General features: G+C 42.2%; 6 protein-coding genes across 8 annotated transcripts; 3 read left to right on the top strand and 3 right to left on the bottom strand.

Annotated features, from left to right (window-relative positions):
* Positions 1 to 13,806: 13,806 nt before the first annotated feature.
* Positions 13,807 to 16,440, top strand: LOC106568123 (fibroblast growth factor 18). The gene is made up of 3 exons (XM_045692744.1): positions 13,807 to 13,976; positions 15,246 to 15,352; positions 15,473 to 16,440. Exons 1-3 carry the CDS (start codon positions 13,865 to 13,867, stop codon positions 15,749 to 15,751), a joined length of 498 nt encoding a protein of 165 aa, XP_045548700.1. The 5' UTR covers positions 13,807 to 13,864; the 3' UTR covers positions 15,752 to 16,440.
* A 3,207-nt stretch (positions 16,441 to 19,647) lies between these two features.
* fbxw11b (F-box and WD repeat domain containing 11b) lies at positions 19,648 to 58,197 on the bottom strand. Its single transcript, XM_014138130.2, has 13 exons — positions 58,045 to 58,197; positions 44,340 to 44,399; positions 43,615 to 43,837; positions 35,240 to 35,426; positions 34,948 to 35,038; positions 34,699 to 34,836; positions 34,399 to 34,517; positions 34,010 to 34,259; positions 25,640 to 25,758; positions 25,377 to 25,487; positions 21,727 to 21,805; positions 21,471 to 21,635; positions 19,648 to 20,597 (listed from the first exon to the last, which is right to left on the bottom strand). Exons 1-12 carry the CDS (start codon positions 58,081 to 58,083, stop codon positions 21,474 to 21,476), a joined length of 1,578 nt encoding a protein of 525 aa, XP_013993605.1. The 5' UTR covers positions 58,084 to 58,197; the 3' UTR covers positions 19,648 to 20,597; positions 21,471 to 21,473.
* A 2,646-nt stretch (positions 58,198 to 60,843) lies between these two features.
* On the bottom strand, positions 60,844 to 68,746 carry LOC106568098 (eukaryotic peptide chain release factor subunit 1). 2 transcript variants are annotated; one of them, XM_014138129.2, is made up of 11 exons: positions 68,574 to 68,746; positions 68,125 to 68,233; positions 65,519 to 65,694; positions 65,175 to 65,314; positions 64,758 to 64,896; positions 64,481 to 64,671; positions 64,223 to 64,352; positions 63,894 to 64,076; positions 63,713 to 63,777; positions 63,333 to 63,480; positions 60,844 to 62,478 (listed from the first exon to the last, which is right to left on the bottom strand). In XM_014138129.2, exons 2-11 carry the CDS (start codon positions 68,208 to 68,210, stop codon positions 62,396 to 62,398), a joined length of 1,341 nt encoding a protein of 446 aa, XP_013993604.1. In that variant the 5' UTR covers positions 68,211 to 68,233; positions 68,574 to 68,746; the 3' UTR covers positions 60,844 to 62,395. The 2 variants fall into 2 exon arrangements, with proteins under 2 accessions (XP_013993604.1, XP_045548316.1); XM_045692360.1 differs by having other exon boundaries at positions 68,565 to 68,742.
* Positions 68,747 to 79,304: 10,558 nt separating this feature from the next.
* Positions 79,305 to 95,880, bottom strand: LOC106568097 (short transient receptor potential channel 7). The gene is made up of 12 exons (XM_014138128.2): positions 95,201 to 95,880; positions 86,923 to 87,685; positions 84,163 to 84,345; positions 83,608 to 83,772; positions 82,845 to 83,061; positions 82,418 to 82,660; positions 81,857 to 82,121; positions 81,386 to 81,581; positions 80,875 to 81,096; positions 80,674 to 80,760; positions 80,491 to 80,566; positions 79,305 to 80,345 (listed from the first exon to the last, which is right to left on the bottom strand). The coding sequence occupies exons 1-12, from the start codon at positions 95,599 to 95,601 to the stop codon at positions 80,206 to 80,208; spliced, it is 2,958 nt and encodes a 985-aa protein (XP_013993603.2). The 5' UTR covers positions 95,602 to 95,880; the 3' UTR covers positions 79,305 to 80,205.
* avd (avidin) lies at positions 95,197 to 100,640 on the top strand. Of its 2 annotated transcripts, none has more exons than NM_001141235.1 (4): positions 95,197 to 95,540; positions 99,679 to 99,889; positions 100,066 to 100,186; positions 100,379 to 100,619. In NM_001141235.1, exons 1-4 carry the CDS (start codon positions 95,331 to 95,333, stop codon positions 100,410 to 100,412), a joined length of 576 nt encoding a protein of 191 aa, NP_001134707.1. In that variant the 5' UTR covers positions 95,197 to 95,330; the 3' UTR covers positions 100,413 to 100,619. The 2 variants fall into 2 exon arrangements, with proteins under 2 accessions (NP_001134707.1, XP_045548153.1); XM_045692197.1 differs by lacking the exon at positions 95,197 to 95,540 and adding an exon at positions 99,392 to 99,494 and having other exon boundaries at positions 100,379 to 100,640.
* Positions 100,641 to 108,839: 8,199 nt separating this feature from the next.
* LOC106568096 (avidin-related protein 3-like) lies at positions 108,840 to 110,040 on the top strand. Its single transcript, XM_045692743.1, has 4 exons — positions 108,840 to 108,942; positions 109,127 to 109,337; positions 109,512 to 109,632; positions 109,825 to 110,040. Exons 1-4 carry the CDS (start codon positions 108,877 to 108,879, stop codon positions 109,856 to 109,858), a joined length of 432 nt encoding a protein of 143 aa, XP_045548699.1. The 5' UTR covers positions 108,840 to 108,876; the 3' UTR covers positions 109,859 to 110,040.
* Positions 110,041 to 112,649: the final 2,609 nt, after the last annotated feature.

Raw genomic sequence — 112,649 nt, 5'->3', positions numbered from 1 at the left:
TAAGAGGTGAGTGTTGTTTATATGTAGTACTCACTCATTCTTCTTTTTCCAATATTACATACCGCTAAACCGCTCCAAATGGGATAATTTGCAATGGGCTTGTTTCTGGGGAAATCAGAAACATAATTTGCATTGTCTATTCACACTAATTTCTTTCTCATTCATCCCTTTTACAATATCCATCTGCCTGCAGTATCTCTGTGTCAGTCTGTGTTTCTATGATTGTAAGTCGCTTTGGGTAAAAGCGTGTGCTAAATGCCATTATTTATTTATTTATATACATCACTCTGTGTATTGTAGTGTTGGACTACAGATGTAGGATCTTAATTTGATCACTCTTTTGTTGCTGAGAATTTTCAGCAACAAAATGCAGATGAGCTTCATGATTTACATAAATTCACAGAAAATCTGCACTAAAACACATTTGGTTATATTAACAGTATTCCACTTTTCATGTAGCCTCCTTTCGAACAGCTAATACCTTAACCATCAATCAAGCAACATTATGGACTAAACTGTAAAATCCTGTTGCTGCAGGATTATTTTTCTGCGACAATACAGGCGAAATTAAGATCCTACAACTGTATAAAAGCCTTTGTTCTACCAAAGATCACAGCACTGGCAACAAAACAGCCCAGCACAGTCCAGCAACACAACTCCCTGAGCACACTACAACCCTAGAGGCCAACCACACAGTGGCAGAGTATTGTATTCTTTCCCAGTAGACCAAGCCCACACCACCTCCTGAACACACAGGGCAACCTTCTGCCACAACACAGGCCTTCAACACAACCCCAGAGCACGGTGCTGTTCAACATCACAGCCCAGCAGCACTGCACTTCTTCCTCTACTGGGCGGGTGCCAGCGGCCCTTAGCCAATCATGTTGTGGCTCTAATAAGATGACTGACAAAAGGCCTCTATGCCAAGACCAAACAGGGTCTGGGAATTCATGCTGCCACGGTAGACATCCCTGTCTGAATGTTAAACACATTTCCCACAAAGCACAAAGAAACAACACTTTTTTTTTGCAATTCATAAAATGCATATTTTCCTTCTCCTTTTTGTTTGAAGTTACTCCAACAGATAAATAGCAAATAGCAAGTAAAATCTTTCCATTAGATTGGGTTGTGTTCCTGCCGAACCGGCTGGTTTAGATCAGTCCAGCTTATTCTTATTCCTCTTGTCATGGTCATGCAGAGGCAAACGCACGGTTCCATACTTAGATTTCATAACATAATCTCCTATCTCTTTCATATCTCTCACACTAACCAATTTATCATTCATCTGCTGCTGATAGACTTCTCACCCCTAGTCCTGGAGTGCCAGTGTGTGTGTGTGTGTGTGTGTGTGTGTGTGTGTGTGTGTGTGTGTGTGTGTGTGTGTGTGTGTGTGTGTGTGTGTGTGTGTGTGTGTGTGTGTGTGTGTGTGTGTGTGTGTGTATTATAATGACAGACAGTTAGAATTAAAGAGTTGGACATGTCAGGGAAGACAGGTATGTTAAAAGATTGTCAGTAGATAGCTAATCAATAGATGTATCTAAGTACAAGGAAGGTGTGTTTGAAACTAGGCAGTTAATATAGAGAAGTATTCCACCAGAATAGTCAGGTAAGATAAGTCCATCTCTTTCAGCCCAATGCCTCCCCAGTCTCCTTATACCTCATTATGTCTCTCTGTCACTTCAGCTCACCCTTTCACTCTCTGTTGCTAATCTATTCCAGAGGGAAGGCTACCATGGAAAACACATAATAAGTGCACATGCTTCTCCTCCAGCCAAGAATGAAATAACACAGAGAAGGGAAATGGGAGTGGGGGACAGAAAGAAAAATGGGAGTGGGGGGCAGAAAAAAAGGGTGGGAGAGATATTATTTATTCTAACTCAAAGTTTGATATTTTGTTTTGGTGGGGACCTGTCTTATATTAGACGTCTGAACTCCCTTCAAAGTCTGGAAAGACAGACTATGAGCCAAGACAGTTTGTTTGTGCACGTGTCTGAGACATTGAGTGAGACAGAGACGGAGACAGAGAGAGAGAGAGAGAGAGAGAGAGAGAGAGAGAATTGCCCATGTATCCCAACAATAACCTGAAACACAGTTCTCTGGCACAGGGACTTGCTGAGTATGCTGATAGAGTATATATTGATATTAAACATATGTACTGAGATGAGATGGACATCTTACTAGATACCAACAGACACATGTAAAACATAAAACTCTTCTATGAGATAGATACTGTGCTCGGCCTGACATACAGTATATGCATAATGTATACTATTCTGAGGTAACACAATGGAGAACAATGGCTTACACTGTGGAGATTGAGCTTGTTTAAAATGGGTCCAGTTTTCCATTGTTTGTTTTTTTAATCCATATTTCAACATTTACAAAAATAACAGTGTCTGGAGCGTGAGACTACTACTGAACACACACAGAGACAGACATAGGGAGGGCGAGGCAAGGGTGAAAAGTATCATTTGTTCGTCGGGACAAAAGGTTATCCAATCACAGCACAGGTGTCAGGTAAAGCATGACAGCTCAAATGAAAGAAGACAGAAAGTGTGTTGGTGGTGCCAGGCCCAGTACTGTGTATCAGCTCAGTCTGACACAGGCACAGCAGCCCCATATGGAACCTTTTAAGACCATGAGTCTCTCACAGCACTCTTATACTGATGCACTAGTTCATTGGTATATTATGGCTAGTGGCGATAGAGGTGTATATCTTATTCTGCTTTTTATTCAGAACCATATCTCATCTTACATGTGAAATTGAAACCTTGTTCTTATTTAGTCAAAGCTAAAAGGCTAAATAACTGTTTCTGCAAATAGGCTAATAGATGGCATATGTTCACCTAATAGAGAAACATATTACAATTACAAAAGGGTCAAACCTGATTTTGGTTTATAACATTAATAGTGCTTAGGCCTCTAGAAGTCCTTCAGTCTGTGGGTACTGGGTGGGTAGTCTTGGTTTCTGAACTTAGGCTTAATGCCACCAAACCACTATGTATTTCATCTGAGGGGTTTACCATCAGAAATAACGTCTGATCTACACGAATCATCTCTACTGCATCCAAACTAACTTGCAAACAAAGGCCCCGAGGACAAACATCTAAGCACAGTAAATATAATTTGACAGTTTAGGTCTACCCCAACGAACATTAATTTGATGCGATATTGTAGCCTAGCTATGGCAAGGGGGAAATAGCAGAGATTTTCTTTTGGTCGTCTTCCCATTTCTGAAATCGAATAATAAAAAAAATCCCCATAAAAATCTGTCAATTTAAACTAGAGATATGTGTTGTTTTGCATTGGATGCATGTCAATATACCACATCCACCGATGTCGCACTTCCGCATCTGCAGTGAAAACTGAGAGAGCTAGAGCGGTGTTTGTCAGACTGTGAGACATCCCGAAAATTGGCATTCTCACATAATGGTCTGTAGCGTCCGAACAGTTTGTGCTACACACTAATATGACCCCTCTGCGGAAAGGTGAGACTCTCACGAGCACGATGGTGCTTTGCTCTAGGATGCCCACAGACCACACAAGACTCGTCTAATGGTCCCCCGGTACCAGTTGAAAAAATGAATGGAAGTATATATGGAGACTGTTTAATTCCAAAAATAAAGGGTTAAATACATGTATAAAAAAATATTGTTTCCTGATATTTCTTATATCTCTCGGATATAGGAAAGACACTTCAGAACAAACTTCCTTTTGATTTTTTGGGGGGGAGGGACTATCTGTTGTTCCATGTTGTGAAACTATTATTCAATGCGTTTGTATGGGCTAATACTGCAATAAATAAAACCTAATAAAAACATCTGTCTCATCCAGGACTGGACTCTACGCAGACAAGTGCAACATAGCCAATCAGAGGTACAGTAGGCTTATATGCAAACAAGCAATTTACCAGAAGGGCCTGCCATCATTCATTTTGACTGTGTGTTTACAGGCAGTTGCAACAGCACAACCTTAGATCGTTAGAACGCATTCGGCAAAAGCCACAAAATACACTTGAATGGATTTCTGCAATTATATAGCTAAATACCATGGCAGTCCTCTTAAATTTAGGAAATGTACAGTCCTATTGATCAAACAAATCAAATCAAAATGTATTTGTCACATGCACTGAATAAAATACAACCTTATAGTGAAATGCTTACTTACAAGCCCTTAACCAACAATGCAATTTTAAGAAAATACCAATTAAAACAAGAGATAAGAATAACAAATAATTAAAGAGCAGCAGTAAATAACAATAGCGGGGCTATATACAGGGGGTACCGGTACAGAGTCAATTTGCAGGGGCACTGGTGTCGAGGTAATTGAGGTAATATGTACATGTAGGTAGAGTTATTAAATGACTATGCATAGATAATAACAGAGAGTAGCAGCAGCGTAAAAGAGGGTGGGGTGGGGGGTTTGGGGGTGGGGGGCAATGCAAATAGTCCGGGTTGCCATTTGATTAGCTGTTCAGGCTTGGGGGTAGAAACTGTTTAGAAGCCTCTTGGACCTAGACTTGGCGCTCCGGTACCACTTGCCGTGTGGTAGCAGAGAGAACAGTCTATGACTAGGGTGGCTGGAGTCTTTGACAATTTTTAGGGCTTTCCTCTGACACCGCCTGGTATAAAGGTCCTGGATGGCAGGAAGCTTGGCCCCAGTGATGTACTGGGCCGTACGCACTACCCTCTGTAGTGCCTTGAGATCGGAGGCCGAGCAGTCGCCATACCAGGCAGTGATGCAACCCGTGAGGATGTTCTCGATGGTGCAGCTGTAAAACCTTTTGAGGATCTGAGGACCCATACTAAATCTTTTCAGTCTCCTGAGGGGGAATAGGTTTTGTTGTGCCCTCTTCACAACTGTCTTGGTGTGCTTGGACCATGTTAGTTTGTTGGTGATGTGGACGTCAAGGAACTTGCAGCTCTCAACCTGCTCCACCCCAGCCCCATCGATGAGAATGGGGGCGTGCTCGGTCCTCCTTTTCCTGTATTCCATGATCATCTCCTTTGTCTTGATCATGTTGAGGGAGAGGTTGTTGTCCTTGCACCACACGGTCAGGTCTCTGACCTCCTCCCTATAGGCTGTCTCATCATTGTCGGGGATCAGGCCTACCACTGTTGTGTCATCAGAAAACTTAATGATGGTGTTGTAGTCATGCCTGGCCGTGCAGTCATGAGTGAACAGGGAGTACAGGAGGGGACTGAGCACTCACCCTGAGGGGCCCCTGTGTTGAGAATCAGCATGGTGGATGTGATGTTACCTACCCTCACCACCTGGGGGCGGCCCGTCAGGAAGTCCAGGATCCAGTTGCAGAGGGAGGTGTTTCGTCCCAGGGTCCTTAGCTTAGTGATGAGCTTTGAGGGCACTATGGTGTTGAATGCTGAGCTGTAATCAATGAATATCATTCTCACATTGGTGTTCCTTTTGTCCAGGTGTGAAAGGGCAGTGTGGAGTGCAATAGAGATTGCATCATCTGTGGATCTGTTGGTGCGGTATGCAAATTGGAGTTGGTCTAGGGTTTCTGGTGTTCATGTGAGCCATGACCAGCCTTTCAAAGCATTTCATGGCTACAGACGTGAGTGCTACGGGTCCTAGTCATTTAGGCAGGTTAGTGTTCATGGGCACAGGGACTATGGTGGTCTGTTTGAAACGTGTTGGTATTACAGACACAGACAGGGAGTGGTTGAAAATGTCAGTGAAGACACTTGCCAGTTGGTAAACAATCATAAAAAGGTAGGCTATATTTCCCTGTATACACATCAAGAACAACAAGATCAACAACTAATTCTAGCCAGAGCAAGATGAGATAAAATCTAACAAAGGAACATTATAAACCCTCTCAAACCTTTTTAGCTAGTTGGCCGTCAAAATTGCACTGATAAATGATGGGGAATAGGCTGCTCATCCTTTGTCCCAACCAAGCTAACTGGCAAAAGTTGGCTAGCTTGCTAGCTTGCTACTTCCAGACACAAATGAGAGAATACCTCACTGATCATTTTACTCGCCCGAGCAGAGTTGGTTAGGCTGTTTACATGTTATCTAGAGCTTCATGATTAACTATTACTTTTTTTGCCTACGTTTACTGACACTGGTCATATTCAGCGGGTCTTGCGCATTCGTAAATTCATAACTTATTCTGCTCTCTGGCACACTCAGACAAGACAAGATTGTTTTGAAATTGGAGTAGATAGCTAGTCAGAATGAATTTGCAAACGCAAGAGATATGATAACTGGATAACGGTCGTTCAGCATAGCTAGCTTGCAAAGTGATTCACATTTCTTGCTAGCTATCCAAATGACACGTGCATCTCTAACTATTGTAGCCACTGAAAAACGAAAGAGGGGAAAAAGTCACTCACCCACTCCTCCAATGAAATGAAGTCCTCCTAGCAGCTAGCTAGCTAACGTTAGGCTCTGTGTTATTAGCTTGCTACATAAATAGATAACAATCAAATGTATTTATAAAGCCCTTGTTACATCAGCTGATGCCACAAAGTGCTGTACAGAAACCCAACCTAAAACCCCAAACAGCAAGCAATGCAGGTGTAGAAGCACGGTGGCTAGGAAAAACTCCCTAGAAAAGCCAGAACCTAGGAAGAAACCTAGAGAGAAACCAGGGTATGAGGGGTGGCCAGTCTTCTTCTGGCTGTGCCGGGCTAGTTGGCCGTATGGCCAAGATGTTCACATGTTCATAGATGACCAGCAGGGTCAAATAATAATAATCACAGTGGTTGTCGAGGGTGCAACAGGTCAGCACCTCAGGAGAAAATGTCAGTTGGCTTTTCATAGCCAATCATTCAGAGTATCTCTACCACTCCTGCTGTCTCTAGAGAGTTGAAAACAGCAGGTCTGGGACAGGTAGCACGTCCGGTGAACAGTTGAAACTGGAGCAGCAGCACGGCCAGGTGGACTGGGGACAGCAAGGAGTCATCAGGCCAGGTAGTCCTGAGGCATGGTCCTAGGGCTCAGGTCCTCCGAGAGAGAGAAAGAAAGAGATAGGCTAGAATATTAGCCACATTATGACTGACTTGTTATCATTGCCCTTGCTAGTTTGATTGTATTGAATTTGACATTTCCAGCCTTGGTACCATTCGTCCAAAATACTGAGTAACTGAAACTGAAACAGTGCATCCTGAATGGAGACAGCAAACAATGTACCAGGCCAGCTGTGATTTACAACCTGAGCAATATGTTTTGGACTACCAAGAAATGTATTGGTTAATTATTTAATTATGCATTGAAATGATCTATTCTGCCAACAATACCTTAGTGTACATCATGGAATGTTGAGTCAAATATAACCTATTTTTAAAACCTCTTATGAAGTTGGTTTTGTAGCATAAACTGGGATTTTCTTTGTTTTACTGATATTATGATTTTATGTTTGTTTCTTAACTGCAAAGTAGTTAAAACACTGTCAGTTCCACTTTAATGCCAAGCTAAACCAAGACAGCAATCTTGAAGTTGAAGTGATTTTGAAGTTGAATAGCTTCCCATATCGCCATGTGAAATAATCAGAAAGCCTAATATGCCCTGGCAAATATTTGTATATACAGTAACCTACAACTTTATCTCAGTTTGATATGCTGCTTGAATGTATTCATTCCCATATCAGTTAAAAATAGAATGTCATCATGTTTTGGTATCTGTATCTCGCAGCTGGTTTTACCAATAGCCTGGAATCACTAGTTATTACTAAAAGAAAAAGAAAATTATTTTTGAGGAGGATTCTAATAAGGCTACAATGCTGTTTGGTTTATTGTTTGAACAGTAGCTGAGGTTATATTTTCTTATCAATGCAAACCAGGCTACTTTGATGCATAGCCTATAGCCTATAGATCAGATCAAGGAACCAAGCGAGATTCATTGTCAACACAACAATGCCCCCACAGCTACGCAAGGAATGATAAGGCACGTTACAATTTTCTTGTGGCACGGGAGTACGTCGAATGTTGGAGTGCACTACAAGGAGCCGCCCCTTTTGTGACTAAAATGCTCGGTAAGGCATGAATCTGCCATAAAGCAGTCTGCATAGTCTACACTACTGCAACAGAACAAGATGGCTTCTCCTATGGACCCAATATGCCTAAGATTCCAACCAAATGAGACCATGCACTGGATATTGACTTGCCAAGTTAAATAAATAAAAATAAAAATATTACAAGGATATGTTGGAATGACACCTACAGACAGGACACAGTATAGGCCAATACCTATGCTGCCTGTTTTAGTCAATGTAATGGGATAGCTTGAATATTCTGGATCTGGGAGTGCATGACATACTCACTCATTTTATACTCAAAAACTCTGGATAGAATGAAATGTGTAACATAAACTCTATTGACCCTGAATTGACCTCAGATGCCAGCTAAGGGAGTTCATCATCCTTAAAGTGAGGAGGGAAAAACATGGATATGTCTAGAGAGAGAGAGAGAGAGAGAGAGAGAGAAAGAGAGAGAAAGAGAGAGAAAGAGAGAGACAGACAGACAGACAGACAGTCAGACAGACAGACAGACAGAGGGTGTAGTAGGGGTTAGTATGGTTGGCTGACCATATGTCTGCGGTTCTGTGGTGAATGAGGATCTGGCGGTGTTGCTAAATCCCTGAGAAATGTTCATTTTGGATCCCACTCTTTGCTTACATACCTTATGCACACCCACCCCCATTTCCAATGTTCCCATTCTCTTTCCTTTTCCATGATGTATTTCATAATCTTAATGGAACTTAAAACGAAATAAGACAAACCATAAACAGTTATTCAATGTAGCCATCATGCCTATAGGGAGGAGGTCAGAGACCTGACCGTGTGGTGCAAGGACAACAACCTCTCCCTCAACATGATCAAGACAAAGGAGATGATCATGGAATACAGGAAAAGGAGGACCGAGCACGCCCCCATTCTCATCGATGGGGCTGGGGTGGAGCAGGTTGAGAGCTGCAAGTTCCTTGACGTCCACATCACCAACAAACTAACATGGTCCAAGCACACCAAGACAGTTGTGAAGAGGGCACAACAAAACCTATTCCCCCTCAGGAGACTGAAAAGATTTAGTATGGGTCCTCAGATCCTCAAAAGGTTTTACAGCTGCACCATCGAGAACATCCTCACGGGTTGCATCACTGCCTGGTATGGCGACTGCTCGGCCTCCGATCTCAAGGCACTACAGAGGGTAGTGCGTACGGCCCAGTACATCACTGGGGCCAAGCTTCCTGCCATCCAGGACCTTTATACCAGGCGGTGTCAGAGGAAAGCCCTAAAAATTGTCAAAGACTCCAGCCACCCTAGTCATAGACTGTTCTCTCTGCTACCACACGGCAAGTGGTACCGGAGCGCCAAGTCTAGGTCCAAGAGGCTTCTAAACAGTTTCTACCCCCAAGCCTGAACAGCTAATCAAATGGCAACCCGGACTATTTGCATTGCCCCCCACCCCCAAACCCCCCACCCCACCCTCTTTTACGCTGCTGCTACTCTCTGTTATTATCTATGCATAGTCATTTAATAACTCTACCTACATGTACATATTACCTCAATTACCTCGACACCGGTGCCCCTGCAAATTGACTCTGTACCGGTACCCCCTGTATATAGCCCCGCTATTGTTATTTACTGCTGCTCTTTAATTATTTGTTATTCTTATCTCTTGTTTTAATTGGTATTTTCTTAAAATTGCATTGTTGGTTAAGGGCTTGTAAGTAAGCATTTCACTATAAGGTTGTATTGTATTCGGTGCATGTGACAAATACATTTTGATTTGATTTGTTTGATCAATAGGACTGTACATTTCCTACATTTAAGAGGACTGCCATGGTATTTAGCTATATAATTGCAGAAATCCATTCAAGTGTATTTTGTGGCTTTTGCCGAATGCGTTCTAACGATCTAAGGTTGTGCTGTTGCAACTGCCTGTAAACACACAGTCAAAATGAATGATGGCAGGCCCTTCTGGTAAATTGCTTGTTTGCATATAAGCCTACTGTACCTCTGATTGGCTATGTTGCACTTGTCTGCGTAGAGTCCAGTCCTGGATGAGACAGATGTTTTTATTAGGTTTTATTTATTGCAGTATTAGCCCATACAAACGCATTGAATAATAGTTTCACAACATGGAACAACAGATAGTCCCCCCCCCAAAAAAAAATCAAAAGGAAGTTTGTTCTGAAGTGTCTTTCCTATATCCGAGAGATATAAGAAATATCAGGAAACAATAATTTTTTTATACATGTATTTAACCCTTTATTTTTGGAATTAAACAGTCTCCATATATACTTCCATTCATTTTTTCAACTGGTACCGGGGGACCATTAGACGAGTCTTGTGTGGTCTGTGGGCATCCTAGAGCAAAGCACCATCGTGCTCGTGAGAGTCTCACCTTTCCGCAGAGGGGTCATATTAGTGTGTAGCACAAACTGTTCGGACGCTACAGACCATTATGTGAGAATGCCAATTTTCGGGATGTCTCACAGTCTGACAAACACCGCTCTAGCGCTCTCAGTTTTCACCGCAGATGCGGAAGTGCGACATCGGTGGATGTGGTATATTGAGATGCATCCAATGCAAAACAACACATATCTCTAGTTTAAATTGACAGATTTTTATGGGGATTTTTTTTATTATTCGATTTCAGAAATGGGAAGACGACCAAAAGAAAATCTCTGCTATTTCCCCCTTGCCATAGCTAGGCTACAATATCGCATCAAATTAATGTTCGTTGGGGTAGACCTAAACTGTCAAATTATATTTACTGTGCTTAGATGTTTGTCCTCGGGGCCTTTGTTTGCAAGTTAGTTTGGATGCAGTAGAGATGATTCGTGTAGATCAGATGTTATTTCTGATGGTAAACCACTCAGATGAAATACATAGTAGTGCAAATGCAATGGAGGCTTACTCTCCAGTCATCACCACATTTCACACACATATGGAAATCTTTAAGGTCTATAGGAGAGAGGGAAAGGTTGGTCAGGTAGGCTACCAACACAACATCCAGACTATACGGAGGAAGGGCACTAGTCTTGCTAACACCAGCCTCTCTAGCGCGCTGTTTAGTCACGTGGGCTGCGCGTCAGCCAGGCTAGAAGGGCACCAGGCAGGTGTCTCATTTTCACCTGTGGAACACCTGAAGTAAAAGTGTCTGCATTGTATTGGGCTGGTCTTCCCAGTCTATGCTGACAGACATTTTAGTACAGCGTACAGGAAAAAGGACGTCTGGCGGGGAAAGGATGTCCAGTTCACAGTGTAAATAAAGGTTAAATAAATAAAAATAACAATATTACAAGGATATGTTGGAATGACACCTACAGACAAGACACAGTATAGGCCAATACCTATTTTTACCCCACCCCCACCCTCACAATCAATGGACAGTCTGCTACCTCACTGGGTTCTCTGAAAGTCGCATTGCCCTTGCTTGTGGACTCCTTGATCTACTAGGTATTTCTATGACCCTGCCAAGCGGTCTCGTCTCCCGTGGGACCAACCTAGATCATCACTTGGATTACATGAGCCGCGTATCGCCTACCCCTTCCCCGCCGCTACTCCACTCATGCCCCACACTCACTCTCTAAATACAGACTTTCCGTTTTCCGTGACACTGGGAATGGATGTTTCCCTGAACGACTATACCTGATCAATTAACATAGATTATCGGTAAAAGAAAAGTAATAAAGCCTACAGAAGAAATTAAGGAAGACAGGGGAAACTAATGGACAATGGGAATAATTAAGCCTATGTTACATTTTTCTTATATAAACATTGTAGACCTAGTTTTAGAAACAGATCAAGTAAAAAAAAAGGCAAACCTGCGAACAGTTCTATTTTGCCCAACACCTGTCATGATTTCGGCAAATTGAGGTGTTGGACAAACGGGACAAACGGGACATACCCTGCGCGTATTCGCTCACATTTTGGCTATACGATACCAGAGAAAACCCATTCCCCTCCGCCAGCATCCTAACTGATGTGCCCGGAGTGCTCTGCTGATGCCCGCAGGAATTGTTGCATTCCCCCAATCCTTTCTCCAACGAACGGATTACAGACAGTACCAGTTGAGAGATCCTGACGGTGCCCGACTTTCCCTGGCACGGGTAACTGCGCGGGATGAGAGATGAGTTACCTCCTCTCTACACTGGTGGTGTTGTAAGTTAAATGTGCAGTAACACTTGATGCGCAGTAACCCTTGATGCGCAACCTAAGATTTTCTGGAGTGAAACGAGTGCAAGTAGCCCGTGTTACATGGTGTGTGTGTGTGTATGTGTGTCTGTGCACATGTGTTTCTCTTCATGCATGCTCTGACTATCATTCCAGCACCTGTTAACAGGTGTGGTGTTAGACACGACAGATAGGGTCCACATTCTCCTTTAAACATTTGATTAATGAAAAAACATTTATCTGGACAGCTAACTATGGTATAGAAATTGCATATGCATGCTTCTGTTTTTCCAATACCATGTGGTGGTGGCATCTTGTGTTTTTTATCTGTGCAATTCCTCTGAGGCTGTTCCACATGGTCATACAGCCTATAAAACTATCACGCCAGCTCCTGCAGCATTGCTCCTCTGGTCACTCAGCCATGTCCCATAACCTCTGTTTATTCTCCCCAGACTGAAAGACCAGGCGTTTGTCACTGACTAAAGGTCTGCTAACAGGTTATGAATTAACAAGAGGAATACAGTATGACTGTACCTTATTAGTGCCTTTGATTGGGTGTTTGACAGGATTGTGATTAGTTAAGTGGATAATCAGTAACTACCTCTTCCCCAAATTAGGTCATCCATCCGCTTTAACCAAGCATAAAGCAATTCTATTAGACTTGTTAACAAATCTTCCATTTAGTGTTAAAAACGATCCCGTTTCCCTCTGTAAGTGTCCCTGTCAACCCCATTTTGGTCATGTATCTCTCAAACTTATTCTCCACTTCTCAAACAGAGAAGAGGTCAGGTTTTTAGAGGTAACACAGAGATAGAACAAAAGTAGATGAGGAGCAGAAGTGGAGCAGCAGACATCTGTGTGCAGTTTGCACCAGCTGTAGGCTGTGTTCCAGGCATCTGGACAGCACAGGGGGTATAGGGGTCTCCTAATGAGCACACAGCCAGACGGTACTGGGAGGCTGAAACAACACTCTACTGGTAACGTTTCTCCTGCTCTCCCCCCTCTTTATTTAAGATGGAGTTCATCATTGTAATGCAAAGCCATGTCAGACGCAGTCCAAGTCGACTACAGGATCACTCTGATGCAGCTAACTGGGTCAAGATGACACCTATGACTTTGTTATGACATTCTTTTGTATACCCGTTACCCAACCGGGAACAACGTTGATGACTACTGAATATAGGCTTACATTATGTGCTGTGTGTGCCGGAGAGGGATAAGAACTTGAAGTGCTTAGATAGATTGCTGGATGGATTAGTGAATATTGATATCCTGTAAGCTCACCATAGATATGAGCTGTGCTCAGCAGCTGTCCCTGGAGAGAGACTACATGGCCACTGTCTCTTGTTGTGAGGGTTTGATCTAAAAAGTATCTTTTTTGGAGGCATAGAGACTGGTTTAAAATTGGTGGTGGAGGCAGGGACATGGCAGCCAGACTGCTTTTGTGTTCTTTTGGGATGAAAAATACCACATGTAATCTCAAGGCAGATCCACTCTCCCCTTCTCTCAGATCTGTCCAGGCTTTACTGGTGGTCTGCAGCCCCCTGCAGGTAAATGTGTGTATAGAATTGTATCCATTTAGTTTTTTTATATCCAATTCTGGATAAAGTCTCTCATTATAACCACATGCCTGTTTGTTTTGTGGTGGTACAGGTCTTAGCTGTGGACAATGTTAATTTCAGCGTATACGTGGAGAATCAGACACGAGGTCGAGACGCCATGAGCCGTCGGCAGCACAGAGTGTACCAGCTGTACAGCAGGACAAGCGGCAAACACGTGCAGGTGATGGGAAGGAGAATCAGTGCCAAGGGAGACGATGGGGATAAATATGGTAAGATATAATAGTAGACTCTTAGAAAAAAAGGGTTCTTCGGCTGTCCCCATAGGAGTAGTTCCATGTAGAACCCTTTGTGGAAAGAGTTCTACATGGAACCCAAAAAGGGTTCTTCAAAGGGTTTTCCTATGTGGACAGCTGAAGAACCCTTTTAGGTTCTAGATAGCACCTTTATTTCTCCTAGGAGTGTACTTCCTATTAACATCTATACCCCCCAAAAAAAGGTATAGATGTACTATTGTAAAGTGGTTGTTCCACTGGATATCATAAGGTGAATGCACCAATTTGTAAGTTGCTCTGGATAAGAGCGTCTGCTAAATGACGTAAATGTAAATGTAATTATACAGAACACTCCAATGCAAATCAGAATCAGCTAGAACCAAACAATAATTCCCTGTATGTTATCATACCTACAGTACATGGCCCTCAAATGAATAAACTATAAAATGGACAGACAAGCCCTTTGGTTACTGATGACAGCATGGAAAGTGGTACCGGAGCGCCAAGTCTAGGTCCAAGAGACTTCTAAACAGCTTCTACCCCCAAGCCATAAGACTCCTGAACATCTAATCAAATGGTTACCCAGACTACTTGCATTGCCCCCCCTCCTCTTCTATGCTGCTACTGCTCTGTTATTATCTATGCAGTCACTTTAATAACTCTACCTACATGTACATATTACCTCGACACCGGTGCCTCCGCACATAGACTCTGTACCGGTACCCCCTGTATATAGCCCCACCATTTTTATTTAACACTGCTTTTTAATTATTTGTTATTCTTATCTCTTACTTTTGTTTTTGTTGGTATTTTCTTAAAACTGCATTGTTGGTTAAGGGCTTCTAAGTAAGCATTTCACTGTAAGGTCAATACCTGTTGTATTCGGCGCATGTGACAAATCCAATTTGATTTGATTTGATTAACAGACCCTAACATGAGAACTAGAAAGAGGAAAAAGATGGAGCAGCAGTTTCTGTGTGTTAGACTCAGTCCCACTATACGCCATTGATAAGGTCATCGGTTTTCCATTTACCCTGCTTTGTTGCTTTGTTGGAGGGGGATCGAGGGGGTTTGGGATAGGTAGTGAGAGGGAGATAGAGAAGGAATGTGTTATTGATTGCATTTGACCTCTGCATTATGTTGTTGGGCTACATCAATGATCTAATTGCATTTAACAATCCCCCCATCCCGTCCTAGAGTATATTCTCAATTTCTATGCCCTCTTACAATCTAATCTGTCTTTTTGGGCCTCTGTCTCCTTCCAAGCTCAGCTTGTTGTGGAGGCTGATACCTTTGGAAGTCAGGTGAGAATCCGTGGTAAAGAAACCAACTTCTACCTGTGCATGAACCGTCGAGGCAAGCTTGTGGGGAAGGTGAGACAAACACAATTTTTATTCTGACTCTTGCTATACTTTCCTTTCAATTTGGAGTTTAACATGGAGTTATTCACTTTCATCTTATATTGACATGACCATGTGTGTGTCTCCCAGAAGGCTAGTAATCGCACTGCAGACTGTGTCTTCATTGAGATGGTATTGGAGAACCACTACACAGCTCTGAGGTCAGCATGCTATACGGGATGGTACGTGGGCTTCACCAAGAGGGGACGCCCCAGGAGAGGTCCTCAGACACTGCCCAACCAGCAGGACGTTCACTTCATGAAGCGCCTGCCCCCTGGGGAGCAACCCGACCTGCAGCCCTTCCGCTTTACCAGTCAGCAAGAAGAAAAAGAGAGTGAGAGGGACCCGACCAACAGCAACTACAGCACCTAGATAGTCAATTGTCCTTCCCCAGTGAATAGAATGTGTATTTTGCTTGGCTGAGCCCAGGTAAAGAGCTTATTGGTGTATACAGAATGTACATCAAAAGATTTGGAATTAAACAATCTGACCACATGATGTCAGTGGTTGGTGCTGTGGAAGTGACCAGGGAAAAATGGCCCTGCCTTTTTCCTCCCCATTCCAAAGACACAATGTTGTTTCAAAGTCTGTTGAATTACAATTTACAGTGCCAACCATTCTAGTTAGGCTACAAAAGATAGCTAAAGTCACTGTTTGCTACCACAGGGGTTAAAGATGTGCTACCAAAGATGACTGAACCAGAGTTCAATACCAAATATTCATGTTTTGAACATCCTAAAGACAGCTGAACCATGGGGTTCAATACCAAATATTCATGTTTTGAACATCCTAAAGACAACTGAACCATGGGGTTCAATACCAAATATTCATGTTTTGAACATCCCAATGATGACGAAAACCATAACGTTCAATACCAAATATTCATGTTTTGAACATCCCAAAGATGACTGGTCAACCTTTCAGTAACAAACACCCGAACCACCAAAGACAACTGGACTATAATGTGTAGCCAACACAGAGGGTCAGTCATGGTTTCCCAAGACATTTCTTGTATGTTTCTCTTCATATTTGATTCAGGAGCTACTGTTGCTGCCTATTCACTCAATACAGAAAGCTGCTGTAACGTAGTTAGTACAATATCTTCAATGTGACTCATTGGAAAATATTTAACAAGAAATTATATAATGGATTTTATTACAATCATTATCACAATTATTTATTCAACTTGATGGTATGACAGCTGTTTTAGACCAATGGTATTGCCTTAATTGAATACAAACATACACTGAGTGTGCAAAACATTAGGAAGAACTTCCTAATATTGAGTTGCACTCCCCTTTGCCCTCAGAACAGCCTCAATTCATCTGGGCATGGACTTCACAAGGTATCGAATACGTTCCACAGAGATGCTGGCTCATGTTGACTCCAATGCTTCCCACAGTTGTGTCAAGTTGGCTAGATGTCGTTTGGGTGGTGGACCATTCTAGATACACACGGGAAACTGTTGAGCGTGAAAATCCGAGCAGCCTTGCAGTTCTTGACACACATACACAATCCATGTCTCAAGGCCTAAAAATCCTTATTAAACCCGTCTCCTCCCCTTCATCTACACCAACGGAAGTGGATTTAACAAGTGACATCAATAAGGGATCAAAGCTTTCACCTGGTCAGTCTACGTCAGGGATGGTCAACTTTGATGGGGGTGGGGGCCACAAAAAAACAGATCTCATCATGAGGGGCCGCAGTGGCTTGTGGATCTGCGAACCCACATCCATACACCCCAGCTTGCAAGCAAGACATTTTAGTGGCCCACCTCATGACAGAGAAAACATTTTACGTTTAAAAATTAATTTCCTGCAATTCTACACATTTTGCCATGGGGCGTAGAGAAAATGTTGCCGGTTTAAAGCAAGTCTGCGGCAATTCTACACATTTTGCCATGAGGCAGAGAACATTTAGCAATTTTATAACTAATTTCATGTAATTCTACTCATTTTGTCATGGGGCGGAGGCAAATGTTGGCAGTTTTTAATTCTATCTGATAATCAATAGGCCCCACCCCGGTCAGTAGTTCGACCATGCTTACTAGTTTAGATTGGTAAATTAGTCTAGCGGCCAGCAATCTAAAAACATTTAGCTGACGTGGGCTAATTGAGTGACTGCTGATGCACAACCAAATTTCTAAATTGCACCTTGTGTATCCTATTATTCTAACTCTCAACAGTAAGTGGAGACCCCGACCTGAGTTCCCCCCAAAAATAATTGAAATTGGTCCGCGGACAACTCATAACCTAGACATTGCTGGCACCATGCTCGGAGTCATTGCTGCTGTGTTCCATACAAATAAAAAAAAGTGTACAAGTTCCATTTGGTGGTCACTGGGAGCATCTGCACGGAACACAGAATATGTGCCAAAGCACGGGATTAAGTCAATTGATTCTTCCTTTGGAAAACAAGCTGAGCCTATGGTCTTCCCTGTGGCTCAGTTGGTAGAGCATGGTGTTTGCAACGCCAGCATGGTGTGTGCAACGCCAGGGTTGTGGGTTTGATTCCCACGGGGGGCCAGTACAAAAAATAAAATAAAAAATGCATGAAATGAAAATGTATGCACTAACTTCTGTAAGTTGCTCTGGATAAGAGTGTCTGCTAAATGACTAAAATGTAATGAGACTTTCTCGGATGGGATGCACCTGCCAATACATAGAATCAATGGTGATCAGGTTAATACACAACTACTTGAGTTGATAAATGGGAAATGAGCTTAAAACAGAGAGTACCTATACACTAACATATTAGTGTGTTAAAGCTGTATCTACTTGTGAGCAGTGCAGCCTTCCATAACTGGATGGTGGCTCATTGAGGGCCACACCCATAATCATTTCCTGCAGCTGTGACTCTCACAGGCATGTGTGCCCTGTAGCAAATATAGTGGATAAATGAAGATGTTGTATAAATGATCACGGTTCGTGTAAGTGAGCGTTCCCTCGCTCACAGTTCCTCCATAATCTCCGGCATGCTCACGCGAGAGTGGGAACGTCCCATTTAGACAGGATTTCTTTTCAGTGTGAAACTGCCCAATAACAGCCTGCTCTGGTCTACTTATTCCACCCCCCTCGTGTTCTCTTCCATCTCTGTAGTACTGAGGAGGGAGGGGCAAGAGGTACAGCCTCTCATTGTGGCAGGTAGCCTAGTGGTTAAGAGCATTGGGCCAGTAACTGAAAGATCACTGGTTCGAATCCCCAAGGTGGAAAAATCTGACGTTCTGCCTTTGAGCAAGGCAGTTAACCCCCAACAACTGCTCCCTGGGCGGCGATGACGTTGATTAAGGCAGCCTACTGCACCTCTCTGATTCAGAGGGGTTGGGTTAAATGCAGAAGACCAATTTCGGTTGAATACATTCTGTTATGCAACTGACTAGTTAACCCCTTCATTACCATAGAACATTTCCTTGAGAATGGGAGGATTAGATTATGCGGAGCAACGGGCTAAGGCCGTTACGTCATTGGGCGAAAGTGGGGCAGGAGGAGCTCCCTTCTCAAATGGAACAGTAATCTGTGCCGCTCGGTCAGCATGGTGCATCGTCTATAAACATACATTTATTTTCCATAAAATTAATGTTTGAATTTTACTCATTTTCAATGGCAGATAAAGCTCAAAAGCAATCACTTTTGCATGTGAGAAAACACACCCAGGCGAGAGTAATCGAACCACCTCAATGTGTGCAAGGCAGAGAATGGGCTGGATGTGTAGAGGAATGTGGGTTCCAGTGCATTGCTGCATTCCTGATCACCCTTTTTGTGCTCCAGAATTCCCTGTCTGCAGACTAACCCATGATTATCCCCTCGATACACTACACCAGTGTTTACCAAACTCAGTCCTGGGGATCCCAGGGGGCGCACGTTTTGGTTTTTGCCCTAGCACTACACAGCCGATTTAAATAATGAACTCATCATAAAGCTTTACTTAAATCAGCGGTGTAGTGCTAGGGCAAAAACCAAAACATGCACCCCCTGGTTCCCCAGGACCGAGTTTGGGAAACACTGCACTACACACACCAATTCAGAGTTAATAATATATATCCTCAATTCGCTAGTTTCTTGACAATTTCCAGAGGCACACTCATTAAACTCAAAATGCTACACACAATAACGTCCTGCTTCGGTCATTCTCAGACCAGGACTTTATCAGGATTCTTTTAAATAGACTAACAATGAGGTCCGCATCGACAGAGTAGTGGTTTGGTCTGTAAATACAGTACCGATGGCATAGTTACATGATATTGAACAAACACTGCTCATACACGCTGGTTTACACTCCTTCACAGTCAAGTACTTTATTTGTATTAATGGTTTTTCTTTCTTTAAAAAAATCATTTCAATATACAACACCATTTTAGACGAGACAATGCTGTTTACAACTAATTTCCACTCAGTTAGGGGTCATTCAGAACCTAGACAGGCAGACAGCAAGAGGACAGAACAAGACAGGGAGAAAAAGTGAAAGAGGGACGCAAGGTAGAGAACTAGGGATATGAGAGGGTTCATTTGAGAGGGGTTTGGAAAGAGAAACTACAATTCTTAGTACAATGTAACAAAGAAAGCTAAATTAAAAGTCCCAAATAAAAAGTAAAAGTTAGAAAAACAAATAGGTCACTAGCACACGGTTGTCCCATCATTCATCCATGCAGTAAAGTCTTCAGGGAAGTAATGTACACGTCAGCTTTCTCTCTTCCAGTCTTTTTTCTTCCACCAAACAAAATGAGAAAAGAACAATATTGATACAGTCCTTGGGTCCAAGGGGCAGGCCTGAGGTATCTGTCACTCAGTCAGGATGAGAAGAGTTGAGCCCCGGGACCCGCCTCTTTTTTCCACCACAGGGCATCTTTAACAGGCCATCTCCAGCCCCCTCCTTCAGCAATTCAGTTCAGATTCCTTCATGTCCAGGCCTCTGTCTTGAGGGAGCAGAGTAAGGGGAGGTGGGGCTTAGAGTGTGACCTAATAGACTCCACTCTGTGTGTGAGAGTATGTGTGTTCTTGTGATTTTCAGGGGGGGTAAGGGGAAGTGTGTTTGAGCACTGAATGGCCGATCGGGGAGGGATGACCCCTCCACATGAACACCAGGAGGACGACAGAGATGGTGCAAAGAGGATGATGGAGGAATGGGGAAGGGAGGGTGGGTCCTTTCCTTGACCTCTGACCCTGACACATTGACTTGGCAATCAGGACTGTCCTCGGACACACACGCCACCGTGCCTGCCCTGCAGAGAGAGACGCACACACTCAGCACACTATTCATGTTATCTTGTAGGTGTATTAGATTTAGGTCAGTATTCCCGCCACCAAGGAAAACATGTTGGAGTTGTACATGAGCTGCAGAGCTTACCCAAACAAGTGTTGTAGACTGAAGATCAATAGAATAAATAGGATGGCTGGCTTAAAAAGGTAGAGTCAGCAACGCATAAAGTAAACAGAAATATAGAGCAGACTTAAAGGCTTTGGTCTCTGCATGCTCCGCAACTGCATCACACCCGCCATACGAAGCCTCCGATCCCCTTTTCGGATCAAGCATAAATTGGCTTTTATAGAAATAATACGAATTGAGAGGCTGGTATGGACCCACAGCTATCATGCACAGATATTTTTTTACATCTTGCATCGCACCCATCTGAAATATCTGCAGTTCATCCTGCTGCTACTGGCAACGGCATATTGATGAGTGTCAACAAATAAGACACTCAGAAAAGCCAACTTCTATTTTTTGCGTGTGCACCCCATTTGCACAATTGATCCTGTTGGTGTGACTTCATTTACATGTCTGTAGGACAACATGCGTGTTAGGGATGAGTTCAAGTTTTTCAAAATGGATTAGTTGATGGTTGCTAGGGCCGATAGATTAATCTATTACATTTCAGATTATTTTTCATTTTTTTAACACATCCGGCAAAATAAAGTAAGACATAAGCGTGCATACTAGACATACGTCTTATCTATTGAAATGCCACATATTTTGAATCAGATCCAAATCTTGTTCATAAAAATCACAAATATTTTGTTTTCATCTCCAGTGTGTGTTAGTTCTAGTGAGTGTATGCAGGTGTGTACTCTACTGAATGTGTGCAAGTCATGAATACCTGCTATCTGGAGATGTATGTATACGTGCGAGAGGGCGACCGGCCCTCAGTCTGTCCATTGGTCGACACGTTCAGGAAATCCCATATGAGGATGGTGTCGTCATGGGAACTGCTGATGATCTGGAACTCATCAAACTGTAGTCGGAATACACGCCCAGAATGCTCCTGAAAAACAACATTCATCAGTATCATCTACAATAACTATCCTTATAATCATTGCCACAATCGCCATGTTCTAGATCCAGGCTAGACTCACCACCAGTGTGCGCAGACAGAGGGTGCTGGCAGGGGCACGAGGGTCCAGAGCAGCTTGCAGGTCCCATACTTTGATTTTACTACAAAGAAAGAACACAGACATACTATCTTAACATAATTTGAACGGCCCGCTACCAAAACCTGCGGGCTCTCCTTCACTGCAGCCAACGTGAGTAAAACATTCAAACGTGTTAACCCTGACAAGGCTGCCGGCCCAGACGGCATCCCCAGCCGCGTCCTCAGAGCATGCGCAGACCAGCTGGCTGGTGTGTTTATATTCAATCTATCCTTATCCCAGTCTGCTGTTCCCACATGCTTCAAGAGGGCCACCATTGTTCCTGTTCCCAAGAAAGCGAAGGTAACTGAGCTAAATGACTACCACCCTGTAGCACTCACTTCCGTCATCATGAAGTGCTTTGAGAGATTAGTCAAGGACCATATCACCTCCATCCTACCTGACACCCTAGACCCACGCCAATTTGCTTACTGCCCCAATCACACTGCCCTAACCCATCTGGACAAAAGGAATATCTATCTAAGAATGCTGTTCATCGACTACAGCTCAGCATTTAACACCATAGTACCCTCCAAAAATCTTCATTAAGCTTGAGACCCTGGGTCTCGACCCCGCTCTGTGCAACTGGGTCCTGGACTTCCTGACGGGCCGCTCGACCCCGCTGAACCTCAACACTGGGGCCCCACAAGGGTGCGTTCTCAGCCCTCTCCTGTACTCCCTGTTCACCCATGACTGCGTGGCCATGCACGCCTCCAACTCAATCATCAAGTTTGCAGACGGCACTACAGTGTTAGGCTTGATTACCAACAATGACGAGACGGCCTACAGGGAGAAGGTGAGGGCCCTCGGAGTGTGGTGTCAGGAAAATAACCTCACACTCAATGTCAACAAAACAAAGGAGATTATCGTGGACTTCAGGAAACAGCAGAGGGAGCAGCCCCCTATACACATCGACGGGACAGTAGTGGAGAGGGTGAAAAGTTGTGTACGCTGAGGAACTTACATCACGGACAAACTGAAATGGTCCACCCACACAGACAGCATGGTGAAGAAGGTGCAGCAGCGCCTCAACCTCAGAAGGCTGAAGAAATTTGGCTTGTCACCAAAAACAAACTTTTACAGATGCACAATTGAGAGCATCCTGTCGGGCTGTATCACCGCCTGGTATGGCAACTGCGCCGCCCACAACCGTAAGACTCTCCAGAGGGTAGTGAGGTCTGCACAACGCATCACCGGGGGCAAACTACTTGCCCTCCAGGACACATTTACATTACATTACATTTAAGTCATTTAGCAGACGCTCTTATCCAGAGCGACTTACAAATTGGTGCATTCACCTTATGAGATCCAGTGGAACAACCACTTTACAATAGTGCATCTAAATCTTTTAGGGGGGGGGTTAGAAGGATTACTTTATCCTATCCTAGGTATTCCTTAAAGAGGTGGGGTTTCAGGTGTCTCCGGAAGGTGGTGATTGACTCCGCTGTCCTGGCGTCGTGAGGGAGCTTGTTCCACCATTGGGGTGCCAGAGCAGCGAACAGTTTTGACTGGGCTGAGCGGGAACTGTGCTTCCTCAGAGGTAGGGGGGCCAGCAGGCCAGAGGTGGATGAACGCAGTGCCCTTGTTTGGGTGTAGGGCCTGATCAGAGCCTGAAGGTATGGAGGTGCCGTTCCCTTCACAGCTCCGTAGGCAACCTACACCACCCGATGTCACAGGAAGGCCAAAAAGATCATCAAGGACAACAACCACCCGAGCCACTGCCTGTTCACCCTGTTATCATCCAGAAGGAGAGGTCAGTACAGGTGCATCAAAGCTGGGACCGAGAGACTGAAAAACAGCTTCTATCTCAAGGCCATCAGACTGTTAAACAGCCATCACTAACATTGAGTGGCTGTTGCCAACATACTGACTCATCTATAGCCACTTTAATAATGAAAAAATGTATGTAATAAATGTATCACTAGTCACTTAAACAATGCCACTTTATATAATGTTTACATACCCTACATTACTCATCTCATATGTATATACACTGCACTCTATACCATCTACTGCATTTTGCCTATGCCGTTCGGCCATCGCTCATTCATATATTTTTATGTACATATTCTTACTCATTCCTTTACACCTTTGTGTATAAGGTAGTTGTTGTGAAATTGTTAGGTTAGATTACTGCACAAGCATTTCGCTACACTCGCATTAACATCTGCTAACCATGTGTACGTGACAAAATTTGATTTGAACAGTCTCCCAAGTCTTGTCAGTGGATAATCTCATTCCCAGACACCTCTGCCCAAATGCGAAGAGTCTGGAGGACCAACGAGTCAAACTTGACTTTCGTTAGCCAATACAGAGAGCTGGGAGATAGATTAAGCCAATGCCTACCACCCAATAATCTCCCACAACACCTTTACCCTAACCCTCCCCGTGCGCTAGCACACCACAAGAACAGAGCCTGCGGGACAGGTACAGGATGGCAACAACTGCCCGAGTTACACCAGGAACGCACAATCCCTCCATCAGTGCTCACTGTCTCAGAGAGGCTGGAATGAGGGCTTGTAGGCCTGTTGTAAGGCAGGTCCTCACCAGACATCACCGGCAACAACGTCGCCTATGGGCACAAACCCACCGTTGCTGGACCAGACAGGACTGGCAAAAAGTGCTCTTCTCTGACGAGTCACAGTATTGTCTCACCAGGGGTGATGGTCAGGTTCGCGTTTATCATTGAAGGCATGAGCGTTACACTGAGGCCTGTACTCTGAAGCGGGATCGATGTGGAGGGTCCGTCATGGTCTGGGGCCGTGTGTCACAGCATCATCCGACTGAGCTTGTTGTCATTGCAGGCAATCTCAACGCTGTGCGTTACAGGGAAGACATCCTCCTCCCTCATGTGGTACCCTTCCTGCAAGACAGGAATGTCAGTGTTCTGCCATGGCCAGGGAAGAGCCCGGATCTCAATCACATTGAGCATGTCTGGGACCTGTTGGATCGGAGGGTGAGGGCTAGGGCCATTTCCCCTAGAAATGTCCGGGAACTTGCAGGTGGCTTGGTGGAAGAGTGTGGTAACATCTCACAGCAAGAACTAGCAAATCTGGTGCAGTCCATGAGGAGGAGATGCACTGCAGTACTTAATGCAGCTGGTGGCCACACCAGATAGTGACTGTTAATTTAGATTTTGACCCCCTCCCCTTTGCTCAGGGACACATTATTCCATTTCTGTGGAACTTGTTCCATTTATGTCTCAGTTGTTGAATCTTATGTTCATAGAAATATTTACACATGTTAAATTTGCTGAAAATAAACGCAGTTGACGTTTCTTTTTTTGCTGAGTTTATGAGCTATATGCAATAGACTGGAGACAAAGTTATGTTACTGGATAAGCTGGAAAAGCCCTTACTCTGTCCTTTTAAAAAGTTTGACTAACAGCCTAACAGAGTTATTATGATTAACTGGCCGAGACTGGGATTGAGATTGGGAGACCAAGAGTCAGATTAGCAGTGAGAGAATAACAAGGATAAACAATGGCCAAGTGCAGGATTAGAGTGAGGGAATAAAGCCATTCAGGGTCAGATCTCCATTAGTAGTGAGACATCAGCTCAGGCTAACGCCTGCCACAAAGGGATAAAGCCTCTCACCCATCGTAGGCTCCACTAACGATCCTTTTGTTGTCGAATCGAATGCAGCGGACCAACTCTTCATGTCCTTCCAATACGCGCAAACATGCCCCACACTCAATATCCCACAACCTGAGGAGAAAGAGAATCAGTGTTAGTTTAGTAACATTTGAGAGAACAGTCATGAGAAATTATGTTCATCTCCAGATTACAGTTCTATAATAGACCAGTGTAACACACACAGCTGACAGATTTTGCCATCATGAACAAACATACACACTCACCGGATAGTGTTGTCAGATGAGCCACTGACCACCAGTCGGTCTCTGTACTGCAGACAGGCAATGCCTCTCTTATGGCCGTTCAGCGTACGAACAAACTCACACGTGCTGGTGCTCCACACCTGCAGGGGAGACAAGGCAAAACATGAGCGAACACACACAACCCCATGGGGCCAACAAACAGGCATTTGGCTTACATAATCCTTCATGTGGACAAACTTCACATCTCTTGAAACCTCATCCTTCTGGTTTTACTTCATTAGAATGCATCTGTACTAGTCACTGTCTGGACACACACACACACACACACGCCAGAGAGTATGATACTGTGCTGCTGGATGAACACATTAATGTAAACATATACAGTACCAGTCAAAAGTTTGGACACACCTACTCATTCCAGGGCTTTTCTTTATTTTTACTCATTTATATATTGTAGAATAATAGTGAAGTCATCCAAACTATGAAATAACATGTGGAATCATGTAGTAACGAAAAATGTGTTAAACAAATCAAAATATATTTTGTATTTGAGATTCTTCAATGTAGCCACCTTTTGCCTTAATGACAGCTTTACACTGTTGGCATTCTCTCAACCAGCTTCACCTGGAATGCTTTTCTAACAGTCTTGAAGGAGTTCCCACATATGCTGAGCACTTGAGGGCTGCTTTTCAATCTCTCGGCGGTCCAACTCATCCCAAACCATCTCAATTGGGTTGAGGTCAGGGGATTGTGGAGGCCAGGTCATCTGATGCAGCACTCCATCATGCTCCTTCTTGGTCATATAGCCCTTAGACAGGAGGTGTGTTGGGTCATTGTCCTGTTGAAAAACAAATTATAGACGTGTTTCTTGTCCCAAGCAAGTCTCTTGTCCTCATTTGTATTTATTATGGATCCCTATTAGCTGCTGCCAAAGCAGCAGCTACTCTTCCTGGGGTCCAGCAAAATTAAGGCAGTTTATACAATTAAAAAAACAATACATTCACAACACACTGTGTGCCCTCAGGCCCCAACCACATGTCTACAGTACTAAATCCATGTGTATGTATAGTGCGTATGTGCCAATGTTTGTGTTGCTTCAAAGCCCCCGCTGTTCCATAAGGTGTTTTTTAAAATCTGTTTTCCAATTTTACTGCTTGTGTCAGTTACTTGATGTGGAATAGAGTTCCATGTAGTCATGGCTCTATGTAGTAGTGTGTGCCTTCCATAGTCTGGACTTGGGGACTGTGAAGTGACCTCTTGTGGCATGTCTCGTGGGGTATGCATGGGTGTCCGAGCTGTGTACCAGTAGTTTAGACAGACAGCTCAGTGCATTCAACATCAAAACCTCTCATAAATAAAGCTAGCGATGAAGTCAATCTCTCCTCCACTTCAGCCAGGAGAGACTGACATGCATATTATTAACATTAGCTCTCTGAGTACATCCAAGGGCCAGCCGTGCTGCCCTGTTCTGAGCCATTTGCAGTCCTTTTTTGTGGCACCTCACCACACAACTGAACAGTAGTCAAGGTGCGACAAACTAGGGTCTGAAGGACCTGCCTTGTTAAGGCAGAGCATGGCTTTATTATGACAGACTTCTCCCAATCTTAGCTACTACTGCATCAATATGTTTTGACCATGCCAGTTTACCATCTAGGGTTACTCCAAGCAGTTTAGCTCAATTTCCACATGATTTATTACAAGATTTAGTTGAGGTTCAGGGTTTAGTGAGTGTTTTGTTCCAAATACAATGCTTTTAGTTTTAGAAATATTTAGGACTAACTTATTCCTTGGCACCCACTCTGAAACTGCCGCTCTTTGTTGAGTGTTGCAGTCATTTCAGTCGCTGTAGTAGCTGACGTGTATAGTGTTGAGTCATCCGCATACATAGGCTTTACTAAACATCTACCCTGGGGAATTCCTGATTCTAACTGGATTATATTTGAGAGGCTTCCATTAAAGAACACCCTCTGTTCTTTTAGACAAGTAACTATTTATCCACATTCTAGCAGGGGGTGTAAAGCCATAACAAGTTTTTCCAGCAGCAGATTATGATCGATAATGTCAAAAGCTGCACTGAAGTCTAACAAGACAGCCCCCACAATCATTTTATCATCAATTTCTCTCAGCCAATCATCAGTAATTTGTGTAAGTGCTGTGCTTGTTTTGTGTCCATACCTATTAGCATGCTGAAATTGTTGTCAATTTGTTTACTGTGAAATAGCATTGTATCTGGTCGAACAGATTTTCCCCCAGAAGTTTACTAAGGGTTGGTAACAGGCTGATTGGTTGGCTACTTGAGCCAGTAAAGGGGGCTTTACTGTTCTTGGGTAGCGGAATGACTTCAGCTTCCCCCCAGGCCTGAGGTTACATGCGCTCTAGTAGGCTTAAATTGAAGATGTGGCAAATAGGAGTGGCAATATCATCTGCTATTATCCTTAGTAATTTTCCATCCAGATTGTCAGACCCCAGTGGCTTGTCATTGTTGATAGACAACAATTTTCACCTTTTCCACACCGACTTTACGGAATTCAAAAGTACAACTCTTGTCTTTCATAATTTGGTCCGATATACTTGGATGTGTAGTGTCAGCGTTTGTTGCTGGCATGTCATCCCTAAGTTTGCTTAACACGCCAATGAAAAAGTCATTAAAGTAGTTTGCAATATCAGTGGGCTTTGTGATGAATGAGCCATCTGATTCAATGAATGGAGCAGAGTGGCTTCCCCCCCCCCAAAAAAATGTAATTCTTCTTAAGGCTAGGGGGCAGTATCCTGAATTTCCAGATGACTGATGTGCCCAAAGTAAACTGCCTGTTACTCAGGCCCTGAAGCTGGGATATGCATATAATTGGTAGATTTGGATAGAGAACACTGAAGTTTCTAAAACTGTTAAAATATTGTATGCGAGGATAACAGAACTGATATGGCTGGTGAAAACCGAGGAAAATCCATCCAGAATTGTTTTTCTTTTTTGGAGGAGGTCACAGGCCTTTTCAATGCAAGCCTATGGGATATACAAAAACAATAGCTCCAGGATTGCAGTTCCTATGGGTTCCACTAGACGTCAAGTCTTTAGAGGGTTTCAGGCTTGTTTATTGAAAAAAAGAACAAGTTGTTGTAGTTAATCCAAGGTGTTCTCAACAGGAAAGGTAGGCTTTTGGCCAGCGTGAATGAGGGCGTGCTCTTCGTTATTTTCCTTTTCTATTGAACACTGTTTATTCCGTCTGAAATATTATCGTTTAATTACATATTAGGGTACCTGAGGATTGATTAGAAACATTGTTTGACTTGTTTGGATGTAGTTTACCGGTAGCTTTTGTAGCTGGGACCCTTGGGATTGCAAACAGAGGAAGATCTTCAAAAAGGTAAGGGATTTATTTTATCGCCATTTGTGATTTTTGTGAAGCCGGTGCTGGTTGAAATATTATTTGTGGGGCGCTGTCCTCAGATAATCGCATGGTATGCTTTCGCCGTAAAGCCTTTTTGAAATCTGACAAAGCAGTTGGATTAACAAGAAGTTAAGCTTTTAAATGATGTAAGACACTTGCATGTTCATGAATGTTTAATATTTCCATTTTCTTATTTTGAATTTGGCGCTCTGCAATTTCACCGGATGTTGTCACAGGTGGACCACTAGCGGTCCGCAATCCCTAAGAGGTGCCCCAAAGCTTTTTACTATCAATCTTTATATAATTTATTTGTTTCATAGTGTCGTTTTCTTTTCATTTAGTTCAGTCACATGATTTCTTCAATTTGCAGTACATTTGCCAATCAGTTGGGCTGCCAGACTTAACTGCCATACCTTTTGCCTCATCCCTCTTAACCATACAATTATTCAATTCCTCATCAATCCAAGGGGATTTAACAGTTTTTACAGTCATTTTCTTAACGGGTGCATGCTTATTAGTAACTGAAATAAGTCGTTTCATAAATGCGTCAAGAGCAGCGTCTGGTTGATCCTCTTTACACACACAGACCAGCAAATATTCTTTACATCATCAACATATGAATCACTACAAAACTTATTGCATGACCTCATATATAGTATATTAGGCCCAGCCTTTGGAACTTTGGTTTTCCTAGATATGGCTATTATATTGTGATCAATACATCCGATGGATTTGGATACTGCTTTAAAGCAAATATCTGCAGCGTTAGTAAAGATGTGATCAATACATGTTGATGATTTAATTCCTGTGCTGTTTGTAACTACTATGGTAGGTTGACTGACAACCTGATCCAGGTTGCGGGCACTGGTTACAGTTTGAAGTTTTTTCCCCTGAGTGGACAGCTTGATGATAGCCAGTCGATATTTATTAAAAAAAAAAGAAAAGAAAAATCACCCAGAAAATATACATCTCTGTTGATATCACATGCATTTCACACATATTATCCAGATACTGACTGATAGCACTTGGTGGTCTATAGCAGCTTCCAACAATAATGGGCTTTAAGTGAGGCAGATTAACCTGTAGCCATATTACGTTACAAGAATGTGGTTCTGAATATAGACCGCAACACCGCCTCGTTGGCATTTCTGTCTTTTCGGTAGATGTTATAACCATGTATTGCTACCACTGTATCAAAGGTATTATCTAAGTGAGTTTCAGAGAGAATATGAATGTAATCTGTTACAAGCAAGTTATTGACTTCATGGACCTTGTTTCTTAGGCTACATACGTTAATATGGGCTATTTTTTAGCACTTTCTGGGTTGCTTGATTGTTTTTAATGCTTTACTGGGAAGCTTAGAGGTAGACTTACTCATGTTATTTACATTGGAGTTGATAGTGCAGGGTGAGCTGCATAAAGTGGTCTACCTACTATTGCATACTGCCTCAGTGCTAACAGTAACTCGTTTATAGGCTCATGATTACTGCTTACAATAGCTGTAGGATAAACTGATGTATCGGTGCAATTAGAGGTACATAAATTAAGTTACTTACATTGTGTTTGCCAATGCCCCTAAGATCATGTACAGTTGATGCAGCATTATGATGACTCATTGTCACAATGGCAGGGATTAAGTGAGCTGGTCTTGGATCATTTACCAGTCATTGTTTCGACGCAGCCTTGAAATGCGTGGACAGAGTCCTGGAGCCAAGATGATTTGGATGAACTCCGTCATTCCTGTGGAGTATCTTATGTTTCCAGAAGGTGTCCAAGTTATCAATAAAACTGACTCCAGCAGAGCTACAGTAGTCTGTTAGCCAGATGTGTAATGCTAGCAGTCTGCTGAATTTTTCACACTTGCTGCCCAACAATGGTACTGGACCTGAAATTATTAGCCGTTTTTTTTGTCTTTTAAAGCTAAAATCTGTTATTTAAAATCACATTTCAAATGTTCCAAGCTAGTCCTCCTGATGTCGTTTGACTCCACATGGACTACCACAGTGTCAGCTCCTGGCATCTGCGGTAGAACAGTCGGAAGCAGCCTTGTTATGTCCTGTACTCGTGCTCCTGGATAGCACAGGGTTTTTGCCATAGAGCTGCCTATGATGACAGCTGGTGATGTTGAATGGGCCGGTCTCTCAGGCAGCCTCACCGTCTGGTGAGGCTGGGAGCTCCGAGGATCTGAACCCGAGGTAGAAGCCACCGGAGAGGGAGACAGAACAGAGGATGAAGGTAACTCCGGATCCAATCTTGATTGGGAAGCCACCAAGGACGAAGGCGCCGGAACCTCTGGATCCAGAGGCAAAGCCGTTTCTGGTCTGTGTCAGTTCCGGGCTCAACATCTACATGTAGACCCCTGTTGCCAGAGGACGCCTTCTTCAACTTCCACAGCGAGTGACGTACCTCCATGGCTGGCTGGTTGGGTCGAGAACAGTTCCGTTCTCGACGGAAGGTGGAGACCCCGTCGGGGATGGAACCCTGCCAAGCACCGGCCAGTCGGCTGTAGAGAGCCGACAACAGTGAAACGTTCACCAGACCAGAGCAGCATTCGTCTACTGGGGTGGAAGAAAAATAAAAAGTAGGTGGGTGTGGGTGGGTTCCCAAGTAGCTTATGTAGGTTTGCTTCTTGCTTGCTAAGAGTAGCTACTTCGCTCCTGTATTCCTCCACAAGCAAGCAGTTGCTACATTGAAAGTCAGCGTGGTCCACATTGTCCCGGAACAAAGCAAAGTAAACACAGCCCCTGTAATGTTGGAAACGTTCAATAGCGGCCTCCGTTTGAGTCCATGGAGCCAGCTAGGCTAGCTGGGCATTCGCGTCCCTCTCCCTATACGGAATCTGGCAGGATCCTGGGACAGATAGCAGCGCTCACAGCAATTTAGCACAACAGAGCCCCAGGTTTCAAAATAAAATAAAAGTATAGAAAAACACTGTCAGCTTTAAAACCGAGGTCGTTAGTTCAGCTTTCGACAGCGTGTAACAACAAAAAACATGTTGCGCTCTGATGACGTAGTGTCCTTTAGTAGTGGTTTCTTTGCAGCAATTCAACCATGAAGGCCTGATTCACACTGTCTCCTGTGAACAGTTGATGTTGAGATGTGTCTGTTACTTTAACTCTGTGAAGCATTTATTTGGCCTGCAATTTCTGAGGTTGGTAACTAATTAACGTATCCTGCAGAAGAGGTAACTCTGGGTCTTCCGTTCCTGTGGCGGTCCTCATGAGAGCCAGTTTCATCATAGCGCTTGATGGTTTTTGCGACTGCACTTGAAGAAATTGTCAAAGTTCTAGAAATTTTCCGGATTGACTGACCTTCAAATAATAATAATGGACTGTCGTTTCTCTTTGCTTTGAGCGGTTCTTGCCATAATATGGACTTTTACCAAATAATAATATGGTCTTTTACCAAATAGTGTTATCTTCTGTATGCAACCCCTATCTTGTCACAACACAACTGATTGGCTCAAACGCATTAAGAAGAAAATAAACTCCACAAATGAACAAGGCACACCTGTTAATTGAAATGCATTCCAGATGATTACCTCATGAACCGGTTTAAGAAAAAGCCAAGAGTGTGCAAAGCTGTTAAGGCAAAGGGTGGCTACCTTGAAGAAGATAAAATATATTTTGATTTAACACTTTTTTGGTTACTATATGATTCCATGTGTGTTATTTCATAGTTTTGATGTCTTCACTATTATTCTACAATGTAAAAATCTGTAAAAAGAAAAGAAAAACCCCTGGAATGAGTAGGTGTCCAAACTTTTGACTGGTACTGTAGGTATAATAGTAATACCCATATTTTGGGTGTAGAGTAACTGACTCTCCCAAACGCACACAAATTGCAGTCCCTCAATTATTTATTGGGGAAATGTTTTCAGAGCACTGGGACGTTGTGTGTGGGAGGCAGCGCAGTACGGAATGCCTTGGCCCGTCTCCCAGGGCGATGGGTGGGCTAACTAGGGTCTCTTTGTTCCTGGCTGCCCACAAATCCACTGTCTGGAAGACAGAGGCAAGCAGGTACAGGGCCGGAGCTGGGGCTAAGACTAGGGTTGTGGCTGAGACTGGGGATGAGGCTGAGGTGAGGAGACAGGCCCACAGTTTGGCCCAAAGAGGAGAGACGTCAGCTCTGAAATCTGGGTTTAGTCAGTGCTTCCCACAGCATGCATCACACGGTGGGCTAACTCCTCTATACTGTACTCTGCTAGACACTTCACAGAACAACTGAACTCAACTAGAATGAGAGGATTTGGTAGGTTTGGGTAGGAGGCACTTCATAGGCATGGCTGGCTTTTTATTCAAGTATCTTCGGTGAATGAATGATGACAAGCAGTGATGGGGATGGTAACTAGCTTTGGATTAAAACAGCCATGCTCATACAGAGCAGGGGGAAAGAACTAAAGCCCCCCATCAATTTAACTTACAGGAAGTACCATACACACTATATGACAAGCCAAAAAAAATGAAAGCCTGGTTAAATAAAAGGCAGGATGTGCAGTCAGTAGACTCTGAACCATACAAAACTAGTGGCTTTAGCAGAGTGCTGGAGGATCACTAAGACACATGAACAGGGTTGATGCCAAACGGTTGTCTTTGCAAGATCTGCAACATTTACTGGCCGAACAAGATCTCTAAAGCATGTAAGACAGGGTGTAAAAATATGGCTGTTGAGATCAAGATGCACAGGATCCACTGGGTTGGACAGGTGCTGAGGATGTCTCAAGAAAGGATCCATAAAGTAGCGCACAAATGGACACCAACTGTAAAATACAAGGAAGGCAGACCAAAGAATGTGGCGACAGACAGTGGTGGCTGAGCTGGATCTCTCAGGGGACCCAAGCTATAGCATGAGACTGTAGTGGCAGAGATCGAGGTCTTAGGTCCCAATACGGACGAAGAAGACCATGTCTTGTGTCACCGCAAAAGTACTAGAACATATGCTTGTTGAGATGGTGACATGCTTGAGGCTCTAGTGAGCTGACCCTGAGTGTTCGGGGCAGACTTGCCTTGATGGTACGGTCACCGGACGCTGACACGATGTACTTGTCATCGAAGTCCACCACATTGACCGCTGCTCTGTGGCCGACCAGAACGCGGCGCAGACTGATGTCGGTGGGTGAGGCCATGTCCCACACGGCAATGGAACGGTCCTTAGAGCACGTCACCATCAGACCGTTACAGAACCGCAAGTGGAGGACCGCCTCATTGTGGTGGATCAGAGTGTTCAGCACCTCCCCAGTGTTCACATCCCACACCCTGAGACGGAGAGAAATCATCAATATCAAACACAATATACGACATGCATATGCCACTCTTCTCTTCGATAAAACAAGTTTTGGAGCTTCCTGGAGCACAGGTAAGAGGACAACAGCAGAAGAGAGGGAGTGGTGCTGACCTGACAGTGGAGTCTGAGGAGCCGGTGACGATGACCCGCTCATCATACTGCAGGCACAACACTGAGCCTGTATGACCTGTCAGGATCTTCAGACACTCCAAAGACTGCTTATCCCAGATCTACACAGACAAGGCGGTGAGACATTTTTATCCCAAAATATGATCTATAAAAAAATTGACTAGACGTTGCAATGACACTTTGTAAGGGACTGTGTTCAAAATATGGATCTTGTTTTCAAAATATCCAGTAGGCATTAGAATATTTCCCCCCCTTCAGGCAAGAATAAACAGGAACACCAACCTTAATGGAGTTGTCTCGGAGGCCGCTGATGATCTTGTCGTCATCATACTGCAGACAGTAAACCCCCTTACTGTTCTCTGAGCGACACTGGATCCGCTGCAGATTGTGCCGACCACACCTCCAGTTAGCCTCGATCGTCTGCATGGAGGGAGAGGGGCGTGGAGCCAGGTCAGTGAATGGGAAACACAGGAAAGATCAGTGAGAGTAAGGTTAATGAGAGTGGGTAAGGGGAGCAGCAGCAGAACTCACCTCTATGTCCTGGATGATTTTGGGGTAAAGGGAGCGGTAGTAGGAGTTTGGTGGGACTTCTGTGGTTCGATTTTTGAACAAGTACTTCTCCCTAGGAGAGAGAACACATTCACTACGATTTTTTTTTTTTTAAATGCACAAATACATTCATCTCAACAACATCAATTGTCTTTTTCTAAGGTGAGGACACTTGGATACAGTTTTGGAAACAGTCTATCATGTAGGTTCTTGAGAACAAATGGAAAGATAGTAATCCATGGTGGCCCAGCCAGTGGTGCCAGTCCGTACTCACCACTGGTGCCTCTCTGACAGGCCTTTCCAGAGGGGGTCTGTACGGACCATACGCTCTATGAGTTTCTTCCACAGCATGCCCTCTGAGATGACCCTCTGCCACTCCTTACACACCAGCTCTGCCGAGCAGAGAGAACGCGCATCCAAGAACGACAGGATGTTCTCCGCTATGTGGTCCAGACCCTGAGCTATAACCACAAGGAGAGACAACACAGTGCAACACAGTTTAACACAACGATTAGAAGTACATGTGTGTATCGCGAATGTTTGGATGAACTGAGTGTGTAAAGCGGTTTCCCTTGGAGCATGCAGTGGTGCTTAGGTGACATATTATGTGTTTGTGAATTCATTTGGGGCGTTAAATACAATTAGCTGTTGAAATTCTTTACAGAGTGATTATTATTTTTTACTTTTAATCCCATCCATTTTTTTCACCCAAGTCTGTTTCCACACGGACCCTTTTAAGCGCAACACAATGCACTCTGTCCTCTTCGTTGGCAGTAGCTACAGTCTCTTGTGGTGCTAAAACATCCACTATGTGCGCAGTTTTGAGTAACACATTTGAAGGAAAACCTACAGAAAGTTCAACCATAAAACACATTCACAAGCATTTATTTAGATAACAGGGTAAAAAAAAAAAATCATTTGCACAGAAGTAACTAGTTAGTTATGCTAATCTTAGCTAGCTACCTAACCAAACGAGAATGGTTAGAATACCATGGCTGAATGCCTCTAGAGCTTCAACTCTATTATGTCACATGATTTAAAAAAAATCAGAACTTAACATTCCATTTAGCTACAGTTGTTGTTGTAGTTCTCAGGTCAAGTTAAGCAACTTGTTCCAATACTAGTAGCAGGCAGCAGCTTGACTAGTTCATGTTGAAGAACATGGATGAGAAGTAGCCAAGACTAGATCTAATAGTGGTTTGATATTTTTCATCAACCTGGCTGATCTACTGTCTTAGAAGAGTTTATTTTCTGTTTTCTTCCCTTATAATCCAAATAGGTAATACCTACAAACCAACGTGATGTGATTTAAAATGGAAACATCTTTAATGAAGGTCAAATTTGAACAATAAAACATGTGATTAATCGTAGTTGACTACAGAAAACCATGGGATTAACTCAATTATTTGAATTGTTTAACAGCCCTGGCTATAATATGGTAATGCTAACAACGCAATATCAAAACTGCAGTGTGTACCAAGCCCATTCATCAACTACCTTTATTCACGAAGGTATCTTCTAGCAGTTTTTTTTGTTAAGAGTCTGAACGTTAACACGCATCACGTACGATAAGGTTTTGGAAACATAAGGAATGCATCTTTCATATCAGCATGAAATAAATGTTCTAAAAACAAAACGGTTAAATTACTACTAGGGCTGTCCCAGACTTATAAAAATAACATTTTAAATGTGTTTTTTTCCATATACAGTGGGGGGGAAAAGTATTTGATCCCCTGCTGATTTTGTACGTTTGCCCACTTACAAAGAAATGATCAGTCTATAATTTTAATGGTAGGTTTATATGAACAGTGAGAGACAGAATAACCACCAAAAAAATCCAGAAAAACACGTAAAAAATGTTACAAAATGATTTCCATTTTAATGAGGGAAATAAGTATTTGACCCCTCTGCAAAACATGACTTAGTACTTGGTGGCAAAACCCTTGTTGGCAATCAGAGGTCAGACGTTTCTTGTAGTTGGCCACCAGGTTTGCACACATCTCAGGAGGGATTTTGTCCCACTCCTCTTTGCAGATCTTCTCCAAGTCATTAAGGTTGAGGCTGACGTTTGGCAACTTGAAACTTCAGCTCCCTCCACAGATTTTCTATGGGATTAAGGTCTGGAGACTGGCTAGGCCACTCCAGGACAATAATGTGCTTCTTCTTGAGCTACTCCTTTGTTGCCTTGGCCGTGTGTTTTGGGTCATTGTCATGCTGGATTACCCATCCACGACCCATTTTCAATGCCCTGGCTGAGGGAAGGAGGTTCTCACCCAAGATTTGACGGTACATGGCCCCGTCAAGTCCCTTTGATGCGGTGAAGTTGTCCTGTCCCCTTAGCAGAAAAACACCCCCAAAGCATAATGTTTCCACCTCCATGTTTGACGGTGGAGATGGTGTTCTTGGGGTCATAGGCAGCATTCCTCTTCCTCCAAACACAGCAAGTTGAGTTGATGCCAAAGAGCTCCATTTTGGTCTCATCTGACCACAACACTTTCACCCAGTTGTCCTCTGAATCATTCAGATGTTCATTGGCAAACTTCAGACGGGCATGTATATGTATTCTTGAGCAGGGGGACCTTGCGGGCGCTGCAGGATTTCAGTCCTTCACGGCGTAGTGTGTTACCAATTGTTTTCTTGGTGACAATGGTCCCAGCTGCCTTGAGATCATTGACAAGATCCTCCCGTGTAGTTCTGGGCTGATTCCTCACCGTTCTCATGATCATTGCAACCCCACGAGGTGAGATCTTGCATGGAGCCCCAGGCTGAGGGATATTGACAGTTCTTTTGTGTTTCTTCCATTTGCGAATAATCGCACCAAATGTCACCTTCTCACCAAGCTGCTTGGCGATGGTCTTGTAGCCCATTCCAGCGTTGTGTAGGTCTACAATCTTGTCCCTGACATCCTTGGAGAGCTCTTTGGTCTTGGCCATGGTGGAGAGTTTGGAATCTGATTGATTGATTGCTTCTGTGGACAGGTGTCTTTTTTACAGGTAACAAGCTGTGGTTAGTAGCACTCCCTTTAACTTGTTATGGATAGGGGGCAGTATTTTCACAGCTGGATAAAAAAACGTACCCGATTTAATCTGATTATTACTCCTGCCCAGAAACTAGAATATGTATATAATTATTAGCTTTGGATAGAAAACACTCCAAAGTTTCTAAAACTGTTTGAATGGTGTCTGTGAGTATAACAGAACTCATTTGGCAGGCCAAAACCTGAGAAGATTCCAAACAGGAAGCGCCCTCTCTGACCATTTCTTGGCCTTCTTGATCATCTCTATCCAAAACAGGGGATCTCTGCTGTAACGTGACATTTTCTAACGCTCCCATAGGCTCTCAGAAGGCGCCAGAATGTTGAATGATGACTTTGCAGGCCATGGCTGAAAAACATTAGCGCATTTGGTAAGTGGTCGATCTGAGAACAATGAGACTGGCGCACGTGTGCACGAGACGACTCCATGTTTTAATTTTCAGTCTTTGAACGAAAACAACGACTCCCGGTCAGAATATTATCGCTTTTTTACGAGAAAAATCGCATAAAAATTGATTTTAAACAGCGTTTGACATGCTTCGAAGTACGGTAATGGAATATTTAGATTTTTTTTGTCACGAAACGCGCCGGGCGCGTCACCCTTCGTTACCCTTCGGATAGTGCCTTGAACGCACAACAAAACGCCGCTATTTGGATATAACTATGGATTATTTGGAACCAAACCAACATTTGTTATTGAAGTAGAAGTCCTGGGAGTGCATTCTGACGAAGAACAGCAAAAGTAATAACATTTTTCTTATAGTAAATCTGAGTTTGGTGAGTACCAAACTTGGTGGGTGTCAAAATAACTAGCCCGTGATGGCGAGCTATCTACTCAGAATATTGCAAAATGTGCTTTCACCGAAAAGCTATTTTAAAATCGGACACCGCGATTGCATAAAGGAGTTCTGTATCTATAAATCTTTATATAATTATGTTTTTTGTGAATGTTTATCGTGAGTAATTTAGTAAATTCACCGGAAGTGTTCGGTGGGAATGCTAGTTCTGAACGTCACATGCTAATGTAAAAAGCTGGTTTTTGATAAAAATATGAACTTGATTGAACAAAACATGCATGTATTGTATAATATAATGTCCTAGGAGTGTCATCTGATGAAGATCAAAGGTTAGTGCTGCATTTAGCTGTGGTTTTGTTTTTTGTGACATTATATGCTAGCCTCTATGGGCTAGGTGGGACGCAGGCGTCCCACCCGTGGTGCACTCCATCAACAGCAGGTGCATTTCAAGAGCGGCAAATTTGAATCCAAATAAATGTCAAAATTCAAATTTTTCAAACATACAACTATTTTACACCCTTTGAAAGATAAACATCTCCTTAATCTAACCACGTTTTACGATTTCAAAAAGGTTTTACGGCGAAAGCATAAATTTAGAGTATGTTAGGACAGTACATTTACAAGAGTTGTGTGTAATGTTTTGTCAATTCAAAGACAGGGTCACCAAAACCATAAAACCAGCTAAAATGATGCACTAACCTTTTACAATCTCCATCAGATGACACTCCTAGGACATTATGTTAGACAATGCATGCATTTTTAGTTCTATCAAGTTCATATTTATATCCAAAAACAGCGTTTTACTATGGCATTGATGTTGAGGAAATCGTTTCCCTCCAATAACCGGCAGTCAAGTCAGCATCACAAATTAAATAATTAAAATTATTAAACATTGGTAAAATATTATATTGTCATTTAAAGAATTATAGATTTACATCTCTTGAAAGCAATCAACTTGCCAGATTTAAAAATAACCTTACTGGGAAATCACACTTTGCAATAATCTGAGCACTGCGCCCAGAAAAATACGCGTTGCGATACAGACTAGTCGTCATGTTGGGGAGATCTAAAATCGAAAATACTATGTAAATAATCCATTACCTTTGATTCTCTTCATCAGATGTCACTTCCAGGTATCACAGGTCCATAACGAATGTAGTTTTGTTCAAAAAAGCTCATCATTTATGTCCAAAAATCTCCGTCTTGTTAGCACATGATCTAAGCGCGCCGGACTTCACTTCATGAACGAGGGGAAAAAATATATTTACGTTCGTTCAAACATGTCAAACGTTGTATAGCATAAATCATTAGGGCCTTTTTTAACCAGAACATGAATAATATTCAAGGTGGACGAATGCATACTCTTTTATAACGTATTGGAACGAGGGTACCCAACATGAACTCGCGCCAGGTGTCTAATGGGCCATCATCGTTCCATGGCTCTTGTTTCGGTCAGATCTCCCTCCAGAAGACTCAAAACACTTTGTAAAGGCTGGGGACATCTAGTGGAAGCAATAGGAAGTGCCAAAATATTCCTCAGCCCCTGTGTTTTTCAATGGCATAGGTTTAAAGGTAATACAACACATCAGGTATCCACTTCCTGTCAGAAAATGTCTCAGGGTTTTGCCTGCCAAATGAGTTCTGTTATACTCACAGACACCATTCAAACAGTTTTAGAAACTTTAGAGTGTTTTCTATCCATATATAATAAGTATATGCATATTCTAGTTACTGGGTAGGATTAGTAACCAGATTAAATCGGGTACATTTTTTTTATCCAGACGTGCAAATACTGCCCCCTAGCCCTAACAGGCTAGCTTGAAAAATGGGTGTCTGATTATTTCTGGCTGGGTACTCTGCTGACATAATCTAATGTTTTGCTTTCGCTGTAAAGCCTTTTTGAAATCGGACAGTGTGTTAGATAAAGGAGAGTCTTGTCTTTAAAATGGTGTAAAATAGTCATATGTTTGAAAAATGGAAGTTTTCGGATTTGAGGAGTTTGTATTTCGCGCCACGCCTATCATTGGATATTGGAGCAGGTGTTCCGCTAGCGGAACGTCTAGATGTAAGAGGTTAATTAAGAATGTGCTCCTAATCTCAGCTTGTTACCTGTATAAAAGACACCTGGGAGCCAGAAATCTTTCTGATTGAGAGGGGGTCAAATACTTATTTCCCTCATTAAAATGCAAATCAATTTATAACATTTTTGACATGCGTTTTTCTGGATATTTTTGTTGTTATTCTGTCTCTCACTGTTCAAATAAACCTACTATTAAAATTATAGACTGATCCTTTATCAGTGGGCAAACGTACAAAATCAGCAGGGGATCAAATACTTTTTTCCCCTCACTGTATGTATGTATGTATGTATGTATGTATGTACACATACACACCATATGTGTTTTAAGAAAATCAGCTAGATGCACTGAGTTTGTCTGGTGCTCTCAGCTTATGGTTTGATACCTCAAGGAGGGCACCAGAGAGCTCGATAACCGAAGAAGGAAAGAAAAAAAAACGAATTATTCTCCTCCCTCTCCTGCTGGCTTTCACAGATTCTGCCATTACTCTCCTGAAATTGCCAGTAGTGCAGCAACCTTTCTCATGTGGAATGCCAATTTGTACCAGTCTGCGTGACAGTTATGGTTGTTTTCATTAAACAGATTTAAATGTATAAAAAATCATTGTCATGTGGTTAATCACTATTCTATCCAACTATAAACCTAAAAAGGTACTCATATTGACAACTATGTAAAAATAGCCTACCTAAAGTCAACAAATAAAAACATTGCAGCCTGCAGGTAGAACATATCCTGATAAAAATAAAATATCCTATAAATCACATTGTTGCAGACAGGCCATGTCTAGCCAAACTTGAAACATTGTATCAACTATTAACTTAGTTCAGGGCCAAAGCTTGCAACATTGTATAAAATATTCTGGGCCCGACAGACACAGCTGTAGGGTATTTGCGCAAGGGATAAGAAGCAGTTCTTGACTTGGACAGGAGCTCACCGAAGCGGAGTACCGGCACCTCAAATGTTCCACTGTGAGCTCCTGTTCCTCTTTTAGAAGATTAGCTCAAAAGTATTGTGGAGCTCCTGCATCTAAATATAAAACAGTACAGGCACCCAAAAGGAGTACCGGAACCTATTTCAGTCCAAGTCAAGAACTGATAAGAAGTCTATTTTATGACTTTTCCACTGGATCAGAGCTTAACATTCATCTCTTTCACGCTGAGTGGTTATCGAAAGAAAGAGAGCTGGAAAGATCTTTCAAATATATTGAGGAACTATTGTAATTCTCAATGGATGTAAAAATATACTTTGTTTGCTTGGTGTTTGAGGTGAAGAAAATATTACTTTGCGAAGCTCCACAGTTCATTAGTGCGTTAAGCTAATCAGAAATGCTAACACATCCCCAAATGGCTACATTTCTATGCCTACATTTGCGCGCAGGCCAGGTAGCCTATAGACCTACTTCTATGAGTGGGCGTCCTTACTCAACATTGACAGGATTGCTCCAAACAAAAAGGCAATGACTAAATTGACAGAACTCATAAACGGAATTAAATAAACAAAAACTTGTTTCTCAGAAGTGTAGCATAGGTTGTGCACTCAGCAAACAATGTGTCCACTCAGTCAATGAGTACAGGAAGGCAGGAATAATAATATTGAATGCATTAAAATAAATTACTGTAACCAAAGTAACAAACATTGTAGATTAGAAAATTATAGGAATTAAAAAGGTAAATGTACTACTGGTAATATACGTAATGGGGAATTGATAGGCACTAACAATTCCCACAATGAAGTTATGAAACAATGAATGTGCACAAATTGGCGAGAGAAAGCGCATTCTAGAGAGAGAAGTGCATTGTGCATCTGGGCACATGGTCAATCCGACATCTGCATTGGCCATGCAGCATTATCGGTGATATGGCCTCAGCAGAAGTGAGGGCATTCATACTTCTTGCACTTCACAGAGCAGTGCAGAGCTGTTGTCAAGGAAGTGACTGCGTGTTCATACAAGATGTACCGCCCCCCACCTACCATCAACCAATCATGTCAATGTGGAGCTATCACATTGACACAAAATTTGGGAGGCGCATGGCGATGCGGTACAGAGCTCGATTTGGCCTTCGCATGCCTCAGCAATTGCATCACACCCTCCATATGGAGCCTCAGACCACATTTTCGAATCAAGAATACATTTGCTTTATGTCAGGCCTCCGCAATGAATTAGTTCACTGAGATGAGTTGAAATAATAATAAAACACACAAAACCAGTCAAGTTTGCTATTTTCCACATTGTACAACAAAGACATAAAAAATATGAAATATCACATATGGAATCATGTAGTAACCAAAAAAAGCATAAAACAAATCCAAACATATTTTATATTTCAGATTCTTCAAATAGCCACCCTTTGCCTTGATGACAGCATTGCACAGTCTTGGCATATTCTCAACCAGCTTCATGAGGTCGTCACCTGGAGTGCTTTTCAATTAAGGAAAACAGAGGCAACCACCTGTGCTAATTAGCCATCTAGCGTGCATGAACACCTATGTGTAAGCGTAACTGGAGAAGTGTAGTTCATCAGCTGGAGGTACACACAGCCGTATGGATCTGTGCAAACCTACTACAGTAAGTGTACATTTTTTATTTGAAAGATTATTTCTCACTGATATGAAAGATAAGTTCCATACGTTTCAAAAAACAATGACTGACATTTCTAAACGTTAAAACAGAGCGTCGGGATTGTAGTTCACATGGTCCCATAAGGCATCATGGGTTCTAGAGAGCAAGTGTGTACCATACCTGGCAGTGCAGTGATGAAGTCCCTTTGGAGCATGGGTTTGAGGTAGGAATTGATGTGGCCGTGTTGGTAGTGGCACATGCGTGAGATCAGGTGTTCTACAAACTCCACCTGGTCAGCCTCAGACCACTGGTCAAACAGCTGGATGCACACTTCCTTCTCCTTCTCATAGTTCCCTTCCGATGGTCGCTTCCTTGAGCCTGTCATCGGACCGTTCGTGATCGTCTGAACACAGAGGAGGATAGGTTATAAACCAGAGCTTCAGTCTACATGACTCTCTTGTCAAATGAGGGATAGCTTTGGGCCTTAATCCTGCTAAACAGTGTACCGAACTCTATGGGCCGGTTTCCCTGACAATCTTATTGTGCATTCTTAAGTCCAGATCTTGCCTTAATCTGTGTCTGGGAAACTGGCTTTATATGTTGAGTATGGTTTTGGTACATGTAGATTGCCTTTTCAAATCGCTGGCTAAGAAGATATTGTGCTATGAGAAAAGTGTTTTTCTGACAAAAGGCTACACTGTAGTCTAGCATTAGTACACTCACTTTCACTGAGCACTGTAAACAATGGCTAGATTGTCAAGATTGATAGCACACTTTTAAGAGAAGTATGAAGACAAAAAAGTATAGATAAACCATTAGTGTATGTGCTCTTTGAGGTGGACTAGGCTAATAAGCTTCCATTACACTTCAGTGAATGACTGTCTGGCCGTGGACAGTTTGCTCACCTTGAACACTGTGGTTTTCTTTGATCGTTCATCTGTCTGGGAGTCCATGAAAGTGGAGTTCTGAGGGGGAGGAGAGAGAGAGACACAGGCCATTAGTACATCAAGAGACACATACTATTCATTAATAGCCAGCCCAAACCTTCTGGTCCAAACTGCACAACATCCAATTTACTATGGGGACCAAATTACAATGCCAGGCTAGGAGGCTTGCCATAATTTCTCATCTGAAGAAGTTGTCAGTCAAAGTAAACTAACTCCTTGAGCGTCGGGAGCTGGATTTAATTTATGTTAGCGGATGCTTTTTGGATATGAGGGGGAGGGAAGAATCCATGGCTGGTCAACAGCTGCCCCTTCTCCAGACCTGCAAAGCCATGTCAATCTGAAATCTGTATTCAAAAGATTGACATGAAATCAGACCTTGTTAGGTTGGATGTGCAAGGTAATTTATGATTTAGCCTAATAACACCAGATGGACTGATAACAGCATTTGTATCCTGAGGGGTTTCATTGCCACCCCATTTTTATGTGTGTGTGTCCTGGCCTCCTACAAAAAAAGAAAATACAGTAGTGACTGCATACATTTCATTTAATGCAAGTCGCTCTGGATAAAAGCGTCTGCTAAATGACTAAAATGTAAAATGTAGAAGTGTGAGGGTGTTTGTCTGGAGCGACAAATTACCTACAACTGAACCTCCCAGTATATGCGTGTTGCCAAAACACATGCAGTTGATGTTGCATACATTACTCCTGCCTGTATCCACAAAAAATAAAATAATCATAATAATTTGCGCCACCATTTCCTGGTTGCTAAAATTCAAATAGTTAGCCTAATTTCAGTTTGTGACAAAACAAGCAAGTATAGTGTAAAGTATCATTGTACCATCGAAACCGCTGTGAAATACAATATTTTTGGTTACGGAAAATATATTTTCAGCTGTTTGAAGCTTTGTACAAAACCAAAAGAAATGCAAAAATGAAACTTAACACAAAGCATAGAAATAGTGCACATAGAACAGATGTACCACTTCTTAGATTTGCTTTCAATGAGAACGACAGCTCTATAACACATTATGTGAATTTGGTCAGGTCGCCCCATAAAAAAGTTACATATTGCAATTTTAAGTGAGTGTCATATGACACTAGCCAAACATATGTCACAAGCTTAGACTGGCATGCTCTGTCCAATAGAAAAGCACAGGACTAGGCGGCTAACGTTACTTTGTAAGATAGTGATAGTGACATATTGTGTGGAAACAGAGGAATGATCGACATGGACAAAGATTTTCTAAGGTGACAAAACAGAGAACACTGGATGGAACAAATGCACCGATGGAGGTGCATAACCACTGTCAGTAGCTAGCTATATTATAAGACAAGTGGATGACAGCAATCTATGGATGGCTAAATGAAAAATATAATCTACAGGTAGCTAGCTAATATTAATTCCTAGCTAACCTAACATAGCAGACCTAAAATAAACTAGCTAGTTGTTACAGAGAGGAAGAGGTGAAGCAAGAGAGAACTGGGCCCAAAATCTCTTCTCCAGCAGGCGGCATATTTCTTGCCCACCAAGTGAGAAGTTAAGGTAAAATTTGTTTTTGCATTCTGAAGTTGCTAACCAAGCAGGTTGCTCGTTAGTTATGTCCTCATGTTTTGATCCAATTCTAATTGTATTCATTCAACATTGCTATGCTAAACAAATCATTGTCATGTCGCTACCTAGCAGAGATTCAATGAGACAAGAACTTCAATATATACTGCTCAAAAAAAAGGGAACAAACAACACAATGTAACTCCAAGCCAATCACACTTCTGTGAAATCAAACTGTCCACTTAGGAAGCAACACTGATTGACAATACATTTCACATGCTGTTGTGCATATGGAATAGACAACAGGTGGAAATTACAGGCAATTAGCAAGACACCCCCAATAAAGGAGTGGTTCTGCAGGTGGTGACCACAGACCACTTCTCAGTTCCTATGCTTCCTGGCTGATGTTTTGGTCACTTTTGAATGCTGGCGGTGCTTTCACTCTAGTGGTAGCAGGAGACGGAGTCTACAACCCACACAAGTGGCTCAGGTAGTGCAGCTCATCCAGGATGGCACATCAATGAGAGCTGTGGCAAGAAGGTTTGCTGTGTCTGTCAGCGTAGTGTCCAGAGCATGGAGGCGCTACCAGGAGACAGGCCAGTACATCAGGAGACATGGAGGAGGCCGTAGGAGGGCAACAACCCAGCAGCAGGACCGCTACCTCTGCCTTTGTGCAAGGAGGAGCAGGAGGAGCACTGCCAGCGCCCTGCAAAATGACCTCCAGCAGGCCACAAATGTGCATGTGTCTGCTCAAACGGTCAGAAACAGACTCCATGAGGGAGGTATGAGGGCCCGACGTCCACAGGTGGGGGTTGTGCTTACAGCCCAACACCGTGCAAGACGTTTGGCATTTGCCAGAGAACACCAAGATTGGCAAATTCGCCACTGGCGCCCTGTGCTCTTCACAGATGAAAGCAGGTTCACACTGAGCACATGTGACAGAGTCTGGAGACGCCATGGAGAACGTTCTGCTGCCTGCAACATCCTCCAGCATGACCGGTTTGGCGGTGGGTCAGTCATGGTGTTGGGTGGCATTTCTTTGGGGGGCCGCACAGCCCTCCATGTGCTCGCCAGAGGTAGCCGGACTGCCATTAGGTACCGAGATGAGATCCTCAGACCCCTTGTGAGACCATATGCTGGTGCGGTTGGCCCTGGGTTCCTCCTAATGCAAGACAATGCTAGACCTCATGTGGCTGGATTGTGTCAGCAGTTCCTGCAAGAGGAAGGCATTGATGCTATGGACTGGCCCGTCCGTTCCCCAGACCTGAATCCAATTGAGCACATCTGGGACATCATGTCTCGCTCCATCCACCAACACCACGTTGCACCACAGACTGTCCAGGAGTTGGCAGATGCTTTAGTCCAGGTCTGGGAGGAGATCCCTCAGGAGACCATCCGCCACCTCATCAGGAGCATGCCCAGGCATTCTAGGAGGTCATACAGGCACGTGGAGGCCACACACACTACTGAGCCTCATTTTGACTTGTTTTAAGGACATTACATCAAAGTTGGATGAGCATGTAGTGTGGTTTTCCACTTTAATTTTGAGTGTGACTCAAATCCAGACCTCCATGGGTTGATAAATTGGATTTCCATTGATTATTTGTGTGTGATTTTGTTGTCAGCACATTCAACTATGTAAAGAAAAAAGTATTTAATAAGATTATTTCATTCATTCAGATCTAGGATGTTATTTTAGTGTTCCCTTTATTTTTTTGAGCAGTGTATTGAATACATTTCATATAGGCCTACATAGGCAACAACTACTGTTAGCGAGTCAGAACTAACCAAGCTAGTTGGTGAGGTTAGTGACATTTCCATTGATGGCACAAAACTGGAAGAACTATCCATGGTACTGAAGCTGGTTGGTGACAGCCAGCACTCGCCTCTTCTTTGGCGGAGAACGTAACGTCCCACTCATTCCGTTGCAAGCTAAAATGGTACTCCATCACTTTCCGATCTCCATGTTAGGGGCTGCCAATAACTATTAAGTGAGCTCTAACACCAACTCAGACAATATTTCCCTTGCCTCCAGGCCCGTATCGGATACATTTTGGATTCTGAAGTTGCAACCCAAGCTGGCTGGTCGTTAGTTATTTTCTCATATTTTGACCCAGTCATTGATTCTAAGTCATTCTAATCATATCCAATAGGCCTACACAGGATGCACTGTGCTGGTTAATTAATAAAATGGAATTCTGAGTGTTTATGGTTTCTTAGGGGTAGGGGGGATGGCAGTAATGCAATATTTTTTCCAGGGCTAAAATGTAAAACACGAAGCAACCAAACTCCTGCTTTATATAAAATATTTTGTGCTATAGTTTGGAGAAAAATCAAGTGACTCTGGGACAGTGGTTCAAACTCATAAAAGACCCAACCTCGTCCACTTACTCTCGCCTTATGCCCTTGGGGGAATCCATCACCATCTTGTAGGGCGGTCGAAATGATTAGCCAAGCAAGGGAAGTTTGCAACGTAAGCCCCTTAGCCCTCGTTTTTAGTAGAGTTTGCGAGTGTACAATTATGTTCACTCCGGGGCCTGAAACTGCCCATAATTCAATTCGCAACAATGGAACATCTGCTAAAAAAAAATAAAAACATCAATGGCGAAGTCAACATACAAGTGTAAGTAAAAGCTAAATGTAAAAAAAGGTTAGAAATTGTGCTACTAATGCACAAATACGTCTCGTAATGTTTGTTCGGTTAGCTTTCAGAAATTGTAGAAATAAAACATTTTCCTTCTTCATTAGTTCCAGCTAGGCAGACTAATGTTAGTTAACTATCAGAGTAGGAGTATATTAATAATTATATAGTAAATAAGTAGACATGCAATCATAATTGACTGTAGCGCATAGAAAGCACCCACAAGCTACCAGTGGCTGAAAACACAATCATTGCGGGATGAACGAGGGACAAATTTCTGGGCAAGGGCAGTCCATTTAAAAATCATTCCTTGAGGAGGGGGCTCAAGATGGCGGCATGAGAGGGTGTAACATTTCTAGCCGAGGAACAATTTTAGGCTTCTCTCACAGTTGCAATTTTGTCTAGCCATACAATGTAGCTATTTTGAATAATTTTGTAATTAATCAAACCATTGAAATATATTTGACGATTTCTAACAAACAAGCTAGCTATTGAAAAATTTCAGCATGTTTAGTTAAGTTAGCTAGCTACCGTCTTCATAGCTAGTATCATGGAATCAGGACATGACCAAACTGTTGCTGGGATAATGGATGTTTTAACTTCCAAGGAGAAAAGAGGCATTGCTGAAACTCACTCATATGCTTGCAGTGTAAAAAAAGGGGGGGGTGAATGTTATTCATACCAGAATACCCCAACCAAGGAGCAACTTCCAAAGAAGCTGAGAAGTGAACCATCACTGAGCCAGCTACAGGAGAACATTGTCCGTATCCTTAGGGCTTAAAAATCAAAGCGCGCAGATGACATCATGGATTTGGTGAAAAAGAAGACTATCAGCATCATTTACCTGAAGAAAGCAATTGATTTCAATGCTGAGGAAGTAAAAACTCTGAAGCAGCAGAACGCAACATTGAAAACTCAGGTTGCAAATCAGAAGAAACTCACTGAAATGGAGTCAAAAGGTAAACGGGAATGACCGGTATGGTCGGAGACGGAATCTTCGAATTTATGGAATAGCAGAAAAATCTGACAAGAACATCAAAGCAAGAGTGAAGGACATTTGCAGGGCAATAGTCCTGGAGGAGGGGGGGGCGAAACTTTGTTGCAGGTTCTCTGGATGTAGTGCAACCCCTGGATAGGCTGAGAGACGGGGAAAACAACCAGCCACCACGACCAGTGATCATGAGATTCATCTCCAGGACAGCGAGGGATCCGACATGGAAAAGTGAAAAGAAAAAATGACCATTTAAAGAACAACAAGCTGAGGTTCAAGGAGGATCTGACAGCATTTGACAAAGAAGCTTGGAATCATCTGTGGCCGATGATTGAGAGAGCAAGGAAGGAGGGAAAAGTGCTTACCTTGCGGGAGCCAAGGATTTTGTTAATGGAAGGGAAATTCATGCTGACGTCTAGCTTGTTGACTGCTGGATTTAACAAGTGAGTTGTGCAGGACTGAGTATTATCTGCATCTGATAAAACTTTATATTTCTTGAGGAAGAGCATTGTTCGTGTGAGCCAAGTGTTTGTTTTTTTTATGGCAGGGAAATTCACACTGACACTTAATGTTAGCTTGATGGCTATTCATTTTACCAATCAATGGCACAAAGTTATTTGCAATTGTATGGAAATACATACATACATACATAGTTGAAATCGGAAATTTACATACACTCAGGTTGGAGTCATTAAAACTCGTTTTTCAACCACTCCACAAATTTCTTGTTAACAAACTATAGTTTTGGCAAGTCGGTTAGGAGATCTACTTTGTGCATCACACAAGTCATTTTTCCAGCAACGGTTTACAGACAGATTATTTCACGTATAATTCACTGTATCACAAATTCAGTGGGTCAGAAGTTTACATACAGTAAGTTCACTGTGCCTTTAAACAGCTTGGAAAATCAAAAGAAATCAGCCAAGACCTCAGAAAAAAATTTGTGGACCTCCACCAATCAGGTTCATCCGTGGGCGCAATTTCCAAATGCCTGAAGGTTCATCTGTACAAGCAATAGTACGCAAGTATAAACACCATGAGACAACGCAGCCATCATACCGTTCAGGAAGGAGACACGTTCTGTCTCCAAAAGATGAACGTACTTTTGTGTGAAAAGTGCAAATCAATCCCAGAACAGCAGCAAAGGACCTTGTGAAGATGCTGGAGGAAACAGCTACAAAAGTATCTATATCCACAGTAAAACAAGTCCTATATTGATGTAATCTGAAAGGCAGCTCAGCAAGGAAGAAGCCACTGCTCCAAAACCACCATAAAAAGACAGACTACGGTTTGCAACTGCACATGGAGACAAAGATCGTACTTTTTGGAGAAATGTCCTCTGGTCTGATGAAACAAAAATAGAACTGTTTGGCCATAATGACCATCGTTATGTTTGGAGGAAAAAGGTGAAGCTTGCAAGCCAAAGAACACCATCCCAACCGTGAAGCACGGGGGGGCATCATGTTGTGGGGGGTGCTTTGTTGCAGGAGGGACTGGTGCACTTCACAAAACAGATGGCATCATGAGGTAGGGAAATTATGTAGATATATTGAAGCAACATCTCAAGACATCAGTCAGGAAATTAAAGCTTGATCGCAAATGGGCCTTGCAAATGGACAATGACCCCAAGCATACTTCCAAAGTTGGGGCAAAATGGCTTAAGGACAACAGAGTCAAAGTTTTGGAGTGGCCATCACAAAGCCCTGACCTCAATCCCATATAAAATTTGTGGGCAGAATTGAAAAAGCGAGTGCGAGCAAGGCGGCCTAAAAACCTGCCTCAGTTACACCAGCTCTGTCAGGAGGAATTGGCCAAAATTCACCCAACTTATTGTGGGAAGCTTGTGGAAGGCTACCTGAAATATTTGACCCACGTTAAACAATTTAAAAGGCAATTCTACCAAATACTAATTGAGTGTATGCACACTTCTGACCCATTGGGAATGTGATGAAAGAAATAAAAGCTGAAATAAATCACTCTACTATTATTCTGACATTTCACATTCTTAAAATAAAGTGGTGATCCTGACCTAAGACAGGACATTTTTACTAGGATTAAATGTCAGGAATTGTGAAATACTGTGTTTAAATGTATTTGGCTAGGGTGTAAGTAAACTTCCGACTTCAAATGTATGTAAGTGTATATATATATATATATATAACATTTAGGTCAACCACTTGCATGGTGCAAAGGACTGTTTTTATTTGCAACTAGTAAGAACTTTTCTTTGTGAGAACCCGCTTCCTGTGAACCTACACAGGTTAAATATTCTTCATATAGTCACTGTAATAGTAAATGTCCATTTCTGTTTTTTCTATTAATACCAGGGGAATGGGTAATATTTTGAAAAGGAAATCTTTATTTTTGTATTTTAAGGGTAAGAGTGCCGACTTTGATTTCATTCAAGAAACTCATGCCTGTTCCACAGATACTGAGTTTTGGAAGTGTCAATGGGGGAATGATATTGGTACTAATCGGTCTTCAGGTGTCGCTATTTTAAAAGGCAACTTTTAGGGTCATATATTGAGTCATGAAGCAGATAATACAGGGAAATGGATTATATTATTGGTAGATGTCAACCACATTCAATTCATTGTTGTAAATATTTATGCTACCAATAACAAGTCAAGTAACTATTTTATTTAGAGACATTGAGAGGAAAATAAGTACAATTATGTCTAAATTTCCATTGGCCAAAGTAAAAAGGGTGGAGATTTTAATACAGTGTTACATGATAATCTAGATAGATGGCCTCCTAAGGTTAGCAATTATGTTTGTGAGATAAGGAATATATGTCTACGGTTAGGTGTTCTAGATATTTGTAGAAATAAGAACCCAGATAAGATGATGTTTACATGGAGTACCAAAGATGTATCTATACAATTCCGTATTGATTTCTGGCTGATATGGCTGACAAGGTTGATACAGACTCAATTGAACCATCGATTTTGACAGACCACAAAGGGATCTCAGTAAAGATAAATATGCATGGTTTGTAAACCAAAAAAAAGTTAGTAAAGGTTACTGGGAAATGAAGACAACTTTACTAGAGAATTAAGTATTTAAGAAGGATGCAGCAGGAATTCCTGATAAATACTGGAATTGTGCCTGTGTTATGAATACGTTTAGAAGTTACTGTGGGCTAATGAAATTTGATATAAGGCTTTTGGCTATTTTAATGGGGAAAGAAATTGCTTGTGCCAAGAGAGAGAGAGAGAGAGAATAACATCATAAAGGGAATAATGGATTATACAAAAAAAAAACTGAACTAACTATTCAGGAATTACTGGAGCCATTATCATCATTGCAAATGCAGTTAGACTATCTACGAGGAAAAGGCCTGGGGAGCGTTTGTAAGACAAAATTGGATGGAAAAGGGAGAGAAAAATACAAAATATTTATTTAATTTAGAAAAAAGGGCAGGCAGAAAGACTTCCATATGTAAATTACTGATCAATAATACTCCCAATGAAAATCCAAAAGAAATCTCTCAGCATGTTGCCCAGTTTTATCAGAATCTGGATACATCAGCCCAGTCAACTTCCAATACGGATATTTTCTTAGACAATGTAGCAAACATTGCTAAGATAGATAATGATTTCAGGGATTTTTGTGATGAGTTATCTGAAATTGAGATGAGACTGTATTAAAAGCCTTAAGGACAATAGGTCCCCTGGAAATGGTTTAATAAGCAAGTTTTATAAAGTATTCAATGATAAATTGATCCCTTTCATTCTTGCTATGTTCCAAGAATCAATAGAAAAAGGGGAGTTACCGGCTTCCTTAAAGCAAGGTGTAATTACTTTGATTCCCAAACCTAATAAGGATAGTCTTTATATAGACAACTGGAGACCCATTAGCCAGTTGAATAATGGGAAATTATTTGCCCTTGTATTTGCTAAGCGGTTGAAACAAGGCTTGCATCATAATTGATGAAGAACAATCTGGTTTTATGCATGGTCAACACATTAGTAATAACATTAGGTTGATCTTAGATATGATTGACTATAATGACCTCATCATTGATGATCGTTTTCTTATGTTTGTTGATTTTTATAAAGCTTTTTACACTGTAGAACATGAGTTTATGTTCAAAGCAATATGTTTTTGGGGGTTTTTATAGGTTACTCAAATTATGGCTCTTCATATCAAGAAAGGGAATTTTCAAGGTGTTTCAGCACATGGCAATGAATTTAAACTATATCAACTGGCTGATGATACCACCATATTTTTGAGAGACAGGAATGAGGTTTCTGAAGCAGTTTCCTGTATTGAAGACTTTTCCTTAGTTTCGGGTTTGAAAATTAATATCAATAAGTCAGTCTTATTTCCACTCACGGATTGTGTTTTACAGGAAGTATATGGTATCCCAATTAAAGATAAGGTTACTTATCTTGGAATTGTTACATGCAAGGATGAAAAACAAAGGAGTGAATTAAACTTTAACCCCATTGAAAAAACAAAGAAGAAATTGAACCTCTGGTTGCTGAGAGATATTTCGTTATACGGTCGGGTTTTATTGTCCAAAGCTGAAGGGTTATCCAGATCGGTTTATGTCTCGTTATCACTTGAATTATCCCCTAAAATTGTAAAGGACTTAGATAAGATTCTTTATAATTTTATTTGGAGGAACAAGCCTCACTATCTACGGAAAGATATTCTCACTAATACCCAAGAACAAGGTCTTGAGGTTTTAGATTTCAATACTCTAAATAATACTTTTAAAATAAATTGGATTTTGAAGTATATTAAGAACCAGAATAGTATTTGGAATGTCTTCCCTAAGTATTTATTTGACTGTTGGTGGTTTAGAATTTTTGCTTCAATGTAATTTTGATGTTGATAAAATCCCAGAAAAATTGGCCAAATTCCATAAGCAGGCAATTTTAGCTTGGATGTTAGCGTATAAACACAATTTTTCCCCTCACAGATACTTTATATGAAACAGAGATATACGATATAAAAATAAGTCTTTTTTCATAACTGGTTTGAGAATAAAATTATTTTGGTTGGTCAGTTACTGAATGAGGATGGATATCCACTCTCATATGGGGAATTTCTTGATAAGTTTAAAATTCCAGTTGTATATATATTTTTTATTCCTCTGTGGTTGATGTATCCGACCGGCCGGCTCGGTCCTCCCCTCCTGCTCCGTGGCTTGACGACTCATTGCGAGCTCACAGAACAGGGCTCCGGGCAGCCGAGCGGAAATGGAGGAAAATTAGCCTCCCTGCGGACCTGGCATCTTTTCACTCCATCCTCTCCACATTTTCTTCCTCTGTTTCTGCTGCTAAAGCCACTTTCTACCACTCTAAATTCCAAGCATCTGCCTCTAACCCTAGGAAGCTCTTTGCCACCTTCTCCTCCCTCCTGAATCCTCCTCCCCCCCTCTCTCTCTCTCTCTCTCTCTCTCTCTCTCTGCGAACGACTTTGTCAACCATTTTGAAAAGAAGGTTGACGACATCCGATCCTCGTTTGTTAAGTCAAACGACACCGCTGGTCCTGCTCACACTGCCCTACCCTATGCTTTGACCTCTTTCTCCCCTCTCTCTCCAGATGAAATCTTGCGACTTGTGACGGCCGGCCGCCCAACAACCTGCCCGCTTGACCCTATCCCCTCCTCTCTTCTCCAGACCATTTCCGGAGACCTTCTCCCTTACCTCACCCCGCTAATCAACTCATCCTTGACCGCTGGCTACGTCCCTTCCGTCTTCAAGAGAGCGAGAGTTGCACCCCTTCTCAAAAAACCTACACTCGATCCCTCCGATGTCAACAACTACAGACCAGTATCCCTTCTTTCTTTCTTTCCTCTCCAAAACTCTTGAGCGTGCCGTCCTTGGCCAGCTCTCTTGCCATCTCTCTCAGAATTACCTTCTTGATCCAAATCAGTCAGGTTTCAAGACTGGTCATTCAACTGAGACTGCTAAAGCTAACTCTCTCTCCTCTGCTCTCATCCTTCTAGACCTATCTGCTGCCTTTGATACTGTGAACCATCAGATCCTCTCCACCCTCTCCGAGTTGGGCATCTCCGGCATGGCTCACTCTTGGATTGCATCCTACCTGACAGGTCGCTCCTACCAGGTGGCGTGGCGAGAATCCGTCTCCGCACCACGCGCTCTCACCACTGTTGTCCCCCAGGGCTCAGTTCTAGGCCCTCTCCTATTCTCGCTATACACCAAGTCACTTGGCTCTGTCATATCCTCACATGGTCTCTCCTATCATTGCTACGCAGACGACACACAATTAATCTTCTCCTTTCCCCCTTCTGATAACCAGGTGGCGAATCGCATCTCTGGCAGACATATCAGTGTGGATGACGGATCACCACCTCAAGCTGAACCTCGGCAAGACGGAGCTGCTCTTCCTCCCGGGGAAGGACTGCCCATTCCATGATCTCGCCATCACGGTTGACAACTCCATCGTGTCCTCCTCCCAGAGTGCTAAGAGCCTTGGCGTGACCCTGGACAACACCCTGTCATTCTCTGCTAACATCAAGGCGGTGACCCGATCCTGTAGGTTCATGCTCTACAACATTTGCAGAGTACGACCCTGCCTCACACAGGAAGCGGCGCAGGTCCTAATCCAGGCACTTGTCATCTCCCGTCTGGATTACTGCAACTCGCTGTTGGCGGGGCTCCCTGCCTGTGCCATCAAACCCCTACAACTCATCCAGAACGCCGCAGCCCGTCTGGTGTTCAACCTTCCCAAGTTCTCTCACGTCACCCCGCTCCTCCGCACACTCCACTGGCTTCCAGTTGAAGCTCGCATCTGCTACAAGACCATGGTGCTTGCCTACGGAGCTGTGAGGGGAACAGCACCTCCGTACCTTCAGGCTCTGATCAGTCCCTACACCCAAAGAAGGGCACTGCGTTCATCCACCTCTGGCCTGCTCGCCTCCCTACCTCTGCGGAAGCACAGTTCCCGCTCAGCCCAGTCAAAACTGTTCGCTGCTCTGACACCCCAATGGTGGAACAAGCTCCCTCACGACAGCGGAGTCAATCACCACCTTCCGGAGACACCTGAAACCCCACCTCTTTAAGGAATACCTGGGATAGGATTAAGTAATTAAGTAAAAAAATATATATATTTTTTTAAAATAATTCCTTCCCCCCTCTACAAGTGTATACTCGTCAGAGTCATCAGAAGTCTCCACTTCATTTGTGGGCTGGGGGGGATAGGGTGTCTTTTAAGTGTTTGGACTGCAGCCTGGATTACAACATAGGGCTGTTTCCTAAAGAAGTTAAATCCACTTCCGTTTTGTTGCAGCGATACTAAATATTATCGAGATACTGGTGTCCAGGCCCTTGGAAATATTAGTGTCACCTTCATTCTTGGGCTAGCTTGTCTACTGCAGTGGGAGAACACGTTTGTAAAATGATACACTGTTGCACAGGTAGGTTGAGACAAACTCAACTGTTGCAAACCAAATAGTAGTATGGAAAAATATTGTGTAGACGCTTTTTTCCGAGGAAGATGAAGGTTATGAATTTCCTGCCTGGGCTGCGGGACAGTGGACATACCACGTCGTCGGCTGGTATGGCGGCGGAAGTTGTCCCACAAGCAACATCCACGATCCAAACAACCCTTTGTATCATTCTGAATAACGAACCCAGTTAGCCTTGCTAATTTTTCCCTGATGAGATTGTCATACGGACTTGCTACCTACCTACTCGTAAAATGTAGCTGTAACTCCGTCCGTTTGCTTCAACATAACGTAGTAGTGACTTAGTTAACTGACGTTCGCTTTACCGGTAGTTAACCAACGTTATTTCCTTCTGCGCAGTTTTAAAATGCCATTTATTCACAATGCCAGACACTGAATTTCAGTGCTCGGGTGGGGAGTGTCTGTTTTAGTTAACGTTAGCAAGGAATACATTTCTATCTGGGTAGCTATCTTACCTAACAAGACAAATCGCTAGTTAGGTGCTCAATAACCGGTACATTCATCTTAAGCCTAACTTTAGGTTTGATCTGATAACTTGTCCTGTGGTTAACGTTAACTTGTTTGAGCCGGACAAATGGCGCTGCGGAGACTCAGTGAGATCCAATCGCCTAGTTTACTTTCCTTCATAACGAGTTAAACTGGTTAACCGTAACTAGCTAGCATCTGACGGGGCCACTTCACGGCCCTCTACTATTACTTGCCGACTCAATCTTCGTCATGTCGACCTTTAAATTATAATTCGGATGATAATCACTCGCTTCCCAATCATTCCCAAAAACATTATGCTGATAACTAGAATAATTAATCATAAGCCACTGGTTAATGTTAGATCACGGACATTGGGCCCTACCTCTGCTCGCTAGCCTAGGTAACTACTAGCTAACGCAATTTAGCATCTATTTTGTCTGTCATCTCGACCCTCGGTCGGTTCCAACTCCTTTCGATCGAAACCGCTCTCGGTTGGTACTACCATATTACGTCCTCCGACACACGTTCACATCAATACTGAGGCAGCGAGTAATCCGATTCAAAACTCACCATCTGCTCCAACGTTTTGTCCTCCATCTCCGGCTCCATATTCTTGTTCCCCGAAACTCACTCGCTGCGAAAAATGGAAACCCAGCCCTGCGTCGGCCTGCAGCTGATATGACGTCACAGAAGACAGGATTGGGGAGGGGTTCACCCAAGCACAGATGCACTTGGTTGGTCGAAACATTATGAGGGTGTTGTTGTCATGTGCTATTTCGTGGTTGGCTCTTTTCTGCTGCTAAGCCATAGAGGTTGTGTGCTTGTTCGAGGGTCTACCTGAGCAGGGTGCTGCGCAGATTGTGTGATCTATAAATGACTTCCACTTCGAAAAGACTAGTTACAACAATCCTTCATGATGTAAAGAGTAGCGAGTCTATACTGTGCCTGGGAGATGATTGATCATTAAATAAATACAAATTGGCTTAACTCTTTATAGCTATGGTAGTATAATGATGCATTCTACTTACCAATTATTATGTTGGCAAGGGCTGGACATTGATTAATATAACACATTTCCCTTTTAGCAGTGAAGAGAATAGTGTATTATTCACAGATCAGTGATGTACCAACACACTGAACAATTCCTATTGAAAACAATGCAAAAGGCAATATTTACTTGATGTGTACTGAATAAGCCCTGAATCAAACAGCACACCCCTGAAATAAACACAAGAAAGGGCTAGAGGTGTTACTACTCCAGATGGCCAATGTTCTGAAAGAGCTGCAAAATCTGGACCCCTAGAAATCAGCCGGGCTAGACAATCTGGACCCTCTCTTTCTAAAATGATCTGCCGCAATTGTTGCAACCCCTATTACTAGCCTGTTCAACCTCTCTTTCGTATCATCTGAGATACCCAAAGATTGGAAAACTGCCACAGTCTTCCTCCTCTTCAAAGGGGGAGACACTCTAGACCCAAACTGTTACAGACCTATATCCATCCTACCCTGCCTTTCTAAGGACTTTGAAAGCCAAGTTAACAAACAGATCACCAACCATTTCGAATCCCACCGTACCTTCTCCGCTATGCAATCTGGTTTCCGAGCTGGTCATGGGTGCACCTCAGCCACGCTCAAGGTCCTAAACGATATCATAACCGCCATCGATAAGAGACAATATTGTGCAGCTGTATTCATCCACCTGGCCAAGGCTTTCGACTCTGTCAATCACCACATTCTTATCGGCAGACTCAACAGCCTTGGTTTCTCAAATGACTGCCTCGCCTGCTTCACCAACTACTTCTCAAATAGAGTTCAGTGTGTCAAATCGGAGGGCCTGTTGTTCGGACCTCTGGCAGTCTATGGGGGTGCCACAGGGTTCAATTCTCGGGCCGACTCTTTTCTCTGTATAAATCAATGACGTCGCTCTTGCTCCTGGCGATTCCCTGATCCACCTCTACGCAGACGACACCATTCCGTTTTCTTCTGGCCCTTCTTTGGACACTTAACTAACCTCCAGACGAGCTTCAATGCCATACAACACTCCTTCCATGGCCTCCAACTGCTCTTAAATGCAAGTAAAACTAAATGCATGCTCTTCAACCGATCGCTGCCTGCACCTGCCCGCCCAACCAGCATCACTACTCTGGACGGTTCTGACTTAGAATAATGTGGACAACTACAAATACCTAGGTGTCTGGTTAGATTGTAAACTCTCCTTCCAGACTCACATTAAGCATCTCCAATCCAAAATTAAATCTAGAATCGGCTTCCTATTTCGCAACAAAGCATCCTTCACTCATGCTGCCAAACATACCCTCGTAAAACTGACGATCCTACCGATCCTTGACTTCGGCAATGTAATTTACAAAATAGCATCCAACACTCTACACAGCAAATTGGATGCAGTCTATCACAGTGCCATCCGTTTTGTCACCAAAGGCTCATATACTACCCACCACTGCGACCTGTATGCTCTCGTTGGCTGGCCCTCGCTTCATATTCGTCGCCAAACCCACTGTCTCCAGGTCATCTATAAGTCTTTGCTAGGTAAAGCCCCACCTTATCTCAGCTCACTGGTCACCATAGCAGCACCCAACCGTAGCATGCGCTGCAGCAGGTATCACTGGTCACCCCCAAAGCCAATTCCTCCTTTGGCCGCCTTTCCTTCCAATTCTCTGCTGCCAATGACTGGAACGACTTGCAAAAATTACTGAAGCTGAAGACTCATATCTCCGTCACTAACTTTAAGCACCATCTGTCAGAGCAGCTCACAGATCACTGCACCTGTACATAACCCATCTGTAAATAGCCCATCCAACTACCTCATCCCCATACTGTCATTTACTTGCACATTCATCTTCTGCAAATCTATCACTCAAGTGTTTAATTGCTAAATTGTAATTATTTCTCCACTATGGCCTATTTATTGCCTTACCTCCCTTGCACACACTGTATATACATTTTCTATTGACTGTATGTTTGTTTATTCCATGTGTAACTGTGTTGTGTTGCACTGCTCTGCTTTATCTTGGCCAGGTCACAGTTGTAAATGAGAATTGTTCTCAACTGACCTACCTGGTTAAATAAAGGTGAGAAGAAAAAAAAAAATACAGGCCCTGGTTCGATTCCAGGTTGTATCACAACTGGCCATGATTGGGAGTCGCATTTTGCGGCTCCCAATCACAATTGGCCCAGCGTCATCTGGGTTAGGCCAGGGTAAGCAGTCATTGTAAGTAAAAATGTTCTTAACTGACTTGTCTAAAATAAAGGTAAAAAAAAAAAGGTCATATGCAGAAATATGTCCCACAATCTTAATTTTCTGAAAATATAGGACATCCACTGGGACAACCAAAAGTCTTGACACCAGACTTGCAAACAATGAGGACATTTAATACGTCTCATACAAAACGGTGACAGATGAAATCTAGAAAATGTCATAATATGGGCTTGATGTTGCAAAGTAGACTCATCACATTCATAACTAGATAAAACTGCTCACTGTGCCCCAAAAGGAACTATGGAGAACCATCACATCACCTTTCTTACATGCCAGATTCAGACAATAGTCGAGGCCCTTAAAGCTTTTTTTTTTATATATATATATATATATATATATATATATATATATAGCTCACATTCAGGCTGACAATTTCTTTTTTTAGACCATGCAGGCCACAAAGACCCCCAAATAAACATCCAGTGCCTCTGACCAAAATGTTCTGTGAATGAATTTTTTTGGTAGGGAGAAACAGCTAGGCAGGAGTCTTCCAACCCAACAGTATCTAACAGTAGGGGAAAGATGAGACAGTGTTCAGATGTTCTTGGGGGGGGGGGGCTGCACTCAACTTTTGTATTGGCAGTATCCACATTCAAATTAGGATAGCCAATCAACAAAACTCACTCAGACAATTAGAGCCAGTACAGTTCACATCCAGTACAATCATACTCAAAATAATAAAACTGAACAGGTTTCAATTGATGTCAATAGAACTAGAGGATTACTCATACCAGTAATATGCCTGGAAGTCAAGCCACACACACACAACTGCCTGACAACAACCACACTAGCTCTCAGATTGGTCAGTTTCTGTCACTGTGCAATTCAGACAATCAATCACAGTTAACATTGGACACAGATGCCTCTGGGGAACATGAAAGTATGCATGGTGCACAGCACTGAGGGCATGGTTCATTATACTGAATGAGACAGATTGGTGAGGGTGTGTAGTGTACAAGGCAATATAAAAACAGACGATGTAGCTGTACAGTTCTAAATCTCAGCTCTGGGAAGTCTGTATGAGTAATAAAGGACACAAGTCCTCGAAATGAAAACAGGTACAAGAGAACAGTATAGGCTCAGAGTACAGCACCTGTAACAGTGGATAAATTAGCAGAGGGGAAAATGGGACAAAACAAAGCAGGTACTGAATTAAAGATAGGAGGCAGGATATGGAAGTCAAGCAGTTCCAATTGAATTATTTTTTCCCTGCCCACTATATACATTTTATTTAAAAAAAGAAAAACAAAATAAATCAGAATCTCATAAAACAACAGCAGCAAGTAAAAAAAAGACAAAAAGATAGATCGGGAAATTGAGTTAGTAAGAAGAAAGTAGGGAGTGATGAGAAAAACAGGTTTCTATCAGTGTGGCCTTGAGCAGGCCAAGCAGGCAGGAGGAGCATGGCCTTGCTGTCAGTCACTTTGAATCCGTCATTAAGTGGAGAGAAACAAACCAAGACAAGCTCCATCCAACCAGGAGATGGAGTCACTGCTTCAAGTCAGGTATCACGTCTATCTCTTTTGTTTGAAATTCTAGGTCTCTCTCCTGACGACTTGCTTTCCCCTCCACCAGTCTCGGTCAAATCAGGGAAAGCCTTCCAATTGATGAATTCATTTTTTTCCTCGCGTCAGTCTCAACTACCTAGTAGTCATCCAAATCAAATAACTCATCGTCTTCTCCTTGGTACTCTATGGCCTGGAAATCCACCCTGTACCGCAAGATCCCTGTAAAAATAAAATAAACATAACATGTAAAGCGTTGGTCCCTTGTTAATTGAGCTAAAATAAAAGATCCCAAAAATCCATACACAAAAAGCTTATTTCTCTCCAATGTTGTGCACAAATTTGTTTACATCCCTGTTAATGAGCATTTCTTCTTTGCCAAGATAATCCATCCACCTGACAGGTGTGGCATATCAAGAACCTGGTTAAAAAGCATGATCATTACACAGGTGCACCTTGTGCTAGGGACAATAAAAGGCCACTCAAATATGCAGTTTTGTTCCACAACACAATGCCAGATGTCTCAAGTTGAGGGAGCGTACAATTGGCATGCAGAATGCAGGAATGTCCACCGGAACAGTTGCCAGAGAATTTAATGTTAATTTCTTTACCATAAGCCACCTCCGTAGTTTTAGAGAATTTGGCAGTACGCCCAACCGGCCTCACAACCGCAGTCCACGTGTATGGTATCGTGTGGGCGAGTGATTTGTTGACGTCAACATTGTAAACAGAGTGCCCCATGGTGGGGTTATGGTATGGGCAAGCATACGCTACAGACAAACACAAACTATTGCATTTTGAGATGCCCATTTTTAAGGTATCTGTATTACCAGTCATGTGAAATCCATGATTAGGGCCTAATGTATTCATTTAAATGGACTGATTTCCTTATATGAACTGTAACTCTAAAATCTTTGAAGTTGTTGCATTTATATTTTTGTTCAGTATAATTACTCTGCAGAGGTGCATTACACAGCCAATCTACACTGATATTTTTATTCATTTGCATGAACCCAGAATAAACCCACCCAAAATAGTAAAAGCATTTAGTTATGAATGTATACTTAAACCCTTACCACCAATTCCACCAAAGCCTTTGACAAACTGGGATCCTTCTTGGCTCTTGTCAGTGACAATCTCCAGACAGGCTCCAAACTTCTTATAGCTGTTGGCGAACCATTCAAGTAATGGCAAGCTCTCGATCAGCTCATGGTCCTGACCAGTCTGTAGAAATAAACCCACAACCAAAAAGTTGAACAGGAAAAATTGGAGGAGATCCTTTTGTGATGAGAATTCTCTATGTAAAAGTGGTGGATGCGAACACAGGAAGTAGATGTAATATCTCTTCAATTTTGCTTACATCACATTTTAAGGTCCTCTAGAAAATCTGGGACCACAACAGATATTCCTTCATACACTTGTGTTGATTATGGAAAGAGAATGACTCCTCACTGACCTCTTTGTCTGTGAAGTGAGACTTGTCTTTCTCCTGCTCTGGCGTCAAATACAACGTCTTCTCATCTGGATCAGTAGAAGAGGTTGAACAGAACAGAGAGGGGCAAGAAATAAAAACATGTTAAGACAAGAATCCCTCAACTGGATGCATTTTGTAGTGTGTGTCGAGCACATTTACATACCGGTACCCTTCTCCGCCATAGCAAGTCCCTCTGCTCCGTGGCAACGTAGGATGTATCTCATGGTATCCAGGTTCTCATAAACAATCAGTATCTCAACAGCACCCATTTCCATGGCTTTCAGTGTGTCTTCCACCCCAAAGCAGTACTTCCCCGTATCCTGGCTGATCTCATCAAAGTATCGTCCTGGGAGAAAGGGTCCTCTATATTATCAATATGACAAGCAGGATGGATCATGTCTATGCCAGAGAGACACTCAAGCACTCATGACAGATATCAGAGTAGACATTCATGCAAATTAACAACAGATCAGCTGTACTGAATACAAGTACCTATTAGTTTCTTCTCCTGGATGAATTTGACATTGGTAAGCACTTCTGCGGACAGTTCAATGGCCTGGTTGAACCCATTCTCCCCACCATATGATATGTCAACCAGCTTCAGGATCTTAGCTTGAAGCCTCTGAATGGACATGAGTCAGACATTCATCAGTCAACAAACAGATCACATATCAGCCATATAAATGCTACAATGGCAATGCTGACAATGGCACCAGAAAGACCTGGAACAGTGGGTCTGGAGTTACTGACCGGGTCAAACATGTCTGACTGGCTGAGCTCCGTCTTGAAGTCAGCTGAACCAGCTAAGACCATGCCTGCTACGTTGACCTTGTCGTTGCACAAAAAAAGCGTGGCTGCCGTCTCTGCCACCTTCCGCACGTAGTTATGTCTCTTCTCCATCCTCAAACGAGCAAAACGCAAGGCAGACTGTCCTCCTCTGCCTGAAAGAGAACTGTTTGTTATACATGGTTGTGTGGGGACAGGCTGTAATTGTGTTCATGAGTGTATGTGAATGAAGGGCTTTTACCGTGCTTCTTGGGTAGGTCCACTGTGAACTTATGCAGCACCTCCCTGGTGTTGCCCTGTAGGGTTCCGAAGAGGGCGCCACTTCCATCAATCACAATGAAACCAAACTTGCTGTCATCTGAGAGCAATGCTGTAAGAGCCTGGAAGAGAGACAGAAAATGCATATAATATCATTTTTTAAATCTAATTAGAAAGGTGGTCAATATTTTGACTGTATTGGCTATGCCTAACTTCACACTACACACACACACACAAAGCCAAGTTTCTTCACCAAAACAAGCAACACAATCCTGATACCGTCAGAAGTGTTGTTTCAATTGTGCAATGCAAAACTCCGTATTTCCCAGTCAAATGGGCCAATGAGAAATATATAGTGAGGTGGGAAAATAATGGACAGAGGGGTGTTGAACAACCTTACCTCTGTGTGGAACTTGTTGTCACAGAGATACAGAGAAGTGTTGATGGGTTTAAAAGGCTCAAAGTCGATATTGACTTTTTTCTCTTTGCCCTCATCAGTCACAATGGTGCCACAGTACACAACCAAGCCGTTGGGAGGCACTGCAGGGTAAAAAAATAAGGTAGAGCTCAGAGATCAAATCAAAATGTATTGGTCACACATGTGTTTAGCAGTTGTTGTGGGTGTAGCGAAATGCTGGTATTCTAGACCAATAAAATGAATGGAGAAATGGCCATAACACAGCCAGGACCACCCCAAATTACTTCATACAGGAGAGATGATAGTTACAACCTGACTTCACACACCTTTATGGTAGAGTTTGAGTCTCTGCTGTACAGAGGTGATGGCTCCAAGCACAGAGAGCCTGTTGACTCTGCTTTTAATGTTGGATGCAGTGCCAAACTCATCAGCCAACATCTTGGCCACTCTGGAGATCTGGTCCTTAGGCGGGATGATCAGGGATATCATACTCGTGCCATTCCTGAGAGGAGATCAATTGCATTAAACCCTTTTAAAAACAAGGCATATTCTAACACTTCCTTTGAGTTGTTAAATAAGTTGCACAGTAACTCAGGCAAAATGATGTCTGCAAGCTATTTATTGAAACTTTTACAACTTTGTAAAAACAGGGAACATGGGTCTCCCGAGTGGCGCAGCAGTGCTTGAGGCGTCACTACAGATTCGAGTTCGATCCCGGGCTGTGTCACAGCAGGCCGCGACCAGTAGACCCATGAGGCGGCGCACAATTGTCCCAGCGCTGTCTCGGTTTGGGGAGGGTTTGGCTGGCCGGGATATCCTTGTCCCATCGAGCTCTAGCATGCACGCTGACACGGTCGCCTGTTGTACTGTGTTTCCTTGGACACATTGGTGTGGCTGGCTTCCGGGTTAAGCGAGCACTGTGTCAAGAATCAGTGCGGCTTGGCAGAGTCGTGTTTCGGAAGACGCATGGATCTCTACCTTCGCCTCTCCCGAGTCCGTACGGGAGTTGCACCGTACGGGAGTTGCACCAATTGGATTTCACGAAAAAGTACACAAAAATATATAAATATATTTTCAAAAAGGAACCACAGGTTGTCTTGCTTAACCTGCCTTTCATGTAGAGGAGTCCTGTTTAACAAAGCATGTTCTTTTCATACAAGTATAGCATCAAACCCGACTGCTCTAAAGCAAGTTCTTACGACCGGTTTTCAGACGAGGAAATTACTAAAGTAGGTGAAGGGCACGCTATGACTAGCATCTACATAAAAAAACATTTTTACAGGCTTACAAATGTAATAGTGTTGGTAACAGAGTTACAAATGTTCTCAACACAAGAATATGAACAGTTTTAATATTTTAGGTTTCTGCAAATGCTTTTAAATCAGGTAGTTCTACACAAGGTGAACTCAACACAAGATAATTAACATCAATCAGATCAAGCTTGCAGGGAACATATCTTAGCCCAGCAGCGATTTTCCTAATCGTCATATCTCCCACGCGTATGTACAGACATGCACGCTGGCGCTGGCGCATCCAGACGTGCGCGAGCGCTGGCGCATCCAGACTGACTTAATTACCAACCAGAGATTTTTTGCATGAAAGATATTTTAACAATTACTTGTTAGTACTGTATTAAAGCACTAACACATACCTACAAAAACATACATAGCATTAAGACTTGGCCCTGATTGTAAAAAGATATGGACGTTTTTATAGTGAGAGTGTGACCTTGCCCAAGTAGTATTTCCACGTTGTTTTGGTTTTGACCACCATGTTGACATTACAAACTTGTTGCTGTACCTAGTCAAGAGGGTGAAGGTCACAGTAGTTTGTGCACTGAGTAAACAACTTGACCCACTGGGCTATACAGAAACCACAGGCCATGACTTGCTTAACCTGCCCTATATGTAGATGTATCCTGTTCTCCCAAGCAAGCCAGGCATGTCCTTTTTAATTCAACTATAGCATCAAACCCGACCGCTCTAAGGCAAGCTCTTATGGCAGGTTCAGATGAGGACATTACTACAGGCCTAATGGGAGCGTGACCTTGCCAGTCTTCATATTTCCACATTTTTGTTTTGCCCACCATGTTGACAAAACAAACTTATTGCTGTTCCTTGTCAAGGGGGTGAAGGTCACAGTATTCTGTACACTGACTGAATTCATTAAACAATTTCACCCACTGGACTATATAGATAACCACCCAGGGCAAAAGAGTGCTCATGCACAGGTCAGGTGTGGAATTTAGCAAAGCAAAGTTCCCGAGTTGGATGCAGGGTCAAGTAGGTCAAAGTAACGCTTAGGAATTGCTTGACCCTTTGCTCTAAATTAAACTACATTGTCAGCTACTCTGGCTGAGTGACAGGTCTATTGCCAGCTATTAAAGGCCTATTTATGTGACACTGACTGGTAAAGACTTGGTCAGCAAAAATCTGCCTTAAATTACATCACATTTTACTTTAAAGCAGCAACATTGCCCACTGTCACTCAATTTTTTATGTAAAGACAAGCTTGATAGCGTTGGGCATCAGCTATGAGATTGTTAAAATCAAAACCAAGTGTAGATTCAGATTGTATTATCAGCTAGCGAACTGTGAATGTCAGATACCACTAGTACGCATTGCCAGCTTGGTAGCTGAAGGTAAAGAAGTCATTCTAGTTACACAACTAATAGCAAGCTAGCTAACGTTACGGAACGTAGATCAATGCCACGTTATCTAGCTGGTTAGCTAACTAGCTAGTTATGCGTTGAAATTAATACTAAAACTATTAACGTCATTTGCTAGATAGCTAACGTTAATTTGTATGGGCCTTGTACTAGCTTCCACATAGGTAGTAGCTAGTTAGCTACTAAGTTAGCCCCTTGTTTAGTGGTTCAATGAGACGAAGAAAGTCACTGACAACCCCATGCACTTGTCATGTCCACACGTACCCCCGAGCAGCTTCCAGACTTTTGATCAACTTCTTTATCTTCCATATCTCCACGTTCCTATCCGCTGCGTTGGGGTCGTCCGCCATTTCTTCCGTTGTCTATCCAGGACCTGGAAGGGTAGTAGTAGTAGCAGCATTAAAAGATGGACTGCGATAACGAGTTAACACGGGCGAATTGTGTTAAGGCTCAAGACAAATATAGCAACATAAAAAAAACTATTTCCACAACAGCAAGGACGATAATAATGGTCCAATTGATCTAGTCAGCAACCGGGTGATGTGTCTATCTCGGTTGGAAAATGTCCTGGCTTTTAAATCCTACTCAGGCCCTAGAGTCCACCTGCTCAAGTATTGCTGAATAATGTCAAATTTATTAGAAAGATAATGATGCATATGGACCAAACACCAAATCCCCAAAATGACCACTCAAAAACACGCAACTGTACTTGCCCCAAAGCGCCGTTCTGTCTGCACTTTATCTCTCAAATGACAGCTATTAGGTAGTTGTCGTCAGACCTGACGTTGTTGAGTAGTAGCTCCACTCAAGCCGGTTGATTCTTGCAAGTACGCATGGTGCGATGGGCCCTCATGTCATGTTGGGGAGGCGGTTGGAATAATTCCGGTTGGGGATCACTTCCTGGAAACGCCATAGTTACGGTTGATTTGGAGATTTTTCATTGGGCTAAACAGTGGGTGGGTGGAGCAGAGAAAAAATCAGTACCAATACCAATGGTTTCCACTAGTTACCACAACCACAAAGTCAAATTGGCTAAATCGAAAAGATTTTTGAAAACAAAAATGTGCTTTTTGGTCTTAATTTAAGTTTAGGGCTAGGCATAAGGTTAAGAGTAATCAATGGGCTCGTTTGTGTGGTAAGGCTGAAGCAACCGACTCAGAGCTGGCACCACAGGTTCAAAAGTGATGTGGCAAAATTCATACATCTTTTCAGGGGGCCAGAGTTTTTCCTGTTCTCTTGACCTGGTCAGGTAAAACTCTGGGTTCTATTCATTGGCTAAGACAGGGTCCAATGTTAACTGTTTTTCTCACTGTCCCAAACAACATTTCTACTGGACTTGACATGGTGTAGTTTTTAAATGCATTGGGATCATGAAGGGCCTATAGAGAGCAATAGTAATGGCGTCTTTTTGTAGACACTAAATCCACCAAGGCTTGTTGGCCAAGGCCTATGTGGAAATTAATGTAGTTTTTGAAGGGTTTTTGGATAAATGCCGAAAAATAAAGTCTGGTAAACACAGGCTTAGGAGATCTGATACGTTTTGATCTATAAGATCATCTTCATCAGCTAACATCACTTATGTGAATTTTGAAGCATTTATGTAATCAAATAAAATACTAAAGGCTTTACCACAGGAGTTTGGGGACACCTTAATTGGGGAGGACAGGCTCGTGGTAATGGCTGGAAATGGAGTGGAATTAGTGGAATGGTATCAAACAAATGGTTTCTATGTGTTTGATGCCATTCGATTTGTGCCTTTCCAGCCATTATTATGAGCCATCCTCCTTTCAACAGCCTCCACTGAGATTTACAATTCTTAAAGGTCATATTAGCTGACTGATATTATCTCATAGAATAAAACATATAAGCCTGTCTTTTCGGCGTTAATGCCAAACCCTATTCTTTCCTCATAAATTTTCCCTATAAGAATGGCTGAACGAACCAGAGGTAACTAATTTCCGTTTTTTAGGACTACAAGCTGTCGAGCTCTACGTTGGCATGCTTTCTCTCTATATGCAGTTATTAATAGGCTATATTTGGTTATTATGATATGTATTAGCTGTTTAATGTAATTTAGCCATTCATCTATGTTTTGAAAAATTGCATTAGTTGCATTCAGTTTTGTTTCCGAAGTATGTAATTTTGAGAATAATAGGACGCTGCCCTTCAAGACAATTGCGATCCAAGGTATCAACCTTGCCACAGGTTTCCATTAGATAGCACACCCACAAAGTCAAAATTGGCTATATCGTAAAAATGTATGAAAACAATTTAAGGTTAGGATTAGGCATAAGGTTAGTAGTGTGGTTAGGTTAAAGTACAATTTTAAGAAGCTACATTTTATAAATAGGCTTATTTTATAACTACTCTGTGTCTCACAAAGACATGGCGGTTAGAACCAAAAATCTCACATTTGGACGCATCAGACCAAAGGACAGATTTCCACCGGTCTAATGTCCATTGCTCGTGTTTCTTGGCCCAAGCAAGTCTCTTCTTATTAATGGTGTCCTTTAATACTGGTTTCTTTGCAGCAATTCGACCATGAAGGCCTGATTTACACAGTCTCCTCTGAACAGTTAATGTTGAGATGTGTCTGTTACTAACTCTGTGAAGCATTTATTTGGCCTGCAATTTCTGAGTCTGGTAACTCTAATGAACTTATCATTAACTCTGGGTCTTCCTTTCCTGTGGCGGTCCTCATGACAGCCAGTTTCATCATAGCGCTTGATGGTTTTTGGGACTGCACTTGAAGAAACTGTCAAAGAAATGTTCCGCATTGACTGACCTTCTTGTCTTAAAGTAATGACTGTTGTTTCTCTTTGCTAATTTGAGCTGTTCTTGCCATAATATGGACTTGGTATTTTACCAAATAGGGCTATCTTCTGTATGCCACCCCTACCTTGTCACAACACAACTGATTGGCTCAAACACATAAAGATGGAAAGAAATTTCACAAATTAACTTTTAACAAGGCACACATGTTAATTGAAATGCATTCCAGGTGACTAACTCATGAAGCTGGTTGAGAGAATGCTAAGCTGTCATCAAGGCAAAGGGTGGCTACTTTGAAGAATATAAAATATATTTTGATTTGTTTAACACTTTTTTGGTTACTACTTGATTCCATATATGTTATTTGACAGTTTTGATGTCTTCACTATTATTCTAAAATGTAGGAAATAGTACAAATTAAGAAAAACCCTGGAATGGGTAGGTGTGTCCAAACTTTTGACTGATACTGTATGTTATTATATTTTTTTGTTCTTGCCTGTTTTGCATGTTATTTTTGCATTAATACGTGTCACATATCAGTTTGCATACAATGTAAAAAATAAATAAAATCACTGACTTAATAAAGCTGCATACAAACATGGTCTCTATTTTGCTTTCTTGACTAAGGCAGCTCCAAAATACAGGTGTTTCAGTCTATCTCAGTTATTTCTGTGGGGGTGGGGCAGCCAGTGGAAAATACAGAGCGTAGGGGTTGGTAATGTTCTCTAGTTGCGCCGTGATTGGCTCAGTGTTCTGTCACTCATGGGGACACTACGTCAACGCAAAATAGCCCTTTTAAATTGTAATTATTTCACCACTATGGCCTATTTATTGCCTTACCGCCCTAATCTTACTACATTTGCACACACTGTATATAGATTTTTCTATTGTGTTATTGACTGTACGTTTGTTTATCCCATATGTAACTCTGTGTTGTTTGTGTCGGAACTCCTTTGCTTTATCTTGGCCAGGTCGCAGTTGTAAATGAGAACTTGTTCTCAACTGGCCTCCCTGGTTAAATAAAGGTGAAATAAAATAAATAAAGTAATGTAAGGTTTCTCCCTGTCGCTCACTCAAACTCAAACATGTGCACAGTTGCAGAGAAGAGGAAGAAATTTGCGAAATACATCCATTTTTAACAATGTTTGTTGCAGGAATGATATGACAGACACAACTTTTGAACAAGACAATATTTTATTGTCTCTATTGCCGCTTTACACATACCTACATTTTTGCATTTAGCTCTCTTTTATTAAGACTGCCAAGCTGTCCTCAATTGGGGGAACCTCTGTCAGGTACAACGTCCTCAGGATTATGGAGCGGTGTGTTTGGAAAAAGTTGTTTGAATATTATAACATGTATTAGGATTAAGCATAAGGTTACTATTTAGAGATTAGTTCAAATTTGTAATTATCCAACTACTCTTCTCACTTTTAGTAGATTCTACTGTGCATTACCGTTCTGTCGTGTCCTGCATGCCCACATTATGCCAATAGTTTATTTTCTTCTCTTTTTATTCTTACAGTAAGTATCATAAAAAGTCAGAAATCTCAGGAGGATGATGTGTTGCGGGCCCTCTGGAAAGTAATAAAATATACCCCTGACTGCCGTGGTGGAGAAGGACGCAAAGTATGTACTAAGCTGCCACAACATTCGTCAACTAGTACCATGGAAATACTTTTAGCCAGCAGTCCACAAAGTTTCTTCAATAATGTCCTTTTCTAGTTTGATAAAGTTGTAATGTGCTGATTCTCTTCACTGCAGATCTGACCCATCACACAACTTTTCAAGAGGGCCACTATGCTCCAGATCGCCTTCTGTGCTCAGAGGTCGTTGATGAGTATTTACCCCATCACACCACTCTTATTAGTCATTACTCAAATAAAGCTATGGGCCTGTTTAATACTATGTCCCAGTCTTATTATGCATGTAATGTCAGTGGGTGAATTATGAAACAATTACTGTATGCAGTTGTAAAAAAATTGTAAAGTAGATTTGTTTTTGCCATTGCTTGATCTATTTTAAATGTAAGAATATGTTGCAGATTAACTTTAATTGGTGACTATGAAAACCAATAGAAATGCAATGAACAATGTTTTCAATATCCAACTTTATCCTCTGCAAATTCTTTTGCAGTACACTCCGAGAAAAAAAATGCTATCTAGAACCTTAGGGTTATTTGGCAGTTCCCATAGGAGAACCCTTTGAAAAAAAACCTTTTTGGTTCCAAGTAGAATCCTTTTGGTTTCAGGTAGAACCCTTTTGGGTTCTATGTAGGACCCTTTCCACAGAGGGTTGTACATGGAAACCAAAAGGATTCTACGTTGAACCAAAAGGGCTTCTCCTTGCAACCAAAAAGGGTTATCCTATGGAGACAGCCGATGAACCCTTTTTTCTAAGAGTGTAGGTAATAAGCTGTAGACAGGTGGTCATTATCAGGTTATGATGCGGTCTTAACTATGACCAGTAGGCTACATAATATAGCACATAATATAGTGGTCAGAATTATGACAAGCTGGTCAGATAGAGGTCACAGTTATGGCCAAAATTAGTTATGGCCAAAATACGTCCTATATTCTGGTCAGTAAAAATACGTTAAAAAACCCCATCCCTTTTCAACAAGTTTGCGACCAGAGTAAGACATCATAAAAAGACGTCAACCAGGTTTTGCCCAATGGGATTGGTTGACAAATTGTGCGTCCCACTAGCCAGGCGACGGCTGCATGGTGCAGTTGGTGAGAAGCAACTGCAACGACTTGAAGACGATTTCATCAAAAACTGCATAACCTTTGATCACGTTTATCAAGTTAATGCAGTCAACATGTAGGCGCAAGTCTGACAATTTTTCTCCCCATAATGCAAAACACACTTCGATGGTCACCGACTGGACAAAATGTATCCACATTTATCTTGGGAGAATGTAGATAGATAAATATGTAGGTCTTGTTTGCAGCAGTCATTTTAGGCTGCCGGAAAATATATTACTCATTTAACATTTGATACGCTACATATACAAAAGTATGTGGAAACCCCTTCAAATTAGTGGATTTGGCTATTTCAACCACACCCGTTGTTGAAAGGTGTATAAATTAGAGCACACAGCCATGCAATCTCCATAGACAGACATTGGCAGTAGAATGGCCTGTACTGAAGAGCTCAGTGACTGTCAACGTGGCACCGTCATAGGATGCCACCTTTCCAACAAGTCAGTTCATCAAATTTCTGCACTGCTAGAGCTGTCCTGGTCAACTGTAAGTGCTGCTTATTGTGAAGTGGAAAGTCTAGGAGCAACAACAGCTCAGCCACAAAGTTGTAGGCTGCACACACTCGCAGAACGGGACTGCTGAGTGCTGAAGAGCGTAAAAATCGTCTGTCCTTGGTTGCAACACTCACTACCACGTTTCAAACTGCCTCTGGAAGCAACGTCAGGAGCTTCATGAAATGGGTTTCCATGGCCGAGCAGCCGCACACAAGCCTTGCGCAATGCCAAGCATTGGCTGGAGTGGTGTAAACTCCATATTAATGCCCATGATTTTGGAATAAGATGTTCAATGAACAGGTGTCCACATACTTTTGGTCATGTAGTGTAGCTTACCTAGTTCATTACAATTTCTTAAAATTCATGTTTATTGATAGCATCAATGTCTTCATGTCTTTATTGAACACTGTGTAAACATTCACAGTGCATGGTTGGAAAAGTATGTGAACCCTTGGATTTAATAACTGGTAGACTTGTTTACGTTCTGCTGTGCGTTTTGTTGCTAACCTTACTTTGCTACCTGCCAACTTTACATTTTTTACATTTTAATTACAATGAGATATTTTTGTGTTCTTCCCTCGCTCAACTTTTTTCATTCAACTTTTTCACTCTGGACGCTTTATCTGGACGTGGTTCGTCAGGACCTCCACCAGCCGAAGCTAAGTAGTAACATTAACATGATGCCTTCTAATTGCAGTCGCTGTACTCATAATAGACAGGAGAACGATCGCCTTACGGCGAGGATAGCTGTGCTGCAAGCTCAGTTTAAAACGCAATCGTTAGGCAAGGGTAATTTAAGTGTAGGAAAGGATGAAACAGCGTCTGTGCCACCAGTAAGTACAGATAGTAGTATATATCCCCTCACACAGTCCCCGCAGCCGGACAATTTTCTCATGGCTTCTGGAAGGAAATGCTGTAGGAATGCTCAACCGGTGTCGCTCATTCAGCCGACAGAAACTTTCAACCGGTTCTCCCCATTAAGCAGCAAGTTGGAGTCAGAGGCCGAGACTTCTCTGGTCTCTACTCCCGTTACGGGGTCCGAGACGCCGAAGCCTCCTACCATTATCTCTGACAAATTGAAAACCCCATGTCATTGGCGACTCCATTACCCGCAGTATTAGACTTAAAACGAATCATCCAGCGATCATACACTGTGTACCAGGGGGCAGGGCTACCGACGTTAAGGATAATCTGAAGATGGTGCTGGCTAAAGCTAAAACTGGCGAGTGTAGAGAGTATAGGGATATTGTTATCCACGTCGGCACCAACGATGTTAGGATGAAACAGTCAGAGGTCACCAAGCGCAACATAGCTTCAGCGTGTAAATCAGCTAGAAAGATGCGTCGGCATCGAGTAATTGTCTCTGGTCCCCTCCCTGTTAGGGGGAGTGATGAGCTCTACAGCAGAGTCTCACAACTCAATCGCTGGTTGAAAACTGTTTTCTGCCCCTCCCAAAAGATAGAATTTGTAGATAATTGGCCCTCTTTCTGGGACTCACCCACAAACAGGACCAAGCCTGGGATGTTGAAGAGTGACAGACTCCATCCTAGCTGAGGGGTGCTCTCATTTTGTCTACGAACATAGACGGGGCACTAACTCCCCTAGCTCCACAATAAGATAGGATGCAGGCCAGGCAGCAGGCTGTTAGCCAGCCTGTCAGCTTAGTGGAGTCTGCCACTAGCACAGTCAGTGTAGTCAGCTCAGCTATCCCCATTGAGACCGTGTCTGTGCCTCGACCTAGGTTGGGCAAAACTAAACATGGCGGTGTTCGCCTTAGCAATCTCACTGGAATAAAGACCTCCTCCATTCCTGCCATTATTGAAAGAGATCGTGATACCTCACATCTCAAAATAGGTCTACTTAATGTTAGATCCCTCACTTCCAAGGCAGTTATAGTCACTGATCATAATCTTGATGTGATTGGCCTGACTGAAACATGGCTTAAGCCTGATGAATCTACTGTGTTAAATGAGGTCTCTCCTCCTGGTTACAATAGTGACCATATCCCCCGCAAATATTCAAATTTTTGGTGACTTTAATATTCACATGGAAAAGTCCACAGACCCACTCCAAAAGGCTTTCGGAGCCATCATCGACTCAAGTGGGTTTTGTCCAACATGTCTCCGGACCTACTCACTGCCACAGTCATACTCTGGACTTAGTTTTGTCCCGTGGAATAAATGTTGTGGATCTTAATGTTTTTCCTCATAATCCTGGACTATCAGACCACCATTTTATTACGTTTGCAATCGCAACAAATAATCTGCTCAGACCCCAACCAATGATCATCAAAAGTCGTGCTATAAATTCTCGGACAACCCAAAGATTCCTAGATGCCCTTCCAGACTCCCTCCACCTACACAAGTATGTCAGAGTACAAAAATCAGTTAACCACCTAACTGAGGAACTCAATTTAACCTTGCGCAATACCTTAAATGCAGTCTTAATTGAGGAAAATAAGAACAATCCAAAATGTATTTTTGATACTGTCGCAAAGCTAACTAAAAGCAGCATTCCCCAAGAGAGGATGGCTTTCACTTCAGCAGTGATAAATTCATGAACTTCTTTGAGGAAAAGATCATGATCATTAGAAAGCAAATTACGGACTCCTCTTTAAATCTGCGTATTCCTCCAAAGCTCAGTTGTCCTGAGTCTGCACAACTCTGACAGGACCTAGGATCAAGGGAGACACTCACGTTTTTTAATACTATATCTCTTGACACATTGATGAAAATAATTGTGGCCTCTAAACCTTCAAGCTTCATACTGGACCCTATTCCAACTAAACTACTGAAAGTGCTGCTTCCTGTGCTTGGCCCTCCTATGTTGAACATAGTAAACAGCTCTCTATCCACCGGATGTGTACTAAACTCACTAAAGGTGGCAGTAACAAAGCCTCTCTTGAAAAAGCCAAACCTTGACCCAGAAAATATAAAAAGCTATCGGCCTATATCGAATCTCCCATGCCTCTTAAACATTTTTGAAAAAGCTGTTGTGCAGCAACTCACTGCCTTCCTGAAGACAAACAATGTATATGAAAGACTTCAGGCTGGTTTTAGACCCCATCATAGCACTGAGACTGCACTTGTGAAGGTGGTAAATGACCTTTTAATGGCGTCAGACCGGGGCTCTGTATCTGTCCTTGTGCTCCTAGACCTTAGTACTGCTTTTGATACCATCGATCCCCACATTCTTTTGGAGAGATTGGAAACCCAAATTGGTCTACACGGACAAGTTCTGGCCTGGTTTAGATCTTATCTGTCGGAAAGATATCAGTTTGTCTCTGTGAATGGTTTGTCCTCTGACAAATCAACTGTACATTTCGGTGTTCCTCAAGGTTCCGTTTTATTTTACCGCTTGGTGATGTCATTCGGAAACATAATGTTAACTTTCACTGCTATGCAGATGACACCCAGCTGTACATTTCGATGAAACATGGTGAAGCCCCAAAATTGCCCTCCCTGGAAGCCTGTGTTTCCGACATAAGGAAGTGGATGGCGGCAAATGTTCTACTTTTAAACTCAGACAAAACAGACATGCTTGTTCTAGGTCCCAAGAAACAAAGGGATCTTCTGTTGAATCTGACCACTAATCTTGATGGTTGTACAGTCGTCTCAAATAAAACTGTGAAGGACCTCTGCGTTACACTGGACCCTGATCTCTCTTTTGACGAACATATCAAGACTGTTTCAAGGACAGCTTTTTTCCATCTACGTAACATTGCAAAAATCTGAATCTTTCTGTCCAAAAATGATGCAGAAAAATGTATCCACGCTTTTGTCACTTCTAGGTTAGACTACTGCAATGCTCTACTTTCCGGCTACCCGGATAAAGCACTAAATAAACGTCAGTTAGTGCTAAACACGGCTGCTAGAATCTTGACTAGAACCAAATAAATGGATCATATTACTCCAGTGCTAGCCTCTCTACACTGGCTACCTGTTAAGGCAAGGGCTGATTTCAAGGTTTTACTGTTAACCTACAAAGCATTACATGGGCTTGCTCCAACCTATATTTCCATTTTGGTCCTGCCGTACATACCTACACGTACGCTACGGTCACAAGACGCAGGCCTCCTTACTGTCCTTAGAATTTCTAAGCAAACAGCTGGAGGCAGGACTTTCTCCTATAGAGCTCCATTTTTATGGAATGGTCTGCCTATCCATGTGAAAGACACAGACTCGGTCTCGACCTTTAAGTCTTTATTGAAGACTCATCTCTTCAGTAGGTCCTATGATTGAGTGTAGTCTGGCCCAGGAGTGTGAAGGTGAACAGAAAGGCACTGGAGCAACGAACCGCCCTTGCTGTCTCTGCCTGGCCGGTTCCCCTTTCTCCACTGGGATTTTCTGCCTCTAACCCTATTACAGGGGCTGAGTCACTGGCTTACTGGTTCTCTTCCATGCCATCCCTAGGAGGGGTGCGTCACTTGAGTGGGTTGAGTCACTGACGTGATCTTCCTGTCCGGGTTGGCGCCCCCCTTGGGTTGTGCCGTGGCGGAGATCTTTGTGGGCTATACTTGGCCTTGTCTCGGGATGGTAAATTGATGTTTGAAGATATCCCTCTAGTGGTGTGGGGGATGTGCTTTGGCAAAGTGGGTGGGGTTACATCCTGCCTGTTTGGCCCTGTCCGGGGGTTTCGTCGGATGGGGCCACAGTGTCTCCTGACCACTCCTGTCTCAGCCGCTAGTATTTATGCTGCAGTAGTTTATGTGTCGGGGGGCTAGTCAGTCTGTTATATCTGGAGTATTTCTCCTGTCTTATCCGGTCTCTCTCTCTCTCTCAGGACCTGAGCCCTAGGACCATGCCTCAAGACTACCAGGCCTGATGACTCCTTGCTCTCCCCAGTCCACCTGGCCGTGCTGCTGCTCCAGTTTCAACTGTTCTGCCTGCGGCTATGGAACTCTGATCTGTTCACCGGATGTGCTACCTGTCCCAGACCTGCTGTTTTCAACTCTCTAGAGACAGCAGGAGCAGTAGAGATACTCTGAATGATTGGCTATGAAAAGCCATCTGACATTTACTCCTGAGGTGCTGACCTGTTGCACCCTCAACAACCACTGTGATTATTATTATTTGACCCTGCTGGTCATCTATGAATATTTGAATATCTTGACCATGTTCTGTTATAATCTCCACCCGGCACAGCCAGAAGAGGACTGGTCACCCCTCATACCCTGGTTCCTCTCTAGGTTTCTTCCTAGGTTCTGTCCTTTCTAGGGAGTTTTTCCTAGCAACAGCTGACATCAGCTGATGTAAGAAGGGTTTTATAAATACATTTGATTTGATCAATAATACAGGCAGGCCTACTCAATAATAATGATTTTAATACAAAAATTCTAAATATTTCAATAAGCATTATTATATATATATATATATATATATATATATATTATATAAAGTAAAATATTGTCTACACACATCCCATCATACTATTTTACAATCAGAATGATTAATGTGAATATATATTTAAAATCGATAGAGGAACACAACTACAAGTAGCCTACCCTACCTCAATGCGGAGTGCAATCCCATAATCTAACTGTCACATCTGCAACACCCTCTACTGCTCATCCTGTCTCTTTGACCTTCCACCACTCCCCCAGTACTCTCTCTCTGTGTGTGTGTGTGTGTGTGTGTGTGTGTGTGTGTGTGTGTGTGTGTGTGTGTGTGTGTGTGTGTGTGTGTGTGTGTGTGTGTGTGTGTGTGTGTGTGTGTGTGTGTGTGTGTGTGTGTGTGATTGTGTGGGCGGAGACAGGTGTGCTGGAGTCAGAGCAGATCCCCACCAGCTGCAACCTGTCCATAATCAACACCTCTACAAATCCTCAGTCCTGCCACTTCCACACTGTCAGATCGTAATCTCTACTCAGTCAGTCTACCCTTCTAGCCGTTTGTTACTATTAGATCCTGTTGTGCCCGTTTTCCTTGCCTGATGCTGTTTTCCTCTCAGCTACAGTTCCGCCCACTCTGACTCTGGTCCCTGTCTCCCGTCTCGTCATCTTGCTACTCTGTCCTGGATTCCCCACTCTACTACTCCCTTGGATTCCCCTCCGGACCTGCTCACCCCGTACCAACACCTCTCGCTCCAGCCTCAGCCTCCGCACCTGGTTTCCTGCAACCCGACCGAGCTCCCCCTGGCCTGCACTCCATCTTCCCCTTGTTTCAATAAATACCTTGGTTACTTCATCCCAGTCCCCTCGTCTGACTCTGCTCTTGGGTTCCCCTGTTCCACTCCGCGTAACACTAACAACACACTATGAATCTAAGTTTGAAGGTCTTATACAAAGCTCTTATACAGAGGACACCCCTCAACTTCCATCAAGGTTTCTTGGCGTTCTTGCTAAGCTTGTCACCAAGCTGTTGGATCAAGTCAGCTAGTTCTTCTGTGGCCTGAGACTTCTCTTCCAGAAGCTCATATCGCAGGCTGGAGATGTCCTGCTTGATCTCCTTCAGCTCCCCTGCAAGGGATGCACCACAGGTTATTAATGACTCGATCCACTACAGCTCCATGTCACGGCCTTGCAGTTGTAAGAATGATCAGTCTTCCGTTAAGAGGGCACAACAGTTTTCTGATCTTACATATGGATATGAATCATAAATCACCTTCATTGATTTCGTCATTTTCACTGTCAACCTGAGCCTTTAGCACATATCGCTTAATGAGCCTCTTCATCAGTTTCTGTCAAGAAAAGAGAGAATCTTAAGAGACAATAGTTCAAAATGTAGCACTTCTGAGTATCGTCTGATCTTGCTAATTAATCAAATTGACTGGTATGGAGGAAGTACCTGGTATCGAGTAGGATGTTTGATGGTTTTCCTAATGGTGAAGTCATCCTGCCCTGGTGTCCTCGTTTGAGGTCTGTACTGATTGATCTGAAACAGAACAGAAACCACACACCCATTAAAAAATCCATTAAAGACTGACAACATCTAACGAGGCAGATATACAAATCGGCTACAGCCACTCCCTCAAAGCCGACTTCTGACCTTAAATCGCAAATTGATCATGGCCATCTCCCGCTGGTTGTCTTGGAGACAGGCTTTGGCCTTGCACAGCCTCACCAGACAAGCCCTTGTGCGCAGGACTAGGTAGTAGAAGGACTTGGGGCTGGGAACCAGGTTAAATGGTGGGGGAAGAGTATGCCCCTCATCAAAGTAGGACAGCCAGAGTTTAGCACGGGCAAACTTCCACTCCACATCGGCATCCTCCTGTTGAGATTGAGACAGACCACCAGGGAGTGCATAATTGGAGAGTGATAGGAGAGAGGCAATGACTCATTTATTTTAACTCATCTAGTATGGTCTGATTATTTTACCAAAACTGCTCGCAACATTACTCATAAAATGGTACATGAATACAACATGAACATAACAGTATAATACTCACACATACTCTAAATGGACATTATTCCCCTTTGAACTCAAAACAGTGATTATTGACTTTTGATTTCCCGTGAATTCCCTAGTGGTGTTTAGGCCTATTGCTTCCTAGTCTCACCTCAATCTCCTGATAGGAGTGATTGATCATTGCAATCAGCATGTTGAGCAGTACGATTACCATGGTCACATTGTAGACGCCAAAGAGAACATAACCAATGTTCTCTATGAATTTATGGTCATACTTCAAGACCACAGAGATAACTTCAGACAAGCCGAAGATGGACCAAAATAGAGTCTTAAAGCTCTCCTCCACTCTGTGAACACATATAAACACAAATAATCAAACACAACACACACACACACACACACACACACACACACACACACACACACACACACACACACACACACACACACACACACACACACACACACACACACACACACACACACACACACAGACGGTATACGCGTGGACACAGACATTAATAAATAACACACAAATGAATAAATACACATAAATCTCTACTTAAAACATTTCATTTACAAGAATAGGCAGGAGGGTACTTACGTGGTGAAGCCTACTTACGTGGTGAAGGCAGGGTTGTACTTGGCACCAAGGTAATAAGAATATAGATTGAACATGCCAATCATGAAAGCCAGGAAGACCATTATGAAAATGACCATGAACTTGACGATGTCCTTGACCGTCCGGCCTAGGGAGATTTGAAGTGGGCCGAAGCTCTCATTGGCAGGCAAGATGTAGGCAATGCGGGAGAAACTGAGCACCACTGCAATGGAGTACAAACCCTCGGAGATGAGCTGAGGGTCGGAGGGTAACCACCTGTTCCTTGCTGAGAGAGTGAGAGAGAAACGGTGGCAGCACTTGTTCGTTTTATGACACTAAGGTTACTGTAATACTACATACACACTGTTAGCCTGTAGACAGAGTTGGACCTATGCAATTATTATAATCATCTTTTAAGTACAACAAAAATAATAATAATAATAAATAAATAAATAAAAATGCATGAAATGAAATAAAATGTATGAAATGTATGCACTCACTACTGTAAGTCACTCTGGATAAGAGCGTCTGCTAAATGACTAAAATGTAAAATGTTAATAATAACATATCACTTGCACTGACCATGTGTGTAATATGCTACATTTGGAGGCAGTGAGGCGTTGCTCAGGTCTATGTTGGGCATGTTGGGAACATACATGTCCACATACAACTGGGCCTCAGAGGCCCTCAGGAAGGCCATGAGCCGAGCCGTGAAGGATGCCACGAAGATGGACAGCATGCCAAAGTCTAGTACGTTCCACAGGTGCATGATGTACTCCCTTGGCCCATCAGCCCAGATCTCCTTACACTCTGACCAGATCATCCCTAACAAAGAGAAGAGTGCTTTTCAATGCAAATCTGTTTGGAGCATACGAGTGACATTATTTCAGTACATTCAGATTTCATTCAGATTATACCATGTTAAAAGATATGAACAAGGAGATATGAATAGACTGGATAATAATGTCTCTCCCACAAAAGCAGCTGTTTGTAAATCAGAGTAATTTACCAATCACCCAATTCATGATGAGCATCTCAGTCCAGGAGAACTGACTGGTTTTGACCCTGAACACCTGAAGAGGGTGGTCTGTTATAGTCTCGTTGGGAAGGTTCTTTACTCCCTCGAAGCGGTCCGAGGCATTGATTACCAGCAGTCCAAGAAAGATGGTGAATGAAACAGCATGGGCCACAAACTTCATGAAGGGGCTACGGAGAATCTGACCGAACTGATACAGAGGAAATCAACCACATAAACAGCAACCATCAATCTCATGATATATACCAAAATCAAATCAAATTTTAATTGTCACATGCACCGAATACAAAAGGTGTAGACCTTACAGTGAAATGCTTACTTACAAGCCCTTAACCAACAATGAGGTTAAGAAAAATAAGTGTTAAAGAAAAAAAGAAAAAAAACATAATTAAAGAGCTGTAGCGAGTGGATTTACAGGTGATACGGGTATAGAGTCAATGTGCGGGGGCACAGGTTAGTCTAGGTAATTGAGGTAATATGTACATGTAGGTAGAGGTAAAACATATATTTTTTAAATATTATTATTATTTTTTGTTTTGTTTTTATTTAACTAGGCAAGTCAGTTAAGAACAAATTCTTATTTACAATAACGGCTTACACCGGCCAAACCCGGACGACGCTGGGCCAATTGTGCGTCACCCTTTGGGACTCCCAATCACGGCTGGATGTGATGCAGCCTGGATCATGTGTTAAGGAGTGATTCTGAGAAGACAATAGAAAGAGGTTGTGTGTGTACCTTACTGCAGGGCACTATCCAGTATGCGAGTGAGAGGAAAGGAAGGCCAATAGCCACTCCCAGGACTATCCAGCATTTCACCACAGCAGACTGCTGCCTAAGTCCAGCTAGGTTCTCATACCACAGGGTCAGGAGCTGTTGCTGGCAGTTAGGATGGGCCACAAACTAGAGACATAATGAAAAATAACTTTGACATACTACAACATTGATAACCAGAGGCAGAGGTTGTCTGTTTTGTCATACCTTGCATATTATTGCGTTGTAGAATCCCTACATTGATGGTTGTTAAACAGTTGTAAAACACCTATTTCATTTAGGCCTCATTCCAGTTTTTCTTTATAATAAACCCTTTATAGGGGACGGGTAGAATGGGAAAATGTACTCAAAAGTGTGTTTCTCATTGTGCCCTTGAGATTGATTGCTTTTCAAATGAAGACTACTGAGTGTTGTTAAAGACAATTACAGACACGCACAAACACCAGAGGGAGATTAAAATTTAAAATGGCCGTTTGAAAAAAATATAATGTTTGATTCAGCTTGAGTGATTCAGCTAACCTTCTTGACCTCGTACTTAATGGCCAGTTTGACCCGACTGAGGCAGGGTCGACTGTGATCGCCGGGCAGAGCTTGGTCCACATCCCCATTCAAAATGGCCTCCACCTCCTCCGTGTCTCTGCATAGGTCTAGCACTCCCACCACAAAGTCCTTACACTGCATGGACAGCTTCCTGTAGTCATTCTACACAGAGAGAAGAGAGAGAGAGAATTCTGTAAGAATGATTGAAAATGATGCAAACTCCAGGGGTCACAACCTTTGATGGATTGCTATTATGTTTCAGTCTCTCACTTTTTGGTCTGCATGTAAAATATTCTAATAGAAATCTGGAACACCACAGATCAACCATTTCTGCACTGACAAATACTGCATATATTATCTTCTCTCATGAAGGTAGGGTGTGTGAGAGTTGGAGTTTGAATGCCAATGTTTGTCACACATTTTGGTTCTTTATAATGAGCATAAATTGTGCATTTGTGCGCACACATTTCTACATGTCTTTCTGAGGCTGTTCCTCAGAAAGAGGAGATACTGTATGTGTGCTTGTGAGTGTGTGTGTCTTTGTGACTAAGTTCATACCCATTCTTACCCTCAAGCCAAACCATTTTTTGTTTTGATTAGCTTGAGTACTGATTGGTCAGTAGTCAGGACAAAATAACAAAAATATTAGACAGAACTCTCTGTGGATTACTTTTAATTAACAGCTCCCTCATACAATAACAGAAGGATTCACAGTCGGCCCTAGGCATAAGCGACTGCTTAGGGAGCCCCAGCCGCTAGGGGTCCTCCGACCATTTGTTGTTGCACAATCTCTCCGTCCCATGGAAAAATGTGTAGAATTGCAGCAAACTTGCTTTAAAAAAATCACTTAGGGCCCAAAAAAGGCAAGGGCCGGCCCTGCCAGGTGTCAACAGACTGGATATGAAAATCCTTGATTAATATTGTTCTTCTCTCACTGATTCTCAGAATTGAATTCCCCTTTGAGTGAATGTGGCTTATCTACAGGCACGTGCACAGATACAGGTCTAAGGGTGCCTGAGCACCTGTTCTTTTGCCCTCCTACGAGAAAAGTGCCCTTCAGATTCGTGGCATTTTAAAATTATAACATTTTTATATCCCTTATAATCTATTTTCTCTCTTGTTAATTAAATACATTGGCTTTCACACTAGCTATAGTTATTTCTCATTTTTTAATCTTGGAGTGCCCACAGGCAGATGCTACCGGCGATGAACAATAGTGTAGTGGCTTATACCTTTTAAATTGCGTGTCATCTCACAGTCAGGAACAGGGAAGGTTTTACTTTGACTGTTTGTTAGTAGGCCTAATAGGCAGATGTCAGTAGCAGAACAAATTCCAATCACTGACCCCAGGAAGACTAGCTGTCGCCATTGGCATCGGCTAATGGGGATCCCAATAAAATCTAAAGACTAGTTAGATTGTTTCAACAGAATAGATAACTAGCTAGCTACATTTGCTTGGATCAGCTTATCAGGCCACATCAGCCCACTCCTGTTTTCCCTCTCTTTGAGCAGTAGGCTAATTTCTAACCATGTCACAAGGTCAATGACTGATTTGAGCATGTTCACAATTTTCATTTTCTCAGAGCAGGTTCCAATAATATAAGAGTGTTTAATTTGCGGGAGTTTACGGTACATGAACTACATCTAGAGAGAGAGAGGGAAAGGGAAAGAGATATGTGAGAATTATTGAAATGGGTCACGTGTCAGTCTCTCCCTTTATGTTCCGCATGTAAAATATTCCAATAGAAACCTGGAAACCCAGAGACCAACCTTTTCTGCACTGACAAATACTGTGTATATTTTCTTACCTCATTAAGGCAGGGTGTGAGAGTACGAGTTTGCATGCCAATGTTTGTGTTTGTCACTCATAATGGTTCTTTATCATGAGCATGAACTGTGTGTGTGCGTCTGAGTGTGTTGGCGTGCATCTACGTGTTTGTGTTCTGTGTGGCTCAGTTTGTAGAGAATGGAGCATCCAACCCCAGGGTTGTAGGTTCAATTCCCACAGGGGACCAGTACGAAAAGAAAAAATGTATTAAAATGTATGCACTCACAACTGTAAGTCACTCTGGATAAGAGTGTCTGATAAATTATTAAAATGTATGAGGAGATACTGTATTTGTGTGTCTATATTCATACCCATCAATTTTAAACCTCAACACAATATTTGGAGAGGTCAGTAATCAGGATAAAATAACAGAAAGATTAGACAGACCTGTGGAGTATTTTTTATGAACAGCTCCAACAATACCAGGAGTCAACAGACTGGATATGAAAATCCCTGATTAGACTTATTCTTGAAAAAGCTACATGAATACGTTGTATGTTGAGGGTGGGTAATATGTTGCAAAGCCTGACATACAGTACACTCAGATATTGCAATAATTTCTAAACATGTCACAAGGTCAATGACTCATTTGAGCGTGTTCCCAATCTTAATTTTCTCAAAGCGGGTCCCAATAATATAAGTGTGTCATCACTCCAATAATATTTGAGTGTAGTGCACGTGTATTACCTGATTTGATCTCTGCCCAATTAATCATGTCTGTGTGATCAAAAGACTGAAATCAGCACTTTCAGAAATATCTGCACAAAGCTTTGAGCCCATATTATTAAATTAGTGAGAGGTTGGAGAGCATATGAGAGAGAAAGCAAGCCAATACATTACACAGATGAAAATATTATTTAGCAGTAAACCCCCTTCTTCCAATCCTCAAGCTTGGTCTTTGTGTTTCTCACCTTGAACTCAGTCTCGATGTTGGCGAGGCGAGCCAGCTCGTTGCTGAGCTCCAGAGCGGTGAATACAGGGTCCTCACTAGACAGGGACAGGTAGGCAGCACTGGCCAGCCCTTTATAAGCATTCATCCTGGAGCGGGAGTGGCTGAACGAGTCACGGCACTGCTTGTCATGACACTCGCTACACTTACAGAAGTAGTCATGGGGCTTCTCGATCCGGGCTCCCTTCATCAACAGAGTGTGCACTATCTCGTACTCCTGGCAGTGTGCAGCCAGGATGACCGGGGTCACGTCATGGGAGAAACGCGTGCCGTCTTCGTCGTAGGCATAAAAGTCATCATCTCGTAGCTCCTGCTCCAGGGGGCTTAAAGTGAGGCGCAGCCCACCTCCGAATGCAGGGTGGGCCAGGATAGCCTCTACGATACGTACATAGCCCTTACTGATGGCCAAGAGGAGGCCATCGCCCACACGAGCTAGACCCTCCTTCTTCAGCAGTAGTTCTGTCACTTCCAAGTGCTCATTACCCACGGCCAACTGCAGTGCATTCTGGCCCATGTAGTCCACACAGTTGATGTTGAGGGTCTTGGACTCTTCCAGCATCTTACGCACCACTGGGATGTTCCCATACTCAGCAGAGTCTAGGAAGCGCTCCTCCTCTGAAGTGAGACTGGTGCCCCGCTCACTGAACATGTAGGCTGGTCCACGGATAGCCTGCCGACGACCCTTCTCTCGCACAGTAGTTTTTCTATGGTGCATGGTCTCAACTCTGAATGGAGAAAGACGGTGACAAAAACTATTCAGAGCAGAAGGAAGATCACAGAAATTGAAGAGAAAAGTGAGTAGAAAAAAACATAACATTCAAAGCAGACGTTTACACTTTTCAAAATGATAGTCAAGGAGTGCTTGGATACTTTCTGTTTTTTACAATGGCATGATTATGGAATTTCAGCGTGTATAATTCAGCAATAAGACTCGAGGGGGTGTGGTATATGGCCAATAAACCCCGGCTAAGAGCTGCCTGGACACAGCCTGGACACATACCACAAACCCTGAGGTGCCTTATTACTATTATACACTGGTTACCAACGTAACTAGAGTAGTAAAAATAAACGTTTTGTTGTACCCATGGTATATGGTCTGCTATACCACGGCTGTCAGCCAATCAGCATTCAGGGCTTGAACCACCCAGTTTATAATACACAACATCCTTGGTCTGCTGAGTTTTTTTATTGAGCAACTGGATGACAGGTGCGGTCTCTCTATGGAGAGAGGTGTGATCGGCATCTGTTGAAATCTGACGGCTTTGATTGAAAGTCAAACATTTGCTGTACAGTACTAGCTAAGCAAAATATATCCTGAAGTCCTGATGGGGACTCAATCCAGTCCTCTCTATATAGGTTTCATATGCCCAGTTAAATAAATGCAGCCTCATGGTGTTCTTTAAGTAACCTACACTCAGAAAGCTGTACAATCTGTTTTAGTCCATGACAGCTGCCCAGCTACTTGTAAAATGAAGCGGAAGGATGGGCCCGGGGAAATGTTACCACCATTCATAGCCCCAATTCATAAATGGGGCTATGAATGCAAGGCCTGACAGTCCATGTGATCAACAGGATACTATAGTTTTACACATATTTGGCTATATTATGTTTGTTTGCAAATGCTCAAAATGGGAGCATTATAAATAATGTATCATAAACAGGCCTACTCATAATTTGGATTATATAAGAGGTAAAACAGGTGTAGGAAGATAGTTGTACTAGACTCATGAGCAGTGCCGACACGTCAATCAGGGCAGGTGGGGCTCCAAAAAAATATATACACAGTTGAATTCGGAGGTTTTCATACACCTTAGCCAAATACATGTCACGATTGTCGTATGATGAAGGAGCGGACCAAAGTGCAGCGTGTGTATCGTTCCACGTTTTATTATAACTGTGAAACTATGCAAGACATACAAATAAACTAATAAACAAACCGTGACGAAGAGGTGCAACATACACTAACTCACAATAATCTCCCACAAAACCTAGTGGGAAAAACAACAACTTAAATATGATCCCCAATTAGAGACAACGATGACCAGCTGCCTCTAATTGGAGATCATCCCAAAAAACAACAACATAGAAATACAGAAACTAGACCCACACTACAAAGAAAATATAAACTAGACAAAACCCCCTGTCACACCCTGACCTACTCTACCATAGAAAATAAAAGCTTTCTATGGTCAAGACGTTACATTTAATACATTTAAACTGAGTATTTCACAATTCCTGACATTTAATCCTAGTACAAATTCCCTGTTTTGGGCCAGTTAGGATCACCACATTATTTTTAGGATGTGAAATGTCAGAATAATAGTAGAGAGAATGATTTATTCAACTTTTATTTATTTATTTATTTTATCACATTCCCAGTGGGTCAGAAGTTTACATACACTCAATTAGAATTTGGTAGCATTGCCTTTAAATTATTTAACTTGGGTCAAACGTTTCGGGTAGCCTTCCAAAAGCTTCCCACAATAACTTGGGTGAATTGTGTCCCACTCTTCCTGACAGAGCTGGTATAACTTAGTCAGGTTTGTAGGCCTCCTTGCTCGCACATGCTTTTTCAGTTCTGCCCACACATTTTCTATGGGATTGAGGTCAGGGCTTTGTGATGGACACTCCAATACCTTTACTTTGTGGTTCTTAAGCCATTTTGCCACAATTTTGAAAGTATGCTTGGGGTTCCTGGATGGGATGGATTCATTGTCCATTTGGAAGACCCATTTGCGACCAAGCTTTAACTTTCTGACTGATGTCTTGAGATGTTGCTTCAATATATTCACAGGATTTTCCGTCTTCATGATGCCATCTATTTTGTGAAGTGCACCAGTCCCTCCTGCAGCAAAGCACCCCCACACCATTATGCTCCCACCCCCATGCTTCACGGTTGGGATGGTGTTCTTCGGCTTGCAAGCCTACCCCTTTTTCCTCCAAACATAACGATGGTCATTATGGCCAAACAGTTCTATTTTTGTTTCATCAGACCAGAGGACATTTCTCCAAAAAGTACGATCTTTGTCCCAATGTGCAGTTGCAAACCGTTGTCTGGCATTTTATTGCGGTTTTGGAGCAGTGGCTTCTTCCTTGCGGAGCGGCTTTTCACGTTATGTCGAAATAGGGCTCATTTTACTGTGGATATAGATACTTTTGTACCTGTTTCCTCCAGCATCTTCACAAGGTCCTTTGCTGTTGTTGTGTTGTTGCACTTTTCGCACCAAAGTACGTTCATCTCTAGGAGACAGAATGCGTCTCCTTCCTGAGCGGTATAATGGCTGCGTGGTCCCATGGTGTTTATACTTGCGTACTATTGATTGTAGAGATGTACAGATGAATGTGGTACCTTCAGGCATTTGGAAATTGCTCCCACGGATGAACCAGACTGATTTATTTTGATTTTTCCATGATGTCAAGCAAAGAGGTACTGAGTTTGAAGGTAGGCCTTGAAATACTACCACATGTACACCTCCAATTGACTCAAATTATGTCAATTAGCCTATCAGAAGCTTCTAAAGCCATGACATCATTTTCTGGAATTTTCCAAGCTGTTTAAAGGCACAGTCAACTTAGTGTATGTAAACTTCTGACCCAATTGTGATACAGTGAATTATAAGTGAAATAATCTGTCTGTAAACAATTGTTGGAAAAATTACTTGTGTCATGCACAAAGTAGATGTCCTAACCGACTTGCCAAAACTCTAGTTTGTTAACAAGAAACTTGTGGAGTGGTTGAAAAACGAGTTTTAATGACTCCAACCTAAGTGTATTTAAACTTCCGACTTCAACAGTACAGTGCTTTCGGAACGTATTCAGACCCCTTGACTTTTCCATTTTTTGTTACGTTACAGCCTTATTCTGAAATTGATTTAAAAAAATAATTCCCCCTTATCAATCTACACACAATACCCCATAATGACAATTCAAAAACAGTTTTGGGGAAATATTTGCAAATGTATAAAAACTCAAAGATCACATTTACATATGTATTCAGACACTTTACTCAATACTTTGTTGAAGAACCTTTGGCAGTAATTACAGCCTTGAGTCGTCTTGGGTATGACGCTACAAGCTTAGCACACCTGTATTTGGGGAGTTTCTTCCATTCTTCGCTGCAGATCCTCAAGCTCTGTCAGGTTGGATGGGGAGCATTGCTGCACAGCTATTTTCTGGTCACTCCAGAGATGTTCGATCGGGTTCAAGTCCGGGTTCTGGCTGGGCCACTCAAGGACATTCAGAGACTTTTCTTGAAGCCACTCCTGCGTTGTCTTGGCTGCGTGTTTATCGTCGTTGACCTGTTGGAAGTTGAACCGTCGCCCCAGTCTGAGGTCCTGTGGCGCTCTGGTGCAGGTTTTCATCAAGGATCTATCTGTACTTTGCTCTGTTCATCTTTGCCTCGATCCTGACAACAACAAAAAAAACAGCATGATGCTGCCACCACCATGCTTCACTGTAGGCATGGCGCCAGGTTTTCTATAGACGTGACGCTTGGCATTCAGGAGAAGAGTTCAATCTTGGTTTCATCAGACTAGAGAATCTTGTTTCTCATGGTCTGAGAGTCTTTAGGTGCCTTTTGCCAAACTCCAAGCGGGCTGTCATGTGCCTTTTACTGAGGGGTGGCTTCCGTCTGGCCACTCTACCATAAAGGCCTGATTGGTAGAGTGCTGCAGAGATGGTTGTCCTTCTGGAAGGTTCTCCCATCTCAACAGAGGAACTCTAGAGCAATGTCAGAGTGACCATCGGGTTCTTGGTCACCTCCCGGACCAAGGCACTTCTCCCCTGATTGCTCAGTTTAGCCGGGCGGCCAGCTCTAGGAAGAGTCTTCTTCAAAACCTCTTCCATTTAAGAATGATGGCGACTACAGTGTTCTTGTGTACTTTCAATGCTGCAGACATTTTTTTGGTACCCTTCCCCAGACATAATCCTGTTTCGGAGCTTTCTGGACAATTCCTTTGACCTCATGGCTTGGTTTTTGTTCTGACATGCACTGTCAACTGTGGGACCTTATATAGACAGGTGTGTGCCTTTCCAAATCATGTCCAATCATTTGAATCTACCACAGGTGGACTCCAATCAAGTTGTAGAAACATCTCAAGGATGATCGATGGAAACAAGATGCACCTGAGCTCAATTGAGTCTCATAGCAAAGTGTCTGAATACTTATGTAAATGTGATCAGTTTTTTAATTTTGAATAAAATAAAACTGTTTTGACTTTGTCATTATGGGGTATTGTGTGCTGATTGCTGATGATTTTTTATTTATTTAATCCATTTTTGAATAAGGCTGTAACATAACAAAATGTGGAAAAGGTTAAGGGGTCTGAATACTTTCCCGAATGGCACTGTATTCTTCTTCTTCTGTTTTGCATGTTATTTTGGCATTGACACGTGTCACATACCAGTTTGCAAACAATGTTAAAAAATATATCATTGAGTTAATAAAGCTGCATACAAACATGGTCTCTTTTTTGCTTTCTTGATTAAGGCAGCTCCAAAACACAGGTGTTTCAGCCTAGCTCAGTACTTTCTGTGGTGGTGGTGCAGCCAACGTAAAATATGGAGCGTAGAGGTTGGTAATGTTCTCTAGTTGCGCCGTGATTTGGTCAGTGTTCTGTCACTCATGGGGACACTATGTCACCACAAAATCTATGGGAGAGCTCGAAAATTCAAGCCCCTTGGGTGCTGCCATAGAGTTACATTATAAGTGCCCATCCAAGAAGGCTCAAGATCATTGGCCTCAGATAAAATGATGGTTATATCTACCGTAGCTTTGATTGGGCTGATCATGTTAACATCATACTTTCAAAATCTTAGCTAGCAAGCTAGTCAAGCAGTCGTCATCATGAATCAAGTTGACAATCTACTGGCAAATCCTTTTCAATCCTTGTCATATGAAGAGAAATTATAGATAAAACGTATCGGTGCTAATCGGCCATTGGACATAAATATTACACAAGTTGGAAATCGCAAATTCAACAATGAGTGGGTTGGAAGGAATCAGTGGCTAACTGCAAGCATTGCAAAGCAATCACCAGCTTGCTATTCAGTGGAGTGGGTGTTTGGTCCAAGTCTGGGTTTAAGGGTCTCTTTTCCAAGTTTAAAAGGATAAACATTCAACACCAAAAGGTTGAATACATTGGCCATGCTGTCAATCCAGCATGACTTCTGGCGCATTCAAAACAACTGGAAACTCGGAACTGGGAAATCTCAGACTTCATTGAGGTCAAGACAACTGGGAACTCTGAAAAAACTAGCTCTGACTGGGAAAATATGTGTTGAACGGTCATCCAACTCAGAATTCCAAGTTGAGAACTCTAGAGCTCCAACCTGAAGATCACTGACATGATTCGACCTTGTTTCCCCCCCCCGAGTTCCCAGTTGTCTTGAAAGCACCATGAATCCAGAGAATGCCACACTTTGATGACAAAGATATGTATAGTGTAGCTAAGAAAGGAATACTAAGTGTATGTTGTGTAGTACGCTGTTAGTAACCCATGTGCCTCACCATAATAATTTGGTCCCTTTCCACCTCATAATTTAGCCTACTGTTCTGACTTGGTGGTGCACATGTAGCCTATAGCCTTTTTTAGAGAAATGTAATCATTGAAAATTGTCAGAGCTGTCATTGTCTGCTTATATGCCTCCTTTGTTTATCCTATGGTTCTGACTTGGTGTACAGAAGAATACTGTAAGAACGGCCCATGCTCTGAATTTTGTTGCTGTACATTTCAAAATTGCTGAACAAATAGTTATTGACAACGTCCATCTTAGCTCGCTAATTAATGTTGTCATCGAAATTACGGATTGCCTATTATCCGCTCATCGTCCCCTTATGCCATAGTTTGTATATCTCAATTGTCAGTAGAAACCCCATTTGTTTAAGCAAGTCAGCCACATTTTTTTTAAAGCCAGTAAATGAGGCTGAATGAACTCTCGCTGCCAGACAAGGCTCCGCTGATAGCCAGGTGTAGCAGTGGTAAAGATTCACTCCATGGTGCTGAAAAGATAGCTCTGCTGTTGGTACAGCTTTATGTAGGCCCTAACAGTTTGTGGGCACCGTTATAGTGCAATTAATGTATTGTTCAGTGTTGTGTAGCGGTGTGACGATCGTCGTAAGGAGTAGACCAAGGTGCAGCGTGTTGAGTGCTCATGATAAATATTTATTATACTCAGAACACTAGACAAAACAATAAACAAAGGAAAAACTAATGTCACGTTCTGTAGGCTTCACTGAGCAATACAAAAACAAGATCCCACAAAATCAGGTGGAAAAAACCCTACTTAAGTATGATCTCCAATTAGAGACAACGAGGACCAGCAGCCTCTAATTGGAGATCATCCCAAACAAACCAACATAGAAATACCAAAACTAGAACCTAACAACATAGACATAGAAAACATAGAAGAAACCCCCCTGTCACGCCCTGACCTACTCTACCATAGAAAATAACAGCTTACCATGGTCAGGACGTGACAAGTGGCTTTGCTGGCATGCATTTAAAATATATATTTTTTGGTTTGCCCCACCAAGATTTACATACTAAATCGCCACTCCTCATCAGAAATGTATATGTTATTATTCAGGAATATATGTCTATACTATATTACATTATAATACCATTGAACAGCTTGACATATCCCAGATTATGCCTTTTATTAATATTCAGAATATCAAGAAGGCGGTGTAGCCTGATGTAAAACAACCAAGAAAAAGTTTTCATTTAAAGATGCATGATGTAGAAATCGCTTCACCATTTCCTGGTTGCTAAAATTTGAATAGTTTGCTTAATTTCAGATTATGTGACAAAACAAGCAAGTGTTGAGAATCATTGTACCATCTAAACCGCTGTGAAATATCTTTCCATAACCAAAAATATATTTTCAGCTGTTTGAAGCTGGCATACAAAACTGAAAGTAACAGGAAGCATAGAAATAGCACACATAGAACACATATACCCCTTCTTAGACTTTCAATGAGAATGACAGATCTATAGCAAAAATGTCTATGTGAATTTGGTTCTGTCACCCAAAAAGTTACATATTGCAGCTGTAAATATTGGCATTTTGCACATTATAAAAGGCAAGCTTGTTCCTTTGATTTGATATCAAATGTCGAACAAAAATCAAAGTGACTTCTCCACTGACTCAACCTGAAGTATAAGCGATACTCTTGCTAATAGGACATAATGTCCCGATACTATTATGATGGTGATTTATCTCCCAAGTGTCGCACTTACGTTTTCTGAGGGAAGTTTCTGTGATCGAACTCAGAATGATCCCACTGACTTTCGAAATCGTGCGCCTCGACATCTGAATTCCTAGGGATTTTTTCTACTTGAGTCTGATATACACCGTTGTGGTCCTCATATGTATTCATCGAAACGATTTGTTGGTCGTGATGGTCGTCGTCGCTGTTCACCGTGTTATCATACCACTCTCCTCTCGGATTCAGTCGTCGTCTGTACAAAGCATCCGGAAGAAGAGTCATACATCGGGTTAAAGATGGGGGATTTAAAAGCGGAGTATCATCAACAACAGTTGATGGCAACCGTTGGGGATCAACCTCCCACTGCTCAGGTGCGCTCTCATGACCTTCGTCTCTGTTGGGTGGGGAGAAAACCGCGGCTGCTCTCATCATGAGTGTGTGGCTTCAGGGTGGTTCCAACAGTCTTTTCCTAGTCTAGTCCTGGTTCTGAAACAAAAAGATGCACCAAATAGCTACCAATACATCACTCTTGAGCAGTCACAATAAATTGGAGGGAGCAGATCTGATGTAAACTGATGTAAACTGAAATCCAAATCAATTGAGATACGTGTGTCTGTCAGCTAGTGGTAATCAAAGCGGGTTTTCATTTTTTCATCAACTCATCTCCAAAAAGGTTGACATAAACTCAACTACTGTGTGATCTATAATGGAGAAGGCCCTTTTAACATGTCAGACTCTATCCCTGTTGTGCGATCTAGTGGAGCAGGTACCCATATATAACATGCCAGGTGCAATTATTGGCGTCTGTGAAATGCCAAATCTTCCATGATGAATTGGGGCTGTCTGTTGAATCCCAACATCCTACTTTTGGGCTTTGGTCCACTTCAAAAGCAAATAGGGCTATCAAGACTGGTGTCTTCTGTAGTGCAGCAGGTAGCGCATTATACTAATCTAATGTGACACTATCCACGCAAACACAATTTTGTCTATGCCAGAGAATGTTACTCATTTGGCCCGACAGGTTTCTCGTTTCAGCATTGAGCATTGAGAGATATTTCCTTACCGAAGGTTGTATGTAGATTTATTACTTGAATGTTATGTGCTTGGGCACTGTTCTTGTCTTGTGTGAGAATTGATAACAAATCATAATATGTATGCAATCTTGCTTGCACCCATCGGTGGCATATCACGCAGTTTCGCAAGGCCCCGCAAGGTTTTTGTAATTTGTTGTTTTTGCGGAAAACAGCTAACTACCTGCAATTATACATATTATAAAATGTTGAGATGAATAGCTAATTTCCTGCTAATCTATACATTTTGCTATGAGGCTGAGAGAAAATGTTGCAGTTTTAAAGCTAATGTCCTGTAAATCTAAACATTGTTGGCATGGTATATTAAGACGTGTTCATATTGGGGAGGGGCCCGACGTTCAGGGGACCCTAACAAAAAAACAACTAAAATATATATATTTATAGTATTAGTGGTAAGTCAGTGGCACCCATTCATGTCATTATTTTCAGTGGATTAGATTACAATAACAAATCTGTGCCTATATGGGTCGTATATGGAGCTTTAACAAATAAAAATCATTGAAGTTGACAAAGAAAATAGGAACGCCCACACCGCTCAATGCTGCTTGACGGAGAGCCCTCCGTGCCTGGTTACCAAGGTGCTCTGGCAACTGTGGAGCTCCAGGAAAAAATTTCCCACAAAATTTGAGTGAAAATTTGAAGTTTATGAAACAGAGTATCATAATATAAATGGAGGCTACTTAACATATGTTATATCACTGAGATATGGGAAAATGTATAATGAGTAATGGTGGTATAGGCCTACATGCTGTATACATGGACAGACACAGAATGCCTGATATTTAAAATGAACTAAGCAGCATTATGAATCTTTTGAAGATCTTCTTTGAGTATCAAAGACAATGTAACTAAACTACCACATAAAAATACACAAAAAGCTCATTTTTACAGCATCACACAATTCTGTAAATCCATCACTGTTTATAATGCTGTTTCTGTCTGTCTGACAGGAACCTGTCTGGCACACCCTCCCTCCCACGCACACACACCTAAAGCAATAACATTTGATCATCAAAATAAAATAATTTACCCCATGTGAGGCCAGTCTAATGTGTTTCACTCATTAAAATATATCGTTTTTTTTAAAGCAAGACCATAAAACCATAGTGTGTAATTTCCATCAGTTAAATTAAGACAGGATATTGAATGTTAGTGTAAATATCCAATTACAACCCATCAAGCCCAAAAGAATCACCATCTATTTCAAATGTCACAGTTGTTGAGGTGGGGTAGAATATGCCTCGTCATGGTAAATTCTAAATAGCTTACGCCTTCCTACTGCTCAAAGCCCATTGGAGGATAAGGTCAAAGGGGAGGGACCTCTGGCTTTCTTATCCAATGGGTTTTGAGAATGAGGCGAGGCGAGAGGACGCTAGGAGTATGCAATTGAGATTCTCTCATGGTGTTGATTGCATAAGGTGACTGGCAAGTCTTTATTGCTTTCACAATGTGCTCACTGCTCTACTCTGACTGACACATTTAACCCTCAAGCCTTCAGTAGAATATAACCCAACGGAGAGTGTCTGGTATGGGGTTTATTAATGAAAAAGTGAAAATCCATTTCGAAAAATGTTGATATTGGATAAGCTGTCCCAAAATAGTTAAACACATCACCACACGATTAACCTCATGTTACTGGTGAGGTGATGCGACCAAGGAATGTATCTGAGATGGTCCATTTACCTGTGAATCAAAATTGCATCGCTGTAGTGGCCTACCAATTTCAAAGACAGATTTCAGAATGATATATCTATGTGAGGAAGATATACATACATAATGTTAGTCCAGTCATACATTCACTAGGGCACATGGTTCTTTACAGTTTAATTAATGTTTGTTATAGGTTGTTGACAATTATGCTTTCCAGCTCTCATGGAGTGATGGAGTAACCTTGTTCAAGTCCAATAAAATAGCACCCTCTATTGATCAACATAACACATTGTTTTCTGTATCGACTGAATTGATGATACGTCTCAAATATATGCCCAGGATGATATAATGCTGAATTTATCATCGTCCATAGCTAGATTTCCATACAATTGGCCACAGATTATTATGCGAATATTCTAATATCTACATGAATAAAACATGTATATTTTCACACCATAGACGTGTTTCCATCAAATGGACTTGTTGCGGATACAAGTCTGTGCGTGATGACATAGAGCACATAAAATAACTTTTGTGGTTAAATTCCCATGTAGTGAATAAGAAATACAAGTTAAATGGGTTTCCGTTGCATTTTCAACTCTACTGATGGATTTGTCACAAAACATTTTTAGCGTTACGTAGCCAATCTGCCCATTCTGGTATTGGCACGTGCGCTCTAGCCAAAACGATGACATTATTATGGACAAAAGAGGGATATTATTTTTACTTGTCAAATGGTAGTCAATATCACCAGAATAAGACCCTCGATATTTATTGGAAAGGAGCGTCAAGCACATACCGTGCACTTTCACCACCCTGTGAAGTTCATCATAATGTGTTTCATATGCAGCCTAATAAAGTGCATGCTTCCCCGACGAGTAGTAGTGGGAGGACCACACACCGTATCATCGCGTGATTCCCAAGTTTACTTCGATATGATGGTTATTTTATGAATATTTTCGCATAAAGTCGTTTCCACAAACATTGATCGCATAGTTCATTTTACCGGCACAAAAGATCCACCATGTCTAGGTTATTTTGTTTCGTGGACATTGTGAAAGTTCACCGACCAAATGTTTTGTTTCCATCAGGCCTGTTATGACATTTTCTATCCGACGTACTTTACTCACATAAAAAGTTTGGATGGAAACCTGGTTCATGTTTTAGAATTGTCGAGACGGGTGTACATTTCATTGGCCAATCGGTTAACTTACAGCCAAAAAACTAGAAACTCTTGTGAGAGGACTTGTGTTCATAGAGAAGAAACACCTGCTGCAAATGTTCAAATTAGGGGTGAATTTCAATAGTCCTCTTTTCCTCTCCTTTCCTCAATCTGCATTGACTTTTAACTGCTGGTAAGAAGTGACAGCTAGACTATTGAGATCTACACCCTGTTCATTAATTAAGTCTTGTTAGAAAGGGCAGGTGCTGATTGGTTTGGGGGAGTGTATAGTAACTTGGTAAATCAGTATAAGAAGGGAACGAGCTGCTCAGCAAAGCAACTTGAAATAATCAAACATGATGAGTTTTGTTGCAAGGTGTATCAGTGTCTATGCTGTGATTTTGGGACTGCTGCTACCTCAGGTAAAACTACAATTAGTCAGTGGGCTCCACTATTACAATTTGAACAGTGTAACAATACAGATCACGTAGTAGATAGAAATCTGAGACTTGCTTTTACTTCCTGTTTTAAATATACTATGTCATGAAGTGTCTCTGCTGTTATTGACACAGTAGTGGTGACCTTATTTTGCATGTGTTCTTCCAGGCAATCCCATGCAATGTGACGGGAGTGTGGCGAAATGAGTTGGGCTCTGTGCTTGCTATTGAGGCGGTTGGTTCTGAGCTCAGAGGCCTTTATCAGAGTGCAGTGGCGACTGCTCCAGGAGTCACGGGTCCAGAACAGGCCAAGCTACTGGGTGTGACTGGTAATCAGGGTCTGCAAACCTCTGTGGCTTTCTCTGTGTTATGGGAGGCAGGTGTGTAAACCCTGGGATGTGTTCAGCAAGGCCTAATGTTGTGTAATGTATAGTTAAGAAATGCATTGTGTCGCACTTATCCAACCTTCCACAATGTGGCTCTTGTCTCAATCTGATTGACCTTGACTGGCATTTGACCAATGTTATGATGCAACTGCATCATATCCCCCCCCCAGGTTCCTGTAGCTCTTGGGTTGGTCAGTGTTTCGAACTGCCTGATGGGAAGCGAGTGCTGAAGACCCTGTGGATGTTGCGCTCTGTGGCTTCAGGCCCTGCAGACAACTGGAAGAGTACCAGGTAGCCTACAGCTCCTCACTACTTAGCATATATTGGGGGGGTTGGCAGGGATGTTACTGTAGAACACAATTGCCCATCACTAAAAGCCTACTGACATGAGATCTACAGAGGTAAAACCCCTAATGTTTTTAGAGGTAATTCCTATATGGACATTGAGCATATTTGTTTTTTAGACTTTCTTTTTTTCATCAGGCTGGGAGAGGACACTTTCGTCTTCATTTCCTGAAAGCAGAATGTACTGATCACCTGGCAATGCTGCATTTGGTTTGCTGCCCTCTACTGATATTTCTATGAGAGTTCAAAGAAATAATCTGTTTTAATACTCTCTGGGCTGCCCTCTCATCCATGCCATAAATTATGATATGTGTTCAATTCATGAATAAAAATGTGTCATTTACCTTGTCTTGCCTGACATAAATAAAAGTTTCAACTCAGCTGGGGATATGTTTGGGTTTATTCTCCAGTCTGTCAAATGAACATGGTTGGGCTAAACTATTGTGTCAGACATTACAGAGCACTGGTGGCTTAGGTTTCTATGCCAAGGTAATGAACCACTTTTACATGCGCACTAACTTCCTGTACTGTTCAGGGTACTTGGGTAGTCTACTTGAGTTGACACATATAAACATTTCTTGTGTTCAATGACCTGAAAAGGCTTGTATCCCGGTGTAGATTTTGTGGGGGGGAGAGGCTACTGTGGCATGTACAAATCTTATCCAGTTTAAAAAAAAAAAAGATTTCAGGCCCAGTTTTGCTTATCATGGGTGCTGTGTGATGGCCAAATAAATCACTTCAAAAAAAAGGTTACCTGTGCAGGTCAATCCATAATTTAATTTGTGGATACTCTGTACAGGACTGTGGCTACCTTCACCCCAAATTTAGGGAACTTTCTACTTATTGAAATTCCAGGTAGGCCATATTTCTGACATTTGTCACTTTTAGTTAGGCTTACATGTCGCTTCTCTGTCAACTTGTTGCCTCAGACTTGAGTGCTCAACAGAATGTCTTGCATTGATAATGAATGCATTAGTAGTCACCAGTAAAGTTGTTTCGTTTAGGCACCGGGGAGAAAACACACAGTGGAACGGTTGGTCTTGAGCAAAATGTCCATGTCAACTGTTTGACCGGTTTTAGGGAAATTAAAAATAACAAATTGTCTTGGGTGCATATTTTGTGGTTGAGATACTGTCTATGGAATTGTCAACACATTACACATGCATTTTCCTGGTGCTGAAAAGTCATTTCTCCACTCCAGTTCCCAAAATGAATTAACATTTTATTGCCAAAAATGCATAATTCTGCAGGAGTAAATAAATGCTGTATGTGAGATGTTATAGGCCTACAGTCAGTGTTCATATTTCAGTTACTATTTGATTTAACCCATATGAACTTAAGAGGAATATTGTTTATTCAGAGTTACTAATAGCGGGAAATTAAAGGTGCGTGTAAACATCTTATCCTGAATAAGACCTTAAGCGGGATATGAGCTATTAACTGGAATACTGTCCGCATGTAATCGTGGTCAATGATTCCGGTCCCAACACACTGCATAGGATATCTCTATCCACAATAGTGGAGGTACACTATAAACCTCTAATTACATGGTGACTGTCATCTTCAGTCTTTGTTTTTATGTCGTTTTTAACCACTCTAACTGAAATAAATGAGGTTTTTAAATACTATTAGGTTTGCAATCGATAAAACAATGTGCCACTGGATTATTTGTCAGCATTTTGTACAATCAAGCAACTGATTTCAGGCACTTCAACTTGTCGATGCAAATCTTTATTTAATTTTCTTCAATGTACTGTCACGTCCTGACCAGTAAAGGGGTTATTTGTTATTGTAGTTTAGTCAGGACGTGGAAGGGGGTGTTTGTTTTATGTGTTTTGGGGTTTGTGGTTAATGTTCTATGTTAGTATATTTCTATGTTCGTTCTAGTCTTTCTATTTCTATGTGTAGTTTTTTGGGTTGACCTTCAATTGGAGGCAGCTGTTCCTCGTTGCCTCTAATTGAAGGTCCTATTTAGTAGTGCTGTTTTTTCATGAGTTTTTGTGGGTAGTTGTTCCATGTGTAGCTGTATGTCTCACAGGACTGTTTTTTTTTTTTTTTTTGCTGTCGTTTTGATTAAGTGTTTAGTTTTCTTCTCATTTAATAAAAGAAGATAGGCATTCACATTCCCGCTGCGCCTTGGTCCCATCTTTACGACGGCCGTGACATGTACTCAGTGACTGTGATACAACTAAACACGCAACTTTTGATAAAACATTTGACCTTCCAAAAACCTTAAGGTGTTCTCATGTACAAACACGCTCAGTTCTCACATCTCCGTGCTCACCTCACAAAGAGCAGGAAGCCACTGAATGAGTTATGGTTATGAGTATCATCATAGACTTTTTTCTTAGGACCCAAGCGCATGTTGACCGTGTCCCATTTCTCCAGCTGTAGTGTGATCCCACTGGAGAAATGATCAAGGCCTGTGACTCTCTCATTGTCGAAAATATACGTCATCGTATCAGTGTTCTTCATAAGTGCTGCACCCCTGCTGGATACATTGTCAGCCCCTGCAACAGTAAATCTGAAGTAGTATGCTCCTCTCTCTGGTGCGGTGAATTTACCTGTATCAGAGAAGAGACATAATCACCAAACTTAATTCAACAACGTGGGTTACTGTGCTATACTTTCATGTGCTGTAATTGAAAGTCCAGTGCCTCTGAAGCTCATTGTGGTGGCTCTAGATACTCATCTGTATAGGTCCTTATGAATAAATTATATGCTGTGTAGATTATCCCACAGCAAGAAGATATGGGCTAATATTTCTATAAAGAATTAAAATGATGCAATATATTTGCTGTATAAGAAACACTTAACAATGGAATGGGAATATACATATGAATGCAGCAGGGTACCTGTGGATGTACTGTAAGCATCTCGGATGTTTACATGTACTCTCTTGTAGATCAGGTCATAATAGTAAATATCTTTGAGGAAGGGTCCAAAATAGCCACCAATTCCTAAAGATGCAGAGAATGACACCTTTGGTGTGTCTGTGAGCACAATGTCATCACAAGGTAAAAACGTTGTGGCACAACTAATTATCGATACACGGATTGTTACATTACTGTAAAGTCAACAACTCAAAGCACTATATGTAATAATGGCTAATGTGTAATGTGTACACTTCGCCGTACATGAACTTGCTTTCTTCAGCTCGTCAACCTCTCCTCTAAGCTCTACCACCTCTGACTCCTGCTCTTGTAGCTGGATCTCAGTGTTGTTTGACCTGGTAGTAAGGGCCTCCAGTTCCCGGGCTTGAGCTAAGGGAAAGATATCACACTACCTCCCATGACAACATTACCAAATAACATCTGTGTAATCATGTATTGTCCTCTTTAGCAGTACCATATACCTTTTTTGTATGACAGAGGTAATTTTTGACTTAAATGTAAAAGAGCACGTACCATAATGCTCCCTCCACAGTGCTACTACTTCAACTTTCTTCAGGTTATCCACCATAGCTCTCAGCTTCCCCACTTCTGTCCCCTGCTCCTCTAGCTGGATCTCAGTGTTGTTTGACTTGGCATTAAGGGCCTTCAGTTCCCGGGCTTGACCCAAAGGAAATACACTGCTCAAAAAAATAAAGGGAACACTAAAATAACACATCCTAGATCTGAATGAATGAAATAATCTTATAAAATACTTTTTTCTTTACATAGTTGAATGTGCTGACAACAAAATCTCAGAAAAAGAATCAATGGAAATCCAATTTATCAACCCATGGAGGTCTGGATTTGGAGTCACACTCAAAATTAAAGTGGAAAACCACACTACAGGCTGATCCAACTTTGATGTAATGTCCTTAAAACAAGTCAAAATGAGGCTCAGTAGTGTGTGTGGCCTCCACGTGCCTGTATGACCTCCGTACAATGCCTGGGCATGCTCCTGATGAGGTGGCGGATGGTCTCCTGAGGGATCTCCTCCCAGACCTGGACTAAAGCATCCGCCAACTCCTGGACAGTCTGTGGTGCAACGTGGTGTTGGTGGATGGAGCGAGACATGATGTCCCAGATGTGCTCAATTGGATTCAGGTCTGGGGAACGGGCGGGCCAGTCCATAGCATCAATGCCTTCCTCTTGCAGGAACTGCTGACACAATCCAGCCACATGAGGTCTAGCATTGTCTTGCATTAGGAGGAACCCAGGGCCACCCGCACAAGCATATGGTCTCACAAGGGGTCTGAGGATCTCATCTCGGTACCTAATGGCAGTCCGGCTACCTCTGGCGAGCACATGGAGGGCTGTGCGGCCCCCCAAAGAAATGCCACCCCACACCATGACTGACCCACCGCCAAACCGGTCATGCTGGAGGATGTTGCAGGCAGCAGAACGTTCTCCACGGCGTCTCCAGACTCTGTCACGTCTGTCACATGTGCTCAGTGTGAACCTGCTTTCATCTGTGAAGAGCACAGGGCGCCAGTGGCGAATTTGCCAATCTTGGTGTTCTCTGGCAAATCTCAAACGTCCTGCACGGTGTTGGGCTGTAAGCACAACCCCCACCTGTGGACGTCGGGCCCTCATACCACCCTCATGGAGTCTGTTTCTGACCGTTTGAGCAGACACATTCACATTTGTGGCCTGCTGGAGGTCATTTTGCAGGGCTCTGGCAGTGCTCCTCCTGCTCCTCCTTGCACAAAGGCGGAGGTAGCGGTCCCGCTGCTGGGTTGTTGCCCTCCTACGGCCTCCTCCACGTCTCCTGATGTACTGGCCTGTCTCCTGGTAGCGCCTCCATGCTCTGGACACTACGCTGACAGACACAGCAAACCTTCTTGCCACAGCTCGCATTGATGTGCCATCCTGGATGAGCTGCACTACCTGAGCCACTTGTGTGGGTTGTAGACTCCGTCTCATGCTACCACTAGAGTGAAAGCACCGCCAGTATTCAAAAGTGACCAAAACATCAGCCAGGAAGCATAGGAACTGAGAAGTGGTCTGTGGTCACCACCTGCAGAACCACTCCTTTATTGGGGGTGTCTAGCTAATTGCCTATAATTTCCACCTGTGTTCTATTCCATTTGCACAACAGCATGTGACATTTATTGTCAATCAGTGTTGCTTCCTAAGTGAACAGTTTGATTTCACAGAAGTGTGATTGACTTGGAGTTACATTGTGTTGTTTAAGTGTTCCCTTTATTTTTTTGAGCAGTGTATATAACAATTAATACACTAACTCCAAACGACAACATTACCAAAAACCATGGTGTTGTTTTTGAGATGAATCCTTTAATTTGTTCTCTTCAGCAGTAACAGACTTTGTATTGTCACTGCCAGAGGAGTTGTAGACCTGTAAACAAGAGGGTCTGCACTGTGTGTACGTACCAAAATGCTCCCTCCACAGTTGCACTACTTCTGTTTCTGACGTGTCAGGTCCTTCTTCTCTTCCCCGATCTCAGCCACAGTGCTGTTCAGCCTGACATCAAGGACCACTAGTTCCTGGGCTTTCAATTATACACATTTTGCCATGGGGCAAAGAGAAAATGTTGTTGTGATGTAAAGCTAATTTCCTGCTATTCTATTCATTTTGACATGAGGCTGAGAGAAAATATTGCAGTTTTAAAGCTAATTTCCTGTAAATCTAAACATTTTGCCATGGCTTATGACGTGTTCATATTGGGGAGGGGCCCGACCTCCAGGGGACCCTAACAAAAAAACAATTAATATATACATATATATTTATAGTATTAGTGGTACGTCAGTGGCACCCATTCAATGTCATTATTTTCAGTGGATTAGATTAGAATAACAAATCTGTGCCTATATGGGTCATATATGGAGCTTTAACAAATAAAAATAATTGAAGTTGACAAAGAAAATAGGAAAAGTACAGAATAATGTGCTGGGCAAATCAGTGAAAAACAACAAGAGTTCAGAGTCCAGGTTATTATGGGATCCCTCTGGTTTAGCCTAATCAATGGCATTGCATGACCCTTAGATGCCAGGATCAATGGCTTTGATTAATGGAGGAACACCTCTGGCATGAGTGTCGAACGCCCACACCGCTCAATGCTGCTTGACGGAGAGCCCTCCGTGCCTGGTTACCAAGGTGCTCTGGCAACTGTGGAGCTCCAGGAAAAAATTTCCCACAAAATTTGAGTGAAAATTTGAAGTTTATGAAACGGAGTATCATAATATAAATGGAGGCTACTTAACATATGTTATATCACTGAGATATGGGAAAATGTATAATGAGTAATGGTGGTATAGGCCTACATGCTGTATACATGGATAGACACAGAATGCCTGATATTTAAAATGAACTAAGCAGCATTATGAATCTTTTGAAGATCTTCTTTGAGTATCAAAGACAATGTAACTAAACTACCACATAAAAATACACAAAAAGCTCATTTTTACAGCATCACACAATTCTGTAAATCCATCACTGTTTATAATGCTGTTTCTGTCTGTCTGACAGGAACCTGTCTGGCACACCCTCCCTCCCACGCACACACACCTAAAGCAATAACATTTGATCATCAAAATAAAATAATTTACCCCATGTGAGGCCAGTCTAATGTGTTTCACTCATTAAAATATATCGTTTTTTTTAAAGCAAGACCATAAAACCATAGTGTGTAATTTCCATCAGTTAAATTAAGACAGGATATTGAATGTTAGTGTAAATATCCAATTACAACCCATCAAGCCCAAAAGAATCACCATCTATTTCAAATGTCACAGTTGTTGAGGTGGGGTAGAATATGCCTCGTCATGGTAAATTCTAAATAGCTTACGCTTTCCTACTGCTCAAAGCCCATTGGAGGATAAGGTCAAAGGGGAGGGACCTCTGGCTTTCTTATCCAATGGGTTTTGAGAATAAGGCGAGGCGAGAGGACGCTAGGAGTATGCAATTGAGATTCTCTCATGGTGTTGATTGCATAAGGTGACTGGCAAGTCTTTATTGCTTTCACAATGTGCTCACTGCTCTACTCTGACTGACACATTTAACCCTCAAGCCTTCAGTAGAATATAACCCAACGGAGAGTGTCTGGTATGGGGTTTATTAATGAAAAAGTGAAAATCCATTTCGAAAAATGTTGATATTGGATAAGCTGTCCCAAAATAGTTAAACACATCACCACACGATTAACCTCATGTTACTGGTGAGGTGATGCGACCAAGGAATGTATCTGAGATGGTCCATTTACCTGTGAATCAAAATTGCATCGCTGTAGTGGCCTACCAATTTCAAAGACAGATTTCAGAATGATATATCTATGTGAGGAAGATATACATACATAATGTTAGTCCAGTCATACATTCACTAGGGCACATGGTTCTTTACAGTTTAATTAATGTTTGTTATAGGTTGTTGACAATTATGCTTTCCAGCTCTCATGGAGTGATGGAGTAACCTTGTTCAAGTCCAATAAAATAGCACCCTCTATTGATCAACATAACACATTGTTTTCTGTATCGACTGAATTGATGATACGTCTCAAATATATGCCCAGGATGATATAATGCTGAATTTATCATCGTCCATAGCTAGATTTCCATACAATTGGCCACAGATTATTATGCGAATATTCTAATATCTACATGAATAAAACATGTATATTTTCACACCATAGACGTGTTTCCATCAAATGGACTTGTTGCGGATACAAGTCTGTGCGTGATGACATAGAGCACATAAAATAACTTTTGTGGTTAAATTCCCATGTAGTGAATAAGAAATACAAGTTAAATGGGTTTCCGTTGCATTTTCAACTCTACTGATGGATTTGTCACAAAACATTTTTAGCGTTACGTAGCCAATCTGCCCATTCTGGTATTGGCACGTGCGCTCTAGCCAAAACGATGACATTATTATGGACAAAAGAGGGATATTATTTTTACTTGTCAAATGGTAGTCAATATCACCAGAATAAGACCCTCGATATTTATTGGAAAGGAGCGTCAAGCACATACCGTGCACTTTCACCACCCTGTGAAGTTCATCATAATGTGTTTCATATGCAGCCTAATAAAGTGCATGCTTCCCCGACGAGTAGTAGTGGGAGGACCACACACCGTATCATCGCGTGATTCCCAAGTTTACTTCGATATGATGGTTATTTTATGAATATTTTCGCATAAAGTCGTTTCCACAAACATTGATCGCATAGTTCATTTTACCGGCACAAAAGATCCACCATGTCTAGGTTATTTTGTTTCGTGGACATTGTGAAAGTTCACCGACCAAATGTTTTGTTTCCATCAGGCCTGTTATGACATTTTCTATCCGACGTACTTTACTCACATAAAAAGTTTGGATGGAAACCTGGTTCATGTTTTAGAATTGTCGAGACGGGTGTACATTTCATTGGCCAATCGGTTAACTTACAGCCAAAAAACTAGAAACTCTTGTGAGAGGACTTGTGTTCATAGAGAAGAAACACCTGCTGCAAATGTTCAAATTAGGGGTGAATTTCAATAGTCCTCTTTTCCTCTCCTTTCCTCAATCTGCATTGACTTTTAACTGCTGGTAAGAAGTGACAGCTAGACTATTGAGATCTACACCCTGTTCATTAATTAAGTCTTGTTAGAAAGGGCAGGTGCTGATTGGTTTTGGGGGAGTGTATAGTAACTTGGTAAATCAGTATAAGAAGGGAACGAGCTGCTCAGCAAAGCAACTTGAAATAATCAAACATGATGAGTTTTGTTGCAAGGTGTATCAGTGTCTATGCTGTGATTTTGGGACTGCTGCTACCTCAGGTAAAACTACAATTAGTCAGTGGGCTCCACTATTACAATTTGAACAGTGTAACAATACAGATCACGTAGTAGATAGAAATCTGAGACTTGCTTTTACTTCCTGTTTTAAATATACTATGTCATGAAGTGTCTCTGCTGTTATTGACACAGTAGTGGTGACCTTATTTTGCATGTGTTCTTCCAGGCAATCCCATGCAATGTGACGGGAGTGTGGCGAAATGAGTTGGGCTCTGTGCTTGCTATTGAGGCGGTTGGTTCTGAGCTCAGAGGCCTTTATCAGAGTGCAGTGGCGACTGCTCCAGGAGTCACGGGTCCAGAACAGGCCAAGCTACTGGGTGTGACTGGTAATCAGGGTCTGCAAACCTCTGTGGCTTTCTCTGTGTTATGGGAGGCAGGTGTGTAAACCCTGGGATGTGTTCAGCAAGGCCTAATGTTGTGTAATGTATAGTTAAGAAATGCATTGTGTCGCACTTATCCAACCTTCCACAATGTGGCTCTTGTCTCAATCTGATTGACCTTGACTGGCATTTGACCAATGTTATGATGCAACTGCATCATATCCCCCCCAGGTTCCTGTAGCTCTTGGGTTGGTCAGTGTTTCGAACTGCCTGATGGGAAGCGAGTGCTGAAGACCCTGTGGATGTTGCGCTCTGTGGCTTCAGGCCCTGCAGACAACTGGAAGAGTACCAGGTAGCCTACAGCTCCTCACTACTTAGCATATATTGGGGGGGTTGGCAGGGATGTTACTGTAGAACACAATTGCCCATCACTAAAAGCCTACTGACATGAGATCTACAGAGGTAAAACCCCTAATGTTTTTAGAGGTAATTCCTATATGGACATTGAGCATATTTGTTTTTTAGACTTTCTTTTTTTCATCAGGCTGGGAGAGGACACTTTCGTCTTCATTTCCTGAAAGCAGAATGTACTGATCACCTGGCAATGCTGCATTTGGTTTGCTGCCCTCTACTGATATTTCTATGAGAGTTCAAAGAAATAATCTGTTTTAATACTCTCTGGGCTGCCCTCTCATCCATGCCATAAATTATATGTGTCATTTACCTTGTCTTGCCTGACATAAATAAAAGTTTCAACTCAGCTGGGGATATGTTTGGGTTTATTCTCCAGTCTGTCAAATGAACATGGTTGGGCTAAACTATTGTGTCAGACATTACAGAGCACTGGTGGCTTAGGTTTCTATGCCAAGGTAATGAACCACTTTTACATGGTTCATGTGACTACATTAGTAATCACCAGTAAAGTTGTTTAGTTTAGGCACCGGGGACAAAACACGCAGTGGAACGATTGGTCTTGAGCAAAACGTCCATGGCATGTTTGACCAGTTTATTTTTTAAATGAAATTACATTGGCTTGGGTGCATAAGTGTCAACACATGCATTTTCTCTGTGCTGAAAAATGTCTCCACTCCAGTTCCCAAGACATCAATATTTTTGTTTTTACTGCAAAAAATGCATAATTCTGCATGAGTTATATGCTTCATGTAAGGTTATAGGTCTACAGTCAGTGTCAATATTAGTTACTGTTCAATTTAACCCATATGAACGGTAGAGGAATATTGTTTATTCATGGATACTCAGTGGGATATCAAAGGTTCGTATAAGCAGCTTATCCTGAATAAGACTTAATACTGTCCGCATGTAATAGTGGTCAATGATTCCGTTCCCTACCCACTGCATAGGATATCTATATCCACAATAAACCTCTAATTACATGGTGACTGATCTTCAGTCTTAGTATTTAAAAACAATTAGGTTTGCAATAGATACGCCGCTGGATTATTTGTACTATCAGGCAACTGATTTTAGGCACTTCTGTAACTTGTCAATGAAAATCTTTAATTTTATTCAAGTGTCAGTGACTGTGATGCAACTTTTGATAAAACATTTATTGACCCATTTGACCTTCCAAAAACCTTCAGGTGTTCTCATGTACAAACACGCTCAGTTCTCACCTCGCAAAGAGCAGGAAGCCACTGAATGAGTTATGGTTATGAGTATCATCATAGACTTTTTCATAGGACCCAAGCGCATGTTGACCGTGTCCCATTTCTCCAGCTGTAGTGTGATCCCACTAGAGAAATGATCAAGGCCTGTGACTCATTGTCTAAAATATACATCGTAGCAGTGTTCTTAATAAGTGCTGAACCCCTGCAACAGTAAATCTGAAGTAGTATGCTCCTTTCACTGGTGCGGTGAATTTACCTGTATCAGAGAAGAGACAATCACTAAACTTAATTCAACAACGTGGGTTACTGTGCTATATTTTCATGTGCTTTAAATGAAAGTCCAGTGCCTCTGAAGCTCATTGTGGTGGCTCTAGATACTCATCCGTATCGGTCCTTATGAATAAATTATATGCTGTGTAGATTATCCCACAGCAAGAAGATATGGCCTAATATTTTATAAAGAATTAAAACGATGCAATATATTTGCTGTATAAGAAATACTCAACAATGGAATGGGAATATACATATGAATGCAGCAGGGATGCAAATCAAATTTTATTTGTCACATTCAACAACGTATACAGCAAATATATTGCATCGTTTTAATTCTTTATAAAATATTACACATTCAACATGCGCATGGTTAGCAGATGTTATTGCAAGTGTAGAGAAATGCTTGTGCTTCTAGTTCCAACAATGCAGTACTATATAACAAGAAATCGAATAAATTCATAACTAACTTAGACACACAAATGTAAATGGATGAATAAGAATATGAACATAAATATATGGATGAGGGATGGCCATGCGGCATGGGCAAGATGCAGTAGATGGTATAGAGCAGTATATACATGTGAGATGAGTGATGTAGGATATGCAAACATTATTAAAGTGATGTTATTTAATTTTAAGATGAGGGCACCATTCGGAATTTTGGATGAAAAGCGTGCCCAAAGTAAACTGCCTGCTACTCAGGCCCAGAGGCTAGGATATGCATATAATTGGTAGATTACGATAGAAAACACTCTAAAGTTTCTAAAACTGTTAAAATAATGTCTGTGAGTATAACAGAACGTATTTGGCAGGCGAAACCCCGAGGACAAACCATCCAGGATTTCTTTTTTTTGAGGTGACAGTGTTTTCAATGGGTTTTCTATGTGGATCTAGATTTAAGGCACTTGCTTGCAGTTCCTATCGCTTCCACTGGATGTCAACAGTCTTTAGAAATTGGTTGATGTTTTTCTTTTGAGTAATAAAGAAGTATTGCTTTTCAGAATGAGGGTCGAGTCTAGTGTACTGTTGTGGTTGGGGCGTGCGACCTGAAAGCTCGCTCCACTTTGTTTTCGTCCGGTATTGAACACAGTTTATCCCGTCTTAAATTGTATCGATTATTTACGTTAAAAATACCTAAAGTTGTATTAGGAAAGTTGTTTGAAATGTTTGGATCAAGCTTACAGGTAACTTATTAGATATTTTGTAGTCATGTTGTGCGAGTTGGAACCGGTGTTTTTCTGAATAAAACGCGCCAAATAAAATTATATTTTGGAGATATAATGACGGAATTTATTGAACAAAAGGACCAATTATGATGTTTATGGGACATATTGGAGTGCCAACAGAAGATCTTCAAAGGTAAGGCATGAATTACATCGTTATTCTGAGTTTTGTGTCGCGCCTGGTGGGTTGAATTATGATTGTCATGTGTTTGTTTGATGGGGTGCTGTCCTCAGATAATAGCATG

Source organism: Salmo salar, chromosome ssa13, assembly GCF_905237065.1.
Source record: "Salmo salar chromosome ssa13, Ssal_v3.1, whole genome shotgun sequence".
Classification (NCBI taxonomy): domain Eukaryota; kingdom Metazoa; phylum Chordata; class Actinopteri; order Salmoniformes; family Salmonidae; genus Salmo; species Salmo salar.
This window is presented reverse-complemented; position numbering and strand designations above follow the sequence as displayed.

What these genes read in the sequence shown, in the direction of transcription:
- LOC106568123 (XM_045692744.1), top strand. Translation starts at nt 13,865, where the DNA reads ATGAGCCGTCGGCAGCACAGAGTGTACCAGCTGTACAGCAGGACAAGC. An exon ending in AGACGATGGGGATAAATATG is followed by an intron (nt 13,977 to 15,245) that starts GTAAGATATAAT and finishes TCTCCTTCCAAG; the next exon opens with CTCAGCTTGTTGTGGAGGCT. An exon ending in GAGGCAAGCTTGTGGGGAAG is followed by an intron (nt 15,353 to 15,472) that starts GTGAGACAAACA and finishes GTCTCCCAGAAG; the next exon opens with GCTAGTAATCGCACTGCAGA.
- fbxw11b (XM_014138130.2), bottom strand. Translation starts at nt 58,083, where the DNA reads ATGGAGCCGGAGATGGAGGACAAAACGTTGGAGCAGATG. An exon ending in CTTCATCACTGCACTGCCAG is followed by an intron (nt 35,427 to 43,614) that starts GTATGGTACACA and finishes TTGTGGTTATAG; the next exon opens with CTCAGGGTCTGGACCACATA. An exon ending in AAATCATCCAGGACATAGAG is followed by an intron (nt 34,837 to 34,947) that starts GTGAGTTCTGCT and finishes CCCTCCATGCAG; the next exon opens with ACGATCGAGGCTAACTGGAG.
- LOC106568098 (XM_014138129.2), bottom strand. Translation starts at nt 68,210, where the DNA reads ATGGCGGACGACCCCAACGCAGCGGATAGGAACGTGGAGATATGGAAG. An exon ending in AGTCAGACATGTTTGACCCG is followed by an intron (nt 64,353 to 64,480) that starts GTCAGTAACTCC and finishes ATGTCCATTCAG; the next exon opens with AGGCTTCAAGCTAAGATCCT. An exon ending in AGGCTTTGGTGGAATTGGTG is followed by an intron (nt 62,479 to 63,332) that starts GTAAGGGTTTAA and finishes TTATTTTTACAG; the next exon opens with GGATCTTGCGGTACAGGGTG.
- avd (NM_001141235.1), top strand. Translation starts at nt 95,331, where the DNA reads ATGTATTCATCGAAACGATTTGTTGGTCGTGATGGTCGTCGTCGCTGT. An exon ending in ATCAACCTCCCACTGCTCAG is followed by an intron (nt 95,541 to 99,678) that starts GTGCGCTCTCAT and finishes GTGTTCTTCCAG; the next exon opens with GCAATCCCATGCAATGTGAC. An exon ending in GACAACTGGAAGAGTACCAG is followed by an intron (nt 100,187 to 100,378) that starts GTAGCCTACAGC and finishes TTTTTTCATCAG; the next exon opens with GCTGGGAGAGGACACTTTCG.
- LOC106568097 (XM_014138128.2), bottom strand. Translation starts at nt 95,601, where the DNA reads ATGATGAGAGCAGCCGCGGTTTTCTCCCCACCCAACAGAGACGAAGGT. An exon ending in AGAAACTTCCCTCAGAAAAC is followed by an intron (nt 87,686 to 95,200) that starts GTAAGTGCGACA and finishes TTCTCCATTCAG; the next exon opens with AGTTGAGACCATGCACCATA. An exon ending in CATCATGAATTGGGTGATTG is followed by an intron (nt 82,661 to 82,844) that starts GTAAATTACTCT and finishes TCTCTTTGTTAG; the next exon opens with GGATGATCTGGTCAGAGTGT.
- LOC106568096 (XM_045692743.1), top strand. Translation starts at nt 108,877, where the DNA reads ATGATGAGTTTTGTTGCAAGGTGTATCAGTGTCTATGCTGTGATTTTG. An exon ending in CTCTGTGTTATGGGAGGCAG is followed by an intron (nt 109,338 to 109,511) that starts GTGTGTAAACCC and finishes TATCCCCCCCAG; the next exon opens with GTTCCTGTAGCTCTTGGGTT. An exon ending in GACAACTGGAAGAGTACCAG is followed by an intron (nt 109,633 to 109,824) that starts GTAGCCTACAGC and finishes TTTTTTCATCAG; the next exon opens with GCTGGGAGAGGACACTTTCG.